The sequence below is a fragment of the Chiloscyllium plagiosum genome, unplaced genomic scaffold, assembly GCF_037043375.1.
Source record: "Chiloscyllium plagiosum isolate Xiang-an unplaced genomic scaffold, Cpla_swu_hap1 HiC_scaffold_10, whole genome shotgun sequence".
In the NCBI taxonomy this organism is placed as follows: Eukaryota; Metazoa; Chordata; class Chondrichthyes; order Orectolobiformes; family Hemiscylliidae; genus Chiloscyllium; species Chiloscyllium plagiosum.
Window position 1 is genome coordinate 16880298 of NW_028270148.1, and position 144179 is coordinate 17024476.

The window sequence follows — 144179 nt, forward strand, 5'->3', positions numbered from 1 at the left end:
AATTTACTGAATCCATTCCAGCTTACCTCTGTGTAATTAAATTAACAGATTCAACTTGTGAAAGTTTAAGCGATTACTTTTGAAGAATTGAAATAAACTTAATTTTAGCCACCCTGTTAAAGGACATTGGGGAAGTTTTGTACTTCAATGACTAGCACTCCTGTGTCTGAGCCAGAAGCTCGAGATTCAAACTCTACTCCAGGTCTTGGTCAAGGAAGGTGTGTTCACAATGTGGTCAAACAGGCTGAGTTTCATCAAACAAATCCTTCCAATATGTAAGTGGAGGCAATAAGAGTAGGTGAAGCTCTTAATGAAGTATGGTTCTCTTCAAGTTACAGCCTCTGAGACAAGACTGTGACCTGTTAGCTACAGAAACAGATTGATATAACTGTACAGAGGTCCATCTTCTGTCACCAAGTCACCCTTTATTTACTTGTGCACAGTATGGCCAGCCAGCTCAATGTCAGTCATCGATCTCAGGAAATGTTAAATCTCCTGGTTATATCTTTTTCAGTTTTCCTCACAGGAATACACTGGCTGTGTGGCCAGTCAGCGAGCTCAGAGTCAGTCCTCAACCGAGAAGATTCTGATCTCCTGGTTGGATATATTTATTCATAGTTACACAAAATACATCAGTAACAATACACAAGAGAAATAGGGACACAACCGTAAGGTGCCCGAAATTTCTCAAAACAAACATTACTTAGAACATATGCAGAATTTCACACAAGTCTCTGTCCTCTGAAAGGTACCACAATGACAGAAGTCAAAAAAAGAGTCCACTTCAGCCTCTAAAGGGCAGAGTTTACATCAGGCTGAGCCCACAATATAAAATTGCAAACACTTTACCCACCACTTGCAAATCCTCACAATAGAAATTCCAGCACCTAGGCAAAGTCCACTCCAGCAGGCAGCAAATGCTTACCTCCCAGCATCCACACAGGTGTTCAATCTTTCCAGAGGCCTGGTCCATGCACACAGGCTCAGACCTACTCAGAGGAATAGTTCATCTGGAAAGGTGCATTATCTCACCAGGGCTCAGTCCAAGCACCAAAAAGTGAAAACACATGCAAAAGGAAAGTGCAGACACTAAAAACTAGAGTGCAAGGGCTAACCCCTGCACAAAATCAGCATAGTCCTTTCTCAAAATAAATTTTTAAAAAGGTCAATTTCAGCCTCTAAGGGCAGAGTTTACATCAGCTGAGCCCACAAAAATAAGTGTAACACCCAGGCTTCAACCAGCCAGCGAAACAACAGTTCCCTAATGAGAACTGAAATACATATGGATCACATTGACCGTGTAGATCAGCCAGTTCAGAAAACAGTCCTCAATAAAGGAATACCAGTAACAAACTTGCTGGGTAGGTCAGCCAGTTCAGAAATCAGGTTCCCCCAAAAACAAAAACCAACAGCAGTACACACTGGGTGCATGGCCAGCCAGCTCAGTGTCATCCAGCGCCCCGCCTCCCCATCTCAGGAAATGCTAAATCTCCTGGTTATACCTTTTTCAGTTCTCCTCACAGGAGCAGACTGGCTGTGTGGCCAGCTCAGAGTCTGTCTTCAACTGAGAAGATTCTGATGTCCTGGTTACTTTTATTTTGTTAACCAGTACAAACTACAAACAGCTAAGATGAACAGCCATACACAAGAAACAGCAATTTACAGGGGAAAGGGGCGGCAAAGTCAAATCCCAGACCCTACCGTACAACTAGTTCACAGGGAAATGAGGACGAACCTCAAATCCCACCTTACATTGTCAAGAAGGAAACAGTAAACACGCACAGACAGTCTGATAAAACGAATAATAAAAGTGCATATAGCACAGACACCCCTGGCAACCCAGCAAACCACTTGACCCTCCTACCTTCCAGCCAACCCTGCGACAGCGCATCCTGTTCACTCCACCCGCACCCCCCGCCCACACACACACACACACACACGGAACAACAGCGATCAGGATAACCTACCCACATTCCGGCTTTCCTAACTGTGCTTCCCACCTTCCAGCTACCTCTGTACCTTCCCAAGGTGACAGCACTAAGGACAACCTACTCACTTTCCGGTTCTCAATCTGCCCCTACATACTATCTGGCTTATGCCCACCCTGATGCATCATCCAGCCTGTGGACTGCCCTGACAGACATCTGGCACACGTCTAGAACAGCCTGCTCCCCTCCCTGGGACAGCAGCTCACAGGGCAGTCTACAAGCCTTCTGGATCTCGACTGCTCCAACACACATTCCGGCCACCTCGAGGACAGCCTATCCTGATTATCCCTTCTCGGGACGACAATGCTCAGAATGGCCTACTCACCTTCCGGCTCTTGGGGCAGCCTACCCATCTTTTCGTTCTCAGGACGACTTACCCACCCTCCGGCTCTCGGTGACAGCTTTTGGGATAACCTATAACTCTCCCAGACCCAAGGACACAAGACAGTGCAGGTGATAAAGTCGACAAACAACAATACAGAGTCAATTACCAACAAGCAGAGTCCCTTCTGGTACACAAAGTCCGTTACCATAAACAGTTGTTTTCAGAATGCAGAGCACATTCCCAGGAACAGAGTCCACTCCTGAAGACAGCAATTGCACACCCCACAGTACATACACAGGTGTTCAGACTCCATAGAGGCCTAGTCTATACAGAGGACCAGGCCCATTCACAGGAATACAGTTCATTATTAAAAAAAGGTACAGTTAACTCAAAGGGGATGGTCCACTCCAATAGGCAGCAAATGTTTACCTTCCAGTACATACACAGGTATTCAATCTTTACAGAGGCCAAGTCCACCAACAAAGGGCCAGGCCTTCCAGAGGAACAGTTCATCTGGAAAGATGCATTATCTCACAGGGGCTCAGTACAAACACCAAAAAAAAAGTGAAAACACATGCAAAAACGAAAATTAGAATGCAAGGGCTAAGCCCTGCCACAAAATAACATTGTCCTTTTCTCAAAGTAAAAGAGTAAGACACAGGCTGTAACCAGCCAGTGAAACAACAGTTTCCTAATGAGAACCAAAATACACCTGTAGCACATTGACTGAAGATCAGCCAGTTCAGAAAACAGTCCTCAATAAAGGAATATCAGTAACAAACTGGCTATTAGATCAGCCAGTTCAGAAATAAGGCGCCCCCAAAAACAAAAACCAACGTAGTACATACTGGCTGCGTGGCTAGCCACCTCATATCAGCAGCTGATTTCAGGAAACGCTATATCTCCTGGTTATATCTTTTTTTACTTCCCTTCACAGGAGCATATTGTGTGGCAGGCTGGCCAGCCAACTCAGAGTCAGTCCTCAACTGAGAAGGCTCTGATCTCTTGGTTATATTTTTATTAGCATTGTCCTTTTCTCAAGGAAAAGAGTAACACACAGGCTGTAACCAACCAGTGAAACAACCGTTCTCAAATGAGGGCTGAATTACACCTGAAACACACCATCTGTGTAGATCAGGCATTTTAGAAATCAGTCCTCAAAAACAAAAAGGAATGCCAGTTAACGAAATTGGCTTTGTAAACCAACCAGTTTAAGAATCAGGTTCTCCCAAAATTAAAGCAGAAACCACCAGCAGCATTAACGCAATGACTGTAGCCCAGCCAGTACAGAGTCACTTGCCTAAACTGCAGAGATTCTACATCTCCTGGCTGTTTCTTTTTATTTTTAATAAACAATACAGTTTACAAAACAATTAACAGCTGTATACAGAGAAACAGCAATTTACAAGGGAGAGGAGCAGCAAAGCCAGGCCCCAAACCCTACCGTTCAACTAGTTTTCAGGGAAAGAAGGAGAAACCTCAACTTCAGTCATCACAAAACAGTAAAAGTAACAAATACATAAGACAGTCCAATTAGATAACAAAAAAGCGCATAGAATATAGACACCCCCTCCCCCCAGCAACTCACCCATCCCTCCTACTTTCTGGTCACTCTAAGGCAGCCCGTCCATGTGCCCCTTCTGGTTCTCAGTCCGCACCATGCCCCTTCAGGCTTTCATTCTGCTCTGACACACCTTCTGGCCGCTTCTAGGACAGCCCATCCTGTTGCCCCAAACCCCCAGGACGACAGTGATCAGGATGGCCTACCCACCTTCCAGCTTCCCTAACCACCCTTCGCACCTTCCGACCACCTCTAGGACAGCACGCCCCAATACCTTCCCGGGGTGGCAGTACTGATGACGGCCTACCTGCCATCTAGCTCTCAGTCTGTCCCTGCGTACCGTCTGGCTCTCACCCACCCCAAAGCGCCCTCTAGCTTGTGGATTCCCCTGACACACCTTCTGGCCACCTTTAGGACAGCCTGTCCCCTTCCCTGGGACAACAGCGTACAGGGCAGTCCACAAGCCTTCTGGATCTCAGCCTACCCCTATGCACTTTCTGGCCCTCGGCCGCTCTGACACGCCTTCTGGCCACCTCTAGGACAGCTTGTCCCGACTGCCCTTTCTCAGGACGACAGCGCTCAGAATGGCCTCAGGCTCTTTCTGGTTCTTGGGGCGACTGGCACCAGGGTGGCCTACCCACCCTCTAGCTCTCTGAATGACAGCTTTCCAGATGACCTATGAGCCTCCTAGTTCACAGCCAGGCCTGCCAGACCCAGAGACCCAGAGACACACAAGACAATGCAGGTGATAAACCCAACAAGCAACAAGACAGAGTCAATTACCAACAAACAGACTGCGTTCTGGTACACAGAGTCCATTACCATAAACAGTTCTCTTCAAAATGCAGAGTCTATTCCTAGGAATAGAGTCCACTCCAGTATGCAGAATGCATTGTCAGAGATAGAATCCATGAAAAAAGGCAGAGTCGACAGCGATATGGAGAGTCCACTCTGGAAGGCAGCAAATATGCACCCCCAAAACATGCACACAGGTGTTCAGTCTCCATAGAGGCCTGGTTTATCCACAGACAACTGGACCCACTCACAGGAACAGAGTATATTATGAGGGTTCAGTTATCTCACAGAGGTTTGGTCCACTCCCAAAGGCAGCGTCCACTCCTGAAGATAGCATCCACAGCAAATGCTCAACTCCCAGCACAAACATAGATGTTCAGTTTTTACAGAGGCCTAGTCCACCAACAAGGGCCAGGTCTACCCACAGGAACAGCTCATCTGAAAAGATGTATTTTCTCACAAGGGCTCAATCCAAACACCAAAAAAGTGAAAACACATTCAAAAGAAAGAAAACCAGAGTGCAAGGGCTAAGCCTGAACACAAAAGCAGCATAGCACTTTACTCAAAGTAAAAGAGTAACACAGGCTGTAACTAGCCAGTGAAACAACAGTTCCCTAGGGAGGGCTGAATTACACCTGAAACGCTGACTGTGTAGATCAGGCAGTTTAAAAATCAGTCCTCAATAAGAAAGGAATGCCAGTTAACCAAACTGGCTTTGTAAACCAGCCAGTTGAGGAATCAGGGTCTCCCAAATAAAAGCAGAAACCAACAGCAGCAGTAACACACAGACTGTGGCTCACCCAGCTTAGAGTCAGTTCCCTAAACTGAGGAGATTCTAAATCTCCTGGTTATATTTATTTTCTTAATCAGTACAGTTTACAAAACAATTAATATTAACAGCTGTATACAGAGAAACAGTCAGTTACAAGGGAGAGGATCAGCAAAGCCAGACCCCAAACCCCACCGTTCAACCAGTTTTCATGGAAATGAGGACAAGCCTCAAATCCCACTGTCAGTCAACACAAAAGCAGTAACAAATACATACAAGACAGTCTAATTAGATAAGAAACGATGCATAGAATACAGACACCCCCGAGCAACCCTCCCATTGCTCCCACCTTCTGGCCACTCTAAGGCAGCCCGCCCCACGCCCCTTCCAACTCTCAGTCCGCCCCCTGCCCCGTCCAGGTCTCAATCCATCCTGACATACCGTTCTGTCTTTCCAACGCCCCCCAGGATGACAATCAGGACGGCCTACCTACCTTGTGGCTTCCCTAACTGCTCTTCGCACCTTGTGGCCACCTCTAGGACAGCCTGCCCTGGTACCTGCCTAGGGTGACAGCATTGAGGACGGCCTACCTGCATTCTGGCTCTCGTTCTATCCCTATGTACCGTCTGGCTCTTGCTCATCCTGACGCGCCATCTGGTCTGTGGATTGCCTGATACAGAGGAACCTCGATTATCCAAACGAGATGGGCAGGCACTATTTCGTTTGGATAATTGGTTTTTGGTTAACTGATTCAATGCCTTTCCTCTGGGGCTTGGAGTTTTCTGTTAAGTCCGCTTCTCATTCAGGAAACTAGGCAGCAGCACACCATGCGTGAGAACACCCCTCGAACCCCGTGCGCCCCTATCCAACACCGCCCCCACCCCACCCCCAACCCCATCCAACACCGCTCCCCATCTGCCCCCATCCCTTCTCCAGGGCACCTGGACTGGACACCAACAAGACTACTGCCGCTCCCTTTTGGGGGGCGAGTCTCCAAATAGTGCGCGTACACACACACACACACAGACACACACACACAGACACACACACACACACACACATAGATACACACCTTTTGACTGCAACTTTTGACAAGTTCCACCTTTGCCCTGTACAGGACAATGCTGGAGAGATTATCTGGGGAAGGGATTTTAGGGTACATGCCTGTGTGGAACTCCAGGGAAAGTGTGTGGGAAGAGAGGGAGGGCAGGATGCCAGTCATTTGGAGACAGTGCCTGGACTCCCATTGATATCCAGTACTGTTCTTGGGCAGCATTTCAGTAAGCCAAGTTCATTTTTAATCACTGTAAACAAAAGATGCAATCAGTGTTGGAAACATCTCTTACCACAAATTCAACCCAAACTCTGGGTCAGATACGTTGATGACACATTTGTGAAATAGAGAAAGCACACCGGATCATCAACTCCACACTCACAGGAATCCGATTCACGAGAGAGGAAGAAAAGGACAACCAATTCCCATTCCTAGACATAATGGTACAGAGAACACCAAACGGAGAATTCACCACAAAGGTATACAGGAAAGCCACACACACAGACCAAGTCCTGAACTACGAAAGCAACCACCCCAATACACACAAACGAAGTTGCATCAAGACACTTTTCAAAAGGGCCACAACACACTGCAGCACACCAGAACTGCAAAAAGAGGAAGAGGAACACCTGTACAAGGTATTCGCCAAAAACGGATATCCTCGCAATTTCATCAACAGATGCCTAAGGGAAAGACAACGGAACGAGGACATGCCGCACCCAAAGGACTAGCCACACTACCATACATCAAGAACATCTCTGAACTGACAGCCAGACTACTGCAACCACTTGGACTTATAACAGCACACAAACCAACAGCCACACTCAGACAACAACTCACCAGAATGAAGGACCCGATACCCAGCATGAGCAAAACTAATGTAGTGTACAAAATCCCATGCAAGGACTGCACGAAACACTATATAGGACAAACAGGAAGACAGCTAACGATCCGCATCCATGAACACCAACTAGCCACGAAACGACATGACCAGCTATCCCTAGTAGCCACACACGCAGACGACAAGCAACATGAATTCGACTGGGACAACACTACCATTATAGGGCAAGCCAAACAAAGGACAGCCAGGGAATTCCTAGAAGCATGGCACTCATCCACAAACTCCATCAACAAACACATCGACCTGGACCCAATATACCGGCCACTACAGCGGACAGCTGAAACTGACAACCGGAAGCGGCAGGGACAGGCCACTATAAATGCCGGAGGTAACACTACAGAAGCGCTTCACAGGAGGCTCCCAAGCACTGAGGATGTCACCTAGACAGGGGACGAAACGTTTGCAACAAAAACTTCCACCTCGGCGAACAGAACCACAGCAACACCTCTTTGATGTAATGTTTCTATCAGGACCTTGAGATCTTCTTCGGATCATCTGATATTCAGATAATTGATAATTGGATAATCAGGGTTCCTCTGTATACCTTCTGGCCACCTCTAGGGCAGCGCGTCTCCTTCCCTGGGATGACGGTACACAGGGCAGTCAACAAGTTTTCTAGATCTCGGCCTGCTCCTACACTTCTTCCGGCTCTTGGCTGCTCTGACACACCTTCCAGCCATCTCTAGGACAGCTCTCTTCGGGCCGACAGCATTCAGAACAGCCTACCCACCTTCCGGCTCTTGGGGTAGTCTACCCACCTTCAGGTTCACAGGATAGCCTACCCACCCTCTGGCTCTTGGGGCAGCCAATCCACCTTCAGGTTCACAGCACAGCCTACCCACTCTCTGGCTCTTGGGATGACCTATGAGCCTCCCCGCTCACAGTAAGGCCTGCCAGACCCAGGAACACTCAAGACAGTGCAAGTGATGAATCCAACAAGCAACAAGACAGAGTCAATTATCAACAAACAGCGTCTCTTCTAGTACAGAGTTCATTACCATAAACAGTTCTCTTCAAAATGCAGTGTCCATTCCCAGGAACAGAGTCCACTCCAGTAAACAAAGTGCATTGTCAGAAATAGAGCCCACTCCAAACCACAGAGTTCATTGCCAAAAACAGAGTCCACAACCAAGGGCAGAGTTCAGTCCTGAAGGCAGCAAATGCACACCCCACAGTATACACACAGGTGTTCAGTCTCCAAAGAGTCCTGGCCCATCCATAGAGAACCAGGCCCTCTCACGGGAACATAGTACATTGTAAAGGTGCAGTTAACTCACAGGGGTTCGGTCAACTCCCAAAGGCAGGGTGTACTCCCAAACTCCAGGATACAGCAAGTGCTCACCTCCTAGCACACACAGATGTTCAGTCTTTGCAGAGGCCTAGTCCAAGGGTCAAGTGTTCATCTCCCAGCACACACTAATGTTCAGTCTTTGCAGAGGCCTAGTCCGAGGGTCAGGCCTACCCACAGGAACAGCTCATCTGGTAAGATGTATTTTCTCACAAGGGCTCAGTCCAAACACCAAAAAACAGTGAAGACACATACAAAAACAAACAAAAATAGAGTGCAAGGGCTAAGCCCTGCCACATAATCAACACGGTCCTTTTCTCAAAGTAGAAAAGTTACATAGGCTGTGACCAGCCAGTGAAACAATAGTTCCCTAATGATAACTGAGTTATACCTGAAACACAATGACTGTGTCAATTAGGCAGTTTAGAAATCAGTCCTCAATAAAAAAAAAATACCAGTTAACAAACTAGCTATATGGTTCAGGATTTGAAACAGATCATGATATGATACTTAAGACATTGCATCAATCTTCAGAAGAAATTACAGGTACTTAGCTTTGGCTGGATAGTAACTGGGATGCAAAACCTGATTCTATTTTATCAAGTGCCAAATTTAATCAGTGTTTGAGTTTTTAACTTTAGTGCTGAAACTAGCCTATGTTGGCAGTGAAGTGAAGTGCTGGGAGATGGAGTTTTGGACATCCCTGGAAATTCCAGAAGGGAAGTGATTGAAGACAAGTTGGGATCAAGTATTTTTTAAGACTTCAGACTTATGAAATTTTCACCCCTTCCCACTCCAAACGCCTTCTTTTATGCACTAAAATTCTTTGTAGCAAATACTTACAATTCTAAAATTGGCTTGAAAGGAGTTTTGTAATAAACCCTAATGGGACAACCGAATCTTTTTCTGTTGTAAAACACAAGCTAGAAATAAAATAATTTTGAAAGAAAAGTTTGAACACATATTATATAATTCATTTTAAAAAGCTGTAAGTTTATACTTCTGTCATTTTATAGGACAGAACTTCAATATTGCTTGAAAAAACACAAATTGTTGAAGCTTTTTGACTTGCATTCATCAGGACATTCACATGAATGCCAATGTAAAGGGGAAATAACATTGATAGGGTACAAGAAGAGACTGCTGATTGGCAAATGGACTCTGAGTAGTATCAATCAGTTGATGTATGATGGTTAACTGCCAAGCTTTGTTTAAATTTAAACCAGACTAAAATAACTCAATGAAGGCTGGTATCCCATCACCAAGTCACCCTTTATTTAACATGTGCACAGTACATGTCATTGACCCAGTAGCCACAGTACCCCTGAAACTCTTATTTACATCTATCAGCCAGGATTTCCTGATTGGACCAGGTTAACAACCCCAATCAGGGAACTCATATTCTACGATATCCATCTGGCTAACCTTATACCATTCACGACATCGCTCCTTCTCCAAGTCCTCGGATGTAGGACCATTCTTTTTCTGTGGCTCTCCTGAGCCATTTTTGCACGAGGGTCAACTTTGCCTTGGACACTAGTATCATGTACTGGAACATCATGTACCCAGAGCATCTCAGCTGAAATTCATTTTCTTCTTCAGGCGGTAACAGTGTCAAGGCTGCAGCATCTACTGTGCCCATCTCATCCTCAGAGGTTTCTTCGATGTGATATAGAGGGGGAAGAACCCAGGAGTTCTGACAGCCTTGTTGGATGTTCTGAGGGGCCAGGTATGTTTTGTTCCTGCCCCATTTCTGAGGTTGCAGCTTTCATGTGGTTCAGGAACACCTCTCCTACATGAACTTTATACATCACGGGACCTGACCTTGCATCGACCATGCTTCTTATCAATGTAGGGCCATTCCTGTAGTTTTGACACCAAACTTCTCACTGGAAGTAAATTGCTTCCTTTGCTTTGAGGAGTTGTGTCCAGTATTAGAGTTCACCCTTCCCCACCCGGTCCGGAAAGATTAGATTTAACCTGGTACAGAGTCTTCTCCCCATTAGCAACTCTGCTAGAGCTGTCCCTGTAGTTGCGTGGGGGTGGGTCCTATCATCAAAAAGGAACCAGGACAGTTTGGTATCGAGTGAAGCTGTATGCTCTTTCTTCAAAGTTTGGACTGCTCTTTTTGCCAAATCAATAAAATGGTCTGGAGCTAATGCTGAATGTCATTTAACTTTAGGAAATACTGAAATTCCTGCTAGTAAATGATAGCCCGCAGTCTGTGTCCAACACTTCCAGGAGCCCATATATTGCAAAAGATGCTCACAACTTTTCATTGTCGTTTCAGTGTTTGACGAGTAAACTCTATTCACATCCAACAACTTTGAATAGGCATCCACAATGACTAAAAACATAAAGCCCATGAAAGGACTGGTGTAATCGATGAGTAACTGAGTCCAAGGTTTACCTGCCCATTCCTATGGCTCTGGCGGATTTTGTAATTTTTGTCTTCATTGGTACTCTGCGCACTGCCCCACCAGCATGGTTACATTGGCATCCAATGCTGGCCACCAGTCGTAACTTCTCACCAACATGTTCATTTTCGAAACCCCTGAATGACCCTGGTGGAGTTCAGCCAGTATCTGGCAGTGATCTTTGCTCTGGGAATCACTATCGCTTCCCACAATGATATGCCGTCCTCGTTGGTGACCTGGTCTCACCAGAACTAGAAATGTTTCAATTCTGGTTATGATTGCCCTTTTGTTTCCCACAACATCACCAGATGTCTTAGTTTTTCCAGGATGGACCTTTCTGTATTCACAGTCTGATATTATCAGCGGTGATTGGGTGTCCACAAAGTTTAAAAGCAGATCAGATTTTTCTAGTGGCAGCACCACTGATGGTGTATATGCCAGTCGGAGGTGGCTCAATGCATCCGCATTTGCCACTTGACCTTCTAGATGGTGTTTCAACCTGTAATGGTATGCATCACAGTAACAGTCCATCGCTGAATTTGACCTGAAGCTATGGGTGGCATAGCCCTGTGCTCTTTAAGTAGCCCTAGCAGCAGTTTGTGGTCCATTACTATTATAAACATACGTCCATAACGGTACTGGTGGAACTTTCTCACACCAAAATTGACCGTTAAACCTTCTTTCTCTATCTGGATGTATCTTCATTTGGCATCAGCCAAAGTCCAGGAAGCACAAACTATCCTGTGTTCCTCTCCTCTGGGCCACCAGTGAGCCATCACAAATTAATGGCTGAAAACGTGATGTATTATTCAGGAATTCAGGTTTTTGGACAATTGGAATCTGTCCTGGAACAGAAAAGTTTTGTTCAAAAAGGCTGGGTTTAACCTGAAATGCAAACAGACCAATATCTTATGGGAGATTTGCTAGTTCCATTAACAGAGACTTTGTATTGTTAGAGAGGTGGAGTAGAGAAATTCTAAGTAGCAGTTTAAACATAAAGATTGATGAGGGAGGTTCTGAATCTGAAAAGACCAAGTCAATTAGAAAAGAAAAACAAGAGAAAGTCAGAGAACATAGTAACTCTGAAGAATTAAATTGCATTTATTTCAATGCAAGGGGTTTTACAGGTAAGGCTGATGAACTCAGGGCACGTTTAGGAACATGGCATTGGAACATCATAGTTATTACAAAAACTTGGGTAGGGAATGGACGAGACTGGCAGCTCAACATTCTGGGTTTTAAATGCTATAGGAGGATAGAAAGGGAGGTACGAAAGTATGTGGAGTGGTGTTTCTGATTAGAGAAAACATTTATACTCTAACTCGAAAAGATAATTCTGAAAAGTTATCCAGTAAAAATATATTGGTAGAAATTAGAAATAAGAAAGGAACAAGAAATCCCTTGATGAGATTGTACTATAGGCCTCTAACAGTCAGACATAGAAATTGAGAAACAAATATGTAGAGAGGTCTCAGATACGTGTTAGCATAATAAGGTTTTAATAATAGGGATTTTAATTTTCCAAATATTGATGGGGGTACCATAGTGTTGAAGGTTTGGATGGTGAAGAACTTATCAAATGTGTTCAAGAAAATTTTCTTTACCAATATATGGATGTTCCAACTAGAGAAGGAGCAAAACTTTACCTTCTCTTGGGCAATAAAGCAGGGCATATGACTGAAGTGAAATAGGGGAACACTTCGGGTCGAGGGATCATAATAATATTAGCTTTAAAATGGTTATGGTAAAGGATAAGCCTTCCATAAAAGTTTTTAATTGATGTAGGGCAAATTTTAATGGTATCAGACAAGATCTTTCAAAAATTGTTTAGAGTAGACTGTTCACAGGTAAAAGGACATCTAACAAATGGAAGGCTTTCAAGAGTGTGATGACGAGTATTCAGAGACATTTCGTTCCAGTTAGAATGAAGTGTAAGGCTGGTAAAATTAAGGAACAATGGTTGAATAAAGATATTGGGGTTCTGGTCAAGAACAAAAGAGAATCTTATATTAGATATAGACAACGGGGTTCAAATGAATCTCTTAACCAATATGAAGAGTGGAGGGGCATTCTTAATAAGGAAATTAGGAAAGCAAATAGGGGATATAAGATACCATTAGCAGATAAGGTCAAGAATAATCCAAAGAGATTCTACAAGTATATTAAGAGTAGCAAGGTAACTAGAGAGAGGATAAAGCCCCTTAAAAATCAAAGAGATTGTCTTTGTGTTGAACCCCAGGAGATGGGAGAGATGTTAATGAATATTTTGCATCAGTTTTTACTATGGAGAAAGAAATAGAGGCTGAAGAACTCAAGAAAAAAAATATATGTTTTAAAAACAGTGCACATTACAGAAGAGGAGGTTTTGAAGGTCACAGAGAATATAAAGGTGAATAAATCTCCAGGACATCATCTAATCACATTAGTGGTGGGCAAGTTGTTGGAGGAGATTTACATGTATTTAGAAAGGCAAGGACTGATTAGGGTTAGTCAACATGGCTTTGTGCATAAGAAATCGTGACTCACTAACTTGATTCCATTTTTTTGAAGAAGTAACAAAGAGGATTGATGAGGGCAGAGTGGTGTACGTGATCTGTGTGGACTTCAGTAAGGCATTTGACAAGATTCCTCATTGTTTAGCAAGGTTGGATCACATGGAACACAGGGAGAACTAGCCATTTAGATTCAGAACTGGCTAGAAAGTGGTGGTGGAGGGTTACTTTTCAGACTGGAGGCCTGTGACCAGTGATGTGCCACAAGGATTGGTGCTGGGTCCACTGTGTTTTGGCATTTATAGAAATGATTTGAATGTGAACATAGGAGGTATGGATAGTAAGTTTGCAGACGATACCAAACTTGGTGGTGTAATGGGCAGCAAAGAACATTACCTCAGAGTACAACGGGATCTTGATCAGATGGGCCAGTGGGCCAAGGACTAGCAGATTTAAATAAGTGTGAGCTGAGGCATTTTGGAAAGGCAAATCAGGACAGAACTAATACACTAAAGATAAGGTCCTGGGGACTGTTGCTGAACAAAGAGACCTTGGAGTGCAGGTTCATAGTTCCTTAAAAGTGAAGTTCAAGATAGATACGATAGTGGAGAAGGTGTTTGGTATGCTCTCCTTTATTGGTAAGTGCATTGAGGAGAGGGATTGGGAGGTCATGTTGCAGCTGTAGAGTTCATTGGTTAGGCCACTTTTACAATACTGCATTCAGTTCTGGTCTCCCTGCTATAGGAAAAATGTAGTTAAACTTGAAAGGGTTCAGAAAAGATATACAGGGATCTTGCTACGGCTGAAGGGTTTGAGTTTTAGGGAGAGGCTGAATAGGCTAGGGCAAACGTCCCTGGAGCATCACAGGCTGAGGGGTGACCTTATAGAGGCTGATAAAATTAGGAGGGGCATTGATAGGATGAATAGCCAAAGTATTTTCTCCGGGGTGGGAGAGTACAAAACCAGAGGGTATAGATTTAAGATGAGAGGGGAAAGATTTTAAAAGGACCTAATGGGCATCTTTTTTGTACAGTGTGTGTATGGAATGAGGAAGCTGCCAGAAGAAGTGGTGGAGGCTAGTACAATTATGATATTTAAAAGGCATGTGGATGGGTATATGCAAAGGAAGGGTTTAGACGGATATGGGTCAAATGTGACTAGATTAATTTCGGACATCTGGCGTGGATGAATTGGACGAAGAGTCTGTTTCCATGCTGTACAGCCTTTTACTCTATGACTGTGACTAATGTATCCCAGAACAGCTGTGAGAAGTAAGGGTGGAAATTGCAAGGTCCCTTGCAGAAATTATTTACATCACCTGTAACCATAGGTGAAGTACCGGATGACTGGACAGCAGCTAACGTTGTGCCTTTATTTAAGATGGGTTGTAAGGAGAAACTGGGGAACTACAGACTTGTGGGTCTGACTTCAGTTGTGGATATGTTGTTGGAGGTGATTCTAAAAGATAGGATCTATAAAAATTTAGAGGTAAAAATTGATTAGGAATAGTCAGCATGGTTTTGTGTGAGGAAAACTGCGTATCACAAATTTGATTGAGGGAGTATTTTGAGAAAGTTACCCAAAATGATCGATGAGGGCAGGGCAATAGACTTTGTTTACTTGGACTTTAATAAAGCTTTGACAAGATTCTGCAATGGTAGACTAATTAGTAAAGTTAGGTCACATGGAATTCAGGGTGAATTTGCCAATTGAATACATAATTGGTTTAACAACAGGAGACAGAGTGGTAATAGAAGGTTGCTTTTTGGACTGGAGGCCTGTCACCAGCACTGTTCCACAAGAATCAGTTCTGGGTCCTTTTTTGTTTGTCATTTATATAAATGATTAGGATAAGAATATAAAAGGCATGGTTAGTAAATTTGCAAATTACCAAAATTGGCAACATAGTAGACAGTAAAGAAAGTTATGTAAGATTACAAAGGGATCTTGATCAATTGGGTCAGTTGGGTAAAAAATGGCAGATGGAGTTCAATTTGGGTAAATGTGAGGTATTATATTTTGGTACAACAAACAAGGACAGGAATAATACAGTTCATAGTAGGGCCTTGGTTAGTGCTGTAGAATAGAAGGACATAGGGGTTCAGGTATATAATTCTTTAAAGTTTGCACCACATACGGGCAGGGTGATTAAAAAGGCATTTAGCACACTTGCCTTCATTGCTCAGTCCTTTAAGTACAGGAGTCGAGAAGTCACGATGAGGGTGCACATAACATTGGTGAGGCTTCTTCTGGAGTACTGTGTCCAGTTCTGGTCGCCTTGATATAAGAAGTATATTATTAAGCTAGAGGGGGTTCAGAAGACATTTACCAGGATGTTGCTGGGTATGGAAGATTTAAGTTATAAAGAAACGCTGGATAGGCTGGAACATTTTTCACTGGAGCATAAAAGGCTAAGAAATAACCTTATAGAGGTTAATAAAATTATGAAAGGTATAGATAGGGTTAATGGTAGGTATCTTTTCCTTAAGATGGGGGATTTCAAGACAACCGGGCATACTTTTAAGGTGAGAGGACAGACATTTAAAAAAAATATGGGGGCACATTCTTTACATAGAGGGTAGTTCACAGGTGGAATGAACTTCCTGAGGAAGTGGTGGGTGTGGGCACAGTTACAATATTTAAAAGACAATTAGAAAAGTACATGAATACGAAAGGTTGGAAGGATATGGGCCAGGACCAGGCAGGTGAGATTGGTTTAGTTTCGGAATATATTTGGCATGGACTGGTTGAACTGAATGATCAATTTCTATATATGCATTTATAGGACTACCCTGATACGTATGGGAAGGCATCACATCTCAGGACAACATCTTGCTTAGGATCATAGTGTGCCAGCACCTTAGATGACAACAGCTGCTTTGTCAGCTCCCTAAAGGCTACATCTTGGCTATAAGACAATTTCCAAGGCTGACCCTTTTTCAATAGCAGGTGAAAGGGTGCCAGGATGGATGAAATGTTATAATCGAACTCTCCGTAGTAATTCACTAATCCAAAGAAAGACCTAAGCTCTGGGACGAATGTGGGAGCTAGGGCACCTTTGATTGCCCTCAATTTATATTCTAACTGGTGTAACCCGGTCTTGTTGATGTTGTAGACCAAGTGGGTCTCTTGGGGCATGTGGAACATTGTTTTCTTCCAAAGGTGTACACTCGCCTTGAAGAAATGTTTAAGCACTATGGCCAAGTTCTCTAAATGCTCATTATGGTTGTTACCCATTATTAGCACATCATCCAGATAAATGGCAACCTGAGGTAGACCTTGTAAGATAAGACCATAAGACATTGGAGTGGAAGTAAGACCTTTAAGCCATCGAGGCCACTCAGCCATTCAATCATAGCTGATGGGCATTTCAACACCACTTATCCACACTCTCACTTAATTTCTTGTGAGATTGAGAATTTATCAATCTCTGCCCTGAAGACATTTAACTTCCCGTCCTCCACTGCGCTCTGTGACAATGAATTCCACAGGCCCATCAATCTCTGGCTGAAGAAATGTCTCCTCATTTCCATTTTAAATTGACCCCCTTTAATTCTAAGGCTGCACCCATGTGTCCCGGTATCCCCGCCTGACGGAAACAAATTCCCAGCGTACATCCCTTCTAAGCCATGCATTATCTTGTAAGTTTCCAATAGATCTCCCCTCAACCTTCTATACTCTAATGAATACAATCCCAGGATCCTCAACCATTCATCATAATGTTCTCCATCATTTGCTGAAAATGGCACAGGCTGATGATATTCCAAAAGGCAGTCTTGCATATTCATACAAAGGCTTGTAGATTTTAATTGCAGCAAACCTCTCTCTGGGAATCCTCACCTAATTGCAATTGCAGGTAAGCATGGCTCATGTCTAGATTCATGAAGGACAGACTTCCTGCCAGTTTTGTGTACAAGTTCTCTATGCGAGAGATTGGGTATTTGATCATAGTGCATGATACTGACCCAGCAAGCTAAGTGCTGGCCCCGAGAGTGAACAGAATATCCGATACTCCTGTTTGTATCTGTCCGTCAGGAATACCTGATTGGACCAGGTTACCCCCCTCCCCCCAACCACCACAATCAGGGAACTTACATTTTTTGAGATCTGCCTGGTGGCCTCATTCCAACAACTAAACAGACAGGTTGACTCTGAATAGTCAAGGCGTTGCCTTGAGGAATAAACCAGAGAATGGCTGACACTGATTCTATTAAATTGGAGCAAGTGCGAAGTATATACATGGTATTTCTAACTGCAAAGTGTAGGGCTCTATTTATGAATACATCTAGTTTCAATATATGCTAATGTTCTTCACTGTAAGCCCGACCTACAATCTTAAATTACTTGTCACCATATATTTGTAACACACTCAGAACTACTTAACGCGTGTTTTCCAATTGTGGAATCATTGTGGTTTGAATTTTGCATGCATAGCTGGTTGGACATAGTCAGTATCTTAACTGCTGTAAACAGGTGAAGGGACAAAAAGACATTCTGCCTCTCACACAATTGAGTTAGATGGTACATGATTCGCTAGTCATTGAGATGTAGGGTCTACATACCTAATATCACACTGGCACTGAAATTCATGTACCATCTAACTCAATTGTGTGAGAGGCAGAATGTCTTTTTGGCTTGAGGGAAAGATCCTACTTGTGGTGAACACCAATTGGGTTGCTACTGTATATTAGTGGTGTAAAACAGCCAGCTACATTTCTGGGAGAAAATGAGGACTGCAGATGCTGGAGATCAGAGCTGAAAAATGTGTTGCTGGAAAAGCGCAGCAGGTCAGGCAGCATCCAAGGAGCAGGAGAATCGACGTTTCGGGCATAAGCCCTTCCTTTTCAGCTACATTTCTGTTAAAGATTTAGAGATATATTACTTTTCCAAAGCAAATTGAGTTACAATAGACACCTGAAGACTGCAAGTTGTTCATGATTTATATGATAAATATGAGAAGTGATCTGATCAGCATTGCCACTATCTTGCAGGATGGCTTTGTTGCGCCCTATTTCAGCATCAGGTTTGCACACTTACCATGTTGCTCAAAACCATTTATAAGGTCACTGTTAAGGCCATGGAACAATATGAATGCCAAGGCATATACTGACCAATGAAGGTAGACTTGTGGTAGGTGGTATTCTTGTGAGTGTCCCAATGATTGCAAGACGATCAGCTTTGACAATTTGTATCTCTTTTCTGCGTTATTTAACTTAGTTAAATTAGGATTCAGAGTTTAGAAGACTCACCACATCCTTCTCCTGAGGTTCCCTTAATACTGACCTAAACAAGAAAGGGTCATTATAAGGTACAGAAATGTATTTTCATTCTGAAAACTAAACTATTTGAGATTTTTTTAACAAAGCTACAGCCTGCTCTGCCACTCGATAAAATTAATGCCTAATTCCCATCTACCCTCAGTAACATCTCACCCATTTGCTTATCAAACGTTTATTTAATTTCACACTGAAAGTATTCAAGAACTCTGCTTCCAATTTCTTTTGAATAAAAGGTTCCCTTTGAGAGAACAAAATCTCCTTACCTCTGTCTTAAATGGACTGGAAGAAGAACGCCTCATCTTCCACTTTGGGACCCTTCAACCATAAAGCATCAATGTCAACTTCACTCATTTCCAAATCTCCCCTCCCCCGACCTCATTCTAGATCCAACCCTCCAACTCGGCATTGCCCTCTTGACCTGTCCCACCTGTCCATCTTCCTTTCTACCTATCTGCTCCATCTTCCCCACTGACCTATCACAATCAGCAACCCACCCACATCCTTATATCACCTTTCCAGCTATCTTCACCCTTCTATTTATTTCTCAGCCCCTTCCCCGACACATTCCTGATGAAGGGCTTACGCCTGCAATGTTGATTCTTCTGCTCCTCGGATGATGCCTGACCTGCTGTGCTTTTCCAGTGCCACACTTTTCAACTGTGACTCTTCAGCATCGGCACTCCTCATTTTCTCCTATCCTCTTATTTTGAAGCAGTGACCCAATTCTAAAATCTGCCACACCAGGAAACATCCTGTCCATATTCATCCTGTCAAGATCCATCAAGATCTCACGTTTCAGTCAGAATGCCTATTACTGTTCTATACTCAAGCAAATGCAAGTCTAGCCTGTCCATTATTGGCATTAGTCTAATAAATCTTCTCTGAACCACTTCAATGCCCTTCCTTAAAAAATGAGACCAATAAACAGTAGTCCAGATTTGGTCTCCAATGCCCTGTTTAACTGAAGCATAACTTCCCTATTTTTTGCATTAAATACACTTTTAATAAATTTTAACAATCTATTACCTGCCCTAATTGCTTCCTGTCACCATATACAAATCTTTTGTGATTCATGTAATAGGAGATCCAAATCCACCTACATCTCATACCTCTGGAATCCCTCACCATTCAAATAACATGCTTTTATATGCTTGCTGTGAAAATGGACAATTACACATATTCCCACATTATATTCAATCTGCCAAATTTTTGTCACTCACTTCATGTATCAGTCCCACATCCCTGGTGATGGGAACTCAAAAAAAAAATACAATTTGGCTTTCTTTTCCTGATTAACTTCTAGTATTAGACTGCTAATTCCATTCCTGATGTGGAGGTGCCAGTGTTGGACTGGGATGGATAGAAATTAAAAATCCCATAACACAGGTTATAGTCCAACAGGTTTATGTGGAAGTACAAGCTTTCGGAGTGCTGCGTCTTCCTCAGGTAGCTGGTGGGACAGGATCATAGGACACAATATTTATAGTAAAAGATCAAAGTGTCAAACAACTGAAGCAATATATTGAACAAACCTAGATTGCTGTTAAGTCTTTAATCACTTAGAATGGGGATGCAGGTTTTGATTCATTAATATGTAAGTCCCAGTACTTCTTTCTGTCCCAGGATAACTTAAGGTTTTATAAAAAAAGGTGATACTTCACTGAGACAATGCATTAAAGGTGTGAGCTTAGAATCAGTCTGTATCCCAGCCTTGAACCAGACTGGTTCTATTTCCAAAGCAGGAATTTATAAATGTCACATAGACTGACTGCCTACAGATTGTGTGCTTTTGAACAAAATAGAATGTTCTGCAAAGGCAAATCTGCAAATACAAATTCACCCCATGGACTCGTATGTCTGTGTGCATGTGTATGTGTATGGGGGTGTGGGGGGAGGGAAAAGAGAGAGAGAGAGAGAGAGTGTGTATGCTTAATAGAGCGTGTGCACGAGTGTGACAGAGTATATGCCTGTGAGAGGGTGTGCACATCCACTTGAGAGAGAAAGAGTGCGTGTGTGTGTGTGTAGAGCTGTGTGTGAGTGGTCATGTGGAAGAGACTGTGTTGTGTTGCATTGTGAGAGAGTGTATAGTGTAGTGGGGTCACCTGTAGTGTGCCATGAACCCAAGATCCCAGTTGAGGCCATCCTCATGGGTACCGAACTTGGCTATCACTCTTTGCTTGGCAACTCTGTGATGTTGCGTATCCTGAAATCCGCCTTGGAGGACCTTGGAGAATCGCAGCCACCTGCTTTGTCCACCTTGGAGGACGGTAACTCTTATCCTGTCCTGAAGTGGACCCCAACTGGGAGGGAACATCCCTGTTTGGCGATTGTTGCATGTTGTCCATTCATCTGTTGTCATACCATCAACTTGGTCTCATCAATATACCATGCCTCAGGGTATCCTTGACTGCAACATATGAGATAGATGATGGTGGCCAAGTCACACAAGTACCTGCCGCCCACGTGTAATGGTAGTATCCATGTTCCCTCTCAATCAGGGAACACGTCAGTGGTCAAGAACATTTGGCTGCGGATCTTTGGGTGACCATCCTCCACGGCGGATTTCAGGGTACGCAACAACACAGAGTTGCCAAGCAAAGGGTGATAGCCAAGTTCGGTACCCATGAGGATGGCCTCAACTGGGATCTTGGGTTCATGGCACACTACAGGTGACCCCACTACAATATAACTCTCTCACACATAAATGATCACACTCACACAGACCCTCTCTCATACACACCCTCTCAGACACAGACACACTCACGTGGATGTGTAACCGTCTCACAGGCTTATACTCCATCAAACTCGCACACACTATCAAGTACATGTATGCGTGCACACACGCACCCTCCTCCGCACCCCCCCCCACACACACTCTCTCACACGCACACATTCTCTCTCTATCTCTTTCTCACCCACCCCCACACATACACGGACCCACACACATATAAATCCATGGGATGAATTTGCATTTGCAGATACATTCTATTTTGTTCAAAAAGTACACAATTTATAGGCAGTCAGTCCATGTGACATTTTATAAATTCCTACTTTGGAAATAGAACCAGTCTGATTCAAGGTTGGGATATAGACACACTCTAACCTCACACTTTTAATGCATTGTTTGAGCTGAGATGTCATGATTTGGAGATGCTGGTGTTGGACTTGGGTGCAAAAAGTTAAAAATCATACAACACCAGGTTATAGTCCAACAGATTTAATTGGAAGCGCTAGCTTTCAGAGCACTGCTCCTTCATCAGATGGTTGTGGAGTATAAGATTGTAAGACACAGAATTTACAGCAAAAAAGTTTACAGTGTGATGTAACTGAAGTTATATATTGAAAAAGTCTCTCATCGTTTAGAATGAACATGTTAGTTTCAGTTATTTCATATGTAAATCGCAGATCATTTACAAGTTACATTCTCAAGTGAACTTTAACAATTGGTGTCATGTTGACCCAGATAACGCATTGAAGGTGTGAGCTGCCCTGTGTGAGACTGTCTGTGCCACAATAGTCAGAGTGATTCTAATCTAAGAAATGGATTTACAGAATCTTACATGGATTCATGCAGTTTTTGAGCAAAGTAAAATGTAATTCTGCAAGTACAAATTCACCTCACAAATGTATATGCATATATATGCACGTGGGTGTGTGTGTGTGTGTGGAGGGGGTTTTATGAGTGTCTGTGAGAGTGTGTGCATGTGTGTGATTGTGAGTGTAAAGGAGTATAAGTCTGTGAGAGGGTGCATTGTGTGAGTGTGGGAGTGTATGTTCTGGGATTTACTTACTAATGAATCGAAACCTGCATTCCCATTCTAAGTGATTAAAGACTTAACAGCAATCTAGGTTTGTTCAATACATCACATCAGTTGTATAATCATTTGATCTTTTACTATAAATTCTGAATCCTATGATCCTGCCTAACTAGCTACCTGAGGAAGGAGCAGCGCTCCGAAAGTTTGTACTTCCAACCTGGATGTTGTGTGATTTTCAACTTCTATCCCCTATGCAGAAGACTAATACAAAATAGGTAGGAAAGTATGCTATAACAAAAACATAATAATGTTGCAGAGAGATACAGTTAGGTTGAGTAACTGGGCAAAAATCTGGCAAATCGTGTATAATTCGTAAAAATATAAAGTTATTCACTTTGGCAGGAAGAATAAAAAGTCAGAGCATTACTCAAACAGAGAAATACTGTAGAATTCTGAGGTACATGAGTCAGAAAAAGTTAGCATGCAGGTTCGGAAAGTAATCAAGAAAGTTAATGGGATCCTACCTTTTGCTGCAAAATGTATTGAATATAAAGGTAAGGATGTTATGCTTCATTTTGCAGAGTTTTGGTGAGACCATATCTCAAATGCAGTGTGCAGTTTTGGTCTCCTTACTTAAGGAGAGATGTAAATGCATTGGAGGTGGTTCAGATGAAGTGTGCTAGATAGATAGCTGGTAATGAACAGATCGCCTTATGAAGTTAGGTTGGGCAGGCTGGGCTTGTTTCTGCTAGAAAGATGGGGAACTTAATTTGAGCGTATAAGATCCTGAGCGGTCTCAAGGTGAACATGAAAAGAATTCTTTCTCTTGTGGGACACTTCAGGACTAGGGGGCAATGCTTTAAAATTACAAGAAAGTTTTGTTGTGTGACTTTGGAACTCCCTACCTCAGAAGGTAATAGAAACAGGGTCAACAGTTATCAAGGGCAGATGTGAATCTGGAGCAGGCATAAAGAGCTGAATGGTCTACCTCTATACCTACTTAACATGCTTGCATATAGGTACCATTTAATTCATCTGCCAGCTCCTTACTTTCTATTATTAATTCCCCAGACTCATTTTCCACAGGACCCAACTCCCACTTTGTTAGCTATTTTCTTTTCTAAATAGCCAATGAAACTCTTACTGCAGGTTTTTAAATTTCCAGCCAGCTTTCTCTCATACTCCAACTTTTCCCTCATTGGATTTATAGATATCCTTTTTTTTAATATACTGTCCAGTCTTCTTATTTTGCAAATTTGCATTATTATATGCTTTTCTGTTAAGTTTTAATTTTTTTAAATTCATCACAAATGATGAGTTGGTACAAAAAAGAAAATTGCTGGAGAAACTCAGCAGGTTTAGCAACATCTGTGGAGAGAAAGCAGAGTCAACATTTTGGGTCCAGTCACCTTTCATCTGAACAGTGAGTTGGCATTGTGTTTCTCATTAGAATATATCTATTCTGTATGTTTTGAAATATCCCCTTTAATGTTTAACTTTGCATCTCTACTAACCTACCTTTAAGCTAACTTGACAGTTTAGTTTTACCAGCTTTGCTTTCATATCCTTACAATTGCCTTTATGTAACTTTAAAATACTAGTCTTGGACCTAATCTTCTCTCCATTAAAGTGAATGTAAAATTCAATCTGGTTTATCCTTACGTGAAACCAAATGAATAGTAGTGTGGTTGACTATTATCTATCCTCTATGATCATCTAACAAGTCTCTCAGGTGTAATGAACCAAGTTGTAATAAGGTCACTGTTGTCTAGGGGCATTTTCACCATGAGTTATTAATTAGTCCCCTCACTGCACAATACCAAGTCTAGTACAGGCTGCTGTCCAATTGGGTCCAGAATGTGCTGTTCTAAAAACCTATCCCATAATCATTCGATGAATCTTCATTCATACTACCTTTGCCTATCTGATTTTTCTCAGTCCATGTGTAGATTAAAATGCCATACCTTTCAGATAAAGTCCATTACTTTTTTCTGTGTATTCCATCTTACCATATGGGTATTGTATGGGCTTGATAAACCATTCCCTCAAGTGACCTTTAGTGTTTCTCATCTCAAACAGAATTAATATTCTGTCCAGTCTTCTGATTTTGCAAATTTGCATTATTATATGCTTTTCTGTTAAGTTTTAATCCTTGTTTCTTGCTTTAGATCAATCTTAATTAACAGAGCCACCCATGCACCTTTTGCTAGCTTCCTGACCTTTCTCAATGTCACATACCCTTAAATTTTCACATTCCAATCCATATCATCCTTGAGCCATGGCTATTAGATAGTACTTATTTATTTCTATTTTCATTGTCAGTTCAGCTGTTTTGTTTTCAATGCTACATTATTTTTGTCCTTTTAGTATTTTTGTAACATCTAGCCTTTGTTGATTTACTGTCATATTTATACACTCTGTCTCTTCCTGTCATTGTCTGTTTATCTCTTTGCGTATTAATATCTTTATTTCTTGCTGGTCTGTACTCTTTGATTGACCACATTTTCCCAAATTTGATCCATTATCTCCACTATTAGCTTAAAATTCTCTCTATTTCCCTAAACATGCAGCCTGCTAAAAACACTGGTCCCAGATTTCAGATATAGACTTTCCCAGCGGTACAGTGCCCACTTTCCCCAGTAATGATACCAGTACCCCATGAATTGTAAAATCAAAAGAACTGTGGATGTTGTAAATCAGAAGGGTCACCCAACCCAAAATGTTAACTCTGATTTCTCTCCATAGATGCTGTCAGACCTGCTGAGCTTTTCCATCAATTTTTGTTTTTGTGCCCCATGAATTGTGCCCCACTTTGATCAATCTTTAAACTGTAAATAATTTGTTATTTGCCCAATGCCAATTTGCACCTGGCTCAGGCAATAAACCAGGAAATAATCTGCTCCTTAATTTGGTGCCTAACTCCTCATACAGAGTACGCAGACCTCTTTCCTTATCCAGTTAATATTGTTGGATCCCTTTGAAGAAAATCATTTAACTTAATCAATTTACAACCTTGATAGAATCAATATTCCTTAATCTGGGATTTTCATTGAGAGAGATGTATTGTCTTTTGTAAATTTAAAGTAGTGCTGTTATTTAACTCATAAAGATGTCACAAAACTTGCCATAACTTTGTATATCTCTGCTGTAAATGAAAATTACTTAACTTACCCAGGAACTATGTACTGAGAGATATTTTTGGTTTCACATCCAGATAAACTGGGTCTGAAATAAATAGAATGTCTGATAAATGGACAACAGAAACAGTGAAATATTGTTAAAAATAAAAGCACCAAGAGGAAGTTTACTATTTTAATGCCTGGTGTAATGGATGAATCACATTTCTGATTTGGAATCCAACTTTTTACACAGCGCACTCTATAGTTGCTCCTTACAAACACAATCAAATTGACATCCAAACTCTGGCTCCCCAACAAGTAGGATGGGAAGGCAGAATGATGCATATAATCTATCAAAGGAAGGATTTCTAATTAAAAGGACCTCAGCTTGGGTGAGAAAAGCTCATGAGTATTAGATTTGCCTGTGATTCAATCATCTGTCAAACACAGACAGTACTCTCTGGGAGAAAATGTGATTTGATAGTAGTTTCTCAAATTAATGACTGGAGCTCTTCAGTGCAACTGATCAAAGTCTTTCTATTTTATCAATTTCACTGAAGAAGTTATTTCCACTGTGGACTTCGTTCAATAATTCTGGCAAATTTCTGACAGGTTGAAAAATAGGCCGCACTACAAGGAAATTAAGGTTCTAAGTTAAAGAGCATCATAAATTAGCTTCTGAACAAACTGCTCCTGGTTTCCCCAATCACCTTCAATGCTGCCTCAGGGAAGTGTGATTAGAGTGTGAGATCATGAAGGATACCAACTGGAGCCAACTTCTAGAAATTTCCCATCCTGATCACTCAGAACCCATCACAGTAGGCTGAAAAACGTCTGCTCCACATCATGATTCAGATAACGCTAGTCTACAGAAAATAAACTGAACATACACTTCAGCTCAATTAGTAAAATCTAATCCAGTATTCATATAGCCTCATAAGGTTCTCCATCCTCTTTACTACTCTTTTCTTTTACTTCCTTTTTCCTTCGCCCTTCTATATAGCATGATGTTTTTTTCACTTATCTCATACTCTTTTACCATGTCCCATTATTCCTTTTATATCATCTCTCCTGCCATCCAACCCATCCAAGAGCTTTCCTTTTGCTCTTTCATCCTCTGTCTCTTTCCATGCCCTTGTTCATGTTTAAAAACATTTTTTTTCTACTTTTGAAAAAGGTCCGTGACCTGAAACATTGCGTGACTTTTGACCTTCTGATCTTTCACAGTAATAGAGACTGGACCTCTTTGGGAACCTGGAAGTTTGAACAACAGGCATGCCTGGTTATTTCATGGCATGTATGTGGCACGAATTTTACTTATCACTTGTCAGCCTAAGGAGAAAGTGAGGACTGCAGATGTTAGAGAGTCAGAGTTGAAAAGTACAGTGCTGGAAAAAGCACAGGAGGTCAGGCAGCATCCGAGGAGCAGAAGAATCTACATTTCTGGCACAAGTCCTACATCAGGAAATTGACTGTTCTGCACCTCAGTTGCTGCTTGACCTCCTGTGCTATTTCCAGCACCACATTTTTCAACTTTTCAGCCTAAGCCTGGACGTTGTCCAGGATTTGAAAACACTCAATGCTGGAGATCACAGCAAATCAGACAGCATCCATGGAGAGACAGAAAGCTGAAATTTCGAGTCTAGATGATAGACTCAAAATCTTAGCTTGCTCTCTCTCCATGGATGCTGTCTGACTCGCTGTAATCTCCAGCATTGGTTGTTTTCAGTATAGGCTCCAGCATCTGCAGTAATTTTCTTCTACATATTGTCCAGGTTTTGTTGCATTTGTAGATGGAGTGCCTTAGTAGCTGAGGAATCATAAGTAGTGCTGAACATGGTGCTACCATTAGTAAACATGTTCACTTCTGACTTATTGATTGAGGAAGGTCACTGATAAAGCAGCTGAAGATGGTTGGGCCTAGGATATTATCCTGAAGAACTCTTGCAGAGATGTCCTGGAGCTGAGATTACCAACCACCAACAATCACAAGCATCTTCCGTGGAGAGAAAGAGAGTTAACATTCTGGGTTCAGGCATCCTTCTTCAGAACCATTCTAATGAAGGGTCACTGGACCTGAAATGTTAACTCTGCTTTCTCTCCACAGATGCTGCCATACCTGCAGAATTTTGCTTTTGTTTTTTGTTTCTGATTTCTAGCATCTGGAGTTCTTTGAGTTTTTTGACAAGCATCTTCCTATGTTTCAGGTGGATATTTTGCCCCTAATTCCCATTGATGCCAGTTTTGCTCCTTGATGCCACACATGGTCGCTCTTGTGTTTTTTTGTTTGTTGTGAACTCTAATGCTGCCTAAATGAAGATGGTTTTCTCTCCACCCAATTTCACTCCCAAGTTAAAATCAAGAGTGTGTTTTTAAAGTTTCACCATTAATAAATTGATATAAATGTATTTGTTTCTAACAATAGGTCTTGAAATGAAAATAAATGTCAACATGAGTGAAAGTGCATTGAGGTGAAGTACAATGAACTTGCAAAAATAAGAAAAAACTTTTCTGCTACTTTGTGCCCAAAGTTTTTCCAGCTCAGTTCAGATGAAAATGTGAGCTCCCATTATATTGCATCTGGATTTCAGGCCTAACTTTTTGCACAGGTGGAGAGCCTCTCAATTGTTATGAAAAAATGGTTATTTTTCATGAGCTAGCCATGGGAAACCATGCATGTAGATTAGACCTGATGGATAAACTAAGGATATACAGGTAGAGTACTGTTTGGAAGAGATAGGTATTCTTTTTGTCTATGGAGCCAGGATACATTTGAGAGGTAAGCTGCACTTTGTGAAAGGCAAACTGTCCTTTGGAAATTGTTAAAAGCATAAGGTAATCGGAATTGTGAAGCTCTTTGGAACTATCAAGGGAGCTGTCAAAATGACCTGTCAAAAGAAGTACCACATAGTCCTGCCAAAAGTAGCTGTCATAGGGGCCAGCATGCTTTCAAGGCATCTAGAACTTATGCACTTTCAATATTTGCAAGAATAATTGCCTGTCATGTTTAAGCAAAAGTTTTCGACATTATACTGTTTGTTGATGTAAGCCACATAGGCTCACATTGTAGAATTAATATTATATGACTGATTCATAATTTTCCATCATCTCAGTAGAGTATCTACCAATTCACAACTTAATTGACAGGTGCAAATAGTTACAGACACTTTCAAATGGGAGTATAAATTTCAATACTTTTATTTTATAAGACATTAAAGGAAGTTACATGGAGTCAACGGGTTTTAATAAATGATAAATAGTAAATTCTTAAACTGATAATGAAGAGTAATATTTAATCTGAGGGTGAGCTTTGAGGTCTGCCAATCATTGGATGATTTGCCACAATTGGCACTTAGTTGGCAAATGGGATATAAATGACCATGCGGTGGCTAGAGGGCATAAAAATTGGCATGGGGATATGGGACCCATGAAGGTGTGGATGAAGGGCAGAAGGTAACATAGTGTGCCACTGAAGGTGAATGGGAGTGTGAGGGCGAGGGTGAGAGCTGGAGGTATGTTTTATATCTTTAGCAAACTGCCAGAGCACTCAGGCAAGCCTTCCATTGAGCTCATCTCCACATCCAATAGCCTCCATATTGTTTTAGGGTATGATTCTCCATGACTCCTAGATAACTCTGCTTCCGAATGAAAATCCAAAGTTCTGGGAATTTTATCCCAGGTCAAATTTTCAAAGCTGGGAAATATTGCAAATCATTGCAAAACAGGCCCCAGATTAAGAGTGACATCGACGGGAACAAGGGAAATAAGGTTTGCTGACCACCAATGCATACTATCATGTGGGCAGATTCAGATTGCTTACTTTCCAGAATTGCCCTGGAGTCATCAGAAATTGAGAAGTAATCTCCAGTACTTTGTTGCCACCAATCTAAAGAAAAATCATATTAATTGAAACAAATTATGGTTTTTAAAACTTTCTCCAAACATTTCTGTTTGTCTAAACATATTAAAGCTGTAAAAGCAGCAATTTGACTCAGAATCAAAAATCACCCAATGAGATAAAAGAGTACCTGGTGATTTCCAATTAGCAGGGAATGCAGTTCTGTAATAGACTGAGGTACCAATGACAGCGTTGGTGTGGGGCAGTAGGAGACAGAAAGCGTATAATAAAATCTCCAAGAATACATCCAACCAGTTGCCAACCCTACTTCAACTTACTTTCCTGACTCCGATTAAATGAAAGGCTGAAGTGAAATAAAGTTATAAATTTAGATGCAAAGTCTATTCATACCTTTTTACTCTTAAGTGTTTCTTCAGAGGGCAGCCCACAGAAATATGTGAAACCTGTGAATTAAATTTTTAAAAATTGCATCACTGGACATTTTTTTTTCCTGTTATGCTTCTACCTTTGTTGCAAACCTCATATGGCATTATGGAGAGAAAGGCGCTTAATTAGGGCATGGAAGAGAAATACACTGAGAGGGGAAAAGGGTAGTAATCAAATAGAAAATTGCCATTAAGCTCAGTGTGGCCACCACATTCTAGGATATGCATGTTTCTCCCCCAACCTCTTTAGTCCCATCCAAACCCACTAACATACACCCTCGACACCTCCATATAAAGAGAGACCATGGTAACATACAGCACAGCAGTAGGCCATTTGGCAAATATGTCTGTGTCACACTTTGAAACAATCATTCAATTAATCCAACATCCCATCATCCTGTGAATTTCAAATAATTAATTTTAGCCTTTTAAATCAGCTAGTCCTCCCATCCTCTGCTCTGAAATAGTCCAGCCATTCATAATAGGCTGAAATCTTGCCCAGGAGATAAGTTCCTCTTTGTTCCCTTTTGCAGATAATCTTCTTCAGATACTTCAGTTTTGCAACTATTATTTTATCAGAAGTGTGGTTACACACTCAAGCATTTGTACCAATTTTCTGGAAGCATATCAGTCAAAGCCAAGTTGGATCAACACTATAAGATCCTCTGAAATCTGAGAAAGAAATACAAGATCCCTAACAGACCAGATAAAATGAAAAAGAGTGTAAAAATTTGATTTAAACTGTTCCATTTGAGAGGTTATTAATTTTGTTTCAAAAAGCAGTGAAGCCAGGGAACAATGAAGCGGTTTAATTAATGTAGTGGAAGGTAGGAGTAAGGGACTACATACAACGCTGCCTATCTGCAGACTCGTGATCGCGCATGCAGATTCTGCCATACTAGACTGAACTACTTATATTTGGGGATTGTAGAATTTTTTAAAAATTGTCAGATAAAAAGTTGGAGATTTATACATTACAATTGTTTTGGTAGTACAAAATATATTTATATTAGGATAACATTATTTATTAATTTCAAAGTAAATTAACTTTTCAATTTGAATTATAAATGTCATGACTGTAAATCTATCAATCTGCACAGAAAAATATTTTACAGAAAACATACCCTTCTGGATGCCATTCTACAAGTATACGCCATCTGATTAATCTGGAATTCCACAGCTAAAACACCAGTTGTTTTCTTTCTGAAACAGCAAATTATGTTGCACATACCTTAGTATACAGGTTTGAAATACAATATTTTCATTAACAATATAAACAGAAATACAGGTTATTCTGCGAGAACATGCACTTGGTTAATGCAAATTCGCTGTAATGCAATTAGAGTCATAGAGTCATAGAGATGTACAGCAAGGAAACAGACCCTTCAGTCCAACCTGTCCATGCCAACTAGATGTCCCAACACAATCGAGTCCCACCTGCCAGCACCCGGCCCATATCCCTCCAAACCCTTCCTATTCATATATCCATCCAAATGCCTCTTAAATGTTGCAATTGTATCAGTCTCCACCACATCCTCTGGCAGCTCATTCCATACACGTACCACCCTCTGCGTGAAAAAGTTGCCCCTTAGGTCTCTTTTATATCTTTCCACTCTCATCGTAAACCTATGCCCTCTAGTTCTGGACTCCCTGAAACCAGGGAAAAGACTTTGCCGATTTACCCTATCCATGCCCCTCATAATTTTGTAAACCTCTATAAGATCACCCCTCAGTGTCCGACGCTCCAAGGAAAACAGTCTCAGCCTGTTCAGCCTCTCCCTATAGCTCAAATCCTCCAATCCTGGCAACATCCTTGTGAATCTTTTCTGAACCCTTTCAAGTTTCACAACATCTTTCCGATAGGAAGGAGACCAGAATTGCACGCAATACTCCAACAGTGGCCTAACCAATGTCCTGTACAGCTGCAACATGACCTCCCAACTCCTGTACTCAATATTCTGACCAATAAAGAAAAGCATACCAAACGCCTTCTTCACTATCCTATCTACCTGCGACTCCACTTTCAAGGAGCTATGAACCTGCACTCCAACGTCTCTTTGTTCAGCAACACTCCTTAGGACTTTACCATTAAGTGTATAAGTCCTGTGAAGATTTGCTTTCCCAAAATGCAGCACCTCGCATTTACCTGAATTAAACTCCATCTGCCACTTATCAGCCCAATTAGTCCATCTGGTCCAGATCCTGTTCTAATCTGAGGTAACCCTCTTCGCTGTCCACTACACCTCCAGTTTTGGTGTCATCTGCAAACTTACTAACTGTACCTCTTATGGTCGCATCCAAATCATTTATCTAAATGACAAAAAGTAGAGGACCCAGCACCAATCCTTATGTCACTCCACTGGTCACAGGCCTCCAGTCTGAAAAACAACCCTCCACCACCACCCTCTGTCTTCCACCTTTGAGCCAGTTCTGTATCCAAATGGCTAGTTCTCCCTGTATTCCATGAGATCTAACCTTGCTAATCAGTCTCCCATGGGGAACCCTGTTGAACGCCTTACTGAAGTCCATATAGATCACATCTACTACTCTGCCCTCATCAGTCCTCTTTGTTACTTCTTCAAAAAACTCAACCAAGTTTGTGAGACATGATTTTCCACACACAAAGCCATGTTGACTATCCTTAATCAGTCCTTGCCTTTCCAAATACATGTACATCCTGTCCCTCAGGATTCCCTCCATCAATTTGCCCACCACTGATGTCAGGCTCACCGGTCTATAGTTCCCTGGCTTGCCTTTACTGCCCTTCTTAAACAGTGGCACCACCTTTGCCAAACACCAGTCTTCCGGCACCTCACCTGTGACTATCAATGATACAAATATCTCAGCAAGAGGCCCAGCAATCAATTCTCTAGCTTCCCACAGAGTTCTAGGTTACACCTGATCAGGTATGGGGATTTATCCACCTTTAACCATTTCAAGACATCCTGCACTTCCTCCTCTGTAATCTGGACATTTTGCAAGCTGTCACCATACATTTCCCTACAGTCTATATTTTCCATATCCTTTTCCACAGTAAATACTGATGCAAAATATTCACTTAGTATCTGCCCCATTTTCTGTGGCTCCACACAAAGGCTGCCTTGCTGATCTTAGAGGGGCTCTATTCTCTCCCTAGTTACCCTTTTGTCCTTAATGTATTTGTAAAAACCCTTTGGATTCTCCTTAATTCTATTTGCCAAAGCTATCTCATGTCCCCTTTTTGCTTTCCTGATTTCTCTCTTAAGTATACTCCGACTTCCTTTATACTCTTCTAAGGATTCACTCGATCTATCTGTCTCTATCTGACATATGCTTCCTTCTTTTTCTTAACCAAACCCTCAATTTCTTTAGTCATCCAGTAAACCCTACATCTACCAGTCTTTCCTTTCACCCTGACAGGAATATACTTTCTCTGGATTCTTGTTATCTCATTTCTGAAGGCTTCCCATTTTCCAGCCATCCCTTTATCTGCAAACATCTGCCTCCAATCAGCTTTCGAAAGTTCTTGCCTAATACCATCAAAATTGGCCTTTCTCCAATTTAGAACTACAACTTTTAGATCTGGTCTATCCTTTTCCATCACTATTTTAAAACGAACAGAATTATGGTCGCCGGCCCCAAAATGCTCCCCCACTGACACCTCAGTCACCTGCCCTGCCTTATTTCCCAAGAGTAGGTCAAGTTTTGCACCTTCTCTAGTAGGTATATCCACATACTGAATCAGAAAATTGTCTTGTACACACTCAAGAAATTCCTCTCCATCTAAACCTTTAACACTCTAGCAGTCCCAGTCGATGTTTGGAAAGTTAAAATCCCCTACCATAACTACCCTATTATTCTTACAGATAGCTGAGATCTCCTTACAAGTTTGTTTCTCAATTTCCCTCTGACTATTAGGAGGTATATAATACAATCCCAATAAGGTGATCATGCCTTTCTTATTTCTCAGTTCCACCCAAATAACTTCCCTGGATGTATTTCTGGGAATATCCTCCCTCAGCATAGCTGTAATGCTATCCCTTATCAAAAATGCCACTCCCCCTCCTCTCTTGCCTCCTTTTCCATCCTTCCTGTAGCATTTGTATCCTGGAACATTAAGCTGCCAGTCCTGCCTATCCCTGAGCCATGTTTCTGTAATTGCTATAATATCCCAGTCCCGTGTTCCTAACCATGCCCTAAGTTCATCTGCCTTCCCTGCTAGGCCCCTTGCATTGAAATAAATGCAGTTTAATGTATTAGTCCTAACTTGTCCCTGCCTGCCCTGACTGTTTGACTCACTTCTGTTCTCAACTGTACCAGTCTCAGATTGATCTCTTTCCTCACTATCTCCCTGGGTCCCACCTCCTTCCCACCTTACCAGTTTAAATCCTCCCAAGCATTTCTAGCAAATTTCTCTGCCAGTATATTAGTCCCCTTCCAATTTAGGTGCAATCCGTCCTTCTTGTACAGGTCACTTCTCCCCAAAAGAGATTCCAATGATCCAAAAATGTGAATTCTTCTCCCCTACACCAGTTCGTCAGCTATGCATTCATCTGCTCTATCCTCCTATTCCTGCCTTCACTAGCTCGTAGCACTGGGAGTAATCCAGATATTACTACCCTTGAGGACCTCCTTTTTAAATTTCTGCCTAACTCTCTGTAATCTCCCTTCAGAATCTCAACCTGTTCCCTTGCTATATCATTGGTTCCAATGTGGACAATGACCTCTTGCTGGCCCCTCTCCCCTGTGAGAACATTCTGCACTCTCTCTGAGACATCCTTAATCCTAGCACCAGGAAAACAACACACCATTCTGCTTTTTCTCTGCTGGCCACAGAAACGTCTGTCTGTACCTCGGACTACAGAATCCCCTAACACAACTGATCTCTTGGAAGCCGACGTACCCTTCATTGCATTAGAGCCAGTCTCAATACCAGACATTGGCTATTCGTGCTACGTTCCCCTGAGAATCCATCACCCCCTACATTTTCCAAAACAGCATACCTGTTTGAAATGGGTATATCCACAAAAGACTCCTGCCCTAGGTGCCTACCTCTCTTACCCTTCCAGGAGTTAACCCATCTATGTGACTGTATCTGAGACTTTCCCCCCCCTTCCAAAACTGCCATCCATCACATACTGTTGCTGTTGCAAATTCCTCATCGCTTCTATCTGTCTCTCCAACCGATCCACTCGATCTGATAAGATTTGCATCCAACAACATTTATGGCAGATATAATCCGCAGTAACCCTTAAACTCTCTTTAAACTCCCACATCTGACAAGAAGTGCATATCACTGCAAAGGCCATTTTTGCTCCTTCACAATCTGCAGACCCAGAAAATAACATCGCCTTATTCCTCTACAAAACACTGTACCAGGTTAAATTAATAGCTATGGCTTATATTTTAAGTTTAATCAAGAGACTTATCTCCAAAAACATATAATCAAGAAAGAAGCCACTGTACTCACTAATACAGCCTTTCTCTTGGACAGATTTAAAACAACAATTGATGAATTGGGGAACATTGTTTCTAAAGCGCAAACTTTTAAAGCATATATTGGTTATAACACAATTCTGACCCTATTAGTTTAAATGGTGCTGCCAATACGCAATTTATTTATAGCATAGGATTGCATCAGAATGGAATTACTGCATTATAGCATAACCAATTGTACGATCCATGCATTCAATTTTCTTGAAGAATGCAAGTCACTTTCCCATTTAGAGTTATAGAGTCATACAGCTGGGAAATCTAAACTTTAGTCCAACATGTATGTGCAAACCAGACATCCCAATTTGAACTAGTCCCATTTGCCAGCATTTGGCCCATATCCCTGTAAACCCTTCCTACTCATGTATCCATCCAGATGCTTTTTAAATTTTGTGATTGTATGAGCCTCCACCACTTCCCTTGGCAGCTTGTTCTATACATGCACCACCCGCTACGTACAAAAAGTTGCCCCTCAGCTCCTTTTTAGATTTTTCCATTTTAAATCTATGCTCTCTAGTTTTGGACTCCCCTACCTTGGGAAAAAGACCTTGGCTATTTACCCTATACATGCCCCCATGAATTTATATATCTTTGTAAGGTCATCCCTCAGCTCCAATGCACCATAGAAAAAAGGCCCAGCCTCTCCCTATAACTCAAACTCTCCATTCCTGGCAACATCCCTTGTAAAGATTTCTGTACCCTCTCAAGTTTAACAACATCCTTCCTACAAGAGGGCAACCAGAATTGTATGCAATATTCCAAAAGCTGCAAAATGGCATCTCAGTTTCTGTACTGAATGTTGACCAATAAAGGCAAGCCTGCCAAATGCTTCACCACCCTATCTACTTCAACTACACTTTCAATGAATTATGCATCTGCAGCCCTAGGTCTCTTTGTTCAGCAATACTCCCCAAGGCCCCACAATTTACTGCATTGCCTTGGTTTGCCTTTCTAAAATGCAACACCTCCCATTTATCTAAGTTAAACTCTAACTCCACTCCTCGTCCATTGGCCCATCTAATCTAAGTCCCACTGTACTCTGAGATAATCTTCTTTACTGTACACTACACCACCTATTTTGATGTCATCTCCAAACTTATGAATCATACCTCCTATATTCACATCCAAATCATTTATATAAATGACAAAAAGTAATGGACCCAGCACTGATCCTTGTGACACACCCTGGTCCCAGGCCTCCAGCATGACCTGTTTCCTCCCTTCATACCAATTTTGTATCTAATTAGCTAGCTCCCCCTGGATCACATGTGATGTCACTTTACTAACCAGCCTACCACTCCCTCAAGTTAGTGAGACACAACTTTCCACACATAAAACCATGCTGACTATCCCTAATCACTACCTGCCTTTCCAAATACATGTAAATCCTGTCCCTCAGATTCCCCTCCAAACAACTTATTCACCACTGACATAAGGCTCACTGGTCTATTCGTACCCTGGCTTTTTCTTACAGCCTTTCTTAAATAAGGGCAGCACATTAGCCAACCTTGACGTCACCACCATTGTAGGCCAGATAATAAAAGATGATGAGACAGAATATAGGGATGAGATAGAGTGGCTGGCAGATTTGATGTAAAGATAACAAACTCTCCCTTAACATGAGCATAACTAAAGAGTTGATCACTCACTTCAGGAAGCAAGGAGGAGGGCACATCCCTATCTACATCAATTGAGCTGTGGTGGAAATGGTCGAGAGCATTAAATTCCTGGGAGTGATAGTCACCAACATTCTGTCCTGGTCCACCCATGTTGATGCGAAAGTCAAGAAAGCACAAAAACATCTTTATTTCCTCAGGAGGCAATGGAAATTCAGCATGCCCATGAAGACTCTCACCAAATTTTAAATATGCATCAAGACTGTAAGAAACTACAGTTGTGAACATAGCCCAGTCCAACATGCCAGCCAACCTTCCATCCATTGACTCCATGTACACTTTTTTTTAGATTACATTACAGTGTGGAAACAGGCCCTTCGGCCCAACAAGTCCACAACGACCCGCCGAAGCGCAACCCACCCATACCCTACATTTACCCCTTACCTAATACTATAGGCAATTTAGCATGGCCAATTCACCTAACCTGCACGTTTTTGGACTGTGGGAGAAAACCGGAGCACCCGGAGGAAACCCACGCAGACATGGGGAGAACGTGCAAACTCCACACAGTCAGTTGCCTGAGGCGGGAATTGAACCCGGGTCTCTGGCGCTGTGAGGCAGCAGTGCTAACCACTGTGCCACCATGCCGCTCACTTCTTGCTGCCTCAGAAAGCCAACATAATCAAAGACCCCTCCCACCCTGGCTATAATCTCTTTCGACCTCTTTCGGTGGGCAGAAGATATAGAAGGTTAAATCCTTGGACCGAAGATCCAAGATGGTGGCGACTCAGCAAGTCTATAGTGCTCCTCCCAAGACCTAGGCAAGGTGGGCCACCCTCCTCCACCACACTCACCAAATCAATTAAAAATAGTTTTTACTTAATGTAATTAGTGGTTCAGTACTAAATTTAAACAGTTCAGTCTCCTGTAAAAATGACTAGGGGGAAAGGAGCCCGCAGTTCTCAGCAGGCAGGAGCCCCTCCCACACCCACCCCAGCTGCAGGCAGAGGCATCCGCAGCCACCCCAGGGGACTTACCTACCAGTGGCGAGTCTAGCGGAAATAATCTCCAAACTCGATGTGAAGATCGATGCTTTCATTGAAGAGTCCCGAAGTCGATGGAATTCATTCTTGGCCGTGCTACAAAAGCACGGCTGAGACATCGAAGAAATTGAATGCCGAGTCAGAGGGGTGGAGCTAAAGGCCGCAACCTCTGAGGCCATTGCAGAATCAGCCGTGGATTGGGTCCGGACTCTCAAGCAGCGAGTCCGGACCTTGGAGAATCACATTGACGACCTCGATTCTCGAGGTCGTCAAAAAAATATTCGTTTGCTGGGCCTTCCCGAACGGGAAGAAGGCCAACTTACAAGGTTCCTTGAACAGTGGCTTCCGCAGTTATTGAATCTGGAGGCTGGATCAGGCCAGGTAGGGGTGGAATGGGCCTACTAAGTTGCAATATGCGGGCCCGGCTCGAACCAGCGCCCCCGCCCGGTCCTGTTCCGGCTGCCGAGCTATAAGGTGAGGCAGATGCTCTTGGAAGCCTGCAGAAATCTTGGGAAAGATCCCCAAGCCATGACTTATAAGGGAACCAAGATTATGTTATTTCAGGACTTTTCCCGAACTTTGGTGTGAAAGAGGAAGGCGTTTGATGAAGCAAAGAAGCGTTTAAGGGATTTAAACATTCAATACTCCTTGCGCCACCCAGCTATACTATGCTTCAGCCATGAAGGGTCCGTGTAAAACTTCGGATCACTGGAGAAGGCCAAGGAACTTTTGGACTCTCTTAGATAAATTATAAGAGTTAATTGATGTTGTTTTGCCCTACCCCCACCCCGGTTTACCCCCCCCCCTTTTATTTCCTTTCATTACCTTATTGTTTAATATTATCTCCGGGGGGTGGGAAAATCTTTTACTTAGTGATTTTCTTTCCCCTTTTTTTTAATATATATATATATATATATAGGCCAGGGGGTCTAGTTAATGTAGATGGGGGGAAGATGGCTACCTTATCTTATTTTATCTTTGTCCTTGGGAGCGGGGTTGCTTTCCCCTGTTATTTTGTATTAATATATTTAATTATTATTTGCTGAGACTGTAGTTTTATAGTCATATATGTTCAAAAATGGTATTAACATTACCAAATATATCCAGGTGTTGATGTGGGTGGGGGTGGGTGAGGGATAGGGTACTCACTGTTAGTTCTAGTTTAGTAGTACACTTGAATTTTCTTCATCCTATCGTGGGGTGCCTGGTCAAGGGTGGGGCAGTGGTTGGGAGAGGTTATATTGGGCTTTTTGGAAAAGAAGTGATGCCCCCTGGGAATAAGGGGGGAAGAGCTCCGTTTAAATACGTTTTATACCTTTTTTTACTATTTAGAAATAGTTTATTTTATTATATTGATCTGAATGTACTAAAGAGCTTTTATTTTTGTGAATTTTATATGCTCTATGCTTGGGATGTTTTGGATAAATACAGGTTTTGTTGTGATCTGATGTTAACACATTCCGAACATGTATATCACTGCTCAATTTATGTGTAATCCATTGGTTTTTTTTTTCTCTTGAATAATGTAATAATTTTAATCATATACTCTGGTTAGTTGTAAGTTAGATAAGTAGTTAGTTGAGTTTTGTCTTTTTTTTTCTCTTGGTATTTCTGTTTTCTTGTTTGATAGATTTTGGTTATCATTTATTTAAGATTTAACTGTATATTAATGCTTATACTTGGGTTTTTTTTAGTTTTCTTTTGTAAACTTGTAAAAACATGTTAAATTTTCAATAAAAATATCTATATAAAAAAAATACATGGACCAACAGATTCAAGGACAGCTTCTACCCCACTGTTAGTAGACTTCTAATTGGACCTTTCAAATTTAATGTTGACCTAGCTTATAATGCACCTTCTCTGCAGCCGAAACATTACATTCCTTGCTCTGTTCTATTACCCCTTTGCACTTTGTATGGTGTGATGTGCCTGTTCTGCATGCAAAACAAAACAAAACCTTTCAATGTACCTGGATATATGTGACAATAATAAAACAAATCAGATCAAAACATTCTTCCTCAGCTGATGAATCAGTACCTCACCATTTTGAATACCAGTTATAAGAAGCACTGGGGATTAGAAGAGAGATTTCAATGTCCATCACCAAGAGTGACTCGGTAGCATAATTAATGACTTAACTGGCTGATTTCTAATGGACACAGCTGCTAAAGTGGATCTGTAGCAGGTATTGAGAGAACTGTCAAGAGGGAAAAGCCTACCTAATCTTGTTATGCATTTGCTTTTGCCTTTGAGACTTCAGCTCAAGGTGTACTGTTTATTTAAGGCTGCAACTTTGTCCAGCAATCAGTCTGACTGAAAGTGCATGAGCAACACACTTTGAACGTAGTCGCTTTGCTGTAATGACAGACCTCATCCTTACCACTCTACCTCCTAAGATTCCTCAGTCCCTGATAGCACTGATAGGAGCAATAACTGCATTGTCTTTGAGATTGTATCTTAACATCGAAAATACCATCTGGCATCAGAAATGTGCTAAGTGGAATAGATTTTGGACAGATCCACCAACCCAAACTGAGCATTCATACAGGACTGTGGGCATCAGTAGCAGCAGAATTGTATTCAACTACAATCTGAAACCCAAAAGTGTAGTATATCCATCACTCTACCATTACCATTAAGCCAGGGAAAGAACCCTTGTTCAATAAAGAATGTAGGAAGGCATGTCAGATGCAGCAGTATGCATACCTAAAAAAGAGCCAACCTGGTCAGATACATTAAGGACATTTAAGTGACTCTTAGACAGGTATATAGGTATATAGGTTAGTCTGATAGAGTCATAGAGTCATAGAGATCTACGGCATGGAAACAGACCCTTCGGTCCAACCCATCCATGCCGACCAGATATCCCAACCCAATCGAGTCCCACCTGCCAGCACCCGGCCCATATCCCTCCAAACCCTTCCTATTCATATACCCATCCAAATTTCTCTTAAATATTGCAATTGTATCAGCCTCCACCACATCCTCTGGCAGCTCATTCCATACACGTACCACCCTCTGCGTGAAAACGTTGCCCCTTAGGTCTCTTTTATATCTTTCCCCTATCACCCTAAACCTATGCCCTCTAGTTCTGGACTCCCCCACCCCAGGGAAAAGACTTTGCCTATTTATCCTATCCATGCCCCTCATAATTTTGTAAACCTCTATAAGATCACCCCTCAGCCTCCGATGCTCCAGGGAAAACAGCCCCCAGCCTGTTCAGCCTCTCCCTGTAGCTCAGATCCTCCAACCCTGGCAACATCCTTGTAAATCTTTTCTGAACCCTTTCAGGTTTCACAACATCTTTCCAATAGGAAGGAGACCAGAATTGCACGTAATACTCCAACAGTGGCCTAACCAATGTCCTGTACAGCCGCAACATGACCTCCCAACTCCTGTACTCAATATTCTGACCAATAAAGAAAAGCATACCAAACGCCTTCTTCACTATCCTATCTACCTGCGACTCCACTTTCAAGGAGCTATGAACCTGCACTCCAACGTCTCTTTGTTCAGCAACACTCCTTAGGACTTTACCATTAAGTGTATAAGTCCTGTGAAGATTTGCTTTCCCAAAATGCAGCACCTCGCATTTACCTGAATTAAACTCCATCTGCCACTTCTCAGCCCAATTGGTCCATCTGATCCAGATCCTGTTCTAATCTGAGGTAACCCTCTTCGCTGTCCATTACACCTCCAGTTTTGGTGTCATCTGCAAACTTACTAACTGTACCTCTTATGCTTGCATCCAAATCATTTATGTAAATGACAAAAAGTAGAGGACCCAGCACCAATCCTTGTGGCACTACACTGGTCACAGGCCTCCAGTCTGAAAAACAATCCTCCACCACCACCCTCTGTCTTCCACCTTTGAGCCAATTCTGTATCCAAATGGTTAGTTCTCCCTGTATTCCATGAGATCTATGAGGAGAAAGTGAGGTCTGCAGATGCTGGAGATCAGAGATGGAAATGTGTTTGCTGGACCAACTTTCCTCATTCCTGAAGAAGGGCTAATGCCCGAAACGTCGATTCTCCTGTTCCCTAGATGCTGCCTGACCTGCTGCGCTTTTCCAGCAACACATTTCCATCTCTTCCATGAGATCTAACCTTGCTAATCAGTCTCCCATGGGGAACCTTGTCGAACGCCTTACTGAAGTCCATATAGATCACATCTACTGCTCTGCCCTCATCAATCTTCTTTGTTACTTCTTCAAAAAACTCAATCAAGTTTGTGATTCATGGTTTCCCACGCACAAAGCCATGTTGACTATCCTGAATCAGTCTTTGCCTTTCCAAATACATGTACATCCTGTTCCTCAGGATTCTCTCCAACAACTTGCCCACCACCGAGGTCAGGCTCACCCATCTATAGTTCCCTGGCTTGTCTTTACCGCCCTTCTTAAACAGTGGCACCACGTTTGCCAACCTCCAGTCTTCCGGCACCTCACCTGTGACTATCAATGATACAAATATCTCAGCAAGAGGCCCAACAATCACTTCTCTAGCTTCCCACAGAGTTCTAGGTTACACCTGATCAGGTATGGGGATTTATCCACCTTTAACCATTTCAAGACATCCAGCACATCCTCCTCTGTAATCTGGACATTTTGCAAGATGTCACCATACATTTCCCTACAGTCTATATCTTCCATATCCTTTCCACAGTAAATACGGTAGCAAAATATTCATTTAGTATCTCCCCCATTTTCTGTGGCTCCACACAAAGGCCGCCTTGCTGATCTTAGAGGGGCTCTATTCTCTCCCTAGTTACCCTTTTGTCCTTAATATATTTGTAAAAACCCTTTGGATTCTCCTTAATTCTATTTGCCTAAGCTATCCCATGTCCCCGTTTTGCCCTCCTGATTTCCCTCTTAAGTATACTCCTACTTTCTTTATACTCTTCTAAGGATTCACTCAATCTATCTTGTCTATACCTGACATATGCTTCCTTCTTTTTCTTAACCAAACCCTCAATTTCTTTAGTCATCCAGCATTCCCTATACCTACAGTCTTCCCTTTCACCCTGACAGGAATATACTTTCTCTGGATTCTTGTTATCTCATTTCTTGAAGGCTTCCCATTTTCCAGCCATCCCTTTATCTGCAAACATCTGCCTCCAATCAGCTTTCGAAAGTTCTTGCCTAATACCATCAAAATTGGCATTTCGCCAATTTAGAACTTCAACTTTTAGATCTGGTCTATCCTTTTCCATCACTATTTTAAAACGAATAGAATTATGGTCGCCGGCCCCAAAGTGCTCCCCCACTGACACCTCAGTCACTTGCCCTACCTTATTTCCCAAGAGTAGGTCAAGTTTTGCACCTTCTCTAGTAGGTATATCCACATACTGAATCAGAAAGTTGTCTTGTATGCACTTAAAAATTTCCTCTCCATCTAAACCTTTAACACTATGGCAGTCCCAGTCGATGTTTGGAAAGTTAAAATCCCCTACCATAACTACTCTATTATTCTTACAGATAGCTGAGATCTCCTTACAAGTTTGTTTCTCAATTTCCCTCTGACTATTAGGGAGTATATTATACAATCCCAATAAGGTGCTCATCCCTTTCTTATTTCTCAGTTCCACCCAAATAACTTCCCTGGATGTATTTCTGGGAATATCCTCCCTCAGCATAGCTGTAATGCTATCCCTTATCAAAAACGCCACTCCCTTGCCTCCTTTTCTATCCTTCCTGTAGCACTTGTATCCTGGAACATTAAGCTGCCAGTCCTGCACATCCCTGAGCCATGTTCCCCTAATTGCTATGATATCCCAGTCATAGAGTCATAGAGATGTACAGCATGTAAACAGACCCTTCGGTCCAACCTGTTCATGCCAACCAGATATCCCAACACAATCTAGTTCCACCTGCCACCTCCAAACTCTTCCCATTCATATCCCAAAAGTGAGGGGTATTTCATTCCATTACACTCCTGACTTGTTCTTGTAGATTGTGGACAGTTTTGTGGAGTAAGGAGGTGAGTTACTTGGTATAAAATTACGAGTCTCTGACCTGCTGTTGTAGCCATCTTACATAAATGCTAGCCCATCTCAGATTCTGGTAACCCACCAGATATTGTTGTGAGGGATTCAGTGATGGTAAAGCAATTGAATGTCAAAAAATATACCTTGCTTCCATTATCTGGGAAGCTGTCTATCACAAGAAAGTAAACGTTGTTGGAGAAGTGCATCACTTGTTCTAACATAGTAGCTCAAAGATTACATGCTTGACTTTTTGAGAAACATGACTTAAAACCCACCACTAAACTAAAAGACTATCAGGCAATGTTTCTATACATTGCTAAATCTTGGACAATATTTAGGCACTGCATCAAAGCCTTAGAATAACACTATCAATGCTGTATCAGAACGGTGTTATGAATTAAGAGTTTAGAGGCCATGTTAATCTCACATCTAAGATGACTGAGCCATGTCATCAGCATGCTTGAATCGATACTGCCCAGAAAGCTACTTGACTCAGATCTATGCTAGGGAGTCTGTTTACACAGGGGCCAGCAAAGATAATTCAGAAAAGATCTCAAAGCTTTCATGAAGGAAAGCAGATGCTCAATCATGACCAAAATGGTGATTTATCATTTTTAAAAAAGTATCAAGATCTGGAAGAGAATGACAGAAACCGAAAAAAAGGGCTGCTCATCAAGCAAACAATATATCACTGTCTCTTCTGGCCAACAACCACTGTCCTGAATGTGGACCTACAATGCTAACATAGTATTCATAAACAAACAATCTGCAAATCCTTCGCCAACAATGACACTCCACTTTCACCTCAACCATAAGAAAGAATTGTTCTCAAACAAGGAGTCATTGGATAGTCTTAACCTGATGGATGTGTTTCTCATGGCTTGGGAATCTTGGCAGCTAAAGGGAAGCCAAAAGGATCAGATCCATCAAGTAAGCAGTTTTACACAACCCTTTCCCTGTGCATTCTTTATGGTCATGTCATTAAGCGATATATGAGAGCCAGAGTGCTTCCTATCATCCATTGAGTTTACCTACTTTTCTCCATACAATCACAGCACCTCAATCTGATCTAATCACACCCACCTCAACGTCACATTTAGCCACCCAGATCAAATCCTGGCCATCAATACCCTGATATTTTCTGTGGTGATCTTGATCAAATCATAGCTTGTGCAATGACCTGATTTCCAAAATAATTTTCAGTCACACTTCATCAATCACACTCCTTTCAGATGTCCTCTCTGGTCTTCTACAAAGTTCATTCCATTCCTTTTCTCTGCTCCTTGGCTCCATCCTAGCAAATTGGACCATCCTAGTTGACACATGTCTTGTTTCTTAATCTGGCTGGCTGTCAACCAGGAGTAAAAATTTAAATAAACTCTTTCCATGAAATTGGGCAGCACCTACAGGAATCTCCCATTGCTTGGGGGGGTTGTGTGATTCAAATTAGAGTCCAAACAATTTATCTTAAACCAAGATAAACATCATAAAGAAGATCAAAACAAAAATACTCACAGATCTTCTGAGTAGTTTTTTGAATGGTGGTAGTCTTTTTTGTGTTGAAATATAATTGTCTAAAATGATAAACAGTTTCTTGAGAATACCATTAATGGCACCATAAGTCCCTAAAAATACCATCATCATTCACAGTATTGCCGTGGCTTGTTGAACTAACAACAAGCACAGCTAAGTATTATAACTTAGCCCACGTGGCAAATATTCTTGTCTGACGAAAAACAGATGCATCAACTTACTCAGATTGGTTACTTCTGGAGTCTCCGAGGAGAAAGTGAGGACTGCAGATGCTGGAGATCAGAGCTGAAAATGTGTTGCTGGAAAAGCACAGCAGGTCAGGCAGCATCCAAGGAACAGGAGAATCGACGTTTTGGGCATGAGCCCTCAGGAAGAAGGGCTCATGCCCAAAACGTCGATTCTCCTGTTCCTTGGATGCTGCCTGACCTGCGGTGCTTTTCCAGCAACACATTTTCAGCTACTTCTGGACTCTCATCAGCAACCTAAGAGATGTGCTGCCCATTGTCTTCTCTGTCCCAAATCTTAATGTCAAACAACAGACAAGTTTGTGCATTGAGGAGGCAAATAGCAGTCACATCAATATTTCAAAGTAGCCATGCAGAGATTTGCAGAAAAGTTTTAATAGAATGATTTCAAAACTAAGAGACTATAACCCATTAGGAAAGATGAACAAGCTGGGCTCTTTTCCCTGGAAAAGAGAGTAAGAAAGGGTCACCAGGGGCTTGAATCAAAATATTTTCATTTCAGCAAGGGTCCGGAATGAAGGGCTAGGAATACATTCATAATGCTAGATTTGCATTCCTGATGCAGGATGTTTGAGTCAGGAAATTTCGCAATGCAGCTCACTGTAAAGGCCGTATCTTTTAATTTTTCTGCATTTTGGTTGTGGACTGAAAATAGGAAAAAGGACTGCTATAAAAAATAAGGATTGTGCAAAAGGATTATTAGATGTTGTAATAGGAGGGTATACATCTGTTGGGGCAAGGAGCGAGGAAAGCAAGGTTACAGACAAGTAGGCGTGAGGTGTACAAATGTAGATTTGTCCAGCATCAAAAAGATAAATGGTCTGTAAAAGTGAATCTTCTTTCCAGTCTTTCCCTCTATCTATTCTTCATATCATGCATGAAAATAGAAAGACAAGTGAATTGGGCAGAAGAAGACTGGACAATGTTCGTGCAGACTCAGTTGACAGATAAACCACATGAAACTTATGCTTTACTGTCAGATGAGGTTTCTTGAGGTTGTGATGGCAAAAAAAAATGAGAAGGAGAATCAAAATATATTAAGGACAAAAGAATAACTCGGGAGAGAACAGGCCCCTTAAGGTTCAGCAAAACCTCCTATGTGTGGAATCAAGATGACTGGGATACTAAACAAGTATTTTGCATCAGTGTGTACTGGGAGGATTTAGAAGCTACAGAACTTGGGGAAATAAATAGCGCTATCTAAAAAGAAACCATATTACAAAGGACGTGGCGTTAGACATCTTAAAACATAAAAATGGAGAAATCCCTGGGACCTGATCAGGTGTACTCTAGAACTTTGAGGGAAGCTAGTGTTGGGATCCTTGCTGAGATATTTGTATCATCCATAGCCATGGGTGAGGTACCAGAAGACTGGAGGTTGGCTAACATGGTGTCATTATTTAAGAAAGGTGGTGAGGAAAAGCCAAGGAACTATAGACTGCTGAACCTGACATTAGTGATTGGCAACTTGCTTTAGGGGAATCCTGAGGGGTAGGATTTACATTTATTTGGAAAGGCAAGAACTGATTAGGGATAGTCAACATGGCTTTATGTGTGGGAAATTGTGTTTCACTAACTTGATTGAGTTTTTTGAAGAAGTGACTAAGAGGATTGATGAAAGCAGAGCAGTGAATATGATCTAAATGGACTTCAGTAAGGCTTTTGACAAGGTATCACATGGTAGGCTGGTTAATAAGGTTAGATCACATGGAGAAGGGCTTGGTTTTTCCCTCCAGAAAGTTCAATGAAAGCCAAGGTGGTGGTAAATAAGATCGGTGAATATTATACAGAACAACCTCGGTTATCCGAACATCAATTATCTGAATTTCGGATTATCCAAAAAAGATCTCAAGGTCCCAAAGTTTGAGATTGGAAACTGGACTCTGTTACTACCTGCAGAAACTCTCTTTCCAAGACAGATTGCCTAACAGTGAACTCAGCATCTTCTCTCTTGCTCTGCCTCTGTCATTTATTTTCTTTCTTTCTTTCTGCTTCTGTTTTAAAATATGAAATGTTTGAGATTAATTTAACAGTAGAGGATATGGTTCTCTAGCTCCTGAGATGGGTTTCCAGAAGGGTGTGGAACTGTTGTGTGTGAGGACCCAGAGATAGACAGCATTGCATCCGCTCTGTGCCTCAGCCCTGGGACTGTTTGAGTGAGGCCGCAGTTTCCTACTGGTGGCAGTGGAGGAAACATAGGGCTGGTGGTTGTTATGGGGAGATACCCGAAGGAGAAGATGCAAAGGAGAGGAGAGGAAAAGGTGGCCTCAGAGTCTGGCTGAAAAGGTTGGAGACGGTGGCTTGGTGTACACCCAAGGGTGGTCTTCCCGCTGGCTGAATTGTCTCTGTCTGGTGCAAATGCTTAAATATTAAATTAATTCAACCTCCTGTTCATTTTAATTTGATTTAAGATATTTACCCGATTCTGATCAGTTATCTGAACAAAATACTCCTCGCCCATCTTGTTTGGATAATCGAGGTTGTTCTGTATTCCAGTTTCAGTGTAAAAAGTCCAATTGTCTAGACTAATTGCATTGGGGTAGTCGATAAATTACCTGTGATTTATTCCTGGGGAATGATTTAACAGGAGTGAATATAGCTTTGTCGATAATCACAGAAGTCCACTTGAGGTTAAGGAGACACAACAGTGCAAGAACAGGTAGAGTACTAAGTGAGTACATAGGGCTTACACTGAAACTGAGGTTGAAGGAGCTCCAGAGTGCTAATATTATTTAAAATGGAATTCTGATGAGGATGGGGAGACATTCTCATAGACATGCAAACAAAGAATGGATGGCTGTTCATCAATTTGTGGTATCACACAGATATTGTAAGGAAATATTACAAGTAGCATATGAAAATCCAGTGACAGGACATACAGGAATATAGAAAATTCTAGCATTAAACAACGCTATTTTACATGGTCAAGATTTCATAAAATTGTAGCACAGTTCTGTAAGACAAGTCATACATATCAGGTAGTAGGAAGACCTCAACATGTAATCAAACCAATACTATAGTTCAGAACAAAAAACCTTAATTCATGAAATACATTACAAGATTTTAAATGCCCACAAGTAGTAAATCTGTAATAAAAAAAACTTTTATTCAATAATATAATCAAAGAGACTAAATCCTTTAATAGTCTTTTAAAAGACAAGCACACCTCCTCCACTTCCTGCACCTCTGTCCTTGAACCCTACTCCTTCAATCGCAACAAGGATAGAATGCCCCTGGCCCGCACCTTCCACCCCACATACCTCCAGATACAACACATCACCACCACTTCTACCACCTACAAACAGACCCCACCACCAGAGATATATTTCCCTCCCCACTCCTATCTGCGTACTCACACAACTCCCTTGTTAGGTCCATTCCCCCCACCAACCCACCCTCCACTCCCGGCATCTTCCCTTGCCTATGCAAGAGTGTAAAACCTGTGCTCACACCTCCCCCTTCACCTCTATCCAAGGCTCCAAAGGATTCTTCCACATCTGGCAGAGATTTTCCTGTACCCCCACACGTCATTTACTGTGTCCGTTGCTCCTGAGTGGTCTCTGCTACACTGGGGAGACAAGATGCAAATTGCGGAACATTTCAGATAACATCTTTGGGACATGTGCACTAAACAACCCCACTGCCTTGTGGCCAAACACTTCAATTCCCCCTCCCACTATGCCAAGGACATTCAATGCCTGAGTCTCCTCCACCACCAGATTCTAGCCATCCAATGCCTGGAGGAAGAACGCCTCATCTTCCGCCTTGGGACCTTCTAAACACATCGGATCAATGTTGATTTCACCAGTTTCCTCAACTCTCCTCGCCCCCCACCTTATCCAATCCTCCAACTCGACACTGCCCTCTTGAACTGTCCGACTTTTCCACTTCTTCCCCACTTATCTGCTCTACCCTACACTCCGACCTATCACCATCATCCCTCACCTTCATCTACCCATTGCATTCCCAGCTACCTTCCTCCCAGCCCCACCTCCGTCCCATTTATCTCTCAGCCGCCTTGGGCCTCCCCACATTCCTGATGAAGAGCTTACGTTAGACATGTCAACTCTCCTGCTCCTCAGATGCTTCCATAACCGGCTGTGCTTTTCCAGCACCACTTTTTGACTCTGATCTCCAGCATCTGCAGTCCTCACTTTCTCCTTGTCTTTTAAAATAATCAATCAAAATACAAACTCAGCCCTCACTATTATCAGAAGCAGTTCTAAATCTTCAAAATAGTTTCAATTGTAATAATAACCTTTGGGAAATGTCAACTATCATGTTCACATGATATAATGGAGCTCATACATTGTTTAAAAAACATACTTCTTTGGTTAATTTTAAAATTGAGTTTAATGGATTAAAATGGTTGCTACATTTCACATGATTCACAAGTTCACTATAGTTTAGAAATTTCTAACAGTAACTATAAGGACAAAACCAAACAGAGCAACCCTGGCAGAATTTGTCTATTAATTGCATGGACACTTCTAATACAATGAGACAATGAGAGCATAGGTATCACATCTCCAAATCTCCAATATCAAAGGAGACACATCTGCCTGTAGAAGCTTAATAGCCACCATCTATCTCCTAAAGTGAACAATAGATTTTGACCAAAGGAATAGCAACTTGCCTCATCCACCTAACTAATGTGACTCATTGATCTAGGGGTATGATTCTCGCTTTGGGTCTTCTACTACGCAGACTTGCAAAAGATCCCAGGTTCAAATCCTGGACGAGCCCACATTTCTTAATTTGACTTGTGCAAAACTGCCCGATTAATTTTAATGGGGCAGCATAGTGGCTCAGCGGTTAGCACCACTGCCTCACACCGCTAAGGACCTGGATTCAATCCCACCCTTGGGCGACTGTGTGGAATTTGCATATTCTGTGTGGCTAAAGGTTGGCAATTGGAGTTTAATGTGGAAAAATGTGAAGTTGGTCATTTAAAAATGTGGGTCAGGATGGCCAAGTGGTCTAAGGTGCTGCGTTCAGGTTGCAGCCTCCCCTAGAGGCGTGAGTTTGAATCTCACTCCTGACAGTGAGCCTTTCATTTATGGGCGGCACAGTGGCTCAGTGATTAGTACTGCTGCCACACAGCACCAGGGACCCAGGTTTGATTCCAGCCTTGGGTGACTGTCTGTGTGGAGTTTGCACATTCTCCATGTGTCTGCGTGGGTTTCCTCCGGGTGCTCCGGTTTCCTCCCACAGTCCAAAGATGTGCAGGTCAGTTGAATTGGCCGTGCTAAGTTGCCCATAGTATTAAGTGCATTAGTCAGAGAGAAATAGGTTACTCCTCGGAGGGTCAGTGTGGACTTGTTGGGCCAAACCTCCTGTTCCCACATTGTAGAGAATGTAATCTAATCTAAAAAACTCAGCCAAAGACAATGTCATATAACTAAAACTACTCCAGTCTTTGAAGAGCTTTAATTGTACATTTCTGAACCTCGACTCCATCTGCTTTTAACATCTGAACAGAAATTAGCAAGTATTATTTTAGGTGATCAGTGATGTCTGCTTGAAAGTTGAAACTCCCTCCAAACAGATTTCCAAAAGATCATTGTATATTCCTGGAAAGTACATTGATTCCCAATCTACAAACAAGATCCACCTGCTCCATCTACAACTTTAAAGAAATTCTGCAGCTCCTTCCATCAACCACCTGGGCAGAAATGAATTTTTAAGTCCTGAGTGAAGAATCTTCACTGAACTCTGAAATTCTACTAAATTGATTTTAATCTTATAGATGTGAGACAAGTTGCAAACATCATGCCGGGTTTGAGGTGGAAAACCCAGCAAACTTAACAGTTTACTCAAAGTAATTTTAAAATTGACTTTGCAAAAAGGGGTATAAGAACACACACAACTTATTAAAAATCGAACAACTCTGCTTGTGAACAGAATTCGATAGATATAAAAGAGCTAGGTCTGTCTATTATGCAACAGTGAAATCTACTAAAATTGCTAGATTAGATTGGAATGATTTTCTCTAAGCTACACAGATGGTCTGTCAATCAATTCCCCACAGCATTTATTATTTTAACTTGCTAACTGCACTTGTTATTTTGTTTTCAGAGTTATGTAAAGACCTTAAGATTACAACACTTAATCTGAAGATAATCCTTTCAAAAGTATTGATCTAGTGCATTAATTTGTGACTCCCACACTGCAGGTACAACAGTAAAATGGGGTAAAAACAATGACTGCAGATGCTGGAAACCAGATTCTGCATCAGTGGTGCTGGAAGAGCACAGCAATTCAGGCAGCATCCGAGGACAGGCAAAATCAACGTTTCGGGCAAAAGCCCTTCATCAGGAATAAAGGCAGAGAGCCTGAAGCGTGGAGAGATAAGCTAGAGGAGGGTGGGGGTGGGGAGAGAGTGGCATAGAGTACAATAGGTCAGTGGGGAAGGAGATGAAGGTGATAGGTCAGGGAGGAGAGGGTGGAGTGGATCCTGGCACTTTCCCCTGCCACCGCAGGAACTGTAAAACCTGCGCCCACACCTCCTCCCTCACCTCTATCCAAGGCCCCAAAGGAGCTTTCCACATCCATCAAAGTTTTACCTGCACATCCACTAATACCATCTATTGTATCCGTTGCTCCCGATGCGGTCTCCTCTACATTGGGGAGACTGGGCGCCTCCTAGCAGAGCGCTTTAGGGAACATCTCCGAGACACCCGCACCAATCAACCAAATCGCCCAGTGGCTCAACATTTCAACTCCCCCTCCCACTCTGCCGAGGATATGGAGGTGCTGGGCCTCCTCCACCGCCGCTCCCTCACCACCAGACGCCTGGAGGAAGAACGCCTCATCTTCCGCCTCGGAACACTTCAACCCCAGGGCATCAATGTGGATTTCAACAGTTTCCTCATTTCCCCTTCCCCCACCTCATCCTAGCTTCTAACCTCCAGCAACTCGATCCCCTGACCTGTCCGGACTTGTCCGACCAGCCCAGCTCCTTTTCCACCTATCCACTACACCCTCTCCTTGAAGGGGGCCTTCAATCGCTCCATTTACCTGTGATATACTGAGAAGCTAAACCTTGCTCTGCCTGTCAGCTCTTAACGAACTGACTGACATGCAATAGGTCAGGTTATCTTTGTGATTGCAGTGGCATGCTGGTTGCCACTTAAGTGCTTCATATCAACAACGGAAATTTCACCCAAAGAATTGTTAAAGCTCAGGAAGCCATTTAGTATAACAAGTCCCAAAACTGTCCTGCTATCTTGTAAGTTTTCTTTCACTTAAGTGCCCCTCTAATATCTTTGGAAATCATTGATCAACTCCTTTCACCACTCAGTTCCAGTTCACTCACTGCATAAAGGTTTCTTCCTCATTATTTTTCCTGATGCCTTGCTCAAAACCTCAAATCCTTGTCCCCTAGTACTTTTACTATCAGTTAATGGGAACTGTTTAACTTTGTCTATCATTCCTAAACCTGTCAGAGTCTTACAGATGTCTATCACGTATCCTCTCAATTTCATCCTCCAAGAAGAACAACCCCTGCTTCTCTGACTGAAACTTGTAGCTAAAATACTTGGAATCTTTCTGGTAAATCTCCTCTGCATCTTAACAGGTGTAGAAAATAGAGGCTGAATATAACTTTCCTCTGTTTGCATGTAATGCTTCCATTTGTGAAGGACACGATCCCATATATTTTGCGAATAACTCTCTCAAAGCCACTTTCAAAATTCTACACACATGAACTCCTAGGTACTTCTTTAGAACCATATCATGAAGTCAGTATTGCTTCTCCCATACTTTCTCGCAAAATATAAGATCATAACTAATAAATTTTTATTAAGGAAAATTAAGGAAAAACTTCTGTAACCAGAGAATCATTGGAAGATGGCACTCTCTACCACATGTAGTACTTTAGGCAATTAACATACATATACTTAAAGGATATCGAGATAAACTACTTTATTTTTTGGAGCACAAAGAAATTTGGGAACTCAGTGTCTCTTAAAGGGTCATAAATTTGCTGTAAAAATTAACTTCATGCACAGAAGGAATAAAGTAGACTTTATTATTTGTTGTTCACAAGTTTCACTAGGTAGTGAATGTTTTCCTTTACCTCGAAGCAAGAAAACGGTTAACCTGTTTATTAACATTACTAACTTTATAACTAACTAAATAAACAAATAAATAAAGTTAGATAGACTTGGCAGGGAAGGTGGTGTGCTATAACAGCATCATGTGAGAATTTGTGGAGAGTGCTGCAGTCTGGAACAACCATAGCGAAGTATTTGCAGCTTAAGAAACCCTGACTCAGAATTGTTAAGCTGCAGTCTGAATTACAAAGATTATGGAGAATAAGGGATGGGGAGAGCTAGCTGGACTGTTTGTTCCAGAAGACAGTCACCCTTAGGTTAAGTAGAACTTTTAGAGTTAGTCACTGTTGAGGGTGAAAGGCCGCAACTAAGATTAAGGAAGCATTGGGGATCCTGTACAAAAGTTTTACCAGCAGTAAATTGTCTCCTGTTGCTTAATGGATGAGATCAAACACTGAAGGATGGATGGGCAAACTGACAATCGCACCATGGTAGAGAAGGCATGCAACCAGAAGGAATGAAAAGGAATGTGACAATGATGGGGGAATGTGACAATGATGGGGGACCCAACCGTAAACGAATGCACCTGGAGTACCGTGTACAATTTTGGTCCCTTATTTAAGGAGGGATATAGTTGCACTGAAAGCAGTTCAGAAAAGGTTCATTAGATTGATTCCAGAGATGAGGGGTTTGTCTAATAAAGAGAGATTCAGCAGTTTGATATGTAGATGACGGTAGGGCAGTTGACGTTGTGTAAAATCTTTGATGAGGTTCCACATGGTAAGCTGTTGGAGAAACTGCAGAGGCATGGGATTGAGGGTGATTTAGCAGTTTGGATTAGAAACTGGCTTTCTGGAAGAAGGCAGTGAGTTGTGGTTGATGAAAAATATTCAGCCTGGAGTCCAGTTACTAATGGTGTGCCACAAGGACCTGTTTTGGGACCACTGCTGTTTGTCATTTTTATAAATGACTTGGACGCAGGCATAGGTGGATGGGTTAGTAAGTTTGCAGATGACATTAAAGTTGGTGGAGTAGTGGACAGGGTGGAAGAATATTACAGGTTGCAGGGGGACTTGGATAAACTGCAGAATTGGGCTGAGAGGTGGCAAATGGAGTTCAATGCAGCTAAATGTGAGGTGATGCACTTTGGATAGAATAACAGGAAGGCAGAGTACTGGGTCAATGTAAATATTCTTGGTAGTGTGAATGTTCAGAGGGATCTTGGAATCCATGTACATAGATCCCTGAAAGTTGCCACCCAGGTTGATAGTGCTGTTAAGAAGGCATATAGTGTGTTAGGTTTTATTAGTAGAGGCAATGAGTTCCGGAGCCGTAATGTCATGTCGCAACTATACAAAATGCTAGTGCAACCGCACTTGAAATATTGTGTACAGTTCTGGTCGCCCCATTACAGGAAGGATGTGGAAGCATTGGAAAAGGTGCAGAGGAGATTTACCAGGAAGTTGCCTGGTCTGGAGGGAAGCTCTTATGAGGAAAGGCTGAGAGACTTGGGTCTGTTCTCATTGAAAAGAAGGTGACTAAGAGGGAATTTGAGAGAGACATACAAGATGATCAGAGGATTAGATAGGGTAGACAGTGAAAGGCAGCATCCAAGGAGCAGGAAAATCGACGTTTCGGGCAGGAGCCCTTCATCAGGAATGAGGCTAGGAGCGTGGGGGTAGAGAGATAAATGGGAGGGGGTGGGGCTGGGAGGAAGGTAGCTGAGAGAGCAATAGGTGGATGGAGGTGGGGGTGAAGGTGAAAGGTCAGAGAGGAGGGTGGAGCGGAAATGGTGGAAATGTCATTGTATCCATTGCTCCTGATGCGGTCTCCTTTACCATGGGGAGACTGGATGCCTTCTCACAGAGCGCTTTTGGGCACATCTCCAGGACACCCGCACCAATCAACCCCGTCACCCCGTAGCCGAACATTTCACCTCCCCTTCCCACTCTGCCAAGGACATGCAGGTCTTGGGCCTCTTTCATTGCCACTCCCTCACCACCCGACACCTGGAGGAAGAACACCTCATCTTCTGCCTCGGAACACTTCAACCCCAGGGAATCAATACGGACTTCACCATATTCCTCATTTCCCTTTCCCCCACCTTACCCCAGTTCCAACCTTCCAACTCAGCACCGTCCTCATGACCTGTCCTGCCTGCCAATCTTCCTTCCCACCTATACACTCCACACTCCTCTCTGACCTATCATCTTTATCCTCACCTCCATCCACCTATTGCACTCTTAGCTACCTTCTCCCCAGCCCTTCCCATTTATCTCTCCATCCCGGAGGCTCCCAGCCTCATTCCTGATGAAGGGCTACTGCCCGAAACATTGATTTTCCTGCTCCTCGGATGTTGCCTGACTTGCTGTACTTTTCCAGCACCACTCTAATCTTGACTCCCCATGACCTTTGTAGAGAATTGCCCAGCTCTCCCAGTAATATATTACTAAATCTCTGAAGATAAGAGTACCAGGTCACCGAGGAAGCATCTGCAAGATTGCTTCCTGCAACCCTTACCATTCCAGATGCTAAAAATTAGGCATGGATTGTTGGTACACAATCTGGTGAGCACCTCACTGCGACAGTTCCACAGCTAGCCAAGGAAAAAATATCTAAGTTTTCTGGCACTCAAAGGACTACCGGAGACCAGACACCTGCTCAATCACAGGCAGGAGATGGTCGTGTGGCATTGGTAATCAGGGACTTCACCCAAATGCATAAGGCAGAGCTGCAGCAGCAGACAGACATATGGGACATAATGGCCCTCGTTGCTCGGAAGCTGCATTCATGTCGAAAGTCATGTAACCATCTGGCTGCCTTCATGGACGGTTGCCATGGAGTACCAGGCTCAAGAAAGGGGCAGTTCTAGACTAGAAATGAGCCAAACTTGGGGAAGGTGTATCAATAGGGGAGCATTTTGGAGATCGTGACCATAACTCAGTTAGATTTAAGTAAGTAATGAGTGGAAAAGGATAAGGATGGCTGGGAATAAAAGCACTAAATTGGGGAAAGCTAATTTTACTAAGATATGATTTGGCACAAGTGGACTGGGAGCAAGTAAAACTGTCAGACCAGTGAGAGGCATTTGAAGAGGAAATAGTGAGAGTACAAGCAAATTTATTTCAATAAAGACAAAGGGCAAGACCATTTCTGGAGAACCCTAGATGTCAAGGGACATGAAGAATAAGAATAAGAAAAAAATGTGAAACTTAACGGCAGATACCGAAGGATCAATATGGCAAAGTCCCTTGAAGATTATAAGAAATGCTAATGCGAGTGAACTTCTAAAGGAAATTAAGAAGTTAAGTGTACATGGGAAATCATGGGCAGGTAGAATAAAGGAAACCCAAAGGAATGTTTAAAAATATTTAAAGAAGACAATAACTAGGGAAAGAGTAGGATGCTGGAAATCTGAAACAAATAAAAACAGAAATTGCTGGAGAATCATAATTTGCTCAAGAAGAGTCAAAAAGGCTTCATGAAAGGGAAATCTTGTCTACTTTATTCTTATGATTTTATCATCGAGTGTATCTAAGACAGAGATTGATGTGTTCTGGAATTTTTTTTAAACCCTCATTCATGGGATGAGGGCATCACTGGCTAGGCCAGCATTTATTGCCCAATTCTATTTGCCCAGAGGGCAGTTAAGAGTCAACAACATTGCTGTGGATCTAGAGTCACATGTAGGTCAGACCAGGTGAGAATAGCAGATTTCCTTCCATGAAAGGCATGAGTGAACCAGATGGGGTTTTTAAAAATTGAATTCAAGGTATAACCAGACATTTTTTCATTGACTTCAAATTCTACCATCTGCCATGTTCCCAGAACATTAGCTGAGTTTATGGGTCAATAGTCCAGCGATAATACCATTTGGGCATTTCCTACCTAATTGGTAAGGGAATCAAGGTTTACGGGGAGAAGGCAAGAGAACGGGCTTGAGAAATACATCAGGTAGGTAAAAACAATGACTACAGAAGCTGGAAACCAGATTCTGGATTAGTGGTGCTGGAAGAGCACAGCAGCTCAGGCAGCATCCGAGGAGCAGTAAAATCGACGTTTCGGACAAAAGCCCTTGATCAGGAATAAAGCCAGAGCCTGAAGGGTAGAGAGATAAGCTAGAGGAGGGTGGAGGTGGGGAGAAAGTAGCATAGAGTACAATAGGTGAGTGGGGGAGGGGATGAAGGTGATAGGTCAAGGAGGAGGGTGGAGTGGATAGGTGGAAAAGAAGATAGGCAGGTAGGACAAGTCATGGGGACAGTGCTGAGCTGGACGTTTGGAACTAGGGTGAGGTGGAGGAAGGGGAAATGAGGAAACTGTTGAAGTCCACATTGATGCCCTGGGGTTGAAGTGTTCCGAGGCGGAAGATGAGGCATTCTTCCTCCAGGCGTCTGGTGGTGAGGGAGCGGCGGTGAAGGAGGCCCAGGACCTCCATGTCCTCGGCAGAGTGGGAGAGGGAGTTGAAATGTTGGGCCACAGGGCAGTGTGGTTGATTGGTGCGGGTGTCCCAGAGATGTTCCCTAAAGCGCTCTGCTAGGAGGCGTCCAGTCTCGCGCTTTAGGGAACATCTCCGGGACACCCGCACCAATCAACCACACCTCGGAACACTTCAACCCCAGGGCATCAATGTGGACTTCAACAGTTTCCTCATTTCCCCTTCCCCCACCTTACCCTAGTTCCAAACTTCCAGCTCAGCGCTGTCCCCATGACTTGTCCTACCTGCCTATCTTCTTTTCCACCTATCCACTCCACCCTCCTCCTTGACCTATCACCTTCATCCCCTCCCCCACTCACCTATTGTACTCTATGCTACTTTCTCTCCACCCCCACCCTCCTCTAGCTTATCTCTCCACCCTTCAGGCTCTCTGCCTTTATTCCTGATGAGGGGCTTTTGCCCGAAACATCGATTTTACTGCTCCTCAGATGCTGCCTGAACTGCTGTACTCTTCTAGCACCACTAATTGAGAATTTTATCAGCCAAGATCAAATAGCAGAGCAGACTTTTTTTTTCTAGATTAGAGTACCTACAGGCCCTTTGGCCCAATAAATCCATATTGACCCTCTGAAGAGCAATCCACCCAAACCCATTTCCCTCTGACTAATGCATCTCACACTGCGGGCAATTTAGCATGGCCAACTCACCTGACCTGTGGTAGGAAACTGGAGCACCCAAAGAAAACCCACACAGACCTGAGGCTGAAATTGAACCTGGGACCTTTGGTGCAGTGAGGCAGCAGTGCTAACCACTGAGCCACTGTGCCACTTGATGGGCTGTATGGCCTACTTATGCTCCTATGTCATATGATCTTATGAGGGACCAAGGAGGTATTCTCTGGTTGGACCTAGAAGATGTGTGCATCGTCTTCAATGAATATTTTGCATGGGCTTTCACAAAGGAAAAGAACGAGGCAGGATTGGACATTAGTGTGGAGGACTTTGAAATATTAAATAAAACTAAGAGATAGGAGTACTAGAGATTTTAGCCTGAAAATCTGCAAGCCTTGATGAGATGTATCTAAAGCTGATGAGATATCCCAGACAGCTGAAGTATGCAAGGGAGGAGATGTCAGGGGTCCAGCAGCAATTTCAAATCCTCTCTGTCTACAGGTGAGGTGTCAGAGGACTGGAGGGTTGCTAACGTTAAAAAAGGAAGTGACAGACCAGGAAATTACAGGCCACTCAACCTAACCTTGGTGGTGGGGAAGTTGTTAGAAACAATTCTGAGGGACAGAATATATCTGCATTTGGAGAGATGCAGATTAATCAGGGATAGTAGGCATGGATTTCTGAAGCAACATAATGTTTGACAAATTTAATCAAATTATTTTAGGAGGTAAACAGGACTGTTGATGAGGATAGGAGAAAGTGAGGTCTGCAGATGCTGGAGATCAAAGTTGAAACTTTATTGCTGGAACAGCACAGCAGGTCAGGCAGCATCCAGGGAACAGGAGATTCGACGTTTCAGGCACAGGCCCTTCTTCAGGAATGAGCAGAGAGTGTTCAGCAGGAGAAGATAAAAGGTAGGGAGGAGGGACTTGGAGGAGGGGCGTTGGAAATGTGATAGGTGGAAAGAGGTCAAGGTGAGGGTGATAGGTCGGAGTAGGATGGAGGCGGAGAGGTCAAGAAGAAGACTGCAGGTCAGGAAGGCGGTGCCGGGCTGGAGGGATTCGGCTGAGACAAGGTGGGGGGAGGGGGGATGAAGAAACTGGTGAAGTCCAAGTTCATCCCCTGTGGTTGGAGGGTTCCCAGTCGGAAGATAAGACGCTCCTCCTCCGACCGTCGCGTTGTTGTGGTTTGGCGGTGGATGAGTCCAATGACCTGCATATCCTCGGTGGAGTGGGAGGGGGAGTTGAAATGCTGTGCTACAGGGTGGTTGGGTTGGTTCGTCCGGGTGGCCCAGAGGTGCTCTCTGAATCGCTCCGCAAGTAGGCGGCCTGTCTCCCCAATATAGAGGAGGCCACACCGGCTGCAGCGGATGCAGTAGATGATGTGGGTGGAGGTGCAGGTGAATCTGTGGCGGATATGGAAGTTTCCTTTGGGGCCTTGGAGAGACGTGAGGGGGGAGGTGTGGGCGCAAGTGTTGCACCTCCTGCGGTTGCAAGGGAAGGTGCCGGGAGTGGAGGTTGGGTCGGTGGGGGGTGTGGATCTGACAAGGGAGTCGCGGAGGGAGTGGTCTCTACGGAAAGCTGATAGGGGAGGGGAGGGAAATATATCCTTGGTGCTGGGGTCTGTTTGAAGGTGGCGGAAGTGACGGCGGATGATGCGCTGTACATGGAGATTGGTGGGGTGGTAGGTGAGGACCAGTGGGGTTCTGTCCTGGTGGCGGTTGGAGGGGCGGGGCTCAAGGGCGGAGGAGCGGGAAGTGGAGGAGATGCGGTGGAGGGCACCGTCGACCACGTCGGTCCTAGCTCCCCGCCCTGCCGTGTGTTCACCATCCCTCCAGACTTGCCCCTCTCTGAGGATGAAAGATCAGTCCTCAGCAGAGGTCTCACCTTCGTTCCCACACGTTCTCGGGTCAATGAATTCAATACACGGAGTGACATCGAACAATTCTTCCGCCGCCTTCGCCTCCGTGCCTTCTTCTTCAATCAAGACTCTCGCCCACCCTCTGACGACCCCTTCTCCCACCTCCAACACACCCCGTCCACCTGGACACCCCGTGCTGGCCTCCTACCTGCCCTCGACCTCTTCATAGCAAACTGCCGCCGCGATATTAACCGCTACCTGAACTCCCACACCCCTCCCACCCACTCCAACCTCTCACCCTCGGAACGCGCAGCCCTCCACTCCCTCCGTTCCAACCCCAACCTCACCATCAAACCAGCTGACAAGGGAGGCGCAGTAGTAGTTTGGCGCACTGACCTTTACACCGCTGAGGCCAAACGCCAGCTCGCAGATACCTCCTCCTACCGTCCCCTTGACCATGACCCCACCCCCCACCACCAAACCATCATCTCCCAGACCATCCATAACCTCATCACCTCAGGGGACCTCCCATCCACCGCCTCCAACCTCATAGTCCCACAACCCCGCACCGCCCGTTTCTACCTCCTGCCCAAAATCCACAAACCTGACTGCCCCGGACGACCCATCGTCTCAGCCTGCTCCTGCCCAACCGAACTCATCTCGGCATACCTCGACACGGTCCTGTCCCCATTAGTCCAAGAACTCCCCACCTACGTTCGTGACACCACCCACGCCCTCCACCTCCTCCAGGATTTCCGCTTCCCCAGTCCCCAATGCCTCATCTTCACCATGGACATCCAGTCCCTGTACACCTCCATCCCCCATCACGAAGGACTCAAAGCACTCCGCTTCTTCCTTTCCCGCCGTACCACCCAGTACCCTTCCACCGACACCCTCCTTCGACTGACCGAACTGGTCCTCACCCTGAACAACTTTTCTTTCCAATCCTCCCACTTTCTCCAAACAAAAGGAGTAGCCATGGGCACCCGCATGGGCCCCAGCTATGCCTGCCTCTTCGTAGGGTATGTGGAACAATCCATCTTCCGCAACTACACTGGCCCCACCCCCCATCTTTTCCTTCGCTACATAGATGACTGTATCGGCGCTACCTCGTGCTCCCACGAGGAGGTTGAACAGTTCATCCACTACACTAACACCTTCCACCCCGACCTCAAATTCACCTGGACAGTCTCGGACTCCACCCTCCCCTTCCTAGACCTTTCTGTTTCTATCTCAGGCGACCGAATCAACACGGACATCTACTACAAACCAACCGACTCCCACAGCTACCTGGACTACACCTCCTCCCATCCTGCCCCCTGTAAAAACGCCATCCCATTCTCCCAATTCCTTCGTCTGCTCCCAGGAGGACCAGTTCAAAATACGTACAACACAGATGGCCTCCTTCTTCAAGGACCGCAATTTCCCCCCCGACGTGGTCGACGGTGCCCTCCACCGCATCTCCTCCACTTCCCGCTCCTCTGCCCTTGAGCCCCGCCCCTCCAACCGCCACCAGGACAGAACCCCACTGGTCCTCACCTACCACCCCACCAATCTCCATGTACAGCGCATCATCCGCCGTCACTTCCGCCACCTCCAAACAGACCCCAGCACCAAGGATATATTTCCCTCCCCTCCCCTATCAGCTTTCCGTAGAGACCACTCCCTCCGCGACTCCCTTGTCAGATCCACACCCCCCACCGACCCAACCTCCACTCCCGGCACCTTCCCTTGCAACCGCAGGAGGTGCAACACTTGCGCCCACACCTCCCCCCTCACTTCTCTCCAAGGCCCCAAAGGAAACTTCCATATCCGCCACAGATTCACCTGCACCTCCACCCACATCATCTACTGCATCCGCTGCAGCCGGTGTGGCCTCCTCTATATTGGGGAGACAGGCCGCCTACTTGCGGAGCGATTCAGAGAGCACCTCTGGGCCACCCGGACGAACCAACCCAACCACCCTGTAGCACAGCATTTCAACTCCCCCTCCCACTCCACCGAGGATATGCAGGTCATTGGACTCATCCACCGCCAAACCACAACAACGCGACGGTCGGAGGAGGAGCGTCTTATCTTCCGACTGGGAACCCTCCAACCACAGGGGATGAACTTGGACTTCACCAGTTTCTTCATCCCCCCTCCCCCCACCTTGTCTCAGCCGAATCCCTCCAGCCCGGCACCGCCTTCCTGACCTGCAGTCTTCTTCTTGACCTCTCCGCCTCCATCCTACTCCGACCTATCACCCTCACCTTGACCTCTTTCCACCTATCACATTTCCAACGCCCCTCCTCCAAGTCCCTCCTCCCTACCTTTTATCTTCTCCTGCTGAACACTCTCTGCTCATTCCTGAAGAAGGGCCTGTGCCTGAAACGTCGAATCTCCTGTTCCCTGGATGCTGCCTGACCTGCTGTGCTGTTCCAGCAATAAAGTTTCAACTGTTGATGAGGATAATGCATTTTATGTGGTCCACATGGGCTTTAGCATGGTTTTGATAAAGCAGGAGAAAGTGAGGTCTGCAGATGCTGGAGATCAAAGTTGAAACTTTATTGCTGGAACAGCACAGCAGGTCAGGCAGCATCCAGGGAACAGGAGATTCGACGTTTCGGGCACAGGCCCTTCTTCAGGAATGCCTTTGATAAAACAGACTGATCAAGAAAGTTAAGGCCCAAGGAATCCAAGTCAAAGTGGCATATTTGATTCAAAATTAGCTGACAGGTAGGAGGCAAAGAGGAATGCTTTGGTGATTGGAAATGTCTTTCAGGTGGTGTTCCACTGTGTTCAATGTTAGAGTCCTTCCTGTTTCTGGTGTATATTAATAGTTTGGATTTATATATAGGGAGTATAATTAAGAAGTTAATGGATTACATGAACATTGACAGAGTGGTATATAGTGAGGAGGATAGCTGTAAAAGCCATGAGGATTTTAACAAACTTGTCAGTTGAGCAGAACAGTGGCAGAGGGGATTCAATCTGGAAAGTGTGAGGTTATGCACTTAGAATGGGCTAAAAGGCAAGGATTATACTATGTATGGTAAAGAGCCTGGAAAGTACTAAAGGTCAGAAGGACCTTGATGTGCATATCCACAGATCCCTTAAGTTTGCAGGGCAGATAGATAAGGTGGTCAAGAAGTCACATGGGATACACGCCTTTATTAGCTGAGGCACAGAATACAAGACAGGGAGGTTACGGTGAAACTGTATAAAACACTGGTGAGGCCACAACTGGAGTACTATCTTATGGTCACATTTTAGGTTAGTTTGTTTTCCTTGAAGCAATGAAGGTTAACAGGGGATGTTTTTGATCGGCATATGGGCTAAAGGGCCTTTTTCTGTGCTGCAGACTTCCAATATACTAGCTGTGTAAGATTAAGGACCAGTCGTCAAAGAGATATTCAGGTAAATGAATCAAATATATTTCTTCTTGTATGTCAAGAGAATTTCAGACTTTAATTTCTTTGTGACATTTTCTGCCTTGCTTATCTTTGACAAATTTTACCTACTTACAATGCGTATTATTGTGTGCCAGCATTATTAGGATGAACAACTGAAACAAGAAAAACACACTAGATTCAGCCACAGGCAGGAGTAGCAGCTATGGAAATAATGGGAATTTCTAGGATGGGAACAGTGCAGTCCCAGATGAGGTCAGGCAACACAAGTAGCTTTTTAAACACTACTTCAGTGACTTTGGGAGATCAATTAAATGTAACTTTACTGATGACTGGACAGAATTTACATGCTTCACAACAATGAACACAACTGTCCAAACTATATCCCGAGTTGCATATTTTCAGCTGGCTTCTACCAGTTTCTGGTGGTTCTTCAACTAATTGAAATTAATGGTGAAACATGGTAACAAACAGTAAGAATGCAGAAGCAATTTTAACTACCCAGCCCACCGAATGTTAAATATACCCCTTTTGTACGTAGCCAATGGAAGTAGAGCTGACTGCAATTAGACATTTATAAAAGGTGATATACTCTTCAGAAAATATAAGTCAAAATAAGTACAGTTAATAAATTATTACATACCTTGGTTCTTGTATAAAAATGTGCAGTTATTTGATAGCTATAGTTAGTCATCCAATTAAGCAGATTCTTATTGTGATCTATTATCTCTATTTGTAATCCGCTTTCCTGCTTGTATATAATTTCAGCCCAAAAATGCAGCGATTCTCCCATATCTAGATAGTATATTGGGTACTCCAAGTTGTGCTTGAATTGCTGGAATGGACATTTTGGCTTGCTTTGCATTGATAAAGTACTATAAATTTCAGTCTCCAGAGGATATTCATATTCTTGGATTACAGAATTGACTAATTTAATCACAAAAATCTGACTTAGGAGGTTGGAGTAAAGGATTATATTTGAATCATGTCGTTCCCATACGTGTAATCTCACCAGTGTGTTTATGCCAACTGTACCAAAAAGTATTAAATTGTTGACCATCTTGATGACAATATGCAATTTATGATCTGCAACAATTGAAAAAAATAGAATATTGAATAAATTGAAATTAATTGTCTTCATCACAAAGCATGGCAAACTTTAACTTCCCATCTTCAGTCATGAAAAGTGTCTATGCAAATTTGTCAAGCAATGATGCTATGTCTAATCAATGGAAGTACTGCCATCAGTCACATTGTACCCTTGCAGTGAGATTTTTATACAGATAGTTTCCGTTGTAAACGTGCATTTGGAACGCACAACGGAAATAAAGTAGCAAAATAAATAAAAGACAAGTAATAGAAATATATTGTCAAAAATAACAAAAAATAAGGCATAAAGTGAAAGTGGGCTAAGTTGGATGGCAGATTGGAAAGGGACAGCAAAAGCTTAAGTTGCAAAATGGGTCAATGGGATAGGTGAGTGGCAGTGAGAGTGAATATCTCACGGAACGAAGATGGGGAGGCAAATATGAATTGGCAAAAGGAAAAATTTGTTGCAGGTGAATATGAAGAATCAATGAATGTGGCATAGTGAATGCTAAGAGAAAACCATTTTATTGAATCCCTAACTGTTGTCTTAAAAGTTTGCTCATGACATTTAAATTGACTAAACATGTTAGGATATCTATTGACACGCTGGCTCTGGGCCAGAGGTTTTGGGTTCAAATCCTACTCTGGAAGTTGATGGCCAAGGAAGGTGGGCTCAAAGCATGGCCAAACAGTTGAATATTAATTTCTAACAATTGTTAGTAGCAGATGGCAAGAGTGGAAGGAATTCCTGCTCAGTTAAGTAATGGGAAAAATTGGATTCTTTATCATTGTTATCAATATTTTCAGGCTACAATTTGCATGTAAAACTGTATATTCCACAACAGTTTAGATTCCTTAAGGAGCTGGCTAGCTCACATGACTGGGTCAGATCACTACTAATAGCACAGGGTGCCACAGTAGATTTTGGATTTGCCTCCTTACACTACCGGAAACAGAAATCATGGCTTCATTGGTTGGTCAGAGAACCCAAGAATAAGAAATTTGAAATGTTGGAAAAATGTTGGATTCCAAGGATCCAGCAAATTAGCAGATTACCTGATGCTCTAGGGAGAGGCAAGATGTTGTTTAAGATGAGAATCTGGAAAGGCAGACCAAGCTCATTTGAAGTAGGTTAATAAACTGATCACCAAAGACAGTAGTTGGATATTTAAAGGATGAGGAGTTACATTCTCCCCAAGTCGCCAGCTAGTCATAAGTTCCTCATTTGAAGTTTAAGTGTGCAAAGGGGAGAAGTTGGTCAGGTCTTGCAATAGGGCAATTATATTATCTACTATGTAAAATGTGTTTATTCCATGACACAATAAGAACTAGGTAATTACAATAAAACAAAATATGCTGAGCTTTCTGCGGCTGGATAAAGGGGATAGCATGGGGGTAAATAAAAATACAGCAAATGCAGATGAAATAAAAACAGGAAACAATGCAAATACTCAGCAGTTTAGGCAGCGTGAAGAGAAATCATATTAATATTTTGGGTTGATGATCACCTTTTTACATAAGGACTTGGATTATTCATCTCAATTAATAATGCAAAGTTTGACAAAAAAAGCTGTGACCAAATTAAGGCAACAGATGGTTCAGCCAGATATTGTGTGCACACAAACATGAGATTTTTAATATGTATCACATTATATTTAGAGATAAATTTATAAACGCTGTTTAAAAAATTAGACTCTCAGTGCACACTGTGACTTGCCAGGAAGATAAAAATAAAACGGGAGGTCAACGCATCCAATTCAGAGCTATAAGTTTACCTCAGTGTGTCAGGGTTGCAAAATCATCTCTACATTTTTTTAGTGGAAAGCAAGGACATTTTTAAACAGAGTATTTCCAACACCTGCCTTCCCCTTTAAGTAAACTCAACTGGGTTTTGTGCTAAAAATGCAAGTGAGGCAACAGTGCTCACTTACTATTGAGTAAATCAGCCAGGAACCTTGGCTTCCACACATGCATTTAAATGCAGAAACCAATGAGCCACTGTCGAAGTTGCCTTGCTCCTTCAAAAGTTTGGTAACATTGGTCCCTCACCTCTTGAATACATAAAACCAACTGTTTGTAATTTCCTAATCAAAGCTTTCAGTTGTTCCAAGTTGTCCCCTCAAGCAACAGTACACCATCATTATAAACTACACAATTAGGAATGCAAGCTGCTTAGTTCTTCAACCTCTGGAAAGTTTCTGGACACAGTTTTTAACCTGAATGGAATCACTTTGCATTGGAAACAACCATCTAGTGTGATAAAAGCTGATATCTCTTTAGCTCTGGGTGCTAAAGAAACTTGCTGGTACATTTTTAATCAATCTATTTTGGTCAGAAATCTGACAATGCCAAACCAAACAGGTGCAGTTGAATAGGAGTATCTCTGTTGCAGTATTGACTTTTCTGCAGACAATCAGGATTTTGTTAAGTCATACTAGCACAATTGGGGAATTCCAACTGCTTTGACTAGGTTTAATTAGGCTGCTTTCCAACAAGGAAGGCACCATCTAAGTGGTATTAACCAGAAATTTAGCTAATATTTTGGGAACCCGAATCCTGCCGCAGTAGATGATGAAATTTGAATTCAATTAAAAAAAATCTGAAATTATTAACCTACTGATGACAATTAAACCATTATTTTGGAAAATCCTCCGAGTTCACTAATCTCCTTCAGGGAAGGTAGTCTGCCACCCATATCTAGTCTGGTCTAGCCTACATGTGACTCCGAAGACACAACAATGTTGTTGACTCTGACATGACCTAACAAGCCATTTAGTTGCAATGGTCACTATGAAATCTGAAGAAAGAAAAGAAACTGAATGGACCACCTGGCATTGACCTAGATCCTGGAAGAAATAATAGCCAGAAGAGAACCCTGTCAACCTTGCAAAGTCCTCCCTAACACCTGGAGGTTAGTGGCAGAAGTGGGAGAGCTACAGTACAGACTGGTCAAACATCAGCTTGATAGCGTAAGGTATGATTGTATGAGTAGGTTTGAGACACCACCATTGTTACTCCTGGATTTGTCTTTTTTCACCAGCAAGATAGACCTAGCAGAGTTGGCACCTAGATGGTAAAGAGTCAGGAGGGAATTGCCCTAAGATTCCTCTGTGGTAACAATTTTATCACATACATCCCATGCAATGACATTGACAATAAAAGACAATCTAACCACCATCCCTTGACACTCAATGGTGTTACCATCACTGAATGGCACCCACATCAACGTCTTAGAGGTTAGGATCCATTGTTCAGAAACTCAACTGAACTCACCATATAAATACAGTGGCTACAAAAGCAGGTCAGAGGCTAGAATTATTGTAGCAAGTAACTCACTTCCTGACTCTCTAAATCCCATCCACCAGCTACAAGGTACAAGTCAAGAGTGTAATGAAATATTTGCATAGATGAGCGCAGCTCCAACAAAACCCAAGAAGCTTGACACCATTCAGGACAAAGCAGTCGGCTTAATTGGTACCATATCCATAAATATCCAATCCCTCCACCATTGGACACTCAGTGGCAGCAGTATGTACAATCTATAAGACGCACTGCAGAAATTTTCCAAAGATTCCTAGAAAACACCTCCCAAACCTACGACCACTTCCATCTAGAAATATAAGGGTAGCAGATACATTGGAACATCATGACTTGCAAGTTCCCCTCCAAGCCACACACATTATGACTTGGAAATATATCATCATTCCTTCACTGTCATTGGGTCAAAATCTTGGAAATGCCTTCCTAAGGGCATTGTGAGTATTCCTCCAGAACATGGACTGCAATGGAATCCACGAAGGCAGCTCACCATCACCTTCTCAAGAGCAATTAGGGATGGATAATAAATACTGACCAGCCAACAACACCCACATCCCACAAGTGAATAAAAAAAAATCAACTTGCAGTACTTACCTTCTGGTTAGCTACTGAAAATATCAGAAAATGTTAGTGAATTCAAGAAATCTTAACATGATAAATTCTAACCTTGTGGACAACCTCTCTGGCTTTGAAAATTAACCCTTACTAACTGTAGTCTGTAATACATATTAAAAATGTTATATCTGCACACAATCTCCATCAGCACCATCTGACCTCCTATTATCTGCTTCTTCATCCTTTCTACCGTTACAACCTTTTACATTACAAATTGCTGTGTTGATATATTCACACATCCTTCTGTAAACCTGCTGCGCTGTTTGTGGAATCAAAAGTGGATTTACATGTCTTTAAATTTCAAATACTTGTTGGATATGTTAATGTTTACAAGTAAAATAATTATTTCATACCTTTCTGATTTATTTATCCACCCTACTATAATATCATTTTTCCTTCCTTCACTTTGTTTCAATTTCAGAACATGCTGTGACTTTGAACAAAAAAGGCTTCCTAGTTTAAACTCTGTAGCCCTGATATTGATAGGGCAGGTTTCATACGTGCGGCAAAAGGGAAGAGTTTTGGTTACGAAGTCTGGGTTGCACTGTATAGAATTCAAGTTCTTAAAAGGCCATAGTAGCAGAAATGGCCTGAGTTAGTTGGAGCTCTTAGGGAGTGAGCATGACGGATGGGAAGATTTGTCCTTAAGGCTCGATAGGGTGCAGTCACTGGTGATTGTTCTAATACCTGTGGGTTGAGGGTAAGGGTGGGACGACTGATGGCAGTTGAAGAATTTAATAGAATGAATAAACTAAGTTTAGCTGAGTAGAAGCATGCTACTCCTCCTGGTTCACTAGAAGTTCCATAATCTTTACCTTAACAATGTCCTTGCCTCCCTTGAGCTGACCCTATCAGCCAGATTTAAACCTATAAGACAGCTGTGATGGAAAACGTCTAACCTAATTATAATATTTTAATAGACCTCCTGCCTCAAGGGAATAGGAGATGGGTAGGTAGTAGAGCTGAGCAGATAGGCGAGTTGGTAATTAGGTTAATGGGTGGTTGGAAGTAAACAGCTGGTCAGGAATAGCCAGGTTGGGTAGGTAGTGTATTCAGGTTGGATCAAGAGGTATGTAGTGATCAAGCAGGTAGTCAGGACAGTTTGGAAAGTTGTTCGGCCATTTGTATGTGCGTGTGTGTATTCACATATGTGTGTAGGGGGGTGGTCAATTAGGTCCAGTTGGGCAAGTAGTCAGTGGTTGGGATGTAGTTGGCTCAGGTCAGGGTAGTCGAATGGTAATCAGGTTGGGTCAGGTGTAGTTAATTAATCAGAGGTGAAAGTCAGATAATAGATGGATAGTTGGGTTGGGTTGGAATGGAAATTGAATTGGTTCAGTGGGGTGATAGGGCAGTCAGTTTTGGAGTTACCCAAGTATTAAACAAAGTTTAACATTTCCTGGGCAACTATTAGGGAAGTCACATGGATTTGTTACAAGTTTCTAATTCTAGCTCGAACTAAAAGGCATTTGCAGAGGGTCTGCATAGGATGGGATAATTGCCATTGCAAGTTTAACCTTCTCAGGCAATTCTGACATAGGTTCACGAGGGAAGACATCCACAAAATATCTGTTGTATGTTCAGCATCCAATGAAATGGAGTTTAGAAGATTGACTGCTATCAACAGACAGTTTTCAATGTGATGAGTGGCGCGCAATGTTTCTATGTCGCTGAATGGGCCAACTAGCTTCACTACTTCTGTAACATTTCAATGTCAAGAATATATTTGTCAAAAAATGGTTAATTTATTAACAAACTACTTCACCAAAAATAATTTGATGGATAGTGCTTCCTTCCACAGCATTGGAAAGATTTTTGTCTCCATTAATCTGCAGCTTTCCATTCTTGCTATTGTTTCTCAAGCTGTAGAATACAGTTGTATTGCTCCAGATGAATACCGCTGGCAAAGCTGATTCAATAAATTGCATACAGAGAGGTCTAACAGGCAAAGACTCTGAATCAGTGTATAAAAAAATGGTTGAAAGCACCCATGTATTGGTCTCTTCATTATAGATGGTTAAAAATAATTTCTTTTGGTTAAAATAATCCTTGACTTCAATCAGAACTCCAATTTCAGGAGGACGAGAGCCAAATGAAACTGCACCAATGGTTTTGGTGGCATTTTTTGGAAACCTGAGGATATCCGACCAATCACTTTGTTTTAAATGTTTGGCAAAAGTGACTGTCTTTGAATTTAAAAGATACAAGTTATCACTAGTCCAAATAGCTGCTGAACTTAAGACATGTCCATCCTGTAAAATAAATGAAAAAAAATTATGTAGATTATAGTTATTAACATACTGTTAGAAACGAAAATCGCTTCTCAATAATCGCTCTAGACAAATTCAGGAAAACAAAGTTTTATTAACAAGTCAAGTCTGCAGAGTCGGGCACCCTTAAAGAAAAGGCGCGCTGAGGCTTACAAAGTCTCCATTATTTATAGGACAAGTCCCTCCTCTTCTTGGCTCCAACAAGCCATGAGGTTCACATTCTTAAAAACATCATTATTTTTATCACAAAGTCTGCAACAAAAGGCTCCAGAGTCTCCAAAGTTTGTTGTTTTTCTCACCCTGTAGTCTTATCAGTCAAAAGCTTTAAACAGATGTCTCAAGTCGTACTCCCATCCTGGAGTCTTATCAGCGAAGGACTCATCCTTCTCTGCTGTGTGAATGGCTTCATTAATCAAGAGCCTGCATGCTTTTACTATAGCTCACAAATTGTCAGCATTCTGCACAATTTAAACTACTCTACTTTTGAGTATATAAAATGGTTGTTAGAAAAGAAACAAAGGTTTTGTCTTTTATTTTAGATCAGTCTGTGGTCCAGGCACATCTTAAAGTTTAAACCGAAATTACCTCTTACAATTCCACCCTTTTCTTTCTTTAAGATGTGCCTGACCAAGATAAGCCCCTCCCCTTCCCTCAAGGGCCCGGGAAATCCTTGGTCTTTCGCAGCAACATCACTTTAAGTTCCCGTGTCCCATGTTGTGGAACCACCACTGCCTGGAGTCGGGAAATATTTTTCTGAATTAAAAACTGAATACAGGGAGTTAGGCAGGGTAATACGAGAAGAAGAATCATGCCGTCCCCAACCACCAGCAACGCCGTGCGCCACCAGCTACCACCTAGGAGACCATCCACCATCCGATGCCACTAAGAGGACGCCAAGATTGTACTGGCACATGGGCCAATCTCCGAATTTCATCGGAAATTTTCAAAACCGCTTTACCATTATCGTCAATTTCTAGACAGCAGTTTATCAGGTTAAATTTCCCGCACACACCCCCCTCCGAGGCCAACAGATAATCCAAGGCAAGTCGGTTTTGATATATAGCAGCCCTCATCTGATCCTGCTGCTGAGCCAACAGCTCTAGGGCCAGGGCAGTCCGGTTAGTAATGACCTCTACGACTGCTTGGAGCCTGATAATTCGATTTAGCATATAGATAGGAGTACGATATCCCCATGATCCGTCCTGTGCCCAAGTAGAGTTCATTATTGCTGTCTTTTCAGTTTTACCGACAACGGCTTGTCCCCTTGTTCGCATGTCCAGGTGCTTTCTTCTTCAGGCGGAACGGGCCCCTTTATCCTTGATGCGTGGACCCACCCTTTTTCTTTCATTCAAACAGCTGCCTCAGTTGTTAACAGAACCAGGAACGGTCCTTCCCACCGCGGCTGGAGCTTTTCGGCCTTCCAGGTCTTAACAAGTATCCAATCTCCGGGCTCCACCTTATGCAGGAGGAAGTCGAGCGGCGGAGTCTGAGCCAGGAGACCTTTCCTTCGGAGTTCTGCAAAAGAACGGGATAAGGCCAGTAAATAGGTTCGGATAAATACATCCCCCCCTTGTAGAGTGGGACATCCATCAACCTTACTCCAATACGGTAATCCGAAGAGCATTTCATAGGGGGAAACCCCGACATCTCGGCGAGGTGCCGTACGTATCCTCATTAGGGCAATGGGCAGGCACTTTGGCCAGGGTAACTTAGTTTCTAACATCAGCTTAGTCAATTGGGTCTTGAGCGTGCCATTCATTCTCTCAACTCGACCCGAACTCTGAGGATGCCAGGGTGTGTGGAATTTCCATTGGATGCCCATGGCATTACAGATCAAATGGTGTAGCTTAGAAATAAAATGCGTCCCCTAATCGGAGTCAATAGATTCCATTATGCCATATCTCGGGATTATGTTCTCTAACAACAGTCGGGCCACGGTTGGTGCATTGTCTTTGGCAGTTGGGAAAGCCTCTACCCAGTGAGTGAAATGGTCTACTATTACTAGCAGATATTTCCATCTCTGTACTGGGGGTAATTCTGTAAAGTCAACTTGGATCCTCTGAAATGGCCTAATCGCTAGGGGCTGACCACCAGCTGGCATAGAACGCATGGTTTTCTGATTAATACGCCGGCAAGTGGGGCATCCGACTACCTCTTGTTGGGCTAATGTGTATATCCCCCTGCATACATAGTCTCTCAGGATTGTGTCACACATGGCTTGCACCCCCCAGTGGGTCTGATGGTGTAATCGGTGCAGAATACCCCGGGTGATCTGTTTGTTCAGTACTTGTCTCCCATCAGGAACCGTCCACTTCCCGTTAGTATCTAGCCGGGCACCCAATTGATCCATTTTATCAATCTCCCCCTGGGTGAAGACGGGTTGTTTAGCGAGGCCCTCCCTCAACGGTATTAACGTTAACAATTGGACGGATTTTTCGACCGCTGCCCGCTTGGCTTCCTCGTCTGCCAGCCGGTTTCCCACCGCTTCCGGTGTCGACCCCTTCTGGTGACCGGGTACATGGACTACTGCAAGTTCCGTAGGTAACGCCAGGGCTTCCAACGTTAGGCTGATCATTTGTTCGTGAGCTAATTCCTTTCCCCGGGAAGTTATCAATCCTCGCTCTTTCCAGATTTTCCCGAAAGTATGAACGACTCCGTATGCATACTTTGAGTCAGTATATATGGTCCCCACTTTCCCTTCCAACAGCTTCAGGGCCCTCTGGAGAGCGTACAACTCACAGGATTGGGCTGACCACTTCCCGGGCAGTCGTCCAGACTCAATCGTCCGTTTCGTTGCACCATCTATAACAGCATAGCCACTGTATCGTACTCCACTGATGCACCGGGAGGACCCGTCGATATACAGTTCCTGTCCCTCACCCAGCGGCGCTTCTTGCAGGTCCTCTCGGCTTTTGGTCTGCAAGTCCACAAATTCCACACAATCATGCTCCTGTTCCCCGTCTGCAGGACGTCCGTACAGAAACTGGGCTGGGTTGCAACTGAGATCTTTTGCAAAATTGAGATCGTTCCCGGTCATCAAAATCGTCTCATACTTTAGGATGCGAGAGTCTGTTAACCAGCGGTGAGCCTTCTGAGCCAGTATGGCACTAACCGAATGTGGGGAGTATACTGTGATCCTTCCTCCAAAGGTAAGTTTTCGGGCCTCTTCTACTAACATTGCCGTAGCTGCCACTGCCTGTATACAGGTCGGCCATCCACGTGACACAGGGTCTAACATTTTTGACAAAAATGCAACCGGCTGACGTTTCCCTGCCCGCAGCTGAGTGAGCACACCCTGGGCAATTCCGCCGGCGCTATTAACATATAACTGGAACGGTTCCTTCAGGGTGGGTAAAGCCAATACCGGAGCTCGAATCAGTTTATTTTTAATAATATTAAATCGCTGCTCCTCATCATCTGACCAGTCCACCTTTTGTCCTTCTTGTCCCAGTTTGTCGTACAAAAATTTTACTAAAGTGGTGTAACTTTCAATCCATATCCGGCAATACCCTACTAGTCCCAGGAATTGTCTGACTTCCTTCTTCGTCCTGGGTATTGGCATACCCGTAATTCCTGATATTCGTTCTGGCGTGATACGGCGGTGCCCCTTACTGACTTGATGGCCCAGATATCTTACTTCTCGCTCCACAAACTGGAGTTTTGTCCTGGAGACGCGTAGACCCTGTTTCCCCAGGAAGTTCAACAGGGCAACGGTGTCTGCTCGTACCTCCTCTTCTCTTGGTCCTGAGAGTAAGAGATCATCGACATATTGGAGCAATTGATTCTCCGCGTCACACTGAAATCCTTCTAAGATCTGCTCCAGTATTTGTCCAAACAAATTGGGTGACTCCGTGAATCCCTGCGGCAAGACCGTCCATCTTAACTGTCGCTTTCGTCCTGTGAAGGGATTCTCCCATTCAAAGGCAAAAAGGTTCCGACTTTCTTCGTCAAGGGGGCAACTCCAAAAAGCATCCTTCAGATCTATTACGCTGAACCATTCATGTTCGGGGGGAATTTTACTCATTAACATGTAGGGATTAGGTACCACCGGGTATCTAGCCTGGACTACTTCATTCAACCCCCGCAGGTCTTGCACCAGCCTATATGTCCCGTCCGGCTTCCTCACAGGGAGTATTGGAGTATTGAAAGGGGACATGCATTCCTCCAGTAGTCCATCTGTGATTAATCTTTCTATCACAGGTTGTAACCCCTCCCGTCCTTCCATAGCAATCGGGTATTGTTTCCTTCTTACCGGGCCTCTTCCTGGTAACATGGTGATTTGGAGAGGTTTGATGTTTAGACCCCCTCTGTTCCCCTCTCGGTACTAAACTTCCGGGTCTATTTGTTGATCATCTTCTTCGGTGAGGGCGAACAACCTTACCACCATTTCCCCGTTACTTGGTACCGTTCCGATCCCTAGTTTGACCTGCAAGTCTCTTCCTAACAAATTAAATCCCGCCGATGGCAGTAGAAGGAGGTCTCGTTTAGTAGTTCTGTTTTCATATCCAATTTCCACGTCCTCTACCACTGGGACTTGTAATTTCTGTCCTCCAATTCCAGATACCCCCATAACTTTTCCTCCTGCTCGGGTGCCGGGGGGTATTTGGATTATACTTGATCTTTCGGCTCCCGAGTCCACCATAAATGTGATCTCCGATCCTTGGGGCCCTACTTTCAAGTTTACCAGGGGTTCCTGTCGATAGTCCTTTTGCCCCAAGGGTAGGAACCCCCGACCTCCCTAATCTTCCTCCATCAGGGCGTACGACCTCACCTCCCACTTGTAGCGGGAGCACTCCCGTTTAAAATGTCCCTCTTCATTACAATAGTAACATCTGAGTGTCCTCTTCGTTTCCCTGTCGCGGTCTCGCGTTCCTCCACTCTTCCTTTGTTCCGGCCATGGTTCTCTTTTCCTCTGCTCTTGCCACGACTCTCCCCTTTCCTGTTTCTGCCACGGCTCTCCCTTTTCCTTTCTTCCAGCTGTCATTTGTTGCACCGTTTGCATCATTATCTTTGTCGCCTTCCTTTGCTTCTCATCGTCCCTTCTCACAAACACCTTTTGCGCCTCTCGTAGTAATTCACTTAAAGATTTACTATCCCAATCATCCATTTTCTCTAACTTCTTTCGTATGTCCGGCCAGGCCTTTGATACAAACTCTACCCGTATGAGTTGTTGCCCCACGTCCGTCTCAGGGTCCACCCCAGCAAACTGCTGCACATTCTTCCTAATCCTGTCTAGGAAGTCCGTAGGGGTTTCCTCCGGGTTTTGATGATTACCAAAGGCCTTGGTAAAATTGTGCCCCTTTGGGGCTGCGTGTCTTATTCCTTTTATCCAATATTCCCGCATGTCTCTCATGTTGCGCCGTCCTCCCTCCGTGTTCTTATCCCACTCGGGGTCGGTGAGGGGAAACTTCTGCTCCCCTCCTTCTCCCCCCTCTCTCTCCCAGACCAAGAGCGCAGCTTGTCGTATCATCTGACGCTCCTGGTTAGAGAACAATGTTTTCATGATGGAACACATCTCTTCCCACGTGTAAGTATTCGGACCCAGGAACTGATCCAATTGTTCAGCAAGTCCCATGGGGTCCTCTAGTAGACCCTTCATCTCTCTCCTGAAATTCCGTACTTCAGTACTCGTCAAGGGAACGTTCACATATCCCGTCCTTCCTTCCTCGCCCCCCATGGGCACTTCCCGGAGTGGATTCATTCTTGCAATCGAGACAGGGTTTTGTCTGTGACCCTTTTCAGCTTGAGATCTGGTCTGTACCCCTGAGGTAGTTTGTGATTCCTCCCCATCTTCTTCCCCTTCCCCTGAATCGTCGTCACCCGAAGGAACATTCTGTGGGGCAGACAGGGTCACGTAGGGCGGCGGTAAGTGATCTAAAGGGTCCCATTCTTTCTGCCCTTTCGAGTCTTTATTAGTTACCTGCATTTGACAAGATATCGTAACCGGCAGCCAACAAAGGGCATAATCACTTTCTTCCAGATTAACATCAGGTTTTGAATTGACATATAAAATGAGGGCTTGCCGGACCCAGTCTTCGTCAGTACCGAATCTAGGCCACCACACTGAGTCGCCCTGAATAGGTTTCTGGGACCACTTTTGACAGTATTTTACCATCTTCCTTTTAGATTTTCCCTTTCTTCCAGCCTGATCCCAATTATTTAGCATTCTCCCTAACGGACTATCGTCAGGTACCCCGGGGTATGTGTCATTGTCCCTGTTTAAGCCTACCTTTCCCTTAATCACCTTAGATCCCTTATTTCCCATTTCCGAGGACTTCGTATTTTTCCCGTGATAATCTATCACAATGTAGCCAATTCCTGGACCTTCAGTCCCGTGATCGCCCAGGTTCCTTTGCAGGCACCCCCGGTCTTTGGATTCCTGTGTCCTACGTCTCTGTGACACAAATCACAGGCACCCCGTAGGTACACGTTCCTCCTCAAACACGGTCTCTGCAAAATCCCTCACAGGCGAGCCCCGGTCTCCAGATTCCTGAGTCCCACGTCTCTGTAGAAAAAAAATCCACAGGCACCCCGTAGGTACCCAGTCCTCCGGAAACACGGTCCCCGCAAGTTTTGTCTTACCTGGGTTCGGTGCACCGAAATTACTCGATCGTTAACCGTCCCCACTGCCTCGGGTACACCCCTCCTTTGTTTTCCTGAGCCTCCCGGATATCACTCGCTCAAGCCGCGCGGGGCGACAAGCAAGGAATCAGGGACTGCTGAACTCAGCAGGGTGCACCTTCTCCGATATCCTTCCTCAACTCCCCTTGCGGCCGGAGTGTTGATCCCGGATGACGAGCCCCCAAGTTGTTAGAAACGAAAATCGCTTCTCAATAATCGCTCTAGACAAATTCAGGAAAACAAAGTTTTATTAACAAGTCAAGTCTGCAGAGTCGGGCACCCTTAAAGAAAAGGCGCGCTGAGGCTTACAAAGTCTCCATTATTTATAGGACAAGTCCCTCCTCTCCTTGGCTCCAACAAGCCATGAGGTTCACATTCTTAAAAACATCATTATTTTTATCACAAAGTCTGCAACAAAAGGCTCCAGAGTCTCCAAAGTTTGTTGTTTTTCTCACCCTGTAGTCTTATCAGTCAAAAGCTTTAAACAGATGTCTCAAGTCGTACTCCCATCCTGGAGTCTTATCAGCGAAGGACTCATCCTTCTCTGCTGTGTGAATGGCTTCATTAATCAAGAGCCTGCATGCTTTTACTATAGCTCACAAATTGTCAGCATTCTGCACAATTTAAACTACTCTACTTTTGAGTATATAAAATGGTTGTTAGAAAAGAAACAAAGGTTTTGTCTTTTATTTTAGATCAGTCTGTGGTCCAGGCACATCTTAAAGTTTAAACCGAAATTACCTCTTACACATACACATATTTAATTCCTCTGTATTTTCTCAGAAAACTCAAACAAATATATATCACCAATTGGAGGTGGTTAAACATTCAAAAGTTGACAGCTGGAAGAACAAATCTAATCCAGAATCAAAGAGCAGGAACCATCTCTCCTGAAGCCACAGACTCCTACAGTGTGGCACACAGCATCTCTGGCCACTTCGTGTTCCCACACACTGCCTCATGCTCTGCAGGATTCTGTTAACAGGCTAGCCACGCATGTGTCAGAACCTTCTCATAACATCAAATCGTCTTACGAGCTGATCTAATGTTTTATTTACTAACTTAAGCAATAATGTTCAATTACAGCTATTAAAAAAAACTTGCAGACAACTGCAAGAGGAACCTAGCACTATTGTTTTCATAAAGGCCAAGGTAGATAAGGTACAGAGGATTCTCATTACTCAAACTCTGGTGACACAACGTTCTGCTCATGGGGGGAGGGGGCAGTGTTGGACGGGGTTCTGGGGGCGGGAGCTCGCGCGCTGTGTGCTGGGTGTTGGAGGGGGGCCTCGCGCGCTGTGTGCTGTTGCTAGTCCCCCGAACGGGGAGCAAACTGCGAAATAGTGCCGCCCCATCTCGTTCAGACAATCAAGGTTCCCCTGTAGTGGTCTTCTGGAGCGTGAGGAAGTGAGAATCTGTCCCAATTCCTGGTGAAGTGGGTCCCGGACCTGCTGGGGCTGGGGCTGGAGATGGAGTCGGGTCGGGTGAGTGTGGAGTGGGCCCACCGGATCATGATACGCAGGTCCGGTTTGGATCAGCACCCCCACCCAGGCCTTGTGCGACTCCAGCACTGTGAAGAAAAGCAGTTAATAGAAACATGCAGAAGACTGGCAAGAGATCTACACGCTCTGGTATATGAAGGTTTGAGATAATGATTTTTCAAGACTTTGCAGGGGCCATAATTAAGAAGAGGAAGGCTTTTGATGATATTAAGAAAAAATTAAGAGACTTAAATATTCAACAGTCTCTGAGGTACCCGGCAGTACTGCGATTTAATTATGGGGGGTCTGTCTATAACTGACTTGGCGAAAAAAGCAAAAGAATTTGTGAACTCTCTGAAATAAGTGACTTGGACGGAGGGGGAAAGAGGAAAAGATGCTTGCGGACAATGGCATAATTTCTCTTTCGTGGTTTCTGGCCTTATAGGCTTGATATTTCTTTGGTGTAAAATTTGGTTTGTTCAACATTGTATCCGTTTGGTAATTATCTGTTATTTTATTGTTCTGTTGTCTGGTGGTTACTTCCTTGGTGTAAAAGTGTGTGGGGTTGAGATAGGGAGGGGGAGGGGAGGGCATCCATTGTTAACTTTCAGGAGTGTAAATAATATGTTTTTTTTCCATTGTCTGGGTTTGGGGTGCAGCCTTAACTGGAAAGTGCCATGAAGGTTGTAAGGTTGGGAGTGAATGTCCCCTGTGGGCAAGGAGGGAGAGTGAATTGTGGTTTTTTGTGTTTAATTTGTTCAAGTTAGGAGTAGTGGTTGGTTTCTTAGTTTTAGTAGCATTTGTAGGAATAGTTTTTAGATTTTATAAAGTCTGTCTTTTTTCCACTCGCCGCACAGCGAATGGTCTTCTTCCTCTCAGGGGACTGTGGGTTGTGGTGTGCAGTCATGGCTAACAAACTGTTCAGGTGGTGCACCTGGAATATAAAGGGGAGCCATCCCCCCATTAAAAGGAAAAAGGTGCTCTCAAACCTCAAGAAGGATTGGGTTGACATCGCTCTAATCCAAGAGACACATTTAACTGATAGGGAACATCTGGAGTTACAGAAGGGGGGGATACGATAGAGTATTCTTCTCCTCCTTCAGCTCCAAAAACAGAGAAGTGGCCATACCGGTATGAAGGAACCTTCCATTTGAGGTGATAGATCAAATCAAGCATGTGTTCATCATTCTCAAGGCTCTGGAATACAGAGAAGAGTGTGGCATTCTGAACTGTCCTCCCGCGTATCCTCTCAAGTTTTCAGTTGACGCAGTCTCTAAATTAATGGCTCTTGAGGTGCACCGTACGATTATAAGAGGAGACTTTAATAATCTGATGGAGCATGGGGTAGACAGGATGCCAAGGTGTCTGTCGGGTACACCGCTGCAGTCTAGACAGCTAGTGGACTTGTGTAAGGAGTTCAGGCTAGTAGATGTGTGGAGGTGTCTTGTGAAAGGAGTTGAGGCTAGTGGATGTGTGGAGGACTAACCACCCTAACGGGAGGGATTTTACCTTTTACTCCAACCCGCAGAAGTGCTACACGAGAATTGAAATGTTCTTTATTCCGTCAGTTTGTTTGGAGTTGGTGTTGGCCTGCAGGATTGGGAACATAACAATTTTGGACCACGTGGCAGTGTACGTGGATGTTAAGACCAAGGGTAGTGGAACGAACACACTGGTGCATGGATCCATTTCTGCTGAGGGATGGTAACTTTGTACAGTACATTACAAGGGAGTTCAGGCTTTCTGGGACATTAATTGGAGTGTGACCAGTAATCCATCAGTGCTTTGGGAGTCCACTAAAATGTATTTAAGGGGTCTGATTATTTCATATTCAACACCTAGAAAGAGGCAGAGAGGAGAGCAGCAGCAAATGCTTGAGACTGGGCTGAAAGCAGCCAAGTCGGCATATTATAACACACCATCTGTAGTTAAGTTACAACAGGTCACGACTCTCTGGGCTGCTCTGGACTCAGTGTTCATACAAGCGGCGAAGGTAGGGGCCTCCTTTGCAAAGCAAAGGCCTTTAGTTTGCAAAGGAGACCCCTCTCTTCGCCGCATCACAGGTATCTAGCTCATCTGGCACAGAAGAAAAGTGCTCCCCAGTCCATTGTGCCTATAAGGGAGAGAATTGGTAACATTACTAGCGAGCTGAAAAAGATTAATGCCAGATTTCGGGAATCCTATGCAGAGTTATACCGGTTGGGTGGCTGTAGGGATGGAGCAGCAAGAATGGAATCCATTTTTGAAAACTTGGCCCTCCCCTGTATAAACACAGATCAGCGCACCCTTTTAAATGCACCTCTGACGATACAAAAGGTGCAAGAGGTGGTAAGGCAGCTCCAAGGTTTCAAGGCACCCAGTCCAGTTGAGTTCCCAAGTGCGTTTTACAAGGAGTTTATACGTATGTTAACTGAACCACTTCTGGAGATATATAGTCATTTGTATAGCCAGCACCTATCCGAAAGATGTTGTGAAACTTGAAAGGGTTCAGAAAAGACTTACAAGGATTTTGCCAGGGTTAGAGGATTTAAGCTATAGGGAAAGGTTGAAAGGCTAGGTCTGTTTTCCCTGGAGCATTGGACGCTGAGGAGTGACGTTATAGAGGTTTATAAAATCATGAGGGGCATGGATAGGGTAAATAGACATGGTCTTTTCCCTCAGGTGGGTGAGACCAGAACTAGAGGGCATAGGTTTAGGGTGAGAGGGGAAAGATATAAAAGAGACCTAAGAGGCAATGTTTTCACGCAGAGGCTGGTGCGTGTGTGGAGTGGGCTGCCAGGGAAATGGTGGAGGCTAGAAAAATTGCAACATTTAAAAGGCATCTGGATGGGTATATGAATAGGAAGGATTTGGAGGGTTATGGGCTGGGGGTTGGCAGGTGGGACTAGATTGGGTTGGGATATCTTGATGGTATGGACGAATTGCACCAAAGGGTCTATTTCCGTGCCGTACATCTCTATGACTCTATGACTGCCTTCCCCCTCTCTAAGGGAGGCCAAAATCTCTCTAATTTTAAAGAAAGGGAAAGACCCTGAGGATTGCACGTCATACAGACCTACCATGTTGTTGAATGTAGACTTCAAAATTTTATCAAAGATGCTGGCTCTGAGGTTGGAAAAAATGCTGCTCGTTATTATAAAAGGGTTTTATCAAGGGCCGCAGCTCTTCCAATAATATCAGGAGGGTATTGAATATAGTGCAAATATATCAGCAGAGATTGATTCCGGGCTTAGAGGTCTTCCTAGATGCAGAAAAGGCATTTGATCAGGTGGAATGGTTGTATCTTTTTGATGTTCTAAATCGCTTTGGTCTGGGGGGACCTTCACTAGATGGGTGGCAGTGTTATATAGAGACCCCAAGGCAGCGGTTATCACAAATAGTGTCAAATCAACCAATTTTAGTGTGGGGAGAGGTAGCCAACAGGGATGTCCTCTCTTGTTGCTGCTATTTACCCTGGTAATTGAGCCGTTGGCAGAGGCCATTTGGAAGGACTCTAAAATAGTGGCACCAAAAGTGGGATTTGGGGAGCACAAAATTACTCTTTCTGTAGATGATGTCCTTCTGTTTCTGGCTAACCCAGAAAAGTCCGTACCCTGGCTAATAGAAAAAATTAAATTATTTGGCAGTTTTTTGGGATACAGGATAAACTTTACAAAGTCGGAAGTCATGCCCGTGGGAGGGTTCATGGAAGTGTCAGGGCTGGAGGATGGAACGCAGATTCCTTTTTTGGCAGTAGTAGCAGAAAGGTTTTCTCTACCTGGGAATTTTTATTACTCCTACATTCTGTCAGCTGTATAGTGATAACTTTGTACAATTGTTTGAGAAGATAAAGTAGGACTTGCAGCAGTGGGAGGGCTACCAATATTGTAGCTAGGCCGTAGTGCCCTAATTAAAATGAGCGTTCTTCCTCGACTATTATATCCTATGAGGATGCTCCCATTATTGTTACACAGATAGGTGCTGTAAAGGTTTACTGGTTGGCTTGGGTCTTTTATTTAGTGCCATAAGCACCCTCTAATTACATTTACCAAGCTGCAACTTCTGCAGGATATGGTGGGGGAGAGCGTGGGGATTGGATCTCCCACATCTGAAGAGATACCACATAGACGCCCTGCTGTCATATGTGGGGGACTGGGTGCATAATGACTCGAGATCAATATGGCTTGATGTTGAGACCTTGCAGGCCAGGTGCCCCCTTGTCAATTTATTGTTTATGGACAAGATACAATCCATCTGAGCATTGTGAAAGCCCAATTATTTTAAATACATGGATGCATGGAGGATAATGTGGTATGGTGAGGGCAATTTGCTTAAGACTTCACCATTCACCCCATTAGTGGGTGCCCCAGGATTTAGGCCAGGATCAGTAGATTCCGGCTTTAGAGCATGCGAGGGTAAAGGAATCTCCTGTTTGAGAGACTTATTCAAGGGAGAGGTCTTGATGTCTCTTAACCAATTAAATCAGAAAAAAAGGGATTCCCAACAGGGACCTTTTCCGATACTTTCAGGTTAGGGATTATATACAGAAGAGGACCATGCTCTTGGCTCAGTTCTACAAGTTGGATATAGAGAGAAGAGTCCTCCGATGCGGGAGCGCTCTCTCTGTTAGTAGTATATACCATAGGCAGAGAGGAAGCACCTTGGGGGATATGGAGAGACTCCATGGGATCTGGAATCAGGGGTTAGGGGAAGAAATTTCATCAGAAACATGGGAGGATATATGGGAGAATGTAAAGAAAATCTCAATATGCAATAAAGCACAAGCAATTGAAGATCCTTCACAGGGCCCATTTGACACCAGAGAGGTTAACAAAGTTTAAGAAAGGATCTTCTCCAAGATGTCTCAAATATAAAATCAGCATAGGCACCTTTACACATTGCTTTTGGTCCTGTTACAAGATTTGTGGATACTGGGATGCCATAGTGAATGATCTGGAGAAAATCCTGGGAATTGAAGTTAAGGAGGATCCGGTTTCCTTTTTTTTGGGACTGTTGAATCTGCCCTCTCTGAGCGAGCATGAGAAGAGGTTATTTAATATTCTTACATGCTGCGCGAAGAAGAACATTATGATGAACTAAATATCAGAAAAACCTCCAGGTCTTGCAGAATGGTGCAGACATATGATGCCCCCCCCCAAGATTATCTGACAAGTATGGTGCATCATGGAACAGAGCAATTTTATAAGACATGGCGGACCTTTCTAAATTACATAGATGTGGACCTATCGGTGGTACTGATTAGGGCCTTTATAAGCCATGAGAGCAGTATATGGTGGTCCGGGGTCACTAGGGGGAAGAGGCCTGGTAAATACGGGTATAATAACTATCGCTCCCATGGACGGGAGCTTCGGTGGAGGTACGGTGAGTGGAATAGTGTAATGCAATTTAGTTTGATTGGATTGTAGTTTAATTTAATTCTATTTCATTTAATTGGAGTTTATTTTATCTTGGGTTAAGTAAATATGAGATGATTGTATCCCGCAGAGTAGTAGGTCGTTTATTGTTAGCATTATTGTAACATAATAGTGTGGTATTCTTTCTATTTTTCTGTACTTTTGTACTTTTCAGACCTTTTTGTCAAAGAGTAAAAACGATTTTTTCAATAAAAACATATAATAAAAGGACAATCCAAAGGGTTTTTATAAATACATTAAGGACAACAGAGAATAGGCCCCCTCAAAGATCAGCAAGGCAGCCTATGTGTGGAGCCACAGGAGATGGGGGAGACACTAAACGAGCATTTCGCTTCAGTGTTTACTGTAGAGAAGGACATGGAAGATATAGAATGTAGGGAAATAGATGATGACATCTTGAAAAATGTCCATATTGCAGAGGTAGAGGTGTTGGATGTCTTGAAATGCATAGAAGTAGATAAATCCCTAGGACCTGATCAGGTGTACCCTAGAACTCTGTGGGAAACTAGGGAAGTGATTGCTGGGCCCCTTGTTGAGATATTTCCATCATTGATAGTCACAGGTGAGGTGCTGGAAGACTGGAAGTTGGCTAAGGTGGTGCCACTATATAAGAAAGGTGGTGAGGAAAAGCCAGGGAGCAATAGACCGGTGAGCCTGACATCAAGGGTGGGCAAGTTATTGCAGGGAATCCCAAGGGACAGGATTTACATGTATTTGGAAAGGCAAGGACTGATTAGGGACAGTCAGCATGGCTTTGTGCGTGGGAAATCAAGTCTCACAAACCTTTTTGAAGAAGTAACAAAGAGGATTGATGAGGGCAGCACGGTGGACTGATCTATATGGACTTCAGTAAGGCATTCAACAAGGTTCCCCACGGGAGACTGGTTAGCAAGGTTAGATCTCATGCAATACTGGAAGAACCAGCCATTTTGATACAGAACTGGCTCGAAGGTAGAAGGCAGAGGGTGGTGGTGGAGGGTTGCTTTTCAGACTGGAGACCTGTGACCAATGGTGTGCCACAAGGATCGATGCCGATTCCACTACTTTTCATCATTTATATAAATGATTTATGAGCATTAGAGGTATAGTTAGTAAGTTTGCAAATGACACCAAAATTGGAAGTTTAGTGGACAGCGAAGAAGGTTACCTCTGAGTACAACGGGATCTTAAGCAGATGGGGCAGTGGGCTGAGGACTGGCAGATGGTGTTTAATTTTGATAAATGCGAGGTGCTGCATTTTGGAAAAGCAAATCTTAGCAGGACATATACACTTAATGGGGCGTTGCTGAACAAAGAGACCTTGGAGTGCAGTTTCACAGCTCCTTGAAAGTAGATTCACAGTAGATAGGATAGTGAAGAAAGCTTTGGTATGCTTTCCATTATTGGTCAGAGCATTGATTATAGGAGTTGGGAGGTCATGTTGTGGTTGTGCAGGCCATTGGTTAGGCCACTGTCAGAATATTGCATGCAATTCTGGTCTTCTTCCAATCGGAAGGATGTTGTGAAACTTGAAAGGTTTCAGAAGAGATTTACAAGGATGTTGCTAGGGTTGGAGGATTTGAGCGATAGGGAGAGGCTGAATATGTTATAGGGCTGTTTTTCCTGGAGCATCAGAGGCTGAGGGGTGACCTTATAGAGGTTTATAAAATCATGAGGGGCATGGATAGGATAAATAGACAAGGTCTTTTCCCTGGGGTGGGGGAGTCCAGCAAATGCTGGACTCCCCCACCCCAGGGCATAGGTTTAGGGTGAGAGGGGAAAGATATAAAAGGAACCTAGCGGGTATTTTTTTCATATAGAGGGTAGTGTGTGTATGTAATGAGCTGCCAGAGGGAAGCAGTGGAGGTTGGTACAATTACAGCATTTAAAAGACATCTGGATGAAGAAATGAATAGGAAGGGTTTAGAGGGATCTGGGCCAAGTGCTGGCAAATGCGGCTAGATTAAGTTGGGATATCTGGTCAGCATGGACGAGTTGAACCGAAGGTTCTGTTTCCATGCTGTACATCTCTACGACTCTATCACATATTGTATGGATAGAAAATGTACAAAAAAGGGGGTAAATAAAATTCTGAAGATCTGAAGTCCAGACCATAGGTGCAAGTCCTTTTTGTCTGACAGTCCTTTCGCTTTTTCCAGTTGTTAGATGCTGTTAACTATACAGCGATGGTCATCCCTCGATTCAAATGGTGATCAGTTCAACGTTGGTCTTATACAAATGCTTTTAGCTTTTTAGTGGTTTTCTGAGTTATCCTCACACTCAGAGAGAAGTGCTATCTGCATACTCTGGATTTTTTTTCTCTTTCTGTTGGTTATGGTACATGCAGATTTTTTTTAAACACTGCAGGTCAACCAGGCAGAATTTCCTTAATTCAAAATATTCTCAGTGCCATTCAGACTGCTCTCTGTTTTTTGGCTTCTAAAAAGCAACATTGTGTTGCACAGCTCAATAATATAGATCATTTGTTTTTCAAGATACAAAATCTTTCTGTTTTTCAGTCGTAACAGCCTATCTTCCAATTCAGCTAATTGTTCCAAAAATGCAATGTATGTGACTGCGTAGAGTAGAAACATTAGCCTTCCTTTATTTACCTTCCATTGCCATTTTTTAGGGTTTCCCATTTCAGACAAAAGTTTTTTTTTCTCTCAAAGGGTTGTGAATCTTTGTAACTCTCTTCCTTAGAGAGCAGTGGAGGCAGGGACATTGAATACTTTTAAGACAGAGGTAGACAGGTTTGTAACAAGCAAAGAAATCAAAGGTTATTGGGGTAATTCAGAATGTGGAGTTGAGACTACAAGCAGATTCGTGATGATCATACAGCCAGAGAGGTTTACAGCACAGAAACGGGTCCCTTGGCCCAACTTGTCCATCTTACAAAATGATGGAGTAGGCTAAATGAACATAATGGCCGACTTCTAATTGGTATGTTCGTACATCAAGACTCGTCAACCAGTATCATGTGAATGATATTTCAGCATTCAATGCAGTCAGTGCACATGATACAGGAAGAACTCCATATTAACAAGGGGCACAACATTACTAGATTATGTGCGTGGAAAGTGAAGTAAAAGCTACAGCATCGTTTTGCAAAGATATTTTCCAATGCAACCTTGTCATGGCCAACCTTGCCAGCAACTCATTTCTGGTAAACAAACATATATTTTAAAAAATCTCGAACATTACCATGACACCAGACACTAGCAAAATCAAACAAAGCAACAAATTAACATGAAGTGTATAATTATTAAAGTTTACTTATGATAGGTAAATACAGAATAAAACATCAAGAGTCTTGAGGTACAGTGGCAGTGTCCCCACCTCTGGACCAGAAGATCTGGCTTTAAGTTCTATCTGCCATGGAGGTAACATGTCTGAATAGATTGATTAAAATTAAATATAATAAAACATTACATAAATATGAAAATCAGTGTTTTAAGTAGTTTGTAAAAATGTTACTTTTATGTACTCATGTAAATTTCAGCCAAGCACTGGTGGCAAAATTCAGGAAAATCTCTCTCCTTCTCACATATGCATTGTAATCAGCCTCTCTTTTCTCCTTCCCACCCCACACATTTATACCTTTTCAAAACTCCACTCATATCCCAAGCACTCTTACTCAGCAACCTCATTTCTCAAACAACTTTCCCCTAACATGCTCATTCAATCAGCCACCTCTATATCTAAACCTCCTTCCACACTATGTTATTATGTTTGTTGCAGTAATGCAATAAGATGAGAACAAATATAGTGACATTCAGAAAACTGGCATCAATCCACTGAAACAGCTGAGTTGCAGACTCCATTGCTCCCCACCCCACTGAGTGGCCAGCTGCAGGGCAAGCCAGCTGTGTACCAGCAGCCTGGTACTTTGTGCCTAGTTGGCTTCCCCAGGTGTACTTCTCGTCTTGTCATAGAATCATAGAGATGTACAGCATGAAAACAGACCTTTCGATCCAACCCGTCCATGCTGACCAGATATCCCAACCCAATCTAGTCCCACCTGCCAGCACCCAGCCCATATCTCTCCAAACCCTTCCTATTCATATACTCATCCAAATGCCTTTTAAATGTTGCAATTGTACCAGCCTCCACCACTGCCTCTGGCAGCTCATTCCATATATGTACCATCCTCTGGGTGAAAACGTTGCCCCTCGGGTCTCTTTTATATCTTTCCCCTCTCACCCTCTAGTTCTGGATTCCCCCACCCCAGGGAAAAGACTTTGTCTAGTTATCCAATCCATGCCCCTCATAATTTTGTAAACCGCTATAAGGTCACCCCTCAGCCTCCGACACTCCAGGGAAATCAGCCTGTTCAACCTCTCCCTATAGCTCAAATCCTCCAACCCTGGCAACATCCTTGTAGATCTTTTCTGAACCCTTTCAAGTTTCAAAACATCTTTCCGATAGAAAGGAGACCAGAATTGCACGCAATATTCCAACAGTGGCCTAACCAATGTCCTGTACAGCCGCAACGTGGCATCCCAACTCCTGTACTCAATACTCTGACCAATAAAGGAAAGCATACCAAACGCCTTCTTCACTATCCTATCTATCTGCGACTCCACTTTCACGGAGCTATGAACCTGCACTCCAAGGTCTCTTTGTTCAGCAATACTCTCTAGGACCTTACTATTAAGTGTACAAGTCCTGCTAAGATTTGCTTTCCCAAAATGCAGCACCTCGCATTTATCTGAATTAAACTCCATCTGCCACTTATCAGCCCATTGGCCCATCTGATCAATATCCTGTTGTAGTCTGAGGTAACCTTCTTCGCTGTCCACTACACCTCTAATTTTGGTGTAATCTGCAAACTTACCAACTATACCTCTTATGCTCGCATCCAAATCATTTATGTAAATGACAAAACATAGAGGACCCAGCACCGATCCTTGTGGCACTCTTCTATCTTTGAGCCAGTTCTGTATCCACATGGCTAGTTCTCCCTATATTCCGTGAGATCTAACCTTGCTAATGAGTCTCCCATGGGGGACTTTGTTGAATGTCTTACTGAAGTCCATATAGATCACATCTACTGCTCTGCCCTCACCAATCCTCTTTGATACTTCTTCAAAAAACTCAATCAAGTTTGTGAGACATGATTTCCCACGCACAAAGCCATGTTGACTATCCCGAATCAGTCCTTGCCTTTCCAAATACATGCACATTCTGTCCCTCAGGATTCCCTCCAACAACTTGCCCACCACCGACGTCAGGCTCACTGGTCTATAGTTCCCTTGTTTGTTCTTACCACCCTTCTTAAAGAGTGGCATTACATTTGCCAACCTCCAGTCTTCTGGCACTTCACCTGTGACAATCGATGATACAAATATCTCAGCAAGAGGCACAGCAATCACTTCTCTAGCTTCCCACAGAGTTCTTGGGCACACCTGATCAGGTCCTGGGGATTTATCCACCTTTAACCGTTTCAAGACATCCAGCACTTCCTCCTCTGTAATATGGACATTTTGCAAGCTGTCACCATCCATTTTGCTACTTTCTATACCTTCCATATCCTTTTCCACTGTAAATACTGATGCAAAATATTTGTTTAGTATCTCCCCCATTTTCTGCGGCTCCACACAAAGGCCGCCTTGCTGATCTTTGAGGGGCCCTATTCTCTCTCTAGTTACCCTTTAGTCCTTAATGTATTTGTAAAAACCCTTTGGATTCTCCTTAATTCTATTTGCCAAAGCTATTTCATGTCCCCTCTTTTTCCCTCCTGATTTCCTTCTTAAGTATACTGACTTTATACTCTTCTAAGGATTCACTCGATCTATCCTGTCTATACCTTACATATGCTTCCTTCTTTGTCCTTGGTGATGATTTTCCAGGCTGAGACTCTCTCCTCCTGACTTTGCCCACGTCAGAGACAGCAACTGCTGAGGCAAGGCGGACGTCAGAAAATAAATAAAAAGGATGAAATTCTATTATTCAAAGTGAATTTGATTGCTTGTGTAATGTCATAATGTTATTTGACAAGCCAATTACAGGCCAATGTTCATGGGACACAAGTTCGAATACCATCATTCCAGATGGTGAAATTTGAATTCAATAAAAATCTGAAATAAAAAATAAGCCTAATGGAGACCATGTCAACACTGTTAAATATCATCACAACCCACCTAGATCCATTTTAGGATCTGCAATCCTTACCAGTTTTTGACTACATATGACTCCATACTCACAGCAATGTGGGTGACTTTGAACTGCTCACTAAGAATATGGGATAGGCAATTAACACTTGCCAAGCCATTAACACACACATCAATAAATTTTAAAAAATCTTTGTTGTTTAAAAATTTGAGAATTGCTACATTACCAAAGAATCAAATGTAATTGAATGATTAATTGCACCTGCTGAAATGTTCTTAAAGAAAACGTATGAAGTGGACTTCATTGGAAATTGAAAGTGACATTGACTGAACGGATTGATATCTCCCATTTTACATCATTGTCCAAAGTTAAAATTCTGCACCTGTCTCCTAAAACTTGGATGCTGTTAATAAGACATATGTTGGCCACCCAACCACAGCTGGAGTCACTATTATTGCTGAAAGAAGTGGATTTTCCACAACTACCAAAAACTTGTATTGTCTTGGGCGATGGAGAGATTTACCTTGAAAGTTGGGGCTGCGATTGAGGAGGGCCATGGAGAGATTCATGCCCGGGTCCAACCTATCGCATCTATGCTGCAGAAGCATGAGCAGGGGATCCAGGGCCTCGGGGAGAGGCTGGAGGGTTGAACTAAGACCTCGGAAGCTGCGATGGAGTCCTCATCCAGGTGCTGGAGCGAGAGGTGTGGGCCTTGTGAAACCATATCAACGACCTCGAAAATCGAGGTCGGAGGATAAATCACTGAATTGTCTGGATCCCTGAAGATGAGGAAGGTGAGCAGCCAGTCAGTATTTTTGAAAGCTGGCTGCTGAAGTTTTTGGGCCTTCACATCAAGTCTGGCAGACTTATCGGGTTACAGTGCACAGGTCAGGGCTGGTGCAGTGCCCCCACCCGATCCGAGTGCACTTCCACTCATATAAGGACAAGCAAAAAGTAATAGAAGCTTCCAGATCACTGGGAAAAGATCCACAGGCACTGCTGTACAAGGGGTCAAAAATCATGTTTTTCCAGGATTTTTCCAGCTTTAATTTGAAAGAGGAAGTCCTTCGATGAAGTTAAAAAGAGGCTGAGGAACCTGGGCATCCAGTACTCCATGAGATACCCCGCAGTGCTCCGTTACAGTCATGAGGACTCAGTTTATTCATTTGGCTCAGCGGATAAAGCTAAAAACTTTGTAGACACTTTAAAATAGGCAGACTGGCCTGAAGAATATGGTTAATGTTTGCTCTCTTTTCCTTCTTTCCCCATGTTCTCCCTTCCTTTTTTTATTCCTTTCTTTCCCACTAATAATTTCTTTTTTGGAAAGGGGGGAAAAAACTTGGAATAAGTTGTTCCTATTTTCTTTAATAACTGGATTTTCTGATGGGAAAGTTTGTGGATGTTCTTTGTTGTCTCCCCCTTTTTATTGTTTGTTCTGTTTCTCTTTTAGTCACAAGTAGGGGTGACATGAAACCAGGGATGGGTGGAGTGCTCATCCTGACTTTGTCTTTTTTCTGTTGATTTAAGGATCATTTTTTTTCTTTCTGGCCTAAGGCTGGGGCACAGTCTGGGTTTGAAGGAGCTGTGAAGGAGGGGGTGGGTAGGGTGAGTGCCCCCTTATGGGCAGGGGGAAGAGTCTTCCATTCAAGGTTTCATAGTTGGTTTCCTTTGTAGTTTTTTGGTAGTAATAGTTGTTTATAGTTATGATAGAGTAGTTTTTGTATATATAGTTCTTTTACTCTATGAGTCTTTAGTTACTTGTGCTCAGCACTTTGTAAGCAGTGTTCTCCCTCCCAGGGGTGCAAAGGTCTCTGTCAGGGGATATGGCTAAGTGTCTTATTAAATGGTGCACCTGGAACATCAAGGGAAGTCATTCGCCTGTTAAAAGGAAAAAAGTGCTTTCGAGCCTTCAGAGGGAAAGGGTTAATATCGCTTTGTTGCAGGAACCCCATCTTGATGATGGGGAACATCTGAAATTACAACACGGGAGTTATGACTGGGTATTCTTTTTATCCTTTACTACTAAAAGTAGGGGAGTGGCGGTACTTATCCAGAAAAATGTTCCTTTCACATCATTAGAGCAGGTGAAAGATGAGCAGTGATGGTTTGTGATACTTAAAGCTCTGATACATGGAGAGAAATATGCAAATGTCTACTGTCCTCTGGCGCATACCCTCAAATTTTTGATTAGTGCTTTCTCTAAGCTGAGTGCTTTTGGAACATGGCACATTATTATAGGGGGGGATTTTAACTGTCTTTTGGATGCAATGGTGGACAGGATGCCTTGTGGGCCCCCAGCTATTTCATCGCAGGCCAAGCAGGTGGTTGACTTATGCGAGGAGTTGGGGCTGGTAGGTATTTGGAGATGTCTTCACCCTACTGGCAGGACTTCACCTTTTCTTCAAACCCACATAAATGTCACACGAGGATTGATCTCTTTCTGGCTCCCTCAGCCCTTCTGGATTCGATTATGGGTTGTAAAATTGGGAATATAGCTATCTCTGATCACGCGGCGTTATATTTGGAGGTTAAGGCCAAGAGTGAAGGGCTAGGTTTATGGCACTGGCATTTGCACTCTCTTCTCCTTAAGGATTCCAAATTTGTGGAATACTTTTTGAAGGAGTTTCAGGAATTCTTGACTATCAACTCAGGCACGGCTAGTAGTCCGTCTATGCTATGGGAGACTGCTAAGGCCTTTGCTAGGGGATTAGCTATTTCCTATTCGGTTCGCCGGAAATGACAGAAGGAGAAACAGCAGCGTCTACTTGAGACGCAGTTGAAAGCCGCCGAGGCGGCTCATTTTGTGCGGCCTTTGGTGACTAAGCTACAGTGGATCATGGCCCTCCGGGCTGCCTTGAATTCAATACTGATACAAAACGCAAAGAAAGAACTTGCTTTTGTTAGACAAAGGCTGTTCGAATATGGGGATAGGCCAGGGACGTATTTAGCATACCTGACTAGGAAAAAGCATGCTCCCCAATCCATTACTGCAATTAGCGACAGCGCTGGGGTCCTTACATATGATGCTAAAAAGATTAATGAGGCTTTTCAGAGCTTTTACTCTGAATTGTATCGGTCTGAAGGTTGCGAGGACAGGAGGGCTAAAATGGAGGCCTTTTTTAAGAACCTGGACCTCCCAGGGGTAACCTTGGAACAGGCCTCTCTCCTTAATGCCCCCTTGACAGTTCAGGAAGTACAGGAGGCAACTAAGCAATTTCAGAGTGGGAAAGCACCTAGCCCTGATGGTCTCTCAGGTGAGTTTTATATGGAGTTTATAGGGATTCTGTCAAGGTCGATGTTGGAGATGTACAATCACTCCTAAATGCATGAATGCTTACCACCATCTTTGAGAGAAGCTAATATTTCCTTAATTCTTAAGAAGGGGAAGGTTCCTGAGGACTGGGCCTCATACAGGCCCATCTCTCTATTAAATTCAGACTTTAAGATTCTATCCAAGATCCTGGTGCTGAGGTTGGAAAAGGTGTTGCCCCATATTGTTAAAGAAGACCAGACAGGCTTTATAAGGGGCTGTAGGTCCTCTAATAATATAAGAAGGTTGCTGAATATGGTCCAAGTTTGTTAGCAATGATCAATTCAGGGGTTGGTGATTTCCTTCGATACAGAGAAAGCATTTGACCAGGCAGAATGGCCATATCTTTTTTATGTCTCAGAACAGTTTGGGTTGGGTGGGGTCTTTGCTAGGTGGGAGGAGGTTTTATTTCGCCACCCTCTGGCTGCGGTCATCACCAACGGGGTGAAATCTGGGAATTTTAGGAATGGTAGGAGTAGTCGGCAAGACTGCCCCCTCTCACCGCTGTTGTTTACGTTGGTGATAGAGCCACTGGCAGAGACCATTCGTCAGAACATCCACATAACTGCTCCGGAAGTGGAATCGAGGGCACACAAGATTACACTATATGCAGATGATATCCTTCTGTTTTTATCGAACCTGATGACCTCCGTACCCCATTTGATGCAATGCATCAATTCATTTGGGGCTATTTCAGGATATAAAATTAACTTCGCAAAATCGGAGGCTATGCCTTTGGGGAACCTTAAGGATGTGCCAGAAGTTGAAGGTGGCCCTAAGTTCCCTTTTAAGTGGTCAAGGGCAGGGTTCCAATACCTAGGCATTTTAATACCCCCAAGTTCGATCTGTTATTTAGGACTAACTTTCCTCACTTGCTCGACAATATTAGGCGAGATCTCCAGAGATGGGAGGGTCTTCCAATTTCATGGCTGGGTCAAATATCTCTCATTAAGATGAATGTTCTTCCTTGTTTGCTTTATCCAACGCGTATGCTCCCTATAATGTTTCCCAGGCCAACGCTGTGGAAGCTTATGGAATGGTTTCGTTCCTTTGCCTGGCATCGTGGGCAGCCCCTCATCGAACTTACTAAATTGCAGTTGCCTCAAGGAGGGGGGGGGGGGGGAATAGATTTCCTAGACATCAGGAGATATCAATTGAGTTCCCTGCTGTCCTTTGTCTGTGATCCGAACTCAATATGGCTGAATATTGAGGCCTCCCAGGCAAAGTGCCCTCTTATTAACCTGTTGTTCATGGATGAGATAAGGACAGTTATGGCCCACTGTCGGAATCCCATTGTCATTAGTACAGTCAAGGCATGGAGGGCAATGCTTCAGAGTGAGGGTTGTTTATCCAAGACTTCGCCACTTACACCTTTAGTTGGCATGCCAGGGTTCTGACCAGGGATGAAGGACTCAGGGTTCAAACTATGGGCAGCGAGAGAAGTTTCTAGTTTGGGAGACATGTTTGAGGGGGAGGTTATGATGTCTTTTGAGCAACTGAGCCGCAAATATGGGTTGCCCAGCAGAGACCTTTTCCGTTTTTTTCAGGTTAGGGATTTCATCCAGAAGAATACTACACTTCTCACTAAGCCCTATAAGCCCAATACAGAGAGGTTGTTGCTATGTTCCACAAGCACCCTTTCGGTTAGTGCCCTTTATTGCCTGCTGGGTGGCAGGGCCTGGCAGGATATTAATCAGTATGTGAGGTCTGGGAGCAAGAGCTAGGAGTGGAGATCTCTTCTGAAACATGGGAGAACATATGGGAGAATGCTCGAAAGATCTCAATCTGTAATAGGACATTGGCTATGCAGTTAAAGGTTCTGCACCGGGTTCATCTGGCACCACACCATCTGGCAAAGTTTAAAAAGGGGCATCTTCAGTGTGCCCCAAATGTAAAATAAGTGTAGGTACTCTTACCCATTGTTTCTGGACATGCCACAGGCTCCGTGTTCATTGGAGCACTGTGGCGGGAGAGGTAAGGAGGATATTGAGGACTGAAGTCAAAGTAGACACGATATCGCTCCTCTTACATCTACCAAATTTACCATCTTTAGACGGGCATAGGAAGAAATCATTTAATATTCTTGCATACTGTGCACAGAAGAATATTCTGATGAACTGGGTGTCTGAGAACAGGGCTTGCTACGATGGCAGAAATTAATTATGGAGCACATTCCCTTGGACTTTTTTACAAACGTGGTGCACCACACAACAGACCATTTTTATAAGGCATGGCAGCCCTACTTGAGTTATTTGGATATAGATTCGTCAGTTATCTTAACTAGGGCATTTGTTTAACCAGGGTGGTTACGTTTATCATGCCCTAGGTCTTGGAGGGGGTCTCCTGAGTTAATACGGGTAGATATACAATGCTCCCGTTTCTCTGTTTGGGAGCGTTCTGCCGAGCATAGCTGTTCTGCATTCTGTGGGGTTTTTTGTGTTTGTTTAGCTTTTCTTTCTTTTTTTTTGATCTATTAGTTATTTACTTATTTATTGGCGTTGCTAGGGTTTGTTTTGTATTATAGGATATTAGTAGTTAGTAGACAGTTGTATTGTAGTTTGTGTTTTTTTTATTGTACTGATATTTGTTATTGATTGTATTTTTCAATAATTTTATATGTTTGTAAAGTTAAAAAAATTGCTAATAAATATCTTTACAAAAAAAAAGCTGTTGATTCCACTTCTCATCACTTTACAGATGAACAACATATCTGGACAAGTTCCACACTGGATGTCAGTGTTATAGCTACAGTGGAACAGCTTGGCTAGAAGTGCAGCAAGTTCTGTAGCACAAGTCTCCAGAATGCTGTTGAGACCTGTATTCTTTGCAGTATCCAGTGTTTCCACCCCTTCAAGTCACATGGAGTGAATCAAAGTGGCTGAAGACTGGTACATGTGGGGTCCACTGAAGGAGGCCAAGATGGATGATCCTATCAGCATTTATAGCCTTATCTTTTGCAATGATGTGTTGGGATGGTTATGAGTCTGGGTGGGATGCTCTTCGGAGGTCGGTGTGGACTTGATGGACCGATTGGCCTGCTTCCACACTGTAGAGATTTCATAAGCTCTAGAAATCTGATTTATTATTGAACTAGATGGGTTTTTCCAACAATTGACAATGGTTCATGGTCACTATTAGGTTCTGAATTACAGATTTTTAAAATAGAATTCAAATTTCACCATCTGCCATTATAGGATTCAAGCCAGGGACTTTGGAACATTGGCTGAGTTTTTGGATTAATAGGCTAGTGATAATAATTGCTAGGCCATGGCCTCCTCTGGTAGAAATAAACAATTTGATGAGGAGCAGTGGAGTCCAAAATGTATTCCTTAACCTATGCAATAAAATATCTAATTTCTGTTGATTAAAAATTCAAATTAAATTTTGTCCCTTCTCTTTCTTTGCTTTGTTTCTCTTGGATGATGATACTGCCATTATGTCAGAACTTCTTAAGGGGGCTGCTCTGACCATTTAGAAGAATTTCAGTGAAAGCTCGTGAGAGGGGAATAGTAACTTTCCCTGATAATTTCTGCGAGTCATACCATTTTGTAACAGACTTCAAACATTTTCATAGACTCTTTTTTATTACTTAAAATCGTTACTGGTGAATCTCTAGTACTTTTAAAGCAGCTATACTCATGGTCTACTGGATACCTTGGAGAGGGTGCAGCAGGAGATGATTGTACACATTGGAAATAACAACATAGGAAGAAAAAAAGGAACAGATTCTGAGGAGAAAATATAGGAAGATAGGCAGGAATTTAAAAAGTAGGTCCTCAAGGGTAGTAATACTCCTGGTGCATCAGTTAGAGAGGGTGGGAATAGGAGGATACAGCAGATCAAAGCATGGCTGAGGAGCTGGTGCAGGTGAGAAGGATTCACATTTTTTGGATCATTGGAATCTTTCCTCGGGTAGAAGTGACCTGTATAAGAAGGATGGATTGCACCTGAATTGGAAGGGGACTACTAAGGGTGAGGGGGAGCCAGTGAAGTCAGTGAGAAAAGAGATCAGTCTGAAACTGGCGCAGTTGGGAAAAGCAGTCAGAGCAAGCAGGAACAAAGCAGAGAATGAGGTAGGACGAATAAATTAAACTGTATTCATTTCAATGCTTGAGGCCAGCAGGTAAGGCAGATGAATTTACGGCATGGTTGGGAACATGGGACTGAGATACCATACTGAAGACAGAGACGTGGGCTAAGGGATGGACAGGCCTGGCAGTTTAATGTTTCACAGTATGGATGCTATAGGAAGGATAGAAAGGGGGGCAAGAGAGGAGGGGGAGAGGTGTCTTTGATTAGGGATAACATTATGGCTGCACTCAGGGATATTATGCCTGGGATTACATCCAGGGAAGTTATTTCAGTGGAACTGAGAAATAAGATGTAAAAGGATAGACCGAAGTCAAAGTTCTATATTGGAGGAAGGCCAATTTTGACATTTATGGTGAGGGGAGAGATGTTTGCAGGTAAAAGAATGGCTGGAGAATGGGAAGCCTTCAAAAATGAGATAACGAAGAGTCCAGAGACAGTACGTTCCTGTTAGTGAAAGACAAAGCTGGTAGGTGCAGGGAATGCTGGATGACTAGAGAAATTAAGGTTTTGGTCAAGGAAAAGAAGGAAGCTTATGTCCGATATAGACAGCAGGGATTGAGTAAATATCTCGAAGAGTATAAAGGCAGTACAAGTATACTTGAGAGGGAAATCAGGATGGGAGAAAAAGAGGACAAGAGATAGCTTTGGCAAATACGGTTAAGGATAATCCAAAGGGATTCTAAAAATACATCAAGGACAACAAGGGATAGAATAGAGCCACCTATGTGTGGAACTACAGGAGATGGGGGAAGATACCAAACCAGTATTTTGCATCGTATTCACTGTGGAGAAGGATATAGAAGATAGAGAACATAGGGAAGGAAATAGCGACATCTTGAAAAATGTCCAAATGACAGAGGAAGAGGTGCTAGACATCTTAAAACGTATAAAGGTGGATCACTGGGATCTGTTCAGGTGTAGCACAGAACTCTGTGAGAAGCTAGGAAAGTGATTATTGAGCCCCTTCCTGAGATATTTGTATGACCAATAGCCACAGATGTCATGCCAGAAGACTGGAAGTTGGCTAACGTGGTGCCACTATTTAAGAAAGGTGGTAAGGAAAAGCCAGGGAACTATAGACCAGTGAGACTTACATCAGTAGTGGGCAAATTGTTGGAAGGGATCCTGATGGACACCACTTACATGTATTTGGAAAGACAAGGGCTGACTAGGTAGAGTCAATATGGCTCTGTACATGGGAAATTGTGTCTCAATAACTTGATTGGGTTTTTTAAGGAAGTCACAAAGAGGATTGATGAGGACAGAATGGTGAACATGATCTATATGGACTTCGTTAAAAGGTTAGAGCCCCAACAGGTTTGTTTGGAAGTATTAGCTTTCAGAGCGCTGCTCCTTCATATATAGACTTTAGTAAGGCATTGGACAAAGTTTTGCAAGGTTGGATCACCTGGAATACAGGGAGAACTACCCTTGGATACAGAACTGGCTAGAAGGTAGAAGACAGGCAGTAGTGGTGGAAGGTTGCTTTTCACACTGGATGCTGTGACCAGCAGTGTGCCACAAGGATCAGTGCTGGGTTCATTGCTTCTCATCATTTATATAAACGATTTGGATGTGAACATAGGAGGTATGGCTAGTAAGTTTGCAGATGACACCAAAAATGACAACGAAGAAGGTTTCCTCAGAGTACAACGGGTCCTTGAACAGATGGACCGAGAAATGGCAGATGGAGTTTAATTTTGATAAATGTGAGGTAGTGAGTTTTGGAAAGGCAAATCAGGGCAGTACTTTTAAAATTTAATGGTAATATCCTGGGTAGTGTTGCTGAACAAAGAGAACTTGGGAGTGTAGATTCATAGTTTCTTGAAAGTGGAGTCCAGGTCAACAGGATAGTGAAGAAGGCATTTCGTATGCTTGCCTTTACTAGTCAGTGCATTAAATATAGAATTTGGGAGTCATAATGTGGCTGTACATGGCACTGGTTAAGCCACTTTTGGAATACAGCATGCAATTCTGGTCTCCCTGCTATAGGAAGGATGTTATGAAACTTAAAAAGGTTCAGGAAAGATTTACAATGGTGTTTCCAGGGCTGGAGGATTTGAGCCATAGAGAGAGGCTGAACAGGCTGGAGCTATATTCCCTCAGACATTACGGGCTGAAGGGTGATCTTATAGAGATTTATAAAATCGTGAGGGGCATGGATAGGGTAAATAGAAAAGGTCATTTACCCAGGATGGGAGCATCCAAAACTAGAGGATGTAGGATTAGGATGAGAGGGGAAAGATTTAAAAAGGACCTAAGAGGCAACATTTTGAGTTAGGTGGATATATGGAATAAGCTACAGAGGAAGTGGTGGTCCAATTACAACATTTAAAAGGCATCTGGATGGGTGCAAGGATTGGAAAGGTTAAAAGGGATTTGGGCCAAATGCTGGCAAGTGGGACTAGATTAATTTAGGATATCTGATTGGCATAAATGAGATGGACTAAAGGGTCTGTTTCCATGCTGTACAGTTCCTTGACTCTGTAGATTGCTAAAATGCAAATGCTTATTAAGACAAAAATATTATAGATTTAGTGCTAATTTAAATAGACTTACCACAGCTGGATATATAGATGCACAAGATGTCCTGCTCAGTAGGCCAATAATAAAATTTTCCGGCAGACCACTCTTCATCCCAAGTTTTGTATAAAAACCTTTCTCGTGTCTTATATAAATCGAGTCACCAATAAGAAATAAGATGCTTCTTTCCAGGAAAGCTGCTGTTTTTACTATGTTCTCTTCCTGAAGTTGTAGTTCAGTAGGTACAATTTTTAGCTCTTCTGCCGTAATAAAACCATCATGAGTTATAAAAGTACCATAATCTGTCAGAAGCAAAGCACTGCTGGCTGAACAGGGATGGTGCACAATCAAAGGATTGCTACCTTCAGCTAGTTTCATCGGAACATACCCAAGGGCTTTAATGATGGAGAGATCCAGACGTTTTTCAATAGTATATGATGTATCCATGATGAATAAATCTTCAAAAGTCATAGGTTTGCCATGAACTTTTAGGATTATTTCATTAGTTACATTGTAAATGTTGACTGACCAGTACCTATTAAAAGAATCAGAAGAACACTGAAAATTATGCTAATAAGTGACCTAATAATTGAAAGCAGGAAAAGTCTCCAACTTATACCCTCTCTGTTGATATATGCCTGCTAAACTTATCAAATCTCAGTTTGGCTTCTGTAAAACACTATTCAAAGGTACCATGGTGAAGAGAAATTTATGTAAAACTCTTCCTCTACATTTCCTTAGATAATACTTCCTACAACTGATCAGAATGGAACTAATGACAATTTCACAGTTCATATCACCAAATCCTCCCTTAAGCAGAAGCATGATTAGCAGTATCTAGAATGACAGCGTGTGTGAGTTGAAACTCAAAGTTCTAGCTGATACCAGAGTACAATAGTGACATAAATGCAAGAAGAAAAGGAAACCATAACTATGACTCTATGAAACCCTGCTTTCAACAGAGCAATTAAATCAAACAAACTAAAAAATTGTAGGAGTAGGCTATTTAGTTCCTCAAAATTGCCCCAGTATTCAACAAGATCATGGTAGATCTGTCTCCAGGCCTCAACTCTTCTTTCTTAGCCATCAACTAGTTGATATTTCAAAAATCTAGCTACTTCCTTTTAAATACTTCCATTGATGTAGCCTCCACAACTCTCTGGGGACAGAGAATTCCACACATTAGCCACTCTCTAGGAGAAGAAATCTCCATTTTAAAATATCTGGCACCTTAATTTGTAACTATTTACGATTTCACCACTAATGGAAACATATTGTCAAGACCCCTCAGAATCTTCTATGTTTCAATAAGATTACCTCAATTCTTCTAATTTCTACTGAATAATGACCTCATCTGTTTAGTCATTCTTGATAAACCAACCTCTTCATCCAGGAATCAGGCTGGTGAATCATTTTTCAACAGCCTCCAATGCCAATATATCCTGTTTTCAATACGAGGGCCAAAACTGTGACAGTACTCAAGGTATGGGCTTACCGATACCCTGTACAGTGGTAATAACACTTTCCTGTTTTTAACCTCTAACCCACAACAGTAAACTCCAAAATTCAATTTGCTGTCTTAATTACTTGCTGCACCTGCAGCTAGCTTTTTGTGTTTCATGCACAAGAACAGCCACATCCCTCTGCACTGCACTTAATTCTCTCTCCATTTAGAGAACAGTCTGCCTCATCATAGAATCCCTACAGTATGGAAACAGGCCATTTGGCCCAATAAGTCTACATGGACCCTCCAAAGAGTATCTGACCCATACCCATTCCCCTACCCTATCACCAAATTTTCTCTGACTACCTTAACCTACACATCTCTGAACACTATGGGCAATTTAGCATGACCAATTCACCTGACCTGCACATCTTTGGACTGCGGGAGGAAACCCATGCAGACATGGAGAGAACGTACAAACTCCACACAAACAGTTGCCCAAGGCTGGAATCAAACCTGTCTCCCTGGCGCTGAGAGGCACTGTGCTGCCCTTTGGTTCTTCCTATCAAAACTGCACAACCTCACACTTTCCTATTTAAAACACCATATGCCAGGTTTTTCCACATTTACTCAAACTATCCATGTCCCCTTGCAGGTTTTTTTAATGTCCTGATCACAACACACTTTTCCTTTTACTTTTATATCATCAACAAATTTGACTACATTACAAATGAAAGCAAAATGCTGCGGATGCTGGAAATCTGAAATAGAGAATGATGAAGAAACACAATAGGTCTGTTAGCATTTCTGGAGAGAGAAAAACAGTTAATTTTGGAGTCCGATACACTCCAGGGGAATACAGGCCCAGTAAAGGTAACTACAGACATGTGGGAGGAGCTGGTCAGAATTGACCAGAAGGCAGGCCTAACAGGGAAGACAGTGGAGCTGCAATGGCAGGAGTTTCTGGGGATAATTCAGGAGGCACAGCAGAAATTCACCTCAAGGAAGAAGAAACATTTAAGGGGAGGATGAGGCAACCATGGTTGACAACAAAGTCAGGAACAGCATAAAACCAAAAGAAAAAGCACACAATGTGGTGAGGATTAGTGGGAAGCCGGAAGATTGCGAAGCCCTTAAAAACCAGCAGAAGGATCCCTAAAAAAGCAGTAAAGGGCAAAATGATGAAATATTAAGGTAAGCTACCTAGTAATATATAAGATTGCAAAAGTGGTTTTAGACATACAGTCGGTTCTGATATAACACGATTGTTCTATTCTCATGCAATCTCACTTTATAAGAAAATTGCACAATGGCTGCGCCATTTCAACTAATGGGGTAGGAATTGCATTATAGCCAATACAGATAAGGAAAGCTCGTGTTCTACAAATAACAGTCTAAATTCTTCAATCACTTTAAAGCCAATTCACATTGAAGAAACACACATTCTAGCAGAACTGACTGTATAAAAGGTAAGAGAGAGGCAAGACTAGACATTGGACAACTGGTAAATAAGACAGGGATAGTAGTAATGGGGAAACAAAGAAATGATGGAGGAACTCATTAGATACTCTGTATCAGTTTTCACCATGGAAGACACCAGCAGCTTTCCTAAACTTTAAGAGAGCCAGAGGCTAGAGGTGAGTGCAGTGGCCACCACTAGGGACAAGGTGCTGGCAGAACTGAATAGTCTGAAGGTGGCTAAATCATCCGGATCAGATGGATTACATCTCAGAGTTTTAAGGGATAACTGAGGTATTGTTGAGGCATTGGTGGTGATCTTTCAGCAATCACTGGAGTCAGTGAGAGTCCCAGAGGACTGGATAACAGCCTAGTAAAACATCCTGGTTTAAGAAGGATGGGAGGCAGAAGACAGGAAACTATACAAAAAAAAATCAGATGCTGGAAATCAGAAACAAAAACAGAAATTGCTGGAAAAACATCCTCAGGTCTCAAAGCATCTGTGGAAACAAGGCAGAGTTAATGGTCTGAAGAACCCATAACATTAACTCTGTTTTGTCTCCACAGATGCCTCAAGACCTGAGGATGTTTTTCCAATTTCTCTTTTTTTGTTTGAAATAGAAAACTACAGGCTGGTTAGCCTGACCTCAGTCGCTGGTGCAATTTTAGAGTCCATTATTAAGGATGAAATTGCAGTGTATTTGACAGCGCAACGTAAAATAGGCCTGAGTCAGCCTGGCTTTGTCAAGGAGAGGTAATGCAGTTTTTTTTTCACGCCTAGAATTCTTTGAGGAAGTAATGAGCAAACTAAACAAAGGACAGCCAGTGGATGAGATTGATTTCGATTTCCAGAAGGCCTTTGACAGAAGGCTGCTAAATTAGAAAGGAAGAAATAGTATTTGGGGTAAGGTATTGTTATGGATAGAGGATTGGCTGCCTAGCAGAAGGCAAACTGTGAACATAATGGGATCTTTTTCAGGATGGCAGCCAGTGATGAGTGGTGTCTGTCTTGGGACCGCAACTATTCACGTAATACATTAACAATCTTGACGAAGGAACTGAGGACATCGTTGCTAAGTTTGCAGATGACACAAAGACTGGACCAGGGACAGGTAGAGTTGAGGAAACGGGAGGTTGCAGAAGGACTTGGATAGGATAGGATAGGATAGGATAGGATAGGATAGTGGGCAAAGAAGTGGCAAATGGAATACAATGTGGGAAAGTGAGAAGTTTTGCAGTTTGGTAGGAGAAACAAAAAGTTTGACTATTTTCTAAATGGAGAAAGGCTTTGGAAATCTGAAGCACAAAGGGATTTGGGAATCCTAGTTCCAGGTTCTCTTAAGGTTAACATGCAGGTTAGTTAGCAGTTAGGAGGACAAATGCAATGTTAGCATTCATTTCAAAAGAACTAGAATACAATAGTAGAGATGTACTACTGAGGCTGTTAAGGCTCTGGTCAGACTGCATTTGGAGTATTGCAAGGAGTATTAGGCCCCATATTGTAGAAAGGATGTGCTGGCACTGGAGGGGTTCCAGAGGAGGTTTTCAAGAATGACCCCAGGCTTACCATTTGAGGACAGTTGAGGACTCTGTTTCTGTATTGAAATGGAATTCAGAAGGATGAGGGGATGGATCTGATTGAACTTACAGAATACTGTTAAAAATCGCACAACACCAGGCTATAGTCCAATAGGTTTGTTTGGAACTGTTGGACTGTAACCTGGTGTTGTGTGATTTTTAACTTTTTTTTTAGATTCCCCACAGTGTGGAAACAGGCTCTTCAGCCCAACAAGTCCAACTTTGTCCACCCCAGTCCAACACTGACACCTCCACATTGTAGAATATTGAGATGCCTGGATAGCATGGGTGTGGAGAAGGTGTTTCCACTAGTAGGAGAGACTAGTACCCAATGGCACAGCCTCAGAGTGAAGGACAACCTTTTAAAACTGAGATAACGAGGAGGGTGGTTACTCTGTGGAACTCACTGCTGTAGAAAGCTAATGATATCAACGAATTGAGTGTATATAATTCAGAGACAAGGTCTTAATGAGAACAGAGATCAAAGGTTACAAGGAGTAGGCAGGTGAATTGGATTGAGAAACATATCAACCATGACCAAATGTTGGAGTAGACTCAATGGGCCAGATGATCTAATTTTTTCTCCTATGCCTTCACAGCTGAACTGTGAAGTTCTCGTGCAGATGGACATAAAAGAGGAAATCTTGGAGACTTTGGTAAATTTAAAGGTGGACAAATCCCCAGGTCTGGATGACTTGTATCCCACACTGCTATGGGAGCCAAAGGAGGAAATTAGAGGAGTCTTGATGCAAACCTTTTAAATCAGGGCCATAGGGGAGGTGCCAGAGGACTGCAGGACAACTAATATGTTTCTACTTTATTAGAAGGGAGGTGGAGATAGACCAAGAAACTAAAGACCAGTGAGTCCAATATCAGTGCTATGGAAACTATTAGAGAAAATAGTGAAGATGACAATTAATCTCCATTTAGAGATGCAAGATTTGATAATGAATAGTCAGCATGACTGTTCAAGGGAAGTCAGTTGATGTAGTTTGCCAAGATTCCATGCAGGAAACTGATTTTTTTTAAAAATGCTTATGGGATCTAGGGTAACTTGGTAAGTTGGATCCAAAATTGGGTGAGTCACAGGAGACAGAGGGTAGTGGTAGAAGGCAATTTCTGACTGGAGCCCAATGTGCAGTGGGGTACTACAGGGACCAGTGCTGTGTCTCTTATTGTTGTGATATTCATAATGATATGAATAAGAATATTTGGGGTGGGGGAATGATAAGTAAGCTTGCAGGTCACATAAAAATTGGCCAAGTAGTTAACAGTGAGGAGGAAGGTGCCAGTTGCTGAAAGTAAGCATGTAGGTGCAGCAGGCAGTAAAGAAGGCAAATAGTATGTTGATCTTCATTGTGAGAAGCTTCGAGTACAGGAGCAGGGATGTGTTGTTGCAATTATACAGGGTGAAGCCACACCTAGAATATTGTGTGCAGGTTTCGTCTCCTTTTCTGAGGAAGGATGCTCTTGCTCTCAAGGGAGTGCAGCGAAGGTTTACCAGGCTGATTCCGGGGATGTCGGGACTTACATATGAGGAAAGGTTGACTACGTTAGGATTGTTTTCGCTGGAGTTCACACAAATGAGGAGGAGATCTCATAGAGACATATAAAAATCAAGAAGGACTAGACAGGATAGATGCAGGCAGGATGTTCCTGATGTTGGGTGTGTCCAAAACCAGGGGTCACAGTCTGAGGATTCGGGGTAACCATTTAGGATGGAGATGAGGAAATATTTCATCATCCGAAGAGTGGTGAGTCTTTGGAATTCTTTACCACAGGAAGTAGTTGATGTCAAAACATTGAATGTATCCAAGAGGTGGCTAGATATAGCACTTGGGGCAAATGGGTTCGAAGGTTATGAGCAGAAAGCAGGATTAGACTATTGAGTTAGATGGAATGGTAGAGCAGCTCAAAGGGTTGAATGGCTTCCTCCTGCTCCTCTATGTTTCTATGTTAGTTTACAGGAGAATATAAACAGATTGGTGAGATGGACAAATCAGTTGCAGATGAAATTTAACCCGATAGATGTGAAATGATGCACTTTGGAAACAGGGACAAGACAAGGGAATGCTCAATAAATGAGGAAGCAAAATGCCAGGACTCAATGAAGCTCAGAGGAACAGACGGATTTTGGGGTGCTTGTACACCGATTATGAAGAGGCAGGACAGGTTAATAGGGTAGGTTAAGAAGGTATATGGAACACATACCTTCATCAGTTGTGGCATAGATTATAAAAGCAAAGAAGTCATGCTGGAGCTGTACAGAACTTTGGTTAGTCCACAGCTGGAGTACTGTGTGCAGTTCTGGTCACCACACACTAATGAAGGATGTGAGTTCACTGGAAGGGGCACAGAGGAGAATAATCATAACGTTGCCTGCATTGGAGAGTTTCAGCAATGAAGATAGGTTGGATAAGCTAGGGTTGTTTTCTTTGAAGCAGAGAAGGTAGAGGGGAAAACTTGATAGAGATGTATAAAAAATGAACAGGGTGAATAGGAAGCAGCTGTTCCCCTTAGTTGAAGAGTCAATGAAAAGGAGGCATAATTTTAAAGTGAAAGGCATGAGGTTCAAAGGGGTTTTGAGGAAAAATATTTTTTCAACAAGAGTGGTAGGAATCTGGAATGCACAGCCTGGAAGGAACACTGAGGCAGAAACCTCAACCTTTTGAAAGTACTTGTATGAGCACTTGAAGATTTATAACATTCAAGTCCATGAGACTAGTGTATGAAAGGGGGACTAGTGCAAGTGGTAATTGGTACAGGCTCAATGGGCTAAAAGGCCTCTTCTCTGCTGCACAATACTATGATTCTTCAGAACTTATGATGAACTGACATTGATGAGTAGTCAGCTAGAAGTAAAATGCCCATACAATAATGTGCCCTGTTTTTTGTCACCTAACATGTCCATTTTTAACATTTAGTTCAGTTTTCTAAGAACGAAAATTCAGAATGTTGGTATTGTAATGTTTCAAATGTCACTATATACATAGTTCATATACATGTGATTTTAACATAAGAATAGTAAGGAATATTAAGGATAAATAAGGAACTATGTACTCTGTTGTTACAATATGGGGTAAACCCTCCTGCTTAATTTAAACCAGCAACACAGAAAAAAATTATCCTGTGCCACAATCTGTGAAAATTTGTGAGACCAAGAACTATTTAAAGTAAAAATTAACAACTTTATTTCTTAAAGTATAACAGAGAATAATTAACAAACAATTATTTACAACTCCCTCCTCTAACCTATCTTTTACTTTCTCCTCTACAATACTGGTCTAATAAAAATCTCGATCAAGGTTTAAAGCTAGCTTTCGACTGAGTGTTACATTGTTACCTTATTGAGAACACTTGGTGCTGTCAGGTAGTTTTGCTAGGTTTTAACTCTCTTAAAGATACTGTACACCCACATCTTCATAACAATGTACACTGAATGACTATGTGAGTTACAATGGGCTGAGGAATTTCTTTGTCTAACTCCTCTCTCTTTCCATCAGTCCTCTTTCCATCAAATACTCTTTTCCAAATCCATTAATCTGTTCCAGTTCCCTCTCTCTCACCAACACCACCAGATGGACTTATGAAGAACTGCTCAGCTTCTTTGTTCAGAGCTCTCCATCACTGTCACCACCTGCTGTTGGAGAACCTGTTACATACTTCCCTGCTTGAAGCTTACTATCCTGGCAACCACAGCAACCTTGTGCTAAGCGGTTGTGAGATTAGGAGGTTTAATTTTTCTGTGCTGTATGATTCTATAATTGCACCATGATAGCTAGGATGTTCAATTCTACATTTATGACAATGGTATCTTCTTGCATCACCAAGCTGGGCAAGTGGTAAGGGTTGGGGTGACAGCCATCATTTGCTTGAGCAGAACTTCTCAGCTTCTTATCTGTACTGGTACCTTCCAAGGGATCCAGGCTTTGTGACAGATCACCTAAGTTTCCATCTTTCTTCCTCACAAGAAGTTTGGGAGAGAAGCAAGGACTAGATTTTACAACTAGTACCAGACATCCTCCAAGTGATGGAGTGGGATCCTGCAGCAAGGAATCTTTAAAGTATAGTCATCCGGAGTCAGAATCCTGTTGTTTACCAGGTGACAATACCCAATATCATTGTCGCCTTTACAAGTCATCTTGTACTTGGCCAGAAAAGAAACAAGTTGCCTCTACTCATCAATGTCTTTGAAGTGAGTTCAGATATGTCTCCTCCAGTCGGTCCTCTGTTGATGACAGTGGCAAATTTAAGAACATTTCCGGGCATTGTTGTTTGGAGGTAAACACGTCTGTTGCTAAAACTGCCAATCTTCATGGATATTCTGCCTTTTTCTCTCAGTGATAAGGATTGCTCCCAGCATGACACCAAATGACACTGAGGAGAAAGTGAGGTCTGCAGATGCTGGAGATCAGAGCTGGAAATGTGTTGCTGGAAAAGCGCAGCAGGTCAGGCAGCATCCAGGGAACAGGAGAATCGACGTTTCGGGCATAAGCCCTTCTTCAGGAATCAAATGACACTATCTGCTAGATGTGGCACATGATGCTCTACTAAGGCTTGATTTTAATTAGTTGGAGATGCTGACATCAGGCTTCAAGAACAGTGATGGTAATGATAGGTGAAAGGACAGCTCAATTTCCTAAATAGTTAGAACATAGAACATAGAACAATACAGCGCAGAACAGGCCCTTCGGCCCTCGATGTTGTGCCAACCTGTGAACTATTCTCAGCTCGTCCCCCTACACGATCCCATCATCATCCATATGCTCATCTAAGGATTGTTTTAAATGTCCCTAATGTGGCTGAGTTGATTACATTAGCAGGTAGGACATTCCATGCCCTTACCACTCTTTGCGTAAAGAACATGCCTTTGACATCTGTCTTAAATCTATCACCCGTTAATTTGTAGTTATGCCTCCTCGTACAAGCTGACGTCATCAACCTAGGAAAAAGACTTTCACTGTCTACCCTATTTAATCCTCTGATCATCTGGTATGTCTCCATCAAATCCCCTCTTAGCCTTCTTCTTTCCAATGAGAACAGATCCAAGTCTTTCAGCCTTTCCTCATAAGACCTTCCCTCCAGACCAGGCAACATCCTGATAAATCTCCTCTGCGCCTTTTCCAATGCTTCCACATCCTTCCCAAAATATGGGGACCAGAACTGTACACAATATTCCAAGCGTGGCCGCACTAGCATTTTGTACAGTTGCAGCATGATATTGCGGCTCCTGAACTCAATCCCTCTACAAATATATACTAACACACTGTATGACTTCTTAATAGCACTATCCACCTGAGTGGTAACTTTCAGGGATCTATGTACATGGACTCCAAGATCCCTCTGCACATCCACACTACAAAGAATCTTTCCATTGACCCAGTACTCTGCCTTCCTGTTATTTTTCCCAAAGTGCATCACCTCACATTTAGCTGCATTGAACTTCATTTGCCACCTCTCAGCTCAATTCTGCAGTTTATCCAAGTCCTCCTGCAACCTGTAATATTCTTCCACACTGTCCACTACTCCACCAACTTTAGTGTCATCTGCAAATTTATTAATTCATCCACCTATGCCTGCGTCTAAGTCATTTACAAAAATGACAAACAGCAGTGGTCCCAAAACAGATCCTTGTGGCACACCACTAGAAACTGGACTCCAGGTTGAATATTTTCCATCAACCATCACCCGCTGCCTTATTTCAGAAAGCCAGTTTCAAATCCAAACTGCTAAATCACCCTCAATTCCATGCCTCTGAATTTTCTCCAACAGCCTACTGTGTGGAACCTGATCAAACGCTTTTCTGAAGTCCATGTACACAACGTCAACTGCCCTACCCTTATCTACATGCTTGGTCACCTTCTCAAAAAAACTCAATGAGGTTTGTGAGACATGTCCTGCCCTTGACGAAACCATGTTGACTATCTGAAATCAAATTGTTGCTCTTAGATGATTATAAATCTTATCTCTTATAATCCTTTTCCAAAACCTTTCTTACAACAGAAGTAAGGCTCATTAGTCTATAATTACCTGGGTCATCTCTACTGCCCTTCTTGAACAAGGGCACAACATTTGCAATCCTCCAGTCCTCTGGTACTAAACCTGTAAACAATGACAACTCAGATATCAAAGACAAAGGCTCTGCTATCTCCCCCCTAGCTTCCCAGAGAATCCTCGGATAAATCCCATCTGGCCCGGGGGACTTTTCTTCTTTTACTCCTTCTAGAATTGATAACACCTATTCGTAACTAACCTCGATCCTTTCTAGTCTAATATCTTGTACCTCATTCTTCTCCTCTACAACTAGGATGCTGTACAGGAGTGCCTGGAGCAATGTCAAAAACTTTTATTCCCTATCTGCTGACCTCATGTGCTGCACAGACCACACACGTTTTCCAAGGACACCCAGCTATCCAGTTTGACCCCCAACAACACAGTATTCTCAATATCCTTCCTTCCACTAGAATATCAATTAAGTCATGAACTATCAGAAACCCCAAGTTATGAAAAGTGTTAGAAAGTCAAGGAATCATACTGTTTAGAAAAAGCCTTTCAACCCACCATATCACCACCAACCTATCAACACTAATCCCACTTTCCAGCAGTTAGCCCCTGGTGTTGAGTGTTATTACATTTCAAGTGCTCAATCATGTTCTTTTTAAAGGTTAGGAGATCTCCCGCCTCTACAACCTGCTCAGGCTGTGCATTCCAGATCCTCACCATGATCTGGGTGAAAAAATATTTCCTCGAATCCCCTCTAAACCTCCTGCACTTCAATTAAAAATAATGACCCCTTGTTACTGACCCTTCAACTAAGGGGAACAGCTGCATCCCATCCACTCCTTCCATGCCCCTCATATTCGGATACACCTCAATCAGGTTCCCCCTCAGCATTTGCCATTATAAAGAAAACGATTCAAGTCTATTCAGCCTCTTCATAGCTAAGATGGTCCAACTGAGGTAACATCCTAGTGAATCTTCTCTGCATCCCCTCCAGTACAATCACATCACATAATATGGTGACCAGAACAATACACAACAGCTGTGGCCTAATTACAGTTTTGTACAGTGTGGCTGTAATACAGGTAGGGAGAGCTCGATGTAGCCATGATAGAGAATGTCTGATACCTGAAGCAGAGACCCAGATGAGGGACAGACATCAATCAGTTCAAACTCTCAGCCACATGTTCACAAAAGAATTGGTAAGGCACAGTTAACATCTCCTGCTCCTGGTGTCAATTATGCATGATGCTTCAACCTTGTCAATTTCACATTCATTGTGAGGCAAGTCCCTATCACTCGACAAAAGATTGAGCCTCTTCCTGGAGGAATCTCACCCTCTGCAACGTGCTCAGTGTAAGGCCCAACTAGTAATGCCTGGAGAGAGGAGAAGGCAATTGTACTGAATGGGGTCTCTGCACAGGATGTCAATGATGGCATCAAATGTCTCATTTAACGTGCCATTCCGAAAAATAAATGTAAAACGTTTGATGCATTCAAAGGTCACAATTGCAACACATCTTTAGAAAATCCATGGAGTGGGATCAGCTATAAGGCATACCATGGAGGTAGGACAGCAAGGACCAAACCTGTGCTTGCTGTGTAACAATCAGTTTCATTTGCCTCTTTGCCTGAGATCCACATTCCCAATAGCCTGTTTAACAGTCTTTGGAGACCAATCTTTTCCCATTATGAGTATCATGTGAACTTGTGCTTCTAAAAAAAACATGATCGAAGTTTGTCACTATTAAGCCTCCTCAATTCCGATCCCTAATTCTTCTGCTAGGCAATCCTGCAATATTCTGTCTCTGGTCAATTGGAAGGAAGGATCCAGGAAATTGATGCCACCAACGACTTCACCAGATCCAGGGACATGGGAATTCAGATTCCCCTTGTTTTGCTCGAAACATTTACTGCAACTGTGTCAGGCTATTACTGTCCCACAAAACCCTTGTTAGTTCCTCAAAATCTGCTACAGACTTCTTTGAACACGTGTACCTCTTCTCTGTATTTCACAATGGGCTTTTGTTTCTATAGATGGTCCAACATGCCATCTGCTCACTTCCATTGAGACTTCTGGATGTCATAAACAACGAAGTGTCTTCATTCCAGTCTTCTATTTCCATTTAGGGTGTTTCTGGTCTTTCCTGAATCTCCAACTTCCTACTCATTGGCCATCTGCTCACTTGCATTGAGACTTCTGGATGTCATAAACAGCCAAGTGTCTTCATTCCAGTCTTCTATTTCCATTTAGGGTGTTTCTGGTCTTTCCTGAATCTCCAACTTCCTACTCTGGCAAGTAGAACATCAAACCTAAAATACCACTTCCTTCCTTGGTAATGTCAAGGGAAAACACATGAGGAGCTTCTGACTGTATTTGGTTTAAAGGGTCCAATTCCCTCTGCCAATACCTGAGCAATCAACGACCACATAACAGGTTCAGCTTTCTTCACAGACATTGCTATTTTCAACTCTTCCACCATGCATTTGATCTCAGCCAGGTGCCTTTCAAACTCAACCATCATGGCTTGATGCCTGTGTTGTGGAATCCTGCTAATTACACCAGAAATGTAAGGGATTCTTTATTTTCCGAGCATTACGTCATTATAAAATGAAGGAAAATTAAGGATAAATGAGGAACTATTCAGATTATGTACATGTGGGTTACACTGGTCTGAAGTATTTCTTTGTCTCACTACCCAATAGCCCTCCCTCCAACAGACACTTACTTTTGCCAGCCAGAGGCCATTCAGTGCTCCACTATCCTCCCTCATCGTTGCCATCTGTTGGTGGATGTTTCGGACATATGTTCATCTCCCTTACTCAGTGCTCTCCATCAGCTTTGCCGCTTGCTGCTGGATGTCCCATTACATACCAATGTGCACATTTTAAAAAAAAATTCTTTGAAAGGCACGCTCTATAGAAAATTGGTATGACAGTTTAGTTTTAATGCTAAAAACAAAACCTGTGTTTCCAAGTTTGCCGTTCAGCCTTACTGTACTAATATGTTTATAAACTGGTGCTTACTTATCTTGAGCAAATACTTTTCAAACTATTTAATTCTAAAATTTATGCAACTCAACCAAGAACCTTTTGTGCAGATTGCACAGAAAGTCATATGACTTTACTTGGACACTGAAGTGATCTACCATCTAAAACAAGCAAACCAATGCAAAGCTGCTATCAAAATGATGGCCGTATTGTCAGAGGTAACAAACATTTAGGCTATTGATTTCACTATATGTCAACTTTCAGTTATTTAAAATCAAACTCTTTCTGCAGCCCAATGCAACATTTACAACCCTAATTCAACAAATGTTAAATATCTGTATTTTGTTTATGTATTTTTAAATGTTTATGTATTTTCTTTATTAAACCTGTAAAATTGAAAACAAACAACTAAAGAAAATGCGTATTTTTGTGACTAGTGAACCCTTTCTTGAGTACATACCCCTCTGCAGAATTAAATGCTGTTTCATATCTGTGAGATGTGGGATACATTGTCAGTTTTATCTCCTGTCCCAGATTGAAGAACTCTTTGGTCAAAATACGAGACAGCTGTTGGGTGAAATCACACCAATTCTAAACAATGAAACATCAGCAAAAAAAATGAAATATGACATTAAAGACCCCATAACCTTTCATTTAAAAATCAAGTTCAGTCCCTTCAGCTATTCCCTCATTAGGTTCCAGAGAATTACTCTGGCAGAATAAATATATGTGACCTACTCCCTGGCCTTCTTTAAGTTTTCAATATCACCTGAACTCACTCACAATTTATCTTGTTGAACGGAGTGGGGAGCATTCAGAGTACACTTCCTGATAGCTTCACTAAGATCAACTTGTAAAATGTACGTAGCATTGCACTATTGACAAACTTTTGCAACAATAAAACCAAAAAATGCTGAAAATACAGTTCATGACAAAGAGCATCTGGCAAGCAAGAAACAGGGGGGCTGGAATATTTGTCTCCAGAGGAATGTGAATCAGGTCACAAAACCTCAGATTTATTTATTTTGCTGGAAAACAATTTTCCTTTGCCTTCCCAACACCAAAACACATTTGAGTGGCTTTATCACAGGACAGAAAGGCTTTGAATGGAAATAGAGACACACCTTTTCTAAGGTCAATATTCCCAATGTGAATGTGGGTTTCAGAAACCCAAAATAAATGCACATCTTCAGAGAGTTTGTGACTTCGGAGGAAACCTGCTGAGTTGTCAAGAACATTCTAACAGGTAAACATAAAATGTATTTATACCTTCAAATATCACAATTAAATGATGTGTTGGACTGGGGTGGGCAAAGCTAAAAATCATACAAGAAGGATCCGGAGGGAGGTATAAGGGATCCTGAAGAAGGGCTTATGCCCGAAACGCGATTCTCCTGTTCCCTGGATGCTGCCTGACCTGCTGCGCTTTTCCAGCAACACATTTTCAGCTAAAAATCATACAACACCTGGTTATAGTCCAACAGGTTTATTTGGAAGTACAAGCTTTTGGAGCGCTGCTCCTTCATCAGGTAGCTAGTGGGGCAGGATTATAGGACATAGAATTTATCGTAAAAGATCAAAATGTCATACAACTAATGCAATGTGTTGAATAAAGCTAGATTGCTGTTAAGTCTTTAATCACTTAGAATGGCGATGCAGGTTTTAATTCATTAATATGTAAATCCCAGAACTTCTTTCAAGTCACAGTCCCGAGATAACTTAAAAGTTTTATGAAAAAAATGTGACATCTCAGCTCAGAGAATGCATTAAAGGTGTGGGGTTGGAGTCTGTCTGTACCTCAACCTTGCGTGAGACTGGTTCTATTTCCAAAGTAGAAATTTATAAAATGTCACATGGACTGATTGCCTACAGATTGTGTGCTTTTTGAACAAAATGGAATGTACCTGCAAATACAAATTGGAAATACAAATTCACCCCACAGACTTCTATGTGTGTGATGAAGAAACAGCACTCTGAAAGCTTGTACTTCCAAATAAATCTATTGGACTATAATTTGGTGTTGTGTGATTTTTAACAATAAAATGATGTATTTTAATATGTGTTAACAATTCATCATAGGTACATGTCCTGTAAACGTAAGTTAACCCTCACATTGATCATGTTGAATTATTCATGTGCTTACTGTATTTTCCAAACGTTAAAATGCCATAATGAATTAAAAACATAAAATAAGATGGCCCATGGAATCTCCAATTTTTGTTTTGTATATTGATGTAAATCAACTGACAGCTCTGGCTGTTAAAAATACCCTACTTTTGACAGTTGAGAAACAAAGCTTTTTCCCTTAATTGATTGACTGACACTCTGCATGGAAATGGAACACTATTCTGCACTGTCAGTTCAGATTATGTAAATGGAAGTTTCTGATATGACAATGATAGCCTTTATGAATGCTTGTCTATGTTTCAAAACTAATAATGGCTTCAGTTCAGTAGATGTCAGTAGTTTCAAAAACAGGTGAAACTTTTAAGAGTTGTAACAACAGAAATGTGCATTTAATGTGGTTGGTTGATTGTCTGTATAATTAATTAGGCACCTAAAAGATTTATTTATCTTGCACTGGAGTAGTTTCAGTATACAGTGTGAATTCAGACTTTTACTGGATTGTTAGAGGTTCAAGTTCCTTTCCAGATTTTAAACTGTTCTTACTGCTATTGTATGGCTTCTGAAGACTATATACAATAATAATACTGATGTACAGCTATGAAAGATACATGGGGTCATGGAACTGGCATGGGGCAGCACGAGCAATCTGAGGGTGGCATTATGGGTGGATGAGGGGTTAGCTTTATTAGTCTTATGTTGGGAAGTGGGCTACTGCATGGAAAATCCAAGGTACATATCTGCAAGCACACTCTTCATGCACACCATTGTAACTCACTGTGAACCATTCTGGGGCTTTGCATGGCCCACCAGGAGAAACTGTTGAAACTGATCAGAGACCATAAGGCACTCTCAGAGGATTGCACATCTGTGATTAAATAACTGGGATGTAAACTGCTGGATCTCTGGGTATTTTTAACATTTATTCATGGTATATGGGTTTCACTGGCTAAGCCAGCATTTATTTCCCATTCCTGATTGCTCCTGAGCGGGTGATGGTCAGTCACCCTCTTGAATCACTGCAGTCCAATATGGTTCAGGTACATCCACAATAACAGACTTTCATTCTTTTGACCCAGGATCAGGGAAGGAACAATAATATAATCTCACATCATAATGGTATGCAACTTTAGGGGAAACCTTAAGATGTTGCTGACCCAATATTATTAGAGGAGTCTTGATGAGTTGCTACAGTCATCTTATAGATTCTAATTACTACTGATACGTTGCATCAATGGTGTATAACACAAATGTTTAAAGTGGTGGATGGTAGACCAATCAAGTTGGTTCTTTGCTCTGGATGGTATTGAGATTTTTGAGTGTCAGTGGAACTACGCACATCCAAGAATTCTTAGCCTCTGACCTACTCTTGTAGACAAAGTATACAGCATTTATATGGCTGGTTCAGTTCAGAATCAGAGAGTCGTACAGCACGGAAACAGACCCTTTGGGCCAACTCGTCCACGCCAACCAGGTTTCCTAAGCTGAACTAGTTCCATTTGCCAATTTTGGCCCATATCCCTCTAAACCTTTCCAATCCATGTAACTATCCAAACATCTTTTAAATGTTATAATTGTTCCCTCATCTACCACTTCCTCTGGCAGTTCATTCAATATAAGGACATCCTGTGTGAAAAAGGTGCCCTCAGGTCTCTTAACTCTTTCCCTTCTCACCTTAAATCTATGCCCTCTGGTTTTGGACTCCTCTACTCTGGGGGAAAAGACCTTGAGTATTCACTTTATCTACGCCCGCATGATTTTATAAACCTCTATAAGGTCACCCCTCAGCTTCCTACACTACAGGGAAAAAAGTCTCAGCATATCCACCCTTTCCTTATAACTCATATCTTTTAGTTTTAGTAATATTCTTGTAAAACGTTTTTGAATCCTTTCCAATTTAATCACACCCTTCCTGCAGCAGGGCAACCAGAATTGTAAACCGTGCTCCAAGTGCAGCTTGATCAACCTTTTGTACAACCATTACGTGGTTCCAACTTTAGTACTCAATGTTCTGACTGATGAAGGCAATCGCACCAAATGCCTTCTTCACCACCCTGTCTACCTGTGACGCCACTTCCAAGAAACTATGTGCCCCTAGGTCTCTCTGTCCAACAACACTTCCCAGGGCCCTACCATTAACTGTATAAGCCCTGCTCCATTCTGGATCAGTGGTGCTGGAAGAGCACAGCAATTCAGGCAGCATCCGAAAAGCTTCGAAATCGACGTTTCGGGCAAAAGCCTGATGAAGGGCTTTTGCCCGAAACGTCAATTTCGAAGCTTTTCGGATGCTGCCTGAATTGCTGTGCTCTTCCAGCACCACTGATCCAGAATCTGGTTTCCAGCATCTGCAGTCATTGTTTTTACCTCGTTGATTTTAAGCCCTGCTCCAGTTTGTCTTGCCAAAATGCAACACCGCTAATTTATCTAAAGTAAACTCTATCTGCTATTCCTCAGTCCACTGGCCCAGTTGATCAAGATCCCATTGTACTCTTCCATTATCTTCTTCACTGTCCACGATACCACCAATTTTGGTGTCATCTGCAAATTTACTAACTATGACTTCTATATTCTCATCCAAATCAATTATATAGATGACAAACAACAATGGATCCAACACCAATTCTTGTGGTGCACTGCTGGTTACAGCATCCATTCTGAACAACAACATTCTACCACCACCCTTTGTCTTCTACCATTCAGCCAATTTTGTACCCAACTGGCTAGTTCTCCCTGGATCCCACATCATCAAACCTTACTAATCAGTCTACCACACAGAACCTTGTCAAAGACCTTGCTAAAGTCCATGTAGGCAATGTCTATCACTCTGACTTCATCTATCATCTTGGTCATCTCTTCAAAAAAACTCAATCAAGTTTGTAGGACATGATTTCCCTCGCTCAATGCCAAGCTGACTATCCATAACCAGTCTTTGCCTTTCCAAATGCATGGAGATCCTGTCTCTCAGTATTCTCGCCAACAACCTACCCCCCCACTGACATCAGGCTCACCAGTTTGTAGTTCCATGGCTTATCCTTGCAGCCTTTCTTAAATAATGGCATAACTTTAGCCACCTCCAAGTCTTCCAGCATCTCACCCATGGCTATTGACAATACAAATAACCCCACTAGGGGTCTCACAATCTCTTCCCTAGCTTCCCACAATGTAATGAGGTCCCAGAGACTAATCTAACGTTATGCATTTTAAAACCTCCTTTTCTCTAATGTAGACTCTTTTCAAAACATCATTATTTGTTTCCTCATGTTCTCAACCTTCCATGTATTTTCCCATATTAAATACTGACATGAAATACTCATTTAGGATCTCACCCATTTCCTATGGTTCTATACGTAAATGGCTTTGTTGATCTTTAAAGGGCCCTATTCTGTCCCCATTTATTATTATTTTGCCTTTAATATACTTGTAGAATCTCTTTGGATTCTCCTTAACCTTATTTGCTAAAGCTACCTCTGGTTCCCTTTTTGCTCTCCTGATTTCCCATGTACGTGTACTCCTACACCGCTGATACTCCTCAAGGGATTCACTTGATCCCACCTGTTCACACCTGACATATGCCTCCTTATATTTCTTGACCACAGCCTCAATATCTCTAGTCTTCCAGTGTTCCCTACTCCTGCCATCCTTGTCCTTCACGCTAACAGGAACATGCTGTCCCTGAACTCTCGTTATGTCGTTTTTGGAAGCTTCCCACCTGTGAACAGTCAATGTTTGGAAGTTCCTGTCTAATACCATCAAAATTAGCCTTGCCCTAATTTAGAACTTTAACTTGAAAAGGCCTATTCTTTCCTATAACTATTTTTAAACTGATATAATCATGGTCACTATTCCCAAAGTGCTCCCGCACTAACACATCAGTCACTTGCCCTATCCTCCTAGAGGAGTTAGAGTTTTGCTTCCTCTTGAGTCGTGTCATCTACAGATTGATTGAGGAAGTTTTCTTGAACACAATTAACAAATTCCTCCCCATCCTAGTCTTTAACACTATGGCAATCCCAGCCTATGTTTGGAAAGTTAAAATCCTCTACTATTACAACCCTATTATTCTACCGCTCCCTTTGTTCCTCAATTTGCTGCTGACCATTGGTGCAGGGGGGCTGCAGTACAATTCCATCAAAGTGATCACTCCCTTCTTATTTCTCCATATAGCTTCACTAAACATCCCTCAGGAATGTCCTAAGTACTGGCGCACGGTGACTCAGTGGTTAGCACTGCTGCCTCATAGTTCCAGGGGCACAGGTTAGACTCCAACCTCAGGTGACTGTCTATGTGGCATTTGCACATTCTCCCAAATGTCTGCGTGGGTTTCCTCCGGGTGCTCCAGTTTCTTCCCACAGTTCAAAGATGTGCAGTTAGGTGCATTGGTCAAGGAAAATGCAAAGTGATAGGGGACTGGGTGGGTTACTGCTCGGAGGGTCAGTGTGGACTTGTTGGGCTGAATGGAGGAGAAAGTGAGGACTGCAGATGCTGGAGACCAGAGTTGAAAAATGTGGTGCTGGAAAAACACAGCAGGCCAGGCAGCATCCGAGGAGCAGGAGAATTGACGTTTCGGGCATAAGCCCTTCTTCAGAGGATGTTGGGCTAAATGGCCTATTTCCACATTGTCGGCATTCTAATTCTAATCCTACTGCAAAAATGCCACACATCCCTCCTCTCGAGTCCACTTCTATCCTTCCTATTTCATCTATAGTCTGGAACATTGAACTGCCAGTCCTGTGCCTCCTGCAGCTATGTTTCTGTAATAGCTATAATATTCCAGTCCCATGTTTCCATTCATTCCCTGAAGTCATCCGTCTTACCTGTCAGGCCTCTTGCATTGAAATAAATGCAGTTTATTCATCAGTCTTCCCTAGTTCTCTGTATTCTTGCCTGCCTTGTCTATTTAACTTCCTCTCTTTAACTTCTCTACTGGCTTCAATTTTTTCTCTTGCCTCACTGCTATTCGGGATTCTAGATTAGAGTGGTACTGGAAAAGCACAGCAGTTCAGGCAGCATCTGAGGAGCAGGAGAATCGACGTTTCGGGCAAAAGCCTTTCATCAGGAATAGAGGCAGAGTGCCTGCAGGGTGGAGGGATATTTTATCTCTCCACCCATGCAGGCACTCTGTCTCTATTCCTGATGAAGGACTTTTGCCTGAAACGTTGATTTCCCTGTTCCTCGGATGCTGCCTGAACTGCTGTGCTTTTCCAGCACCACCCTAATGTAGAATCTGGTTTCCAGCATCTGCAGTCCTCGTTTTTACCTCACTGCTATTCGGGTCCCACCCCAATGCCACTTCTGTTTCTGCAGAGAGCAAATGCTTCCAATGGATTAATCTTGGCAAAAGATTTAAAAGGGACCTAAGGGGCAACATTTTCATGCAGAGGATGGTGCATGTATGGAATGAGCTGGTAGTGATGGAGGCTGGTACGATTACAACATTTAAAAGGACTCAAGAATAGAATATGAATACAAACTGTTCATAGGGATATGGGCCAAATTCTAGCAAATAGGACTAAATTAATTTAGGATATCTGGTCAGCATGTACGAGTTGGACCAAAGGGTTTGTTTCCATGCTGTACAGCTCTATGACTCTATGATCATCTGTTTCTTGCACTCAGCTTACTCTCTGCCCATGAAGAATCTAACTCCAATGGCCACCTGCTCTTCCACAGGAGGACTGCCCGCAAGGAGATGGCAGCCTCTCCATACTTGGATGGTGGGGAAAGTGAAAGGTGGGGAATTTGGTGAGGGAGCTGCTTTATTAGTGCACAAACATCAGAAATGCCACAAAATCACCCAAAGAGAGCTGAACAAACAAAATTTGTTGCCCAAAACTACACAGAACAGTTGGTTGACCCTATTCCTAAGCTATGGATAAAGAAGTCCCTGGTAACAAGGATATGTTGGGAATCCAGTCTGATGTGGCTCCCCTCCTTATTTTTCCAATGTGTTCCCCACCCACTCCCTGGCCTGTACACCACAGTGGAAAGAAAATTCCATTCATTAACTCTATTTCCCTCTCTACATTTGTTGCTGATCTGCTGAGTATTTCTGCTTTTAGGATCTTCCTTTTTATTGAGAAAACCAAAGTGGCCAACAATTGGGGTGTGATTAGTAGAGTGCAGGAAAACTGAAATCTTTCTTTCCTGGTATAATTAACACAAGGGTAAACAAAGTTAAGCAATAGAAAAATATCTACAACTGGACTGATGTCAGTATACACAAAGCTTAACGATGGAGTGGCAGAAGGAAGAAGCCAAGGTCATACAAGTGGAGACTTCAATATTTAAATATGAATGTCCCTGAGTTTGAATGTTTCTTTCATTAAATGAAAACAAATCAATCTTTAAATAGATATTACATGTATCAAGGACTTAATATTTTTCAGGAAAAATAAGTTCATATAAAAACCGCCGTATGGGTATGTTCACTGAGCTGGGAAGTTGATATGCAGACGTTTTGTCCCCTGTCTAGGTGACATCTTCAGTGTTTGGAGCCTCCTGTGAAGCACTGCTGTAGAAATTCTCTGGCTGTCCTCTGTTTAGCTTGTCCTTTGATTGTTGTGTTGTCCCAATTGAATTTGTGGTCCTTGTCATCTGTGTGTATGGCTACTAGGGACAGCTGGTCATGGCATTTAGTGGCTACTTGGTTTCATGGATGCAGATTGCTAGTTGCCTGCCTGTTTGACCGAAGCAATGTTTTGTGCAGTCTTTGCACGGAATCTTGCAAATTACGTTAGCCTTGCACATGATGAGTATAGGGTCTTTTGTTCTGATGAAGTTCTAGAAGCACAGCGCTCACCCATGGGTTCCATCAACAAACACGTAGACCCAATACACTGGCCACTACAACAAACTACCGGAATCGGCAACCGGAAGCAGCAGTAATGGAACCAAATAAATTCCAGAAGACAGAGTAAAGCAGCGCTTCACAGGAGGCTCCAAAGTACTGAAGATATCACCTAGACAGGGGATGAAAATTCTGCAAATCAACTTCCCGACTTAGCGAATATACCCACAACCACAGACAAGCTACAAATCTTTATGAAAATCTTGATCATGTAAAAACTGTACAACAACGGAAAATATATGATGCTCTTACAGGAGAAGGTGTTTCAGCTTTTTTATTCAGCTCTGCAGAAACCGCTTTTTCAGGATCAACTACCCAAATCCTCAGTACCTAAAAATCAAATATTGGCCAAATGACTATCAGCGAACCAGATAAAAACCTAAAAAAAAAATTTGAATGAAGAATAAATATCTACATTTTTAACTTTTTGTTTAGTTACTTACATCCTTCTGGACAGATCTGTAAAGGAAGTCAAACTTCTCTTCATTTTCATCTTCATCGTCATATGTTAAACTGGTCAATCAATCAAAAGCAGGTGTCAGAATCATTTTTGTTACTCCATATTGCTTGAAATATAAATAGTCAGAAAAAGACATTTTGCAGGATACCACAAATAAAAACAACTCTTGCCACTGATATTGATTGTAAAGCTAATTTTGCTCTCTTAGATGCACAAATGGTGATATAAAGCCATATAATGAATCATTCAATTAAAATCCAAATGCAAAATTGTAACTAGGTGAAATGACATTGGCACATTCAATATATAGAGTGCTAGACTGCATACCCATGTGTGATTATATACAAGATGGAAATTCCATGCTGAGAAGTTATGAAGTGGATTCTTAGTGATCTATCCCACAGTAAGAAATGATCAATGGTTAAGACAACCTGTGTCTCCATGCAGTATTTATTTACAGCATGATGTCAGTTGATGCAAGGACAGTATAGAGTGGAATATATGCAAATATGAACATACAAACTATGAGTACAAGCAGACCAGCAGAAATATACAATGCATCACTGAAACAGTCATTTCTTTTTGAAAAGTGATTTGCCTTTTTTATTTCACCTAGTAAGTGCTTTTACAACTCACTAGGATAGTATGCTGGAAATCAAGTCCCATTATTCCTGGAGTCATCATAAAAATTACAGATTTCATAAAGTCCTCAAAGTTCCCCCATTACCTGATTTTCCAGATCCAATTTGATAGAACGCACAGACCAGGTTTCTGTACTGAACAAGAATGACTGTTTCTTACAAGTAATTAAACTCTAGCTACAGATAGACACATATGAACCAGTGGCGTATAACACTACTAGTGAAAACTCTAACCCCTTATAAATTCAACCTTACACAGCAACAAACAAATAGAGTAAAACAGGTTACATTCCCGATGAAGGTTTTATGCATGAAATGTTGACTCTTCTGCTCCTCGCATGCTGCCTGACCTGCTGTGCTTTTCCAGCGCCACACTGTTTGACTCAGATCTCCAGCATCTACAGTCCTTTCTCCTAAAATCGCTTACAGCAGAGGGCAAAAGCTAGAAAGATACTTAAGCAGTCTTTCCAGGTTCTTTTGATCCTTATGACTCTACTGCTGACCAGCACATTGCTTCAAAAGCTTCTATTAGTTGGTAAGAGACATCGGTGCCTGATTTACTTATAAAGGTGTCTGTCTTCTTGGTTAAATGTTACAGTTGGTACAGGAAAGATAAACCATTTTTCTTCAAGTTTAACATTAGCATCTGCTTCTGAGCTAGGAAAATCTGATACTTCTCTTTCTCTATAACTTGTTACCAGCTCCAAGGCTGTTCAGTTACCTGAGAAACAATCACACAGTTGTTTGCAGGCAAATGGTTTCTTTCGTTCGATAACTGATCCAGAGGCCAATCAACTTGCAAATCAGAGTTGCATCTGTACAGCTCCTTCGCCCTAAATCATCTGCAACTCAAACTTCAATTACTGATTGTTCAAACAGTTGATTATGTGATCCTTGGCACGAAAGAAAACGTAGAAACATTGAAAATGGGTGCAGGAGTTGGTCATTCAGCACTTCAAGCCTGCATCATCATTCAAGATGATCATGGTTGATCATCTAACTCAGTCACCTTTCCTCCTATATTATTTGAACCCTTTCACCCTCGGATGTAAACCTAACTCCTTCAATATTTTGACTTCAACCACTTTCCATGGCAGAGAATTCTGCAGGCTCACCACTGTCTGGATGAAGAACGTTTTCCTCATCTTAGACCTAAATATCATAACTTGTATTCTTAAATTGAGACCTTAGGTTCCAGACTCCCCAGACATCAGGAACATTCTTCTTGTGTTTACCCTATCAAGTCCCATTAAAACTATATTGGGAGTTTCTACGAGATCCCTTCTCATTCTTCTAAATGCCAATGAATATAGTTCTATCTGATCCAGTTTCTCTTCAAATGTCAGTCCTGCCATGCCAGGAATCAGTCTTTGTTGCATTCCCTCCACAGCCAGAACAACCGTCCTCAGGTAAGGTGCTAGGTTACTTGCTCTCATAATGTACAGCCACCCTTTCAAACATGGATTTCAAAACATTTCTTTCTCATTTGAATGCACAATTTTTCAAAGAAAGCACAAAAATAAAAAGACATGTTTTTAAGGTGGAGCTAACAAACTTTGAAAAACATCTAATGGTAAGGGGAATGAAGCAGTGTGTACTTACTGAGTTGGTTGTACAGGATCTCCAAACACTTGTGCATCCACCCCATTTCTAGGTTCTCTTTTCGGTGAGCAACACTGCCATTTCTTTAAGAAAGTGCAAGCAACTAATGCAGCAACAACACAGGAATGTAATAACTGTATATCACAATTTCCACAGTGCCTGTCAAGATGGAATTGCTTTTATAGCAAAACACCAGTGCCAATTCTCGTGATATAAAAATGATCCAGCAGAGGGTCATGAACTGGTCAGTGATTGGTGTGAACAAATTAATCTGCTGGGTTTCTCCTGGGTGCTGGATGACAGCTGGTGGTGAAAGAGGTTGTGCAGGTTAAAATGGCAGTTATGCATTATGGATTACATTTCACAAGCACACAAGTCTAATGTAATTTAATTCCTAGGTGTTTAACAGCAGTGCATCAATCTGTTGCAAGTGTTGGCAGCCTCATTGACTGTTAAACGACTAGGTTACATAAAATCAAGTGGATATCGACATGATTTCTCATGTGATCACAGCAGTGATTGCAAAGGGATTGTACTACAAAATAAGCCTGACCATAATTATATAGAGCTTGTCTAGTCCACACCCAGAGCACTGTGATCAGCTTTGGCCTGGCTTGGGTCACCAAACTCGGACAATTTGAAACCCTTTAAAATTGGTGCATGGGTCCCAGTTTCGGGATTACAGACACCATTCCAAGAGTTCCTGATTGTCATCAGTGTCTTTTGAAGGTGTGGGTTGAATTGGATGATGAACATGTATCTGGTACCCCCAACCTGGCCAGCTAAATTGCGAGAATTGGCAATATCCTAATCATCTGCAATTGGGCCAACTTCTGAAGTAGTCATGGTTCACATAAAATATAAATAAACTATAAGAAACTAGAAAATAAACTGTTAATATTTCTGATTTGGAGAGGCTTTATCATGTGATTTCTTGAAAACAAAACGTTTAAGGGGCTGAACTATAGAAGAAATGAGCTATGTTAACTTTGGTGAGTTTCATGGAGGATTCCAACCATGAGTCCTAGCGAAATTTCTTATTTTACTGTCTGAAACTCATCTTTGGTGAGTACTCATCATTGACTGGACCTCCCGGCACCATTTTTAATGCCCAACTGTTTATCAGGTCAAGATGTGCTAGTGAAGAGTTGCCCTTTACTGTGCACATAGTGGGAGAGGAATGATAAAGAAATGCCTCTCAGGATACGTAAGCATGGTTGACATCTATTACAAATACAAGTATATATTTGTAAATGTATTGTTATTTAAGAACCATGGTGCACACGTTACCCATTCTGAGCCTCATCCCATGTCTGAGCAAGTGCTATTCTCCCCCTAGCTCTAAGTGTAGTTAACATTTTAGTCATGCTAACCATTGGCCCACATTGACCCCATCAAAGCCAGGGTGTTTATGGCAAATGAAACCCTCAACGCCAAGCAGTAACTGATGTCTTTCGATGTACCAGTGTCTATTCCTACCTTCAATGTTAAGTTGTCCTTCCTTCACAATCAATGACCACTTTGCATCCCAGCAGGCTGCCTCCAATCCCCACAACCGACTTCCCAAACGTCCCAACTGTTGACAGATCAAATGCTAAATAACCTCTGTGGAGCTCCATGACTGACTTACCACAAATCACCCAACTGGTTACACTGGATCTACAGAACTGACTGTGGCCCACCCTGAAGTGTAAAGCTACAGGCCACTGATCCTGACCACTCTGAGTGGCCAACTGACCATGTCCAAGCTCTTCGGCTGTTTGCAGAAGACACTCATGACTAACAGTGTTGGGACAAACTAACTAAAGGTCGTTTTCATGGTTTGACTGAGGACTACTCCCTATAGACTTTGAGACATTGATATTTGATTGAAGCATGTGCAGTGTATTTGCCACGGCTATTGGCTACTGGCACATAGTACAGGTGTGAGATAAATGTACTATGGCGGCATACAACAACATGTCCACCCCTTTAATTGATTACTGTTGACAACCAAGACAAGCGGCCTAGCTTTATGTCTCTGCTAAATGGCAAAGTAAAGCTTGCTTTAGCTGAGGGAGCAAAACACAAAAAGGCAAAGCAAGGCAGAAATGCTGTGAACATGCAAGTAAACGTAGAGTGACTGAGTGAATGCTAAGAAAGCAAGCAAGAAGCCCTAGATGTAGTCTTGTTCAATCAATGAATTGGGTGCCTGACCCTGTGCCTTTCCTGGCAGCAACATTACAATGAAAGGTGCCAACGCATTCAAAAGTATAGCACAGATGTGGAGAATTGTATTTTAAATGGATCGGATATGAGTCATGAGGGTGTGACGAGGCTGGTACATATCCAATGCCAACATTATTGGATGGGAGAGTGCAGGCAGTCAGGATCCATGGAATGTGCCCTTAGATGTTGGAGATTGGTGTCCAAGAAGAGGCCCAGAGGAGCAAACAGTGAGGTGGAATCACTTAATATTCCCTCTGGCTTTCATGTCACGAATTGTCACCGTCTCACTCCTATCCAGGGGTGGGAGCGAGAATGGGAAATAGAATATAGATGAAATGAGATTACACGATCATGGCATACTAATTCATGCAAATGGTTGCAAGTTGAATTCCACCTTCTCATTAACAAGATTCTTGCTTGCTGTTCAAAATGCGGTTAAAGAATCATACATTGTCCTCTCACCAGGAATCTAATTTCTGATAATCTCATCTTATTTTCTGAACTGACTTGCCAATGCCCATGTTGTTGAGGTTCCTAGAAAGTTCTGTCCAAACGATCAGAGAACTGCGAGTTATCTTTTGTTTACTGGAAAAGGAAATAATTTGTGGAGAATTAAAGTCCAATAAAATGTTTAAGATGTGGATTTTATGGCCCTTAATTGCTGGACAAACAGACTTGGGAAAAATTCTAAAATCTGAACTGTTTGTTGCTTAGCAACAGCCTCTGGCATCATGTTGCTGCTGGTTTTCACAGGCCCAGAGAGATTAATTGTTGCAGAAATTTGCAGCAGAGGGCAATTCTCTCTCAATTAGCAAGAGATAGATCTCAAATCAAAACCAGCTAAAAGTTTTCGCTCAGTGAAGTAGTTTGAAAACTTGATAAAGTTTCAAATATCAGAATTTGTAACATTTTCTCATCTGAATCTCAAATCTAGTCTGAAAATCTTTCATTATTCTCTGCCTGTCAGCAATTTGATCTTGTCAACAGGGAATAAAATAGAATAGCATTTACTGTCAGGGAATGGAAAGAACTGCAAGAACTCAAACAACTGCATCTTATGGTTCTGCATCCTTGGTTTGCACAGGTGTTGTTCCTTTTGCCTTTTCCCCTCCAAATTCGTAATCTCACTACAAAATTGGGTTGTCTTGACTTGTGTATGAATATGTATGATTGGGATTAAGATGATAGATTTTAATTTGGGTGAGTAGTTTAGCTAATAAACAGTTTTGATATTTGTAGAAAGAATAATTTTGCTTATAAGGTATAAAATATTTTTGTGTTCACTGAAGCAACCCAGAAAAAGCCTTTTTTGTTCTGGATAATATAACTGGTCATTTTGGTGATTAAATGGTATGGCTCATGGAGTAAGTGGGGCTTGATTGCCAGCACACATGCTTCCTGTCAAAGTTGTAACAACAACACTTAAGCAATATCGAGATCAGGGTTTGCATCAGGGAACTTTTTGAAAGGCGAATCCACAAGTTCTGATTCATAACCCTTTATGAGGCTTTGGCACTTCCATGTGCGCTCACCCACTATACGTTGTATGGAAGCTCTGAAACCTGCAGTCACAATGGAACAGAAACGAAAAGAATTTGACATCTCTTACCCTTATGTAAACAAAGGGGAGGGAGTGAATGCTTGTGGATGTATTACCAATCAAATGGTCTGCTTTGTATTGGATGGTGTCAAGCTTCCTAAATGTTGTAGGAGCTGAACACATCCAGGCAAGTGGGTAGCATTCCATCACACTCCTGACTTTGTGCCTTGGAGATGGTGGACAGGCCTTGTGGAGTCGGGAGGGCAGTTACATGCTGCAGCATTCCTAGCCTTTGACCTGCTCTTGTAGCCACTGTAATTATATGGCATGTCAAGTTGAGTTTCTGGTCAATGGTAAACCCCAGAATGTTGACAGTGGGTTTCAGTGATAGTAAGTGAGGCAGGTAGGGGGAACCGGAGTTCAGGAGTGGAGGAGCCTCAGCCCTTGACCTTGTCCAACAGGTACGAGATTCTTGCTCCCTGTTCGGATGAGGAAAAGGGCTCTGGACAGGATGAGCCAACTGACCAAGGCACCATGGTGCAGAAGGCCATTCAAGAGGGGGGAGCTAATAGACAAGTAGTGGTTATAGGGGATTCTATAATTAGGGGGACAGATAGTATCCTTTGCAAGCCGGATCGGGAGTCTCGCATGGTGTGTTGCCTGCCCGGTGCCAGGGTGCGAGATATCTCCGACCGGCTTGAAAGGATATTGGAGCGGGAGGGGGAGGATCCAGTTGTTGTGGTCCACGTTGGTACCAACAACATAGGCAAGACTAGGGTGGAGGACCTGTTTGGGCATTACGAAGCACTAGGCAGAAAATTGAAGCACAGGTCCTCAAGGGTCATAATCTCCGGATTACTGCCCGAGCCACGTGCCAATTGGCATAGGGACAAGAAAATTAGGCAAGTAAACACGTGGCTAAGGGATTGGTTTGGGAAAGAGGGATTCCACTTCATGGGGCATTGGCATCAGTTTTGGAACAGGGGGGATCTGTACCGTTGGGACGGTCTCCACCTGAACCGATCAGGTACCAATGTTCTAGCGAAGAGGATAAATAGGGTGGTCAGTAGGACTTTAAACTTCTGAGTTGGGGGGAAGGGAAAGTGAAAGCGACAGGGAGTATGGAGGTAAATGGCAAGATAAGCAGCAGGATAGCATGTTTCCAGGCGGATTTAAAATTGAGGCAGACTGAGAATGCAGTAAAAAGCAAGGATAACTTAGGACATATGACTTCCAACATCTCTAATGATAAGGAAGTTAGCATTAAGGCACTTTACCTGAATGCTCGTAGCATTCATAACAAAGCCGATGAACTAATGGCACAGATAATAGTGAATGATTATGATGTAGTAGGCATCACAGAGACTTGGTTACAGGGGGGTCAGGACTGGCAGTTAAACCTCCATGGTTTTTCAACTTATCGAAAAGACAGAGAGGTGGGCAGAGGGGGTGGGGTTGCCTTGTTAGTTAAGAACAAAATTAAATCTATGGTATTGAATGGCATAGCGTCGGATGATGTGGAGTCTGTGTGGGTGGAATTGAGGAACCACAAAGGCAAAAAAAAACATAATTGGAGTTGTGTATAGACCTCCTAACAGTGGTCAGGACCAGGGACGCAACATGTACCGGGAAATAGAGAAGGCATGTCAGAAAGGCAAGGTTACATTGATCATGGGAGACTTCAATATGCAGGTGGACTGGGTAAATAATGTTGCCAGTGGATCTAAAGAAAGGGAATTCATGGAATGCTTACAGGATGGCTTTTTGGAACAGCTTGTCATGGAGCCCACAAGAGAGCAGGCTATTCTGGACCTAGTGCTTTGCAATGAACCAGACTCTATAAAAGATCTTAAAGTAAGGGAACCCTTAGGAAGTAGCGACCATAATATGGTAGAGTTCAGTCTGGAGTTTGAAAGGGAGAAGGCAAAATCGGATGTAATGGTGTTACAGTTGAATAAAGGTAATTATGAGGGCATGAGAGAGGAACTGACTAAAATAGACTGGAAGCAGAGGCTAACCGGGAAGACAGCAGAGCAAAACTGGCAGGAGTTTGTAGGTATAATTGAGGACACTGTACAGAGGTTCATTCCCAAGAAAAGAAAGATTAACCGGGGAGGGATTAGACAACCTTGGCTGACAAAGGAAGTCAGGAAATGTATTAAAGAAAAAGAGAGATCCTATAAAGTGGCTAAGAACAGTGGGAAATCAGAAGATTGGGAAGGATACAAAAGCAAACAGAGGATAACAAAGAGTGTAATAAGAAATGAGAGGATCAAATATGAAGGTAGGCTAGCCAGTAATATTAGAAATAATAGTAAAAGTTTCTTTCAGTACATAAGAAACAACGACAGGCAAAAGTAGACATTGGGCCACTTCAAACTGATGCAGGAAGCCTAGTGATGGGAGATAAGGAAATAGCAGGAGAACTTAACAAGTACTTTGTGTCAGTTTTCACAGTGGAAGACATGAGTAATATCCCAAAAATTAAAGGGTGTCACGGGGCTGAGTTGAGTATGGTTGCCATTACGAAAGAGATAGTGCTAGAAAAGTTAAAAAGTCTTAAAATTGATAAATCTCCTGGCCCCGATGGGATACACCCTAGAGTTCTGAGAGAAGTGGCTGAGGAAATAGCAGAGGCATTGGTTGAGATCTTTCAAGAGTCACTGGAGTCAGGAAAGGTCCCGGATGATTGGAAGACGGCTGTTGTAACCCCATTGTTCAAGAAAGGATCATGGCAAAAGATGGAAAATTATAGGCCAATCAGCTTAACTTCAGTTGTTGGTAAAATTCTAGAATCCATCATTAACGATGAGGTTTCTAAATTCTTGGAAGAGCAGAGTCTGATTAGAACAAGTCAACATGGATTTAGTAAAGGGAGGTCATGCCTGACAAACCTGTTGGAATTTTTTGAAGAGGTAACAAGTAGGTTAGACCAGGGAAACCCAGTGGATGTGGCCTATCTAGACTTTCAAAAGGCCTTTGATAAGGTGCCACATGGGAGGCTGCTGAGCAAGGTGAGGGCCCATGGTGTTCGAGGTGAGCTGCTAGGATGGATTGAGGCTGTCTAACAGAAGGCAGAGAGTTGGGATAAAAGGTTCTTTTTCAGAATGGCAGCCGGTGACGAGCAGTGTCCCGCAGGGTTCGGTGCTGGGGCCACAGCTGTTCGCATTATATATTAATGATTTGGATGAGGGAACCGGGGGCATTCTAGCGAAGTTTGCCGATGTTAGGTGGACAGGCAGGTAGTACTGAGGAAGTGGGGAGGCTACAGAAGGATCTAGACAGGTTGGGAGAGTGGTCCAGGAAATGGCTGATGGAATTTAACGTGAGCAAGTGCGAGGTCTTGCACTTTGGCAAAAAGAATAAAAGCATAGACTACTTTCTAAATGGTGAGAAAATTAATAAAGCCAAAGCACAAAGGGATCTGGGAGTACTAGTCGAGGATTCTCTAAAGGTAAACATGCAGGTTGAGTCTGTGATTAAGAAAGCGAATGCAATGTTGTCTCTTATCTCAAGAGGATTGGAATATAAAAGCAGAGATGTACTACTAAGACTTTATAAAGCTCTGGTTAGGCCCCATTTGGAGTACTGTGTCCAGTTTTGGTCCCCACACCTCAGGAAGGACATACTGGCACTGGAACGTGTCCAGCGGAGATTCACAAGGATGATCCCTGGAATGACAGGTCTAACATATGAGGAACGGCTGAGGATACTGGGATTGTATTCGTTGGAGTTTAGAAGATTAAGGGGAGACTTAATAGAGACGTACAAAATAATACATGGCTTGGAAAAGGTGGATGCTAGGAAATTGTTTCAGTTAGACGAGGAGACTAGGACCCGTGGACACAGCCTTAGAATTAGAGGGGGTCATTTCAGAACAGAAATGCGGAGACATTTCTTCAGCCAGAGAGTGGTGGGCCTGTGGAATTCATTGCCACGGAGTGCAGTGGAAGCCGGGACGCTAAATGTCTTCAAGGCCGAGATTGATAGATTCTTGTTGTCTAGAGGAATTAAGGGCTACGGGGAGAACGCTGGTAAGTGGAGCTGAAATGCGCATCAGCCATGATTGAATGGCGGAGTGGACTCGATGGGCCGAATGGCCTTACTTCCACTCCTATGTCTTATGGTCTTATAGTAACACCATTGAATGTTAAGGGACGGTAGTTAGATTGTTTCTTCAGGGAGATGGTCATCATATGGCATATGCATGGCACAAATGTTACTTCCCACTTGTCAGCCCAACCCTGGATATTTCCAGGGCTTGTTGCATTTGAATACGGACTGCTTCAGTATTTGAGGAGTCTCAAATGATGCTGAACTTTGCGCAATCATCAGCAAACATCGCCGCTTCTGACCTTATGATGGAGGGCAGATCATTGGTGAAGCAGTTGAAGATGGTTTGACCTAGGACATTACTCTGAGGAACTTCTGCAGAGATATCTTGGAGGTGAGGTGACTGACCTCCAACAACCATCTTTCTCAGTGCGAAGTATGACTGAACCAGCCCCCGATCCCTACTGGTTCCAGTTTTGCTTGATGCCATACTTGTCAGATGTGGCCTCAATGTCAAGGGCTGTCATTCTCACCTAACCTGTGGAATTTAGTTCTTGTGCAATTTTCCACATTTTCAGGTAGATGCCAACTGTTCAGGAACAGTTAGTTAGGAGTGTGACAAATTTGAGAGCAAAAGTCTTTAGTACTATTGAAGGAACGTTGTTAGGGCCCATAGCCTTTGTAGTACAAGTCATTCTGCTATAACGTGACAGGTACATGCCTCTGCAATCTCGCGCTACAGTAAATCGCGCTATGGAAAACTTCCACAGAAAATCATATGGGGCAGCACGGTGGCTCAGTGGTTAGCACTGCTGCCTCACAGCACCAGGGTCCCAGGTTCGATTCCAACCTCGGGCGACAGTCTGTGTGGAGTTTGCACATTCTCCCCGTGTCTGCGCGGGTTTCCTCCCGGTGCTCCGATTTCCTCCCACAGTCACAAAGATGTGCAGGTCAGGTTAATTGGCCATGCTAAATTGTCCATGGTGTTAGGTGCATTAGTCAGAAGGAAATGGGTCTGGGTAGGTTACTCTTCGGAGACTGGGCCGAAGGGCCTGTTTCCACACTGTAGGGAATATAATCTAATCAGAATATTGCTATACCCATTCAACAGAAAGTCTGCGTTATCCACACCGCATCCACAATTCGGAGAAAGTGATGACTGCAGATGCTGGAGATCAGAGTCGAGAGAGTGTTGTTGGGAAAGCACAGCAGGTCAGGCAGCATCCGAGGAGCAGGAGAATCAACATTTCAGGCTGGAGCCCTTCATCAGGAACAAGGCTTCTGGGCCGGGGCTGAGAGATAAATGGGAGGGGGTAGGTTGGAGGGAAGGTAGCTGAGAAAGCGATAGGTGGATGAAGGTGATAGGTCAGAGGGGGTGTGATGGACGGGTCCGGAGGGCAGTGCCAAGTTGGAGGCTTGGGACTGGGATAATTTTTGGGGAAGGGAAATGAGAAAGCTGTTGAAATCCACATTTATCCCAAGTGGTTGCAGGGTCCCAAGGTGGGATATGAGGCTTGTTCCTCCAGGGGTGGTTTGGTAACAGTTTGGCGGTGGAAGAGGCCCAGGACCTGCATATCCTTGGTGGTGTGGGAGGGGAGTTGAAGTGGGTTGGCGGGTGCGGGTGTCCCAGAGATGTTCTCTGAAACGATCTGCAAGTTGGCATCCTGTCTCCCCTATGTACAGGAGACCACACTGGGTACAACGGATGCAGTAGGTAACATTGGTAGAGGTACAGGTAGATTTCTGATGGATGTGGAAGGATCCCTTGGGGCCTTGGACGGAGGTAAGGGGAGTGGTCTGGGCGCAAGTTTTGCACTTCCTGCGGAGGCAGGGAAAAGTGCTAGGTGTGGGCTGGTGGGGGTGCGTGGACCTGACGAGGAAGTCGCGGAGGGAATGGGCTCTCTGAAACACTGATAAAGGTAGGGAAGGAAATATATCTTTGGTGGTGGGGTCTGTTTGGAGGTGGCAGAAGTGGCGGAGGATGATGTGATGTATGCGGAGATTGGTGGGGTGGAAGATGGGGACTGGGGGGTTCTGTCCTTGTTTCATTGGGAGGTGTGGAGTTCAAGGGCGGTGGTGCGTGAAATGGAAGAGATGAGTTCAGTGGGACGGCGCAGGCTGAGACAATGGGTCGACCGGGGCAGTCAGGTTTATGAATCTTTGGTAAGAGGTAGAATCGGGTAGTGCAGGGTTCACGGTCAATGAAGTTGGAGCCTGTGGGTGGGAGATCCTCAAAGGTGATGAGGTTGTGGATGGTCTGGGAGATGATGGTTTGGTGATGGGAGGTGAGGTCGTGATCAAGGGGGCAGTAGGAGGGTGTGTCTGTGAGTTGGTACCTGGCTTCAGTGGGGTAGAGGTCAGTGCACCATAGTACTACTACTGCTCCTCCCCTTGTCTGCAGGCTTGAAGGTGAGGTTGGGGTTGGAGCAGAGGGAGTGGAGGGCTGTGCATTGTGAGGGCGGGAGGTTGGAGTGGGTGAGGTAGGTGGACAGGTTGTGGCGATTGATGTCACGGCAACAGTTTGAAATGAAGAGGTCAAGGGTGGGTACAGGCCAGCACGGGTGTCCAGGTGGATGGTGTGTTGGAGGGGCTAGAAGGGGTCCTCAGTGGGTGGGCGAGTGTTCTGGTTAAAAAAGTGGGCCCAGAGGCAGAGGTGGCAGAAGAAATGGTCGCAGCATGTGTCAAACACATTTATCTGGGAACTTAGAGGAATAAAGGTGAGGCCTTTGCTGAGGACTAAACATTCGTCCTCAGGGAGGGGGAGGTCTGGGGGAATGGTGAACACACGGCAGGGATGAGCTAGGACCTGGAGTGTGGCTGGAGCTGGAGGTGGGGCAGAGACAGTTGCTTGAGTGGGCGTGATTATAGAGTCAGGAGTGACGTCACCAACGGAAGTGACGCTCACGAAGGGGGCAGAAATGAGGCTTATAGCTGTGTCCACAGGGGAGAAAGTGATGTCACAAGCAATGCTGGCTGCATTTTGATTTGGTTTTCGGTGGGTGACGTCACTGGTGGTGGAAGTGACGTCGGTGATCAAGGCTTCCATGTCTAGGTGAGTGGTATCATTCGGGGCGGAAGTGGCTGCGGCGGTGACAACTTTAGGGGCAGAAGTGACGTAAAAAGTAGGCATCGCATCTGTGCTGGGAGCAGCGAAACTAGCAGTAGCAATGGATCCTGCAGTGGTCGGGGCGGCAGTAGGCATTCACAATTTGTCAATCATGTTACAGCCAATTCGTGTTGACGAAATGCACATTATACCTGAACGACCTGTATTCAGTGCCTCCGGTGTTCTTGATATCTTGTAGAGTAAATCAAATTGGCTGACGACTCACATCTGTGATGCTGGTGACCAATGAAGGAGGCAGAAATGAATCATCCATTCGGCACTTCTGGCTGAAGAATGCTGAAAATGCATCAGCTGGTCTCATGCATTGTTGAGATTTCCCAGCAACGGTTTCATAGTCAGTGGCTTTTTTTTAAGTAAATTCACATTTCACTATCTGCCATTGAAGGATTCAAACTAGGACTCCAGAACCTTAGTTGAGTTTCTGGATTAACAGCCAAATGATAATACCACTTGGCCATCACCTCCTCTTGTTGGAAAATAGCCTAATTAACCCTAGTCAAAGCAGTTGGAGCTCCCTAATAGTGTTATTACCTCAGCTTGATGATTCAACCAAATTTTGCCTCAACTATAACAAAGTCAATACAGTCTTTGTTGTAAACGTTTCGTCCCCTGGCTAGGCGACATCATCAGTGCTTGGGAGCCTCCTGCGAAGCGCTTCATTGATGTTTCCTCCGGTGTTTATAGTGGTGTGACCAGTGATGTTCCAGAGATGATGAACCAAGTAGCCAGTATTCTTAACTGTGAGTTTGGCTACACCAAATTTCATTACGTCCTTCAAGGTAGCAATTCATGCTACTGATTTAGGAATGAGGACAGATTTTTAAAACTTCACTCACAGATGTGGACATCACTGGTTGGGCCAGGATTTATTGTCCATCTCTAATTGCACAGAGGGCAGTTAAGTGTCAATGACATTGTTGTAGTTTGGAGCTACATTTAGGCCAGACTGGATAAAGATGGCCAATATCCTTCGAGAAAGGACATTAGCAAACCAAATAGTTATTATGATAATCGACACAACAAAAATTATGATAAGAGTTTCATACAATTATCCATCTCGTATCTGTTTATACTGATATAATATCAAGCTCTTAAAATCCACCAACATTTATTATTCTTGATCGTTCCTGTTCCATTAGCCAGTAACAAATATATTCCAATTTCTCCTAGAATTTCTTAAATCTCAACAACAGAAGCTGACTGAGCAAAAGATCTTGATGCAGAAGTGTCAACTCAACAACTTATTTGTAATGTTAACAATTACCTTTCAGAATTTGGTAGTTTCACCAAATACCAGACAAAGTTGAATAAAGCAGCTCCTAACTTAAAGTTGCGAGGAGCATCTTCTGTTGTCTAGAAAACAGCAAGAGCATTTTCAGGTTAAATTCTGTAGTATGAAACAGAACATGGACAGAAAATGATTAGTCTCTGAAATTAGAACTGAAGAAGAAGCCAGCAGCTGCATTATACCAATCCCACTCTTATAAGATTGTCTGCCAATATATTGAAGATTAAATCTGCTTCTCTGTAAAAATAGGTCAAACAAGCATCAACCTATAATGACTTTGGACAGAGATCACAAACTATCAATTTCTGATATGACTGATTACAGAGAAGATGGGGCAACATTTGAACAAACTTCGCCCACTTGCAGCAAAGAGATCAGCCATGCCTGATTAATTTAGCATTGGCATTAACATTCAGTTCAGGTTTTCCCTACACTCTCAAATTGCGAGTGTTACAGTATGATCTGAAACAAACAAAATCAGAAATTACTTGAGAAACTCAGCAGATCTGGCAGCATCTGAGTACAGAAAACAGAGTTAATGTCTCAAGTCCTGTGATCTTTCTTCAGGATTATTACGATATTATCTATTTGATTATAATGTTCCAGAGATTGTAAGGTACAGCCTATGTACCACTGGCACTGTTAATTCGTATGTCACGTTGTTCATTTGTGCAGGTAGATTTGACTTTATAACAGCATCATTTTATAAGGAAATACCACCTCTGTAGGTTCTAACAAATAGTTCATGGCCAACAATCAGCAGATCGTAACAAACAGTACACGCTTTGGTTGTTTGCAATAGGCAGAATCCAGATTGCACCAACCAGCCTATGCTTGCAAAGCTTAGAGAAAATATCTATGTTAAATATGATTCCATAATGATACTTGCTGAGCTAATAATGACACTAACAACTCCTTTTCGATTATTTGTTGGGTTTGCTGTTTGGCTCACTTTCACTTGCTGTAAGTTACATTTCTTCATATTCAGGGCAATACTCCCTCCAGAAAAATGGAGCATGTCTAAACATTTTACCATTTTCCAATTCAACAAAAGAGTGGGGGACAGTAGTTCTATACTGCATTCTCCATAGCATTGCCTTGACTAGAGTTAACTTGTCAACCAATCAGCACATTGTTTCATGCAGTATAAATTGGAACTGACATTTTGAAATTGAAATTTGGCACTCTTGCATTTATACTGAGGAGTGCAAGATGAAAAGCTCTGAAAGCAAGCTTTTTTTTCCAGCAATCGTCAAGTTTATCAAATGCTTTTTGGAAGGTCATACACCATGCCTAGTGTTTCGCCCTTATCTGTTCCCCAGTGCAGCCATGTTTCATCAGTTTCCATAGAATGGCTAGCTTTCCTTGTGCACAAAATGCCATTAATATGGTTGAACCCATAACATTCACAGTCACAGAGCAAGGAAACAGATCCTTCGGTCCAACCAGTCCATTCCGAATATAATCCCAAAGTAGTCTCACTTGCCTGCTCCTGGCCAATATCCTACTAAATCATTCCTATTCATGTACTTATTTAAATGTCTTTTGAACTGTGACTGCACCCTCCACTTCCTCAGGAGTTTGATTCCACATGCAAACCACCCACTCTTTAAAAGATTAAGTCCTTCTTTTTAAATCTCTCCCCTCTCACCTTAAAAATATACCCCCTGGTCTTGAAATTCCCCCATCCTGAGAGCTGTGATTCCAACTTTGCATCGTGTACATTAATTCAGTGCACCGGTACTTCCAAATTGAAGATTTGCTCTGTCTGTTTCAGATTTTGTTTTGTGAAATGTCTGTGGAAAAGTGTATGCTGGAGAGTTACAATAATTACTTTTTCTGCTTGTTGAACTTTTTTAAACTTTGTTTTTAGAAGTTGAGCTATTATATTGTCAGGTCACTCACATTTATCTTTCAGTCTCATAATGGCATCTCTTTACAACATTTTACAGAGTCAAATAAAAGCAAAGCCTTGGTGTAGTGGTTGTCACAATGTCAGCCAGGTGGACCTCACAGAATAACAGTTGCCTCATTGGAGCAGTTAATCTGTTGGAAAGACAGTGTTGGTTGCTTTAGGAATTCTGGCTCAGAATTGATGAGCTGGAGTTTGAGCTTTGAACGCTGCAAAGCATCAAGGAGAGTTACCTGGATGCTATGTTTCAGAGACACACCTTAGATTAAGTACTTAAATTTGGTCCGTACTAAGGATGGTGTGACTACAAGCAAGGCAGGTAGAGAGATCTTGAAAGTAGTGTTGAAGGAGGCTCAACCCTTGAACTTGTCTAACAGATTTGAGATTCTTGCTCCCTGTGGGGATGAGAGCAGGGAATGTATAGCAGATGAGCAAACTAATCATAGCACCATGGTTCAGGAAGCCTTTCAAAGAGGGGGAAGGAAAAGAGAAATTTAGTTGTAACTGGGCATAGTATAATCAGGGGACCAGACACTGTTCTCAGCAGCCAGGATTGACAGTGCTGATAGCTGTGTTGTCTGCCTGGTGCCCGTGTTTAGCATATTTCATCTGGGCTACAGAGGAACCTGGAGTGGGAGAGGAGAGATCCAGTCGGTGTGGTTCACGTTGGTACCAACAATATAGGTAGAAGGAGGGGCGTTGAGGAATATGAGCAGCAAGGGGCTAAAATTAAAAAGCAGAACCAAAAAGGTAATAATCTCCTTTTTACTACTTTAGCCACAAACTAATTGGCACAAGGTCAAGATTATAGGTAAACAAGTGGCTCAAAGATTGAATTAGGAGAAACAGGAGCTCTCTAAGGGGGGGGGGGGGGGGGGGTCTCCTGAAACACAGCATCTGGGTAACTGTCCCTCTCTGATGTATTGCAGTGTTTGAAGTTCAGACTCCAGCTCATGGGACATTGGCACCAGTACTGGAGAAGGAGGGAGCTGTTTCAATGGAGGGGACGATGTTGAGAGCATCACAGAGACATGGCTGCTGCAAAGGAATCAGGGCTGGGAACTAAATATCCAAGGATACATATCTTATCAAACAGAGAGGCAGATGGAATAGGATTGCCTTGTTAACAAGAAATGAAATTAAATCAAGAGCAAGAAATGATATACGATCGGAATACATAGAATCTGTGTGAGTAGAGTTCAGGAAATGCAAAGAGAAAACTGACCTTAATGGGAGTTACATGTAGGTCTCCTAGTAGCAATCAGAATTTGGGACAGAAAATAAATCAGGACATAGAAAAGGCATGTAAGAAAGGCATTATTCCAATAATTATAGGGGATTTCAATATGCAGGCGAAATAGAAAAATCAGGATGGTAGCAGATCCCAAGTGAGGGGGAGTGGGGTCTCACGAGCAGTGTGCTGCTGCCTCGTCTCCTGAACAGGGAGCAGACTTAACAGAAAACTCCGAGCCCCAGAGAAAAGGCATCGAATCAATTAACCAAATAATCAACTATCTAAACAAAATAGTGCGCGCCCATCTCATTAAGATAATCGAGGTTTCCTTGTAAATGATAGAATTCATCTTACAGTTTGAAAGGGAGGAGTTTAAATCAGGTGCAAAGGTAACTAAATATAGTAAAGGTAACTAAAAAGACATGAGGGAGGAGCTGGGCAAAGAAGATTGGAAGGGGAGCCTCGCAAAAAAGACAATAGAGCAGCAATGGCAGGAATTTTGCAGGAGTAATTTGGGAGGTACGGCAAATATAAACTAGCTCTGCAGGGGGACGGGAACCTGAGGTGTAGTTCCAGTGCACAGGAGGATGAGAGTAGGGAGGGTATGGACAGGGTTTCATGGTCACAGGAACGTGCTGGCAGACAGCAAGCTGGTTTGAAGTGTGTCTACTTATCCGAAATAAGGTGGGTGAGGTTGCAGCTTAGATAGGTACCTGGGTGTTTTATGTTATGGCCATTTGGAGACACAGATAGAGCAGGGTCAGGAATGGATATTGCAGGTTCCAGGATTTAGATCTTTTATTAAGAACAGGGAAGGCAGTAAAAGAAGGGGAGGTGAGGCCTTGTTAGTCAAGGACAGTATAACGGTGGCTGAAAGAACTTTCAACAAGGACTCGTCTACTGAGGTGGTATGGGTTGAGGTTATAGAAACAGGAGAGCAGAGATCACACTGCTGGGAGATTTTTATAGGCCTCCGCAAAGTTCCAAGGATGTGGATGAGAGGATTGGCAAAATGATTCTGAGCAGGAGTGAAAGAAACGGGGGGGGGGCAACGTATAGTAAGTGGTCATCTTGTGAGTGAAAGGGAGCAGAGAGCACAACATCTTTGATCTTTTTTCCTGCACTGTTCTGTATTCCTTTTTATCCATAACATAACACTGACCTGGGACACTATCTTGGCCCAAACTGGCTGCGTCTAGTGTATACTGTTGTAGTGAGAAGGAGAAAAGACAGACCTCCTCTCCACCACCCTGTTCTCCAGCACCTCCAGATCTCTATCCACCAAATGAGTTACCTAGTCTTTTTAAGCCATTTCCTCGGTGATAGTGGTGCAGCACCAGTGTCAGACTAAGTTCCTACTGAGCTTTAATTACAGCACCAGCAGCCGACCCCCAGAAGGTCCCAGCAGTGGCAAGCACGTCTGCCTCTCTGGCCATGCAATTGCACAAGTAGAGCATCAAAGGACCAGGTTGCAAAATTAATGAGGTGGCAAGCAGAACATTGTGTTAAAATAAAATCACTGAGCCTTGGCAAACCAGGTACCATGAATCTCAGTCAACAAAACACCAAATGAAAATTTAAAAATTCAGTCCATAAATTCTGTGACACGTGAAATCTGTAAGAATTACTCTCAAATAGTTGCAGCATATAAAGTCCAGCCTAACTTCTAACAGGTGCATTTTTATTTTTGCACGGTGGCACAGTGGTTAGCACTGCTGCCTCACTGCGCCAGAGACCCATGTTCAATTCCCGCCTCAGGCGACTGACTGTGTGGAGTTTGCACATTCTCCCCGTGTCTGCGTGGGTTTCCTCTGGGTGCTCTGGTTTCCTCCCACAGTCCAAAGATGTGCAGGTTAGGTGAAGTGGCCATGGCAAATTGCCCGTAGTGCTAGGTGCAGGGGTAAAAGTAGGGGAATGGGTCTGGTTGGGTGTGCTTCGGCGGGTCGGTGTGGATTTGTTGGGCCTGTTTCCACACTGTAAGTAATCTAATCTAATCTACATTTGAGTATGGGTTTGTGCTTTTGCTTTGTAGATCATAAATTTCCCATATAATTCTTACTACATTGTTACAAATAACTGCAGTACAGAATTTCAAAGAATTAAAACCAACTCAGTATTGTTGCCCAAACATTCACCTGACATGGAAAGTTTCATTTTAAAAATTAACACATACTCATTCTCATTTACTCTCAGAAGAAAAGGAAATACGTGCCTGGTTGCGAACTTTTGGATAAATTGTGTGTACACCACGCCTAGGACAAGATAGTTCAACAGAGGAAGACCTGCCAAAAACAATGAAAATTGTTTTACATTTTTAAAGCTTCTTTTACTTTGTTCATTGAATTTTAGAGTAAGCAATTAAATCTGTTTTCCATATAATGTCAGGAGACTGTCACATAATAGTTGAGTCAATTTCTGGGTTACAGATAACTGTAAAACTACAAATGTTTTCTTGAATATAACTGATAAAGTGAAATCATTGCTACTCTAGTTTAAGTGGCAAATTATC

At 42.8% G+C, this 144179-nt stretch overlaps 1 long non-coding RNA gene across 1 annotated transcript; it reads left to right on the top strand.

Annotated features, from left to right (window-relative positions):
* Nucleotides 1-79538: 79538 nt before the first annotated feature.
* LOC148148915 (uncharacterized) lies at nucleotides 79539-97930 on the top strand. The gene is made up of 2 exons (XR_015758355.1): nucleotides 79539-79891; nucleotides 97246-97930. It is a non-coding gene; the product is annotated as an uncharacterized LOC148148915 (long non-coding RNA).
* The last annotated feature ends 46249 nt before the right edge of the window (nucleotides 97931-144179 follow it).